The 123,633-nt window shown below is 43.4% G+C and overlaps 2 protein-coding genes across 2 annotated transcripts; both read left to right on the plus strand.

Moving 5' to 3' along the window:
- The first annotated feature begins 50,638 nt into the window (after window positions 1–50,638).
- On the plus strand, window positions 50,639–51,677 carry LOC111150401 (proline-rich protein 36-like). Its single transcript, XM_022507821.1, has 2 exons — window positions 50,639–51,451; window positions 51,519–51,677. The coding sequence occupies exons 1-2, from the start codon at window positions 50,678–50,680 to the stop codon at window positions 51,675–51,677; spliced, it is 933 nt and encodes a 310-aa protein (XP_022363529.1). The 5' UTR covers window positions 50,639–50,677.
- LOC111150422 (monoamine oxidase A) lies at window positions 51,627–119,269 on the plus strand. Its single transcript, XM_022507860.1, has 15 exons — window positions 51,627–51,818; window positions 70,193–70,287; window positions 81,440–81,577; window positions 97,500–97,604; window positions 98,311–98,402; window positions 103,086–103,227; window positions 103,875–104,024; window positions 104,321–104,480; window positions 105,407–105,503; window positions 108,594–108,647; window positions 112,519–112,576; window positions 113,964–114,061; window positions 115,874–115,985; window positions 116,191–116,253; window positions 116,450–119,269. The coding sequence occupies exons 1-15, from the start codon at window positions 51,746–51,748 to the stop codon at window positions 116,594–116,596; spliced, it is 1,584 nt and encodes a 527-aa protein (XP_022363568.1). The 5' UTR covers window positions 51,627–51,745; the 3' UTR covers window positions 116,597–119,269.
- The last annotated feature ends 4,364 nt before the right edge of the window (window positions 119,270–123,633 follow it).

The raw sequence follows: 123,633 nt of genomic DNA on the forward strand, positions 1-123,633 counted from the left end.
TGTTTTCCTCTTTCTCTTCTCTCCACCTCTCCCTCTCTCCAACCCCCCACCCACATTAGCCTTCCCTCACTGATGGTGTAGTTATATATCACAAACTGAAGATTCCTGACACCAATGGTATGCACTTGTTGGAAAGCTGCAGGGACAAAGAAGTGAGGACACAGAGCTTGTCAATAAGCCTACTCAACACCAATGAGATTCATCTGTTTTTCTTGGGAAGAACACATATGAGGCCATAACTGTACCCTACAGGATGTTTGTTACCAATGGGTGGCCAATTTGGGATGACATAACTGTCAACCAGAGGCAGCATGATCGTGACTGGGTCTTCATCTTGCCATCACCACCCTCTATGCATAAGAACAGTCTTACCTGTTTGATTATATATATTCCATTTATCTTATCTTTTAACACAACTTTTTTTAAAGATTTTATTCATCAGAGAGAGAGAGAGAGAGCACAAGCAGGGGGAGCAGCAGGCAGAAGGAAAAGCAGGCTCCCCACTGAGCAGGGAGCCTGATATAGGGCTAGATCCCAAGACACCGGGATCATGACCTGAGCCAAAGGCAGACGCTTAACCAACTGAGTCACCCAGGCTTCCCATAACCCATCTTTGAGATGAGTAACTTACTACCCAAATTTAAAACCTCTTATAATTCAGCATCTGTGTGGGCCAATAAAGAATTTTGCCTGTTATCTTATGAGCTGCTAGCTTACTATTTATGCTTACCATTTGTTATGACTTTCATCTATCCCATTTACTTTCTTTTCTACAGCAGAACTGAACCACTGAATTAGACTAAAAATATGAATGACAGCAGTTGTTTCATTCTCCAGTATTACCCCAAGCTCCTCATTTTCCACCGTTCCTAAAAGCAGACAGCCCGTTCTTAACTGGGGGACCCTGTTTTCTCCCAATATGGATTCAGATTGTATGATCTCTAAATTTATTTTTTTTAAGATTTTATTTATTTATTTGACAAACAGAGATTACAAGTTGACAGAGAAGCAGTCAGAGAGAGGAGGAAGCAGGCTCCCTGCTGAGCAGAGAGCCCGATGTGGGGCTCGATCCCAGCACCCTGGGATCATGATCGGAGCAGAAGGCAGAGGCTTTAACCCACTGAGCCACCCAGGCGCCCCACATTGTATGATCTCTAAAAGAAATGAATGGGAACACTTACGAGAGGTGCTTAGGTCACTGAGCAATGGAGCTGCTTGGCTGACAGCTCTCCTGGACAACAGTAGGTCTTGCTATTCATATTCACATCACCTACCCCCCCGCTACTGCCTGTTGACCAACCAGTGAAAAACACCAAGGTCTACCCAGAATAATGCAGGATACTTAGTGGATGAATTCAGGAACCAGACAGGATCCAGAGAGCCTCTTACGTGAGTTCTCTGGAAACAGAAGCCATGACAGAGTTTGCGGTGCAAGATGCTTACTAACAATTAATATGTTTGAAAGGAAGGGGGAGCAGAAGGAGAAGCTGAGGTACAGAACAGGCCTGATACAGCCTCATTCAATCCAAAGGGAATCTTTGAAGGCAGAACTGCCTGCCAAAGAGCAAGCAACTGTCTGGCTCCATCAGTAGAGCATGTGACTCCTGATCTCGGGTTTTAAGTTCAAGCCCCATGTTGGGTACAGTGATTACCTAAAAATAAAATCTTAAAAAATACTGTACACCAGAGTTGTCTCCCATCCAGTCAAAATCACAGGGCCTTTAGACCAACCACTGCCTCCCTCAACCATCAGATGTGGGCTGTCCTGGAAGGGCCTGACCTCCACAAGGCTGCTCTTCAAAGATGAGGTCAACCCTGGAAGTGCTCAGAGAGCTGGAAGCTGCCTGCTGACTGCCCTCCTCACCACCGGGTAGCAAATCTTTCCTTGGAGAAGGATCCAGGCGGCACATCTCTGTGTTGAACACAGAGGTAGAACTTTCCCTGTGAAATGGGATGTGGTTTTCTTGACAAGGAGGAGAGAGGATTCAGACAGAGATTTGAAGCAGAGGCCAAACCTAAGGGTAGAAAAGCCAACTGGCAGGGAGGGGAAGTTGGCGAAGTGTGGCCTTTTCCAGGGGAAGACCAAGGTCTCTGTACATCTCTCAGGAAATGACAAGTCAAATGAAGCGAGAACTTTAATTTCTATCTCTGCTCTCTGTTCCTCTTTTCTAAAAATGCTTTATCCCTTTAGGGACAGTGTAGCCAGAGAATATCCCTCATATCTCTAAGAGAGAAAAACAATGGGGATTTCAGGCCCTGGAAATCTTCCCACAATTAAGCCAGATGCCACAGGACGCACTAAGCCTCTTAAAAAAATGTTTTGGAAAGAACATATGCCAAAAATAATACCAAGCCTTCTTCTGGGTGTATTTATAAATAAGCAAATGATACCTCTTAAGGAAGGGAGGGATCCCAGTGAAATCCTGGTTTACTTAACAAACTTCCCATATTGTGGACTAAAGTAGCTTTTTCTGAAATGTTCGCCTACCAGAGTAAAAGTCTAACCTATGTTCTAAATTTTCAGTTCAGCCACAGGTTCCTATCCACAGTGGGTGGATTAGTCAGGACACAGAAGGGAGTAATCCCTAAACTCTCAGGAACTTAACAAAACAAAAGATTATTTCCCATTCAAATAAGACAGTAACACTCAAAGGGAGACTGTGCTACACGAGTAAGCCCCTCAAGTAATAAGACCTCTACCATCTTGTTCTACCATTCGGAAAACACGTCTTCCACTCAGTTCCACATGAGACTCATGATCTGGAATCCAGTCACATACACGAAACCTAAACACAATGGAATTTGGGGATTGGAATCTTCTTGTGTATCTGGATACTAGAAGGTGAAAGGGGATTTGGTGAGCACATAGTGTGGCCTCTGACACAATGAGAACAGCTCGCTGTCAGGTTCTGCACAAGAACCTGGTGAACCCCCAAACCCACTGGTCAGGTGCTCTTACTTTTGTCTGGGTTGACTATTCTCAGACATGGAACTGCATACTAACAACACTGAGTAACTGCTTCTGGAAAGAGAACATTAAATTGTATTTTGGAGACAAATTGGCACCTAGCTTATCTATAGACCTTGAAATTGTTGAGATATAAAATGGAGAGCACAGGGACATCTGGGTGGCTCAGTTGGTTAAGGGTCTGCCTTCGGCTCAGGTCATGATCCCAGGGTCCTGTGATCAAACCCCACATTGAACTCCTTGCTCCATGGGGAGCCTGCTTCTCCCTCTCCCTCTGCCTGCCACTCCCCCTGCTCGTGATCGATCTCTCTTTCTCTCTCTCTGACAAATAAAATATTTTTTAAGAAATGCTAAGCATAGGGGCACCTGGGTGGCTCAGTGGGTTAAAGCCTCTGCCTTCAGCTCAGGTCATGATCCCAAGGTCCTGGGATCGAGCCCCGCATCGGGCTCTCTGCTCAGCAGGGAGCCTGCTTCCTCCTCTCTCTCTGCCTGCCTCTCTGCCTACTTGTGATCTCTGTCTGTCAAATAAATAAATAAAATCTTTAAAAAAAAAAAAGAAAAGAAATGCTAAGCATAACTAAAAAACTCCATTAATATGTTCAGGCACTAATAATATTTTAGAAGGAGTCTTGACCATTTCAAGAAAACCAGACTCAAGGGGACTGGTGGTCTGGCAAAACACCAAGGAGCAAGATAACCAATTCCTCAGAAGATAAGGTAGCTCCCTGAGGTAGTTTCTGTGAACTATCTTTTAAAACTATGAGTAAACAGAATGTTTCCAGGACATTCATGCCATCTGAACACATGGATAAATACGGCATCTGAATATCTTTTATTCACTCTATCTCTTTCTCAGTTCAGTAAAACCATGATGAGAAGTTGAATCACTGTACTATACACCTGAAATGAATGTAACATTGTATGTCAATTTTGCTCAATGTAACATTTTACAGTGTAATACTGTGTCAATTTTACTCAAAATTTATTTTTGATAAAGTTTTTTTAAAGATTTTATTTATTTGTTTTGTCTGCACACGCGCAAGCGTGAGGGGGGAAGGGGCAGAGAGAGAGAGAGAATCTCATGCGATAAGCATGGAGCCCGACTCAGGGCTCGAGCCCACAACCTGTGAGATCATGACCTGAGCCGAAACCAAGAGTTGGATGTTCAGCCGACGAGCCACCCAGGGGCCCCCAAATAAAAAAAATTTTAATGTAAAATATGAATAAATAAAACCATGATAAACAGGTACCAGCACGTTTTCTCACTGAAACAAGTAGATGATTTACTTTCACTCTGCAAATATTCTAGGTACTCAAGCCTAAATATCTGCAAGTTGCTACAGTAAGAGACTGTACTTAGTGGAGGCCTCAGCAACCAGTTATATTCAGCCAAGATTAGTTTTCTGCTGCCAACGCAATTGAAAATTTTTTTTAACAATGTATAGAAGTTTTCCCTTTTTATTTTAAAAAAATCCTGACTTTTGCTCCCTTAGTGGGTGACTCTTTGGGTTGCTACCCAAATCTGTGTATCTCGAATTCTAATTCTTTAATCCCAAATGAAAGTTCTCGCTAAATTATCGCCTCCTGACAACTCAGATTGACAAGTTCATGCATCATGAACCTTACTTCGTATAGAAGGATACAGGTAATTAAATAAATGGCTTTAACAAAATATGTACATGCCATTATTGGAGGAGAATTAAAGGAATATGTGGCAGGAATACTTAAACTAGAGAAGGCAATCAAGAAAGGTTTCTTGTAGGAAGTGATTTTTCAGCCAGATAGAGGATGCTGCAGATCATTAAGATAACAGAAGGGGTGCCTGGGTGGCTCAGTCGGTTAAGCATCTGCCTTCAGCTTAGGTCATGATCCCAGGGTCCTCAGATTGAGCAAGGCATCGGCCTCCCCAATCAGTGGGAAGCCTGCTTCTCCCTCTCCCATTCCCCCTGCTTGTGTTCCATCTCTCGATGTCGCTCTCTCTGTCAAATGAATGAATAAATTCTTTAAAAAGAGAGATAGAGGAAATGGAGCAGTTATGGTCAGGAAAATGAACAAATTTACTCAAGACCTGCTGCGTGAACTTCTAGTGCCTACATTCAAGTGATGACATTTTGGTGGCAGTCGGAAGAATCTTGTCTGGAGCTCACATGACAGATCTGACTTGGGAGTCCTCACCCTGTGTTTGGTAAAGGAAGCCAGAGGACAAAGTGAGTTCACCCGCTCAGAGAACACATAATAAGAAGAGAAACTGCCGAGGGCAACGTCATGAAAGACTAAAAAAACACCCTGAAACAAGTAGAAGAAAAGGAGTCAGAGTGCTGCCAGAAAAGCAGGTAGAAACCCAAGAGCATGGTGCTCCTTCTAGAAGCAAAATGGAAGAGCGCTTCACGGAGACGGGGAACAATGAGCGCTGTTGAAAGCCAAAGAAAATGACAACTAAGAATGTGCACTCGATTAGCAATAAGCAGCTGATTGATAAACGGAAAAATCAAGATTGAGCCGAGTACAGAGCCAGAATACAGATCGGTAAGGAGTGGGAGCTGAACTTGGAAAAACATCAAGTACAAGCAACTTGCTCTAGAAGTCTGGCTGTGAAAGGGTGTCGAGAGAGCTAGAGAATGAGATAACAAGGAAATGAGAAGGAATTGAAGAAGCAAGAGGTGAAACAGGATGGGACAAAAAGAAACCTTTTCACATAAGCCTAGGTGAGGACAGCCGCCAGGAAAATGCGCTCTTCACAGGAAAGAAAGTGCTCCAGAAAATGAACAGTTATTACAAACTTATATACTTTTTTACATCTTGTAAAAACTTGGAAGTTTATAGACTGGCATACAGGCAGGAATCAGGAGTTTTAACATCTAGGAACGCAGGGAGTAGGAGCACTGATGGCTATCTCAAGGACAAGATGGGTTTTCCTTTAGGCCACTCATTCACAAAGCTGGTGCACAACCTATGCATCACGGGCCATAAAACGGGCTTTTGGTTTAGACAAAGTTTATGTACATTCATGCTGACTTAGAAGGTAATCTAAAATGGCTTCCCTTCGATCTCAGGCTTTTGGGAGTTTTTTTCTTGCATCACTCTTTAATGGGAGAAACTTAAGCACATTTACATTTTGATGGAAAGAGAGCATAAAAAAGAAAAGGTTAAAAATAATGGCGGGGGGCGGGGCGGGAAATGCAGAGATGGAGAGGAAGAGAATAAAAATAGCCAGAAATGATAGGAATTAAAAAAGAAACAAGCCCAAGGTGGAGTGATCAAAAAATGGTAATAAAGGAGTCATTTGACAGCAAACCAAATTTTATTTCAGCTTCAACCTCTCTCAGGAATGTCACCTCGTGACAGTGGATCTGAAATTCCCTGATCAGCACTAGGGAGGCATAATCTGCAGGTTAAAAACCCTGTTGTTTTCTTCCCCACGCCACCCCCACCCCCAAAAGCAGCCCCCCCCGGGGCCTGAACGGATCCTTTTTATTTTGCCAGTGACTTCCTTTCTCTGCCCTCCTGCCTATAAACACCTTCCATTTTGTACAACTCCTCAGAGCATCTCTCCGCTTGCTGGATGAGACGCTGCCCATTTCCTGAACCGCTTAATAAAGCCCATTAGATCTCAGATTTACTCGGTCGAGTTTTATTGTTTCACAATACTAAAAGAGAGCACAGGTTCTACTAGAACTGGAAGGAATGAGGGGCACCTGGCTGGCTCCAATGGTGAAGTATGCAACTCCCGATCTTGGGGTTGTGAGTTCTAGCCCCACCCTGGGTGCAGAGATTACTTACAAATAAACAAACTTTTTTTTAAAAAGTGCCACCTGATCGTAAAGGATATTCATTTCATAACAAACATTCAGCTAGTACTAGAGTAGATATTACGAGGAAACTTCAATGAAAAACATAATGCCTTAATTTTATGAACGGGGGCGGTGGGGAGAGCAACCCACCGCCCCAGTAAATGGCAGCTCCACCATTCCACCATTGATCTAGTTGCTCTGAAAAGAAACCCAGGAATCAGCCTGAACTCCTGCCTTCCCCTCAGCTGTTCTCTGCCACCTTCCTCCCCTCTGCATGCACGTGCAAAAGTACGCAGGTACGCAAGTATGCACTGTGCACATAAAGCGCATGCGCACGTACGCAAGTGTGCACATAAGCACATGTACAGGTAAGCACGCGCGCATGTAAACACATGCACACATATGCACACGCACACAACAACCAACTCACTGGGAAGCCCTGTCAATTCTAATTTCAAAACAGGTCTGGAATGTGACTATTTCCATCTCCATTACCTTAACCTTGGTCCACACCACCAGTACTTTTCATATGCACTACATATGCATTATTCTGTTAAAGAATTTTTCAAAAAATCAACTGAGTAAAGGTTAAAGGATTATTTGGCTTTATTCAGTTGTTCAATTGGGCGGCATCCGGTCTAGATAGTAGAAAGGCGTTCTAAAGAACTATACAGGCAAGAGATTTTATTAGCAGAAGGGAGTAGGAACAAGGAAGGCAAAAGTCGGATTGGTTTTTGCAAGACTATTTTCCTTACAGGGGATGGTAGGGATTTATCAAGCCGATCACCTAACTTGGGTTATTCAGGCAATTCCTGATTGGCTAGTTTAAGATTCCAACTCGGGGGGCAGCCAGAACTCTTAAGGTTCAGTTTGGTGACATGGGGCTTAGCAATGAGCAACTCCATTCCTGCTGTGTAGTCTTTTAACACCCCCTAACTTGTCTTCTCTTCATATCCGTTCCTATCTCTTTCCACCCACTTTCCACACAGGGGCTAAAACATAGATCACATCATTATATGTCCCTATGTATAATCTCCCAACTGGGTCCAACTGCTCAGAAAATAAAATCCAAAATCCTCCCCATGCCCTGTAAGACCATGAATATTCTCCTTCTCACCTTTCCAAATTCAACCTTACTACCTTTTCCTTGTTCAAAACATCTCCCCCACATGAGCCCCATCTAAGTTCCTAGAGTATGCTACATTCTATTATCAACTCCCAGCCTTTGAGCTTCCTGTTTCTCTGCACAGGGCATGTTTCCCCTAGCTTTTTGCATGGCTTTCTCTTACTCAACTTCAATCTCACTCTCGAAAAACACATGTCTGGGCAATTCCATGAAAAGTGTCTCACTTTCCTCCCTCGGTAAGCCTGGCTGGCTCAGTTGGTAGAGCATGAGACTCTTGATCTTGGGGCTGGGAGTTTGTGCCCCATGTGGAGTGTAGAGATTACTCAAATAAGTTAGTTTTTAAAAAATAAAAATGGGGCGCCTGGGAGGCTCAGTCATTGGGTGTCTGCCTTCCGCTCAGGTCATGGTCTCAGAGTCCTGGGATCGAGCCCCACGATGGGCTCCCTGATCTGCAGGAAGCCTGCTTCTCCCTCTCCCACTCCCCCTGCTTGTGTTCCCTCTCTCACTGTGTTTCTCTCTGTCAAATAAATAAATAAATATTTAAATAAATAAATAAAAATGATGAGGCGCCTGGGTGGCTCAGCTGCTTAAGCAACTGCCTTCAGCTCAGGTCTTATTTCTCAGGGTCCTGGGATCAAGCCCTGCACTGGGCTCCCCGCTCAGCATAGACTCTATTTGTCCCTCTCTCTCTGCTCCTCGCCAACTTGGGAACGTTTGCGCTCTTTCAGTCCGAAATAAATAAATATATAAATAAAATCTTCAAAAAAAGAAATATAAAAGTGAAAAATAAATTGTAAAAAACTGTCTCATTTTACTCCCTATCTCAGCACTTTAATGATTCCCATTATAACACTTATGACAATCTGTAGTACTTTTATGTGTTTCCTTTTGTTGTCTGTCGTCCCGACCTGAATTCTATGAGGGCAAGGACTATGTATGTCTTGCCCTCAGTTCTTAGAGTAGTGCCTGGCATACAGCAGGTATAAAAAATGTAGCTTGAATAAACAAACTGATGAAAAACAACGACCAATAAAGCAGAATCAAAGTGTACTGAACGACATGAAAGTTCTGAGAGCCTAAGAAGAGATGATACATTCTCCTCATTAAATAAACATAATTACAATGAGATAACACTTAAAGCAAACCTAATCTGTGCTCCTAGAAGTCAGGAGGATGGTTTCTCTTGGGAGGAGCACATGAAGTGACTACAAGGGAGCATGAGTCAGGCTTCTGGGGTGCTGGTAATGTTCTGTTTCTTTATTTGGCTGCTAACTACCTGGTTGTGTTCAGTTTGTGTGATTTTTATGGATATTCAGTATATTTCAGTAGAAAGTTAAAATTGTGAAAAAACACAGTGTAGGGGCGCCTGGGTGGCTCAGTGGGTTAAAGCCTCTGCCTTTGGCTCAGGTCATGATCTCGGGGTCCTGGGATCCAGCCGCACATCGGGCTCTCTGCTCAGCAGGGAGCCTGCTTCCCCCTCTCTCTCTGCCTGCTTGCGATCTCTGTCTGTCAAATAAATAAATAAATCTTTGAAAAAAACCACACAGTGTATATGGAGGACATGATATCAAAGTACAATGGCTGCTATTCATAATGGTGGCCCAAGTCATCAAAAAGATTATGTTTAGGGGCAGGTGGATGACTCAGTTGAGTAAATGCCTGCCTTCAGCTCAGGTCATGATCCCAGGGTCCTGGGATCGAGTCCCACGTCAGGCTCCCCGCTGAGCAGGGAGCTCCCTGCTGCCTACTTGTGCTTTCTATCTCTCTGTCAAATAAATAAATAAAATCTTTTAAAAAAGGATTATGTTTCTTGGGAACCACTTTCAAAAAACTTCAATGTATTATGTATAGTATAGTTTCTAAAAAATTTATAATGTATAGCGTATATAATGTATAATGTAGTTTTTTAATAAGATTTTATTTATTTGTCAGAGAGCGAGAGACAGAGAGACCAAGCGTGTGCACAAGCAGGGGGAGCAGGAGGCAGAGGGAGAAGCAGGCTCCCCGCTGAGCAGGGAGCCCAATGGGGGGACTCGATCCCAAAACATTGACAGCATGACCTGAGCCAAAAGCAGACGCTTAACTGACTGAGCAACCCAGGCATCCCTATAATGTAGTTTTCTGAAAGATTTCCACTCAAAATCGGTAACATTATGCCACCTATTAGATGGGTCTGTTACCTGAAAAACTGACTCAAGTGGAATGCCTTGTGCTTCAGTGATGCCATTAGAAAAACCACAAGAACCAAGATAGGATACTGCTCCCATTTTTACAGAAGAGAACACTGAGGTTCAGGGAAGTTACCAGATTTCCTTACAGCTGCACATGGAGAAAGTGCGATCAAGTTCCTCTGACTCCAGGAGCAGTGCGGTGTGCTTCTTACCACTCTTGGTTTGAGTACATGGAAATCTGGAAGAGAAAAGGCAGTGGGGTTGGGTTAGGCCCTCTGAGGGAGAAAGGTCTGTTAAGATGCTCTGTAGGTGGTCCCCATATTCAACACTTGCCTTAACATGTCCCATGACTCCCCCTTACTTCCTCTGAGTGGCACTTGGCATTCGTTGGAAGAATGAATACTATTCTTCAACAGGTTTCACTAAGCCTTACTACAGATACAGCTAGGCTCTCAGAAGAACTATCTTTTATTTCTAGGGGCCTCTGGTACATCTACCTGTTCCTTGGTCGTAGAGAGTAATAAATACAAACAGAAAGGACCCTGCAAAATGACTATCTTCTGTTGGGGCCTAGAAATCTCACCTCAAAGCTGATAGAAACATTTGAGCTAATGCTTGAGTAGCAACTCCTTCAACATCCAAGTTCTAGACTGATTGATTTAGGATCTGATCAAGGACTATTAGGTCCAGCATGAGTGAAGATGTGGGAGGTCAGAGGAAAAAGAAGGTGTGAGGCCCACTTTGGTATACAGCAGTCCTGGGACCAGGATCCTATCAGATCTGGGGGGCTTGGTGCAGACCTCTTCCTGGGGCAATAAGATGACATGTGTAATTCACACAAAGCCCATACAGCCACGGAACCCCCACGTAGGCCTCAGAAATGGCAATCGTGTCCCAGGAAGAACCTGAACTCCATCCGAAGTTCTAAGGTAAAGCACTAGATAGGACCAAGAATGTGAAGAAGACCTGAGACCAGGTTAGGTTTAACAAAGCCACACTCAACCTCTCAGGCCTGTGGAAGATCAGATATGGCAGAGAAATCGTTCCTCGCCCTCAAAGAATTCTAAGTCTTGCCAGGGTTTTCAATCCTGTTGTGATCCATTATCCCAGATTCCACTTTGAGGACTGAGACACTCATTGTCCCAACTGCTGGGAATGTTGGCGGCTGGTTTCTCTCTGCTGAGGCCTGTCCAGGTGTCACCAAAAGCCAGAAAGAATCAACTACCTCACGGTCATGCTCTTTTTCTTGGAGTAGACCTCATCCACTGATGGATCAAGGTTAGAGTGGAAAGACTGGTCCTCTTATCTCAGGGTCAATAGCAACTCCAAAGGGTCACCCCCAGCTTCAGAGCTCCCTGGGAGATGAGCTGAGCACTTTGCTCTGTCTCCAGCACAGTTCGCCGCCACCAGGCCTTGCTCCTTCACGTTCCCAGATGTGGATCCTGGGAATGGTCCCGAATACACTTCTATACACTAAGCTTTACACTAAGCTCTGGCTCAGGGTCAACTTTCTGGTACTAGGGACTCTGACCTCAAACAATTCCTTATAAAATATAGAAAACATTCTAAGTTGGGGAAACAGAAAGTCCATGGGTATAAATAGCTAAAATATGAATGCAACAGAAAGTATCTTCCTTAGAATGTTGTTTTAGGAGTGGTAATACATGAAACTTTCAAAAGAGGTCGGTAGGACACTGCAATTTACAAAATAATTTAGTTTCAACTTAGTTTCAGTTTTAGGGAGGTGTTAGCCTACAGCTATTTTAGAACTAGAGTCCCAGGCAGATGTGCTGAGTGTTCATTTGTGGTAAATTTTTCATGGCTAGACCAAGGGTTGATATTTTTAATGTCTAAGAAGCTCATATACATCAATAAATAAAAGCATGGCCACTTCAAAAGTTATAAATGTTTAATGCCATGAGTAGATAACTCAAAAGAAAGCAAATATTATGAACAAATCACCTCCAGTAATATAAAATGCAGTTAAAAGAGAACAATGTTTTCTCCATTAAATTAGCATACATGAAAAAAATTGTAAAACGCCTAACCCTGGTGAGTTTTCAATGCAACGCATTCTTACCATCGGTGTGGTACAAATTGGCACAGGTTTTTTGGGAAGTACTGTAACATTTCATATTAAAACTAAAAGATTAATATTTTTTATGTTAAGGTAATTCCATTTCTTGGAACCGCTCCTAAAGAAACAATTCCAAATACTAGAAAAGCTTTGGTCTACACGTTTTTTCATTACAGTATTAATTCAAGTTGCAAAGACATGAAAACAAATAAATGTGAAATGTGTAAAGTAAGTCAATATATGCATCCAGTGGGCTGCTGTGCCATCACAAAGTGATTACAAAGAATTCATAAAACATGAAAACGTTCCTCTAACTTCATGCTGAGCAAAAGAACAAAAATACATACATTCTGTATTTCCTCTCTGTTGTTAAGTACAAAAGATCTCTTCCACCTAATATCACTTTTAAACAATTATATCCTGCATTTAAAATATTTTTTCTCACAGGGGCACCTGGCTGACTCAGTTGGAAGAGCATATAACTCTTGATCTCAGGGTTGTGGGTATAGAGAGGATGGAAAAACAAACAAAAAAAAAATCTTTTTTTTTTCAAGATTTTATTTATTTGTCAGAGAGAGAGCACAAGCAGGGGGAGCAGCAGGCAGAGCAGGCTGAGGGAGAACCAGGCTCCCCACCAAGCAGGGAGCCCAATGCAGGACTCCATCCCAGGATGTGGGATCATGACCTGAGCTAAAGACAGATGCTTAACCGACTGAGCCATCCAGGAGTCCCAAAACAAAAAAATCTTTAAAAAATATTTTTTCTGGGGCACCTGGGTGGCTCAGTTGGTTAAGCAGCCAACTCTTGATTTTGGCTCAGGTCAAGATCTCCGGGTTGGGAGATTCAGCCCTGCATAAGGCTCCACACTCGGCAGGGAGTCTGCTTGTCCCTCTCCCTCTGCTCCTCTCCCAACTCACTCTCTCTCTCTCAAATAAATAAATAAAATCTTAAAAAACATTTTTTCGTGGGCGCCTGGGTGGTTCAGTTGGTTAAGCGACTGCCTTCGTATCAGGTCATGATCCCGGAGTCCCGGGATTGAGTCCTGCATCGGGCTCCCAGCTCCAAGGGGGGGGGGGGCTGTCTGCTTCTCCCTCTGACCTTCTCCCCTCTCATGCTCTCTCCCACTGTCTTTCTTTCAAATAAATAAATAAAAATCTTTAAAGAAATATTTTTTTTCTCACAACAATTTAAAATACTTGAAAGATCTTACCTGTATCAGTTTTCCATAATTTTAAGATGCTCCATATCATGTTGGGTAAGATCCATTCACATAAACGTTCTCCAGACTGAAGGGTTCATTGAAACTGACTGGAATACAATACAGGGTAAGACATCATCCCACTGTACAATGGCTTCCAAGACTTTTAGGTCTTTTAAACATCCCAAAGCGCTGGATCATTGCCCTAGCTCTATTTGCTCCAGCAAATGCAGTAAAACCACTTTATTTACTGACCTACCAAAAGGATTTTGCCTCAAGGTTACTCAACCCAGAAAGCCATCAACAGTGAAGCCCAAGGACCCAAGAATGTTCATCATGCACCAGTTAGACCCCATGTTATCTGTGCAGTCTATAACCTGATGTGAAGGTGCTACCTTTATGTTTTGTACAAACGTTCCAAAGTAAAATCCACAGTGAAGTACGAGACACAAAAATGACTCTACTTTATTTCTCTGCATTTTCTGAACAATAATCCTTGAGCAAAGAAATGCTCATGAAATGGCTTGTTTTATGACTTATTTCCTTAGCCCTGCTGCCCAAAATGAGTTTGACACAGAGAAAAGTCTATTTCTTTACTGGAGCAGGACTGGTGGTCACTTTTATGTCACTAAGAAATGTGTTCATTTAATACTTTGAATGTTTGTTTATTTTTACATTTCAAACCAAAAAAATGTGGTGATAAATTTATCATCTGTCTTCTTGTCATACAAGTTTTCAAAAATTATTCCTAATATGTGTTAAAATGCCTTAGCTCTTTAAATATAAAATCAATGGTTTCATTTTCCTCTTTTTTTAAAGTAATCTCTACCCCCAACATGGGGTTCGAACCCACATCCCCACAATTAAGAGTTGCATCTCTATTAATTGAGCCAACCAGGTGCCCTGATGGTTTCATTTTCCATAATTGAACTTTATTGTCCCATTTCTTTTCAATGGGATAGGATTTTCCTTAAGAGGGAAACAGGAATTTAGATTTTAAGAACAGGTAACATTTGTTACAACAATACTCTTAGTTGTCCCAACCACACATGGAAATAGACTCCTATACCAAAAAAAAAAAAAGAAAAAGAAGAAAAAAAAAAGAAAAAAGAAAGCTTTCTCTTTATTATAGCAATCACATCAAATCCATTTTGACACGGTAACCCTTTTTTTTTAATATTTATTTATTTATTTATTTATTTGTCAGAGCGAGAAAGACAGAGCACAAGCAGGTAGAGTGGCAGGCAGAGGCAGAGAGAGAGAGAAGCAGGCTCCCCGCTGAGCAAGGAGCCCAATTCGGGACTTGATCCCAGAACCCTGGGATCATGACCTGAGCTGAAGGCAGCGGTTTAACCGACTGAGCCACCCAGGCATCCCCAAGGTGACACTCTAAATATTCAACAGAATATTGCAAAAATTTGGAGGCATTGGAAATTCTGTACATTGCTGCTAGGATGTAAAATAGCACAACCCCTTGGAAAACAGTTTGGCAGTTTCTTAGAGGGAAACATAACAACTGTGTGACCAGGCATTGCATTTGCAGGCATTATCTAAGAGAAATGAAAGCAGAAGTCCATACAAGGACTTGTATGTGAATGTTCGCAGTAGCTCCATCTGTCATAACCAAAACTAGAATCAACCCAATGCTCAAGAGGCGAATGGATAAACAAAATGTGGTAGATCTACAATTGCCCAGTATCCACAAACACCCAACATCCGCAATAAAGCAGAATGAGGGGCGCCTGGGTGTCTCAGTCGGTTAAGCAACTGCCTTTGGCTCTGGTCGTGACCCCAGGGTCCTGGGATAGAGCCCCGCATGGGGCTCCCTGCTCATCGGGGAGTCTGCTTCTCCTTCTCCCTCTGCCCCTCCCCACTGCTTTTGCTCTCCCTCCCTTTCTCTCTCAAAATAAATAAACAAAATCTTTAAAAAAAATAATAAAACAGCATAAGCTGAGATACATAAAACAACATGTATGAATTTCAAAATAATATCCTGAGGAAAGAAGCCAGATTTTTTAAAAAAGAATATATTCTGTCTGAGTCAGCATATACAATGTTATAGAAAATGCCAACCAATCTAGAGTAAGAGAAAGCATTATCAGCGGCTGCCAGGGAGTTAGGTGTAGTGAGGGGATGATGAAGCCCCCCAAGGAAACTTTTGGAGGTGGTGGATATGTTCCTTTTCTTAATCATGGTGATGGTTTCAGTGTGCACACATATGCTAAAACATATCAAATTATACTCCTCATATGTGTGCAGTTTGTTGTGTGTCAATTATATTTCAAGAAAGCCCTTAAAATTAAAAAACATAAATAAGATAGAAGAAATCATATTCAATAGAACATGGTTATAAAAAATAAGAGGTTGGGGCACCCGGCTGGCTCAGTCAGTGGAGCATGGGACTCTTGATCTTGGGGTTTTAAGTTTGAGCCCCACATTGGGGGTAGAGATTACTGAAAAATAAAAATCTTAAGAAAAATAAAAAAATAAAAAAATAAAAAATAAGTAGGTGGGTGGGAGATGCCTGAAAAAGGTGATGGGAATTAAGGCGTGATGGGAATTAAGGAATTAAGGCTCATCACACTTGTGATGAGCACTGGGTGTTACATGAAAGTGTTGAATCACTATATTGTATACCTGAAACTAACATTACACTGTATGTTAACTAAGTGGAGTTCAAATAAAAACTTTAAAAAAAAATAGGGTCCCCAGGGCACCTGGGTGGCTCAGTTGAGTTAAAGCTTCCACCTTTGGCTCAGGTCATGATCCCAGGGTCCTGGGATCGAGCCCAGAATCGGGCTCCCTGCTCAGCCCACCTCTGCCGACTTGTTATCTGTCAAATAAATAAATAAAATCTTAAAAAAAAAATAGGGGCCCTGGTGGCTCAGTCAGTTGAACGTCTGCATTTGGCTCAGGTCATGATCCCAGAGTCCTGGGATCAAGGCCCCCCAATGGGCTCCTTGCTCAGCGGGGAGCCTGCTTTCCCCTCTCCCTCCGTTGCTCCCTCTGCCTGTGCTATCTCTGTGTCTGTCTCTCTCTCTGTATCAAATAAATAAAAAATAAAATCTTAAAAAAAGAAAAACCTTAAAAAAATAAGATGTGGTGATTGAGTTTCTCAAAAAGGGGGCTATAAAAAGGGATTTTTATACCCTGATTGTTCAAGAACTGCATGGGAGGCACACAATAACTTGCAGCAGAGCTAGAAGACTCCTCTGTAAGGGACAGTCACTAAGTGACTTGCTATTCACTAGGTCATCAGCTACATTAATACCCCAGGGAGAGACAGAGTCTACTGAAATGTCAACAAAAACACAGTATTCAAGGGACACAATAATCAAAGTTTTGGGAAGAGCCAAGTAGAACACTGGGCAAATATAATCCTGCTTCAAATATAATCTAAAGTTCATCCGTCTAAGAGAGAGGGATATAAAATAATTAAAAGGCTCCTAGAATATATAGTGGGCAGTCACCTACCAAATTATAGCCTATTACCTGGGCAAGGAAAGATGGCCAGGGAGTACATGTGAGGACCTGTAACATCCTGTGGAAACTCTTCTTTTAATAAAACTGTGCCCATGGACAATTTCCCCAAGATCCTTTAATATTTAAAACTTAAACCCAATTGAAAGATTTTAACATTTCACTTTGGTACAAGCCAAGGAGGGAGAGTGAGAAACAGAGAGGGAAAGAGAGACAGCAAAGAAATGTCAGGGCCCTGGGGGTGTGCTGTCCCTGATTTAATATGCCAGCCACAGAAGCAGATATCCTAAACTAGTTAGGAATATTGGATCTGCCTCCCTCCTCAAAGCAAAGGATTAATCGTATTCAATGTATTTTTCCACCGGGGCTGCTCTGAAACTGCTCGTTCACATCTTCTCTGGATCCTCTTGGCAAATGGCTTGGAGAAAACATGATAAAAATGAGCTTTGGGGGTGCCTGGGTGCTTCAGCTGGATCAGCATCTGCTTCGGCTCAGGTCATGATCCCGGGGTCCTGGGATCGATCCCGGGGTCCTGGGATCAAGCCCGGCATCGGGCTCCCTGCTCAGTAGGGAGTCTTCTTCTCTGTCTGTCCCTCCCTCTCCCTCCACTGGTGCTCTGTCTCTCACTTTCTCTCAAATAAATAAATAAAATCTTAAAAATAAAAGAAAATGAGCTTTGGGTCTTGTTTTAAATGACTCTCACATACACACGAAGAACAGGCTCACATCTAAAAGTTCTGACGTGGACAGTGGTAAGTGTGGGAAGTAACACAAGTGTGAAACAGGCAAGGCGAGGAGGATGAAGAGTACAAAAAAAGATGAGAGAAGACCTTCCTTTGGGGTAGGGGAAGTAAAGGAACCTGGATTGCTAGAACGGCAGACCATTAAATCAACTGGGACCCCATATTTACTGAATGATACAACTTCATAAGGAGATGATGTTTAATTTAGCCTAGATGAAGAGAGACCATCGAGGCAGAAATTCATATAGAGAATGAAGCCCAGTCTGCAGCACAAATAAGGGGGTGACATCATGGAACATTGTGTTGCTCTTGTGGATGCACAGACTGTGGGCAGACAGTGAGCAGTGGGGCAGGCAGAGAGGACCAAGCCAGGAAACTGACATTGGCTACACAATTAAACTAGACTACAGCTCTGTTACTCAGATTTTACCAAATAGCTATGCCTTAACACTGAAGTGTTAGCATGTTTCTTTTTTTTAAAGACTGATTGGTTGATTTTATAAAGAGGACAGTTGGGGGAGAAGGGGAGAGAGAGAAAGAAAGAGCAACAGAGTTCCCACTGAGCACAGAGCCCAACTGGAGGCTCAATCCCACAATTGCGAGATGACAACCTGTGCTGAAATCAAGAGTTGGACACTCAATTGACTGAGCCACCCCCACTCAGGCACCCCTGAAGTGTCAGCATTTCAAGAGTGATATGAATACAAGTCAAATACGATTGCTAATAGCTTCTGTAGAGCATGGCTGAGAAATAATACAGTGACACTGGTGAGTATGTACCAACATATAATGTAACTACATTTCCTGGTATAAGACACAACACCTGTCACATAGAAGTTGGCAATCCAGATGGGAAGCTGGACAATGCAAACAGGGATGAATACACAATCCAAGTTGTTAATGGAAGTTCCAGGCGGAAGCAGTACAGTTGGGTTGGAAGAACTGGAACTTGCCTACAAGGCTAACTCCGTGTAGTGCAAAAATAAGAGGGCAGGAAAATTTTAGCCTGAGTGTTAGGCCTAGTTATGCCATTTTTGCTGGGACAGCAGATATTTATAAGCAAACCATGACTATTAAACTTGGCAGTTTTGTTCTTTGCTCCTCAACTGCGGGCAAGGGAGGTTTCAAAATGACATAGGAGAAGGAAAGATTTTTTTTCCTCTACCCATCTTGGGTTCTCAACAAGTGAAACACAACCAGAAGTACATTAACATATGCAACATGCATACACCTGGGAGAACTCAGAGACACGTAACTCAAAAAAGTTGTTAGAACTTGGGCTTATACAGCAGCTTAACAAAAGAGCACTGCATTCATAGAAACGTGAAAAGAAGAGGGAAAAGGGTTGTAGGCTTCCAAGCACAGCAAACTGTGAAAGGGTCAGTAGATGGTGAAAATTTATGGAAGGTAAGGTTATCTGCGCAGGTCCATTGCGGTGCTGACTCTCCATCTTCGTGGCCATTAATCCTGCCTAAGGGAGGGAATTAATGGCAGTCCTCATCTCTCAGAAGTTTCTGCTTTTACTCAGATAAGAAAAGCTCCAGAGAGGCTTCATTTTGCATCTGTGGATTCTCATTTGCCTCCAGCTCAAAATAATCGTATAATCAATATGGCATATTTTGATATGGCATATTCTGCTACCCCTCAGTGCGAACAGGAAAAGTAAGGGAGAATGGACTCTCCTCTATCCCCAGGGGACAGTGCTCCTAGGAACACTTTCCAAGGAAGTTACTCTCTTCTGGACTCAACAGAAGCCAAATTATCTCTTCAGACCATTCAAAACCTAATGACTGCAGGGCGCCTGGGTGGCTTGGTCAGTTGAATGTCCAACTCTTGGTTTTGGCTCAGATTCGGATCCAGCCACACACACCTCCCATCCTTGGGCTCTGTGCTCAGCGGGGAGTCTGCTGGAGACTCTCCTTCTCCCTCTGCCCCTCCTCTCTAAAATAAATAAATCTTCAAAAAGTAATGACCGAGGTGGTTACTGAGACCTAAAAAATCAATAGACTAGAAAACTTGCAATGATTTACAAGTCAGAGCTGGTAACTAAGGGAGATCTTTGTGCCATGGATCCTTCTACAGTCTGGATAATAATGTTTCTAAATTAATAAGGGAAAAGATCTAAGATTACAGAGGAAACCAATTCCATTGAAACACAGTTACCAAAGTATTAAAATTTCGTAATACAATAATATGTGTGATTCTTTTTTTCTGAAATTCTTTATTAGTGTATGAAGTAGCAAGATCTAGCAGTGAGCTTTAGGACTAATTTTTAATTACTGTGATAAGTGTAAAGAACTTTCGGGATTCCTTCAAGAACTGTATGATGTTAACAATGCCTGCCTATGATGCTTATTGGTGACAAAGTCACAGGTAGTGCTACTACTGCTACTGTGGTTTGTTACCTACATGCATAATTGAAAGAAATGCCAATCTTAGCTAGAAGTTAGTAAAAATGCAAATGTAAGTTCTTTCCCGTTTCAAGATCACCGATCCTCCTGAATTCTATAAGTTGACCCCAAGTTAAGAACCCCTAGTCTAAAAACCTGTGGTCTTATTGTACACACACACACACACACACTGGGTCTGCTAGTGAGTCCTGAGAAAGTCCCCATCATATAGCAAACTCCATGCTCAGAGACAATAGCCAGTCTTTCTAGACCCCTCCCTTCCTCAAATCATGGAGAAGTGTCGAAAGACCATGCAATGCCTGGCACCCTTGTCACTTACACAGTGTCCATTTATGTCTTTTTATCTGTAACTCTTTCTGCTTGCTTGCCTCATTTCCGATGCTCTCAGCTTATTCTCATCTTTTAAAAAAAACTTTATTGCAGGGACACCTGACTGGCTTAGTTGGTACAGCATGCAACTCTTTCTCTCTCTCTCTCTCTCTCTTTTTTTTTAAGTAATCTCTGTGTGGAGGCCAAGAAAAACAAGGCTGTACCCACCTCGAGTCTAGCCCAATTTCCAGAGACAAATAACTCAGTTCCTTAAGCCCTAATGTCATCCTCCCCTCCATAAACAAAACTGAAGGAGGCTGAGGTAGAAGGAAAAGTATATAAAGTTAAATTTCTTCTAAACCCAAATCTCACTAACAAGGATGCTTGATAGCAGGAATGTTGACATTCCACCAGGAAACTCCCAATTGTCTTCACGCTAGTGCCTCATTAAAGGGAAAAACGGCCTTGGCTTGATAGTAGCCAGGCCTTCAATATCCTGACAGTCTTCTTTACCCTGATAGCCCTTCTGAACACCCCCTTTGTCCTCACCCACCGCCGGGTCCACCCCTACTCTGCTTTTAAAAACTCTGACTGTAATCTGGCTCGGGGTCCAAGTCCCTACTCAGCTGTGTTGGGTATACTTGGGCCCAGGCTTAAGCTTGTCAAATAAACCCTCGTGTGATTGCATCGGTGCTTGGCTCCTTGGTGGTCTCTCAGACGCAAAAACTCAGGCATAACACTGCCCCCAATTCAGGGCTTGAATTCCCCACCCAGAGATCAAGAGTTGGATGCTCTACTGACTGAGCCAGACAGGCACCCCAAGGATGGGACCCTTGATCTTGGGGTAGCGAGTCCAAGCCCCACATTGGGCATAAAGATTACTTAAAAAAAATTTTTTTTTTGCAGGGATACCTGGGTGGCTCAGTGGGTTAAGCCTCTGCCTTCGGCTCAGGTCATGATCTCGGAGTCCTGGGATCCAGACCCGCATCAGGTTCTCTGCTCAGCAGAGAGCCTGCTTCCCTCCCTCTCTGCCTGACTCTCTGCCTCTCTCCCTGTCAAATAAATAAATAAAATCTTTAAAAAAAATTTTTTTTGCAATAATCATGATTTTGGGGGCACCTGGGTGGCTCAATCTCTGGGCGTCTGCCTTTGGCCTGGGTTGTGATCCCAGGGGGTCCTGGGATTGAGCCCCAGGCTCTCTGCTCAGCAAGGAGTCTGCTTCTCCCTCTCCCACTCCCCCTGCTTGTGTTCCGTCTCTCACTGTGTGTCTCTCTGTCAAATAAATAAATAGAATCTTAAAAAACTCATTATTTCAGATTTTAGCCCCCTCCGGGGAAATATTTAATTAATCTTAATATATCACAGAGATAAACCGGAAGGATTTTGGCCAACACAGGTGCTCTACACTTGTAGCAAGAGCTGTTAACTGCAAGTTTTTTATGCGAACAGGAAGCAGTTGGAAATAATGAGGCTGAGTCATGCTCACACCTACCAATCGAAACTGTTCGAAAGAACTTTCACCCTCACACGTAGGATCATGGTGACTGATAACAGAGGTCAGGTCACCTCTTTTTACACGTTCTCTTTCCAGCTCAGCAGATTTGGAATGGTTTATTTACTGTGCATATACACTGCGATTGCCCACATTTTTGAAATATTTTTATTTAATGAAAATGTACCCCAATGCAGGTCTTGAACTCACAATCCTGAGATCAAGACCTGAGCTGAGATCAAGAGTTGGATGCTTAACTGACTGAGCCACCCAGGCACCACATCATTTTTTGAAATATTTTTAAGGGACTCATTTAAAAGTAGAACATAGAGGGAAGCCTGGCTGGCTCAGTCGACAGAGCCTGTGATTCTTGAACTCCAGGTTGTAAGTTTGAGCCCCACCTTGGGTGTACAGAGTCTTTAAAAATAAAATCTTTTTAAAAAAATTAAGATTCAGAAATAAAAACAGACCATAGAAAGTAAACAGAGCTACAAAGTCTTTCTTATCAGTTGGTCTTGCGCTAGGCAGTTGAGCATTAATCAGGGTCCTGATAAGAGCCACAGGACAAGCTCAGTTGGGATTTTCGAATGAACTTTTTCAAAGGAGAGTATTTACAAAGGTGTGGACTGGGTAAAGGGAACCTACAAGAGATGCCAAGGCACTCAGGGGACTACCAGGGTAGAAAGCCATTACTTGGCCTGACAGGGCATAGGGAAGAAATGGTGTTAAGGGATCCCGGCTGGAGAGGAGGGGAAGGGTGGGTGGCTCAGTTGGTCAAACATCTGCCTTTGGCTCAGGTCATGATCCCAGGGTCCAGGGATCAAGCCCCGCTTTGGGCTCCCTGCCCAGCCAGGAGTCTGCTTCTCCTCCCTCTGCTCCACCCCCTCGTTCTATTTCTCTCTGTCCCAAATAAATAAATTAAAAATCTTAAAAAAAAAAAAAAAGAGGCATCCAGGCTGAGAGCTGGAAAATGGCAGCACAGAAGAGGAGGCAATCATGACCATAACCTCATCTAAGTGGGGTATGGGGAGAGACGGTGATGGTGATGCAATAAACACCCTGACCTTGTCCTCCAGCCCTTCAGTCTCTTGCTAATACCCCTACCCCTCTGGCCCAACCCAACCAGAAGCTAAAAGGCCAGGGTGTTCAGACCGTGCACTCCACGGGGGTCAGAGCAGGGCAGAGAAAAATGGAAAAATCAGTGTGGAAGAGGGAGAAACACCGAGGAGCCAGCACACGCCCTCAGCCCTTTTCAAGTGTTTATACAAAAACAATTTGAGGAAATTGAAGGCAGTTATCTGGTTTATAATTCAAGTCCCTCTTAAGATCATGCTTTTAAGGAAGGTCTTGTTTGCATGGTGTTCCAGTTCCACATTGATCAAATTGTGTAGATAATTGCTTGTTTATCCTGCTATTTTACTTTGCCTCCCTGGTCCCAGTCAGTGGGAATGCCTGGAGCTGCATTTCTTAAGTGAGGCGGATTTGAGCTTAATTGTTTATCCGCTTAAAAGAGCCCTGCCTGGGTGGTTGGGTTTTGTTGTAGGGTTTTTTTTTTTTTTTTTAAAGATTTTATTTATTTATTAGAGAGAGAGAGGGCACAGGCAGACAGAGAGGCAGGCAGAGGCAGAGGGAGAAGCAGGCTCCCTGCTGAGCAAGGAGCCCGATGTGGGACTCGATCCCAGAACACTGGGATCATGACCTGAGCCGAAGGCAGCCACCCAACCAACCGAGCCACCCAGGCGTCCCTGTTGTAGGGGTTTTTGTGTGTTTTTTGTTTTGGTTTGGTTTGGTTTGGTTTGGTTTTTTGATCATTCTCATTCAAACTCTGTCTCGAAATATTGAAAGTTAAAAGGATGATTTAAAGAAGAGCCTGGACTTTAAATTGCCTACAGCCACATGATTCAGACGGTTCTTCCAATTCTTGTCTATTTAGGTGAAAGAAAGAGTAAACATGTTTATAAATGTCAGACGTGGCCCCTGTAGGGGCAATGATGCAGACAGCCAGAGCCAGCATTAAAAAAATTATCCAAAGGGCTTGATTCAATATCACTGCTGACCAGAAGTCTGGCAAAGAACTGATGTTGATGTGCTTGGAAAGCCTTACCTTTCCCCAATGTCCTACCATTGCACATAAGAACCTTTAAAGGAGCTAGGCACTCCTCCCTCTGAGTATGGAAACTTCAAGGACAACCACTGAGCCGCTAGGAAGATGGAGTTCCCAACACATCATTCTACCATCCCATGCCTCACTCAGAACTGGAGTCACCTGTCATCCACATACCTTTATTATTTCTTCTTGTATCTGGGAGACTCTTCGGGGACTTTAATTCAGTCCACAGATAGCATGTCCCAGGGATACCATCACCGGTGTCTGCACGGTCACAGTGTGGTTCTCTCCCACGACAGGGTTATATTTCAAAATATTATTCTGGCGGTATTCTGTCTTTTCCTGCCCCCTCTCTACTCTCATTGATGCCCTGAGGGCTGCTTCCATTCTTCCAGTCTACACTGAAGGTGAAGTTAAGTACATAAAGAATGACCAAAGAAAGTTTTGACTTGTGTGTCAAAAAAAGATTCTTGGGAAATGTGGATGTCAGCTTTTCCTCTCCCAGAGATTAGATAAGACAGAGACTAGGCAAAGTAGAAAGAGATGCACAAGAGACATTCAAATGGAAAAGGAAGGACAGAAGAGTGGGAGGAATGGATTTTCTGTCACAATAACCAGGGAGCTGAGGATAAGGGGATCAGCTTTCCTCTAGTTCCCCCGCCTTGTCATAATCTGTGGACAACCCAGCTTTCCCACAATACCAGAATCTGTTAAGTCCCCCTCTCCCTCCACTCTTGAACAAAAAGTGGAGATAGGAGGCACGAAAGGAGAACGTTAGCCCCTTGGGGTAAAGTAGAACAGAACAGAAACAACTGGCAGTATCTTCCTTGAGCAAGGCAACAATAAGCACGTATTTTCTGTACCACATTCACTTAAAGAACTATACAGAAGGATTAAGTTCAGCTGCTTATGGCTGAAAACCCCAAATAATAATGGTTTAAACAAAAAGAACGTACCTCTCATGCAGAAGAGGTCTAGAAATGTGTGTATACTCCTTCCCTCTTATTACTCTGCCAGCCTCCTTCTATCTTACCATCCCAGATGGCAACGTGATTTCTAGCCTTCATGTCTACATTCCAGGTAGCAGCAGGAAGGAAGAAGAGCGGACAATCCCTCCCTTTAAGGAAACTTCCCAGGAGTTTCACATGACATTGCCAATTGCATCTATGAGCCACAACTGTCATACTTAGTACAACAGAGCCTTGGAAATTACAGTCTTTATTCTGAGCAGCAAAAACTATGGGTTTTAGTTCTTTTTTTTTTTTCTGTGCTTAGTTATGGGTTCTATTTCTAAGGAGAAAAGGGAAAAACAGGTTTGGCGGGGGGGCGTGGTGTGACTGTCTCTTCCACACAGATAATCACAGTGATCTTCTTTCATCGTGTTAAAAACAAGACAACAGGGGGCGCCTGGGTGGCTCAGTGGATTAAAGCCTCTGCCTTCAGCTCAGGTCATGATCTCAGGGTCCTGGGATCAAGTCCCCACATCGGGCTCTGCTCAGCATGGAGTCTGCTTCCTTCTCTCTCTCTCTCTGCCTGCCTCTCTGCCTACTTGTGAACTCTGTCTGTCAAATAAATAAATAAAATATTAAAAAAAAAAAAAAAAACAAGACAACAGACCAAAATGGAGTGACAAACTAAGCCCCACCAGCATCAAATTTAAATATAGTTTCAGCTCTCCCAGAAATGGATTCATAAGCCAGTCAGGAACTACCCGATCAACACTAGGGAAGGGAGTCGGCCAGATATATCCCCTGCCATCCCCTAAAGGAAAGTAATCCCGCAACAACCAATCAGCTTTTCTGCCTAGTACAACTTCCTTCTTCCTGCTTCCTTCTGCCTGTACCAGTCTTTCATGTCGCAAAGCACCTCAGAGCACCTCTCTACTTTATAGAGAATCTTGAGTCATTTAATAAAGCCAATTAGTATTTTCAAATTTACTCAGTTGAATTTGGTGTTTTGAACACACATGAAAGTCAGCTGGGGCATTTCCCTGATACTCAGGTTTAGTCTTTTCAGTGTGAGCCTCAATTTTGATGACAACAACTTTAGAAGGTAAGAGAATAGTAGTAAGAAGATTGTTTGCTTGTTGCCCATTTTTGACCGGGATCCCAGAGGACGTACAACATTTTAGGATAATAACTCAAATTATAATGATGACAATCTACCAGGACATATCAGATTTTCAGGAGTTTCATATAATTTCTAGAACATTTATATACCTATACAAACACAACAGAAGGCTTAGTGTTACTTCTATTTTGACAACGCTTCCCATGTAATTTAACATATCAAATAAGCCTAATTACCAAATCCATTGAAATGTTGCCAGGACTATCTGGGAAAATGCCAAAGTTTCTTCCAGGTAAAAAAGACTTCATTCAGGGCTTAAATTAACAAGTCAGGAAATGACAAGATGCTGGCGAGGATGCGGAGAAAGGAGAACCCTCTCCTACACTGTTGGTGGGAATGCAAGCTGGTGCAACCACTCTGGAAAACAGCATGGAGGTTCCTCAAAAAGTTTAAAATAGAGCTACCCTATGGCCCAGCAATTGCACTACTGGGTATTTACGCTAAAGATACAAATGTAGTGATCCAAAGGGGCACGTGCACCCGAATGTTTATAGCAGCAATGTCCACAATAGCCAAACTATGGAAAGAACCTAGATGTCCATCAACAGATGAATGGATAAAGATGTAGTATATATATACAATGGGATATTATGCAGCCATCAAAAGAAATGAAATCTTGCCATTTGTGATGACATGGATGGAACTAGAGGGTATTATGCTTAGCAAAATAAGTCAACTATCATATATGTAGGAAAAGAATAAATGAAACAAGATGGGATTGGGAGGGAGACAAACCGTAAGAGACTCTTAATCTCACAAAACAAACTTAGGGTTGCCAGGGGGAGGGGGGCAGGGAGAGGGTGGTGGGGTTATGGACATTGGGGAGAGTATGTGCTATGGTGAGTGCTGTGAAGTGTGTAAACCTGGTGATTCACAGACCTGTACCCCTGGGGCAAATAATATATTATATGTTAATAAAAAAAAAAAAAGACTTCATTTAGAATTTGCCTTAGGAAGGTAGCACCAGGTTGGTTCAGTTAGCAAAGCATGTGACTTTCTCAGGGTCTTAAGTTCAAACCCCACCTTGGGCATGGAGCTTGGTTTTTTTGGGGGGGGAGCTTGCTTTAAAAAAAAAAGAAGGGATGGGGGGGATTTGCCTTGTGAACATTTTTCAAAAATATCAAAAAAAGCTTTTAAAGCAGTTGTCAGAATGGGATCACAGATTATTATAAAATTTATTAATTACCATTAACAAAACTTCACTCTCTTAATATTAAGACTCAGTTTTCCTACTTATTCAAAGACCTGATAAAGAGAGCAAACATAGGAAATTACAGTGATAAAATGCAGAATCTTTGTTTTCTGGGTAGAGTATTTTAAAAGTAAAAGAACTTTCACAATCTATTATCAAAAGGACATCAAAAGCCATATATATATATATATAAATCTCCATCCTTTTAAGAGAGAAAACCAAATTCTAAATTTGCAACAGCCCACTTCTGTACCGGGGCTCAGGGGGTGGGTACAAGAGCAGTAGGGGTCCCAAACTGACCAGGTTCAGCCATTTGCTGCTGACAAAACCTGAAGGTGGAAAAACCAGTGGAGGTGAAACAAAAGAATTTAGTTCAGTGAGGCTCCCACTGGGCAGACAATGGACTAGTGATTCAAAGACTGTCTTCAAAGTGCTGAAACTTCTCAGTTTATAGAAGGGAAAAGTGGAACAAAGGTCAGGGCTAGGTGCAGGTGGGCAGCAAAGGTCAACTCATCATTGCCATGGGTGGGGTCTTGCTAGCTCAAGACAGTCCTTACTGCTAATGGGCAGGGGCAGGGTGCGGGGTAATTTCGGTTCCCATCAGGGGGTATTTTGCACACGGGGTCTTTTGCCTGAGTTAAGAATTAAGCTGGAAAGAACTTAATTAGAAAGTTTGAGGTCAAAATAGAGGTAGCTGAGGTCTTCTTACACTTTTGATATTAAAATATATTTAAATAAATAAATAAATAAATAAAGGTATATTCATTTCAACTTTAGTCCTGAGCACACATAAAATACCTTTCCAATTATTCCTTTTTTCACAAACTTTCAACTTTCTTTTTCCTCAAAAAAATGCATCCCCATTCCCTGTATCTTCTTTTATGGAAAACACATCTTATTTTCTTTGCATATGAAGATCCTCCCCTTACTATTTCTAGTAGCTTCAATTACATATATGAATGAGAATTCTTAACCCTTAGAAACCTCATTTTTAGTGAAAATTAAGAAGTAAACAATTATGAATGTTATTAGCAGTCTGTTGCTTGACAGACTTATAAATACGTTTTATAATTTCTAGAAGCATATGCTTTCTTATAATAAATGTTTCAGCATGGCACAAAGTGTGTTTACTAACACAAAAATCTTCAGCTTCTCTGAAATAAGCTATAAGTGGATAAACCTATGTTCAATAATTAATATTTCCATATTTTATACTTTACTTGGAAATGATCTAAATATTCAGTATATTTCCATCATTTAATTTAACTTAGCAAAACTCTGAAATTTCAAGCTACCAAAGAGATTAGGAAGCTATTTTTAAGGACATATACCATGAAATATAATTATTCCTAAAGATTTTATCTATAAACTGTTATTCCTCTTACAACTATACACCTAAATCATTTGCTTCCAACATGCCACTTTTGATCTTGGGGTTGTGAGTTTGAGCCCCACATTAGGTGTAGAGATTACTTAAAATTTCAAAAAAATAAACACATACAAAATAAAATGATCTTATTTATTTGGAATGTTCCTCATAATGGCCATTGTAATTCCAAGTCATTTTTAGTAAAATTTTGTCAGCTTGTTACATCTCCGAAACTTATGGGACTATACTTTTTTTTTAAGTAGTCTCTACACCCAGCATGGAGTCCAACACAAGGGCTTGAACCCATGAGCCTGAAATCAAGGCCTAGCCCAGATCAAGAGCCGGAAACTCAACAACTCAACCAACTGAGCCACCCTAGCATCCCTTGGGACTATACTTTTTTTTTTTTTTTTTTAAGATTTTATTTATTTATTTGACCAAGAGAGACACAGTGAGAGAGGGAACACAAGCAGGGGGTAGTGAGAGAGAGAGAAGCAGGCTTCCCGCCGAACAGGGAACCTGATGAGGGACTCAATCCCAAGATGCTGGGATCAGGAGCCAAGCCCAAGGCAGATGCTTAACAACTGAGCCACCCAGGCAGGTAGGCTGGAAGTTTGCACAGTCACTCACCTCTCTGGATATAAAGGATCCCATTTCCCGCAGCTAGGTCTTTTGGTTTCTGAGAGCCACACTACTAATCTGAGGATTAAGGAAAGGGCTGAATGAGCCTGCAAGAAATCGAAGAATGAGGACGACAGCTACCACCAACAGTTCCTACCATGGAATCTGAGAATCTGGGAACTGATATGAGAAAACAACTCTTTAAAGGCCTGAGGTAGGGATGCCTGGGTGGGTCAGTCGGTTAAGCGTCTGCTTTTGGCTCAGGTCATGATCCTGGAGTCCTGGAAGGGACCCCCCCAACCGGGCTCCTTGCTCAGCAGGGAGCCTGCTTCTCCCTCTCCCCTTCCTTATGCTCTGTCAAATAAATAAAATCTTTAAAAAAAAGGCCTGAGACAGAAGGGAAATTTTAGATTTCCATCTAAGTCAGCATGACTGTACATAAACTTCGTCTAAACCAAAAGCGTGTCTTCTGACCCGTGACACATAGGTTGTGCCCCTGCCTGCTTTGTGAATGAGTAGCCTAAAGGAAAACCCATCTTGTCCTTGAGATAGCCATCAATGCTCCTACTCTCTGCATTCCTTAAACTCCTGATTCCTGCCTATACGCCAATCTATAATCTCCCGAGCTTCTACAAGATGTAAAAAAGCGTATCAGCCTGTGACTGTTGGCTCTCTGCAGAACCTCCTTCCCTGCGAAAAGTGTGTTTCCCAGGCAGCTGGACTCAACCAACACTCCAACCAAACTCCCTTGACTTTTAAGAAATTCCAAAAAGTTTGTGATTTTGTGCCAAGGGGACAAACCAAAGAGGCGGGGTTTCTTTCTAGCTTCCAAGATACCCAGGTAGCAATAACCTGCATCTACACAAAGCAAGACAAACACAGGCACCTCAATGTACCAGCAGTAACTAATCGGGGTCACGGCCTCCGGGTGACCAGAAGACGCTCTGCGCGCCACCAGCAACGCCATGCAGTATTGCACTGAGGAAGGGACTGGACCAGCAGACTCCAAGGAACGGGACTGCAGACCAATTCCAAACCAATGGGGAAGTGCAGACTGAACCATCAGCTGTTCCCAGCCTGTAATCCCGAGACGGAGCTAATGCATAGGGTTTTTCCAGCCCGGGGAATTGAAGTCTGAAAGGCCAAAGGCTTGGCTCCACGTAGACGCACCCGTATCAGCCAACTAGGGCGGAACCCTGCCAGATCAAGCTGACCTGCCCTGTCAAGGAAACCCAGTTATTTCGGGAGCTTGAATGAAAGGAAAAAAAAAAAAAAAGGAGCTAAGATCCACCGAGAGGAACTTACCACAGCCCTTAGGAACGGCCAGAAACATGGTGAACTCAAGAGTTCTCAGGCCCCCACGTCCGTTTCTCAGTTGTCGCCAAAGGCCAGTGGTGGTTGGCTTCTTCTAATCCCTTCGCTGACACTAAATTCATTAGAAAACAACATTCAACCAAGTAAATTTACAGATGTCATTGGCTTTCCGAAGTGTCTCGCGAAAAGGACAGCACTCCTAGCAAGCAGAGAAATGATACAAAATGGAAGCCTCTTATAGGAGAGAGGGAGGGTGGGGCAAAAAAGTTATTAACAAAAGAGAACAAACGGTTGTTTCAGGCCAGGACATCTTTGTTGGGGGAAGGGACCGCAAGTTTTTTTACAAATGCAGATTACCTTACGGGAGCCAATCAAAGAATTTCAGATGGACTGTTACAAGGTCACATTCTTAGGAGAGTCGAAATTGTAATTAAGTCTTGCTTTGCCTACCTGGGGAGCAAATGACCTCCATTTTCTGCTTTTTTTTTTTTTTTTTTTTTAGTAAATGAATCAAGAACATCCAAGCAAAAATTCATACAGAGGGAGAATTTAGGTCAAGAAGCAGCACAGTATAAAAAGTTATGAAACACTATGTGGCTCTTGCCCATGCATGGAGTGTGTGTGTGTGTGTGTGTGTGTGTGTGTGTGTGTGTGTGTGTTGGGGAGGTGGAGTGTAAATGGGTAGCTAAACCAGGAAATTGACAATGGCAACGCAATTATCTAGATTACAAATCCTACTTGGATTTGACCAAATGACAATATTTTATAAATCAAAGTGTTGGCATGTCAACAGTGATATGTATACACATGAAGTATAATTGCTAGTGGCTTATATGGACTATTATTCAGAAATAACCTCAGGGGTGCCTGGGTGGCTCAGTCATTGTTAGCATCTGCCTTGGGCTGGGGTCATGATCCCAGTTTCCTGGGATCCAGCCCCCCACGGGGCTCGCTGCTCAGTGGGAAGTCTGCTTCTCCCTCTTCCACTCCCCCTGCTTGTGTTCCCTCTCTCAGTCAAATAAATAAATAAATAAAATCTTTAAAAGAAAGAAAGAACGAACGAACGAACGAACTTCAGTGATGCTAGTGGTAAGTTACCACTGGGGAAAGCTAGGTGAAGGGTACACAGGACCTTTCTCTACCGTTTTTGCAACTTTCCATGAGCCCATAATTATTTCAAAATAAAAGCTTAAATTTTAGGATTAATGTTTCAGTGATTATATTTGCTTTACATAATTGAAACCACATGCCGCTTAAATTTTTATCATACTTTTTCTTTTTTTTTAAATTAATTTATTTATTTATTTGACAGAGAGATCACAAGCAGGCAGAGAGGCAGGCAGACAGAGAGGAGGAAGCAGGCTCCCGGCTGAGCAGAGAGCCCGATGCGGGGCTCGATCCCAGGACCCTGAGACCATGACCTGAGCCGAAGGCAGCGGCTTAACCCACTGAGCCACCCAGGCGCCCCTTTATCATACTTTTTCACTCAATCTTATATCATCATATTTTTCTCCTGCTAAAAGTCCTGCTAAAGATAAATTTTTAAGGATTTTATTTATTTATTTATTTGACAGAGTGAGACACAGTGAGAGAGGGAACACAAGTAGGGGGAGTGGAAGAGGGAGAAGCAGGCTTCCCCCCAAGCAGGGATCCCGATGCCGGATCTATCCCAGGACCCTGGGATCATGACCTGAGCCAAAGGCAGAGGCTTTAACCCACTGAGCCACCCAGGTGCCCCACCAAATTGATTTTCTACTAAGTTTGTACCAATCCACTTTCCCAAGAGTTAGGTGTGAAAGACACTTTTGTCACCAGCTAGACCCCAAGACTTGACCTTTACTGCTCACCTGCTTGTCCCCACAGACCTTCGTCCCACATTTTTCCTTAAGCCCTTCTTTCCAACTTATCTCTTAACTCAGGGAAAATCCCCGAGGGGCATAACATTCCTGATGGAAATTGATACTATCTGTCAAATGATAACAGCTACCTTTTTGAAGCTCTCCTGGCCAGGCAACCCTGACTAGTAGGAGCTAAACCCTCAGCTCACCCCTGCACAGAGAGACCCATGGAGTGACTGACAGTTACCTTTAACTCATCAGAGTACTAAGTCTCCCCTGGGGAGAAGCACAAGCCACATTTACATCACAGACAATGTACGGATAGGCAATTTTTTTTAAAGGTGCATGTGGGACCTTATACCAGCCTCTACAGACCATGACAAAGCTCCCCTTTCTAAATATTAATCCTAACCCTAAATAAAAGGAACCCATCCACCCTTGCTCGGGGAGTCTCCACTTCGGAAGTTATTCCCCATGATGTCCTTATTTGCCGCAAATTATGTTTCCTTTGTGCAACAACTCTCCCTGGTATAGTTTCTATCTGGGATTTACCAAGGAGAAAACTCATGTTAATTTGGTTACACTTTCTCCACACTTCCATTGCCACTTCTGAAAGAACACATCGAGAAACACTTCAGACAGGGGATTCCTGAGACTTTGCAAACCTTCAGTTCTAGAAGATACCACTGGGTCACGTCGCAAAATTTTGGTTTTGCCAACCAAGACTGTTTACGGCGGATGAATGGCAAACAAACAGAGACTGGGGAGGACTGCAAGTTAAAATGTATTTCTTAGGGGCGTCTGGGTGACTCAGTGGGTTGGGGCCTCTGCCTTTGGTTCGGGTCCTGGTCTTGGGGTGCTGGGATCCAGCCCTGCATCGGGCTCTCTGCTCAGCAGGAAGCCTGCTTCCTCCCCTCTCTCTCTGCCTGCCTTTCTGCCTACTTGTGATCTCTGTCTGTCAAATAAATAGAAAAAATCTTTTTAAAAAATGTATTTCTTAAAAGAGCCATAAGGGGCACCTGCTGGCTCGGTCAGTAGAGCATGTGACTTTTGATCTTGGGGTTGGAAATTTAAGCCCCACACTGGGTGTAGAGATTACTTAGAAATAAAATCTTAAAAGTCATTTGATCCTTAAAATGATTTTATTAAAGGAGTGCCTGGGTGGCTCAGTCATTAAGCATCTGCCTTGCTCATGTCATGATCCCAGGGTCCTGGGATCAAGCCCCACATCGGGCTCCTCGCTCAGTGGGAAGGCTGCTTCTCCCTCTCTCACTCCTCCTGCTTGTGTTCCCTTTCTCACTGTGTCTCTCCATGTCAAATAAATAAATAAATTCTTTATTAAAAAATGATTTTATTTTAAAAATAAAAATAAATAAAAGAGCCATAAATTCTGTATACCTGAAACTGATGTAACATTGTGCCTTCACTATACTTCAATTAAAAAAAAGGGGGGGGGGGCCTGGGTGGCTCAGTCGCTAAGCATCTGCCTTCGGCTCAGGACATGATCCCAGGGTCCTGGGATCAAGACCTGAGTCTGGTTCCCTGCTCATTGGGGAGCCTGCTTCTCCCTCACCCACTCCCCCTGCTTGTGTTCCCTCTCTCACTGTGTCTCTGATAAATAAATACTTTTTTTTAAAAAAAGAGCCACAAATTCTGACAAATGACAAATGACAAAGATGATTTTTTTGTTGTGATAAACAAGGTAACTGATGCATTGCTTTTATGGGAGGCTAGCTATGCTGAACACCTTCCAGTTCCAGTTACCCCTCTAGATCTACTTTCCTCTCTTCCACGCCTCTTCCTGCCGCAGAAGTCTGTTTTCTATGTTCTGTAACAGGCTCCATATGCTCGGGCTTCTTGTTGAGTTTGTCCAATGGGGAGATAAAAGGGGAAAGGGTAAGTGTGGGGTACTGATCCCATCACTCCTTCCCTGTGAGCTCTTCACGGGCTACTTGTGTCCCTCAACTAGTGCTCACTGCTCCTCTCGAGGGAGTCCTCTCTGTATGACTTTATTTTTCCAGATTTTCTAGCCCTTCCCAGTAGTGATAACAGCCCCACTATTATTTCCTCAGGGGTTACCTCACTGTTCTTTGTAGCCTCCCTGTACTCTGCCCACACTTTGGTAAATATTCTGGATCCTAACACTTCTACAAATTATCCTAATTTACCATGTGCCTTCTTTTCCCTGGTGGGGCCCTCCTTGAAAGAGTGACTAGCTGTGGTGGTCTGAGAGATTAGGCGTACCCTCTGACTTTCAGAGAGGTTGTGGGTCCTGTGACTGTAGGTGCTGTGCATCTGTAGGGAGGGACAAGGACTGGCTGAGCACCAGAAGGCAGGGGCAAGTCTCTGAGGCTGAACTGACATGTGTCATCTGTTCAGTGTTTGAGGCAGGAAACAACCTCTGCAGAAATGACACAAAGACGCTGAGAGTTGGCAGGCAATCGGCCCCCGAATGGTTCTTATGTCTCACGGAAGCACTCTAGATGACAGGGGGAGGGGCAGTGGGGAAATCAAAAAAGAATGTCCCGTGTACCCCAGTGACCTGAAAAGAGTGGCCAGTATGCATGTCCTTCCTGCTGAGATGAGCAAAACCAAGGAAGGGCCTATTGGGAACACCTAGAAACAATGCTGTGCCTAGCAAGAGGGAAACTCGGAATTACGAATCCTGTCTTTATTTATAATTTGGATATTTTGTTCAGGGTTAACTTCGGCATTCGTTTTGATTTTTTTAAAAAACTGCATGAAAATATTATTTCTCTTGATTACTCAGTATTTGGTGCCCCCTAAACTTTGCACCCGAGGAAAGTGCCTCATTCTCCTCACCTTAGTTTGCCAGGCCAGCTGCAAGGACTTTGCTTTGACTCCTCACAGCCTGTACTTGGCTCTACTTTCCAAATACTTCCAGAATTTGATTACATCTGGCCCCCTCTGCATCTACCACCCAGGCTCAAGTCACTGTCACCTCACACATGGTATTCTTACTATTCGTGTATCACACATTACCGCCCCAAAAGGAGGAGAATAAAACGACAATCCCTTAATTCTGCTCATGATTTTGTAGGACAGGACTTCAGGGAAAGACTCAGCCAAGCAATTCCTGCCTGGAGTTCCTTATGCTGTTGTAGCCCAGTGTCAGCTGGGGCTATAGTCATCTTAAGGCTCGACTGGGCTGGCTGTCCAAGATGGCTCACTCATGGGCCTAACATCTGATGATGGCTGCCGGCTGTGAGCTCACCTTGGGCTGTTGAGTGGGACCCCTAACACATGGCCTCTCTGGCATAGGGCTCTCTCAGGTGGGGGCCAACTCCCACTGTGGCAAGCATCCCAAGAGAACCAAGTGGAAACTTCATGATATTTTATGACCTAGCCTCAGAAGTCAAACATCATCACTTCCACCAAATTCTATTGCTAGAACTGGTCTTAAGATCACCCAGATGCAAGAACAAGGGCCCTACCTGTCTATCTGTCACAAAGTAGCTAGAATTATCTTTCTAAAATGGAAGTCAGATTATTTTACTCTTCTGCTCAAAATTTTGAATGGCTTCCCATCACGCAGAAAAAAATCATCCAAAGTCTTTAGCATAGGGGCACCTGACTGGCGCAGTCAGTGGTGTAATCTCAGGGTTGTAAATTCGAGCCCCATGATGGGTGTAGAGATTAGTTAAAAATAAAATGTTTTTTAAAAAACTCCTTACCATAGTCTACAAAGTCCAGTAAGATCTGACCACCCCTGCACCACACTCGTCTCCCCCTACTCCCTGCATTTCTCACTCCACTCCAACATTGCCGGTCTCCTTGCTGTTCCTCAAACAAGTCAAGCATATTTCTAGATTTAGGAATTTGTACTTGCCGTTTTTCTGCCTGGCATGCTCTTCCCCAGTGATCTTCTGGGCTCTGACCCTCAATTTGTTGTCATGGCTACTCAAATGTCACCAGATGGAAGAAGCCTTCCCTGCCCACCTTATACAAAATATTAAACCCTATCCTATTATTCTCTTTCCCCTTGTGTTTGATTTTTCTTCAGAGCCCTTTTATAACCTGACATCCGATATAGCTACTTATTTATTTAATTGTTGTTTCCTCTTCTTTTTCTTTTCTGTCTAACCCCATTAGAATCTAAGTTCTAGAGGCACCTGGGGAGCTTAATCGGAGTCAGTTAATCGGCTACCTTCAGCTCAGGTCATGATCCCAGGGTCCTGGGATTGAGTCCCTGCTCCACGGGGAGTCTGCTTTTCCCTCTCCTTCTCCCTCTGCCCCTTCCCCTGCTCATGCTTGCTCTGTCTCTCTCTCTCAGGTAAATAAGTAAAATCTTTAAAAAAAAAAAAAGAATCTAAGCTCTATGAGGGCAGAGAAATGATCTATTCTGTCCCCTGATCTATCCGTACCATCAAGACCAGTGCCTAGCACATAAGGAGTGCTTGATATATATTTTTTAAAGATTTTATTTATTTATTTGACACACAGAGATCACAAGTAGGCAGAGAGGCAGGCGGGGTGGGGGGAAGCAGACTCCCCACCAAAGCAGAGAGCCCAGCCCAATGCAGGACTCGATCCCAGGACCCCGGGATCATGACCTGAGCTGAAAGCAGAGGCTTTAACCCACTGAGTCACCCAGGCGCCCCCGATAAATATTTTTCTAATATTTATTTTGGAGAGAGATAAAGAGAGCATGAGCTGGGGGAGTGGCAGAGGGAGAGAGAGAATCCCAAGCAGACTCCTTGCTGCATGTGGAGCCCAACAAGGGGCTCGATTCCAGGACCCTGAGATCACGACCTAAGCCGAAATCAAGAGTCAGACACTTAACCAAGTGAGCCACCCAGGTGCCCCAATAAATATTTCTTAATGAATCAGTGAAGGAACATAGCCATGATTACTCCTGAATGAAATATACATTGTTATTTTTAATGGTTATAATCGTCCGTTTTTTGGGTAATCCAAAATATATTTACCAAATCCCCTTTATTTGGGTTCCTCTCAATGTATCACTTGTATGAACAATGAACCTGCTTATCAGTAAATCTCTTATAATTATTTCCTTAGGCTAATTCCCTCAAGTAGAATTACTAAATAATAGAGTATCCATATTTATAAGGCTTTTAATACATATTATCCTAAAATAGGCTACTGAGATTCACAATTCTATCAGCAATATACGGAGGTACTTTTTTCCCACAGTCCCAAGTCATGGCACTATTTCCTCACTTGCCTACTTTAGGCACTGTCTACTGACTTCCCTGTATTTTAGGTGAGGATCTAATTCAGTTACACCACTCCCACATTCTCTCTTCACTCCCATTTTTGCTTGTTGGCTCATTATTTTAGTTTCTCCTTTATATGTTTCAATAATATACTTAAACTCTTATTTCAGTTTCTACCAATTTTCTATGGTATCTTTTGACACTTGATAAGTATTGTGACACTTCTACATTTTTCCTCCCCATCATCTGTCAGCTATTCCTTTATTTTTTATTGTCAAGATTGATAACATTTACATTATTTTCTGCAACCATAACTAAGTATTCTAAAAGTAGAAGAATCAATAGAAGTTTTATCAAATAACATAGTTAATTGTAGAGCTGAGTTATATGGCATAATTATATAGTATTTTCTTCTCTCTGGTTCCATGGTCATGATCTTCATGCCAAGCAAAGGAGAATTTGCCTAGTGTCAAGATCAAATGGATTTGCTTCTCTTAAATGTAATAAATTGCTCAGCAATGCCTCCTTTTTTGTTTGTTTCTCTGTCTTTGTTTAATTGAGAGGATAATAATAGGCTTTCATGGATGATGGGCATTAAGGAGGAGGGCACGTACTGTGCTGAGCACTGGGTGTTATATGCAACTGATAAATTATAGAAAACTATACCTGAAACTAATGATGTACTATAAATAGGCTAACTGAAACTAAAAAAAATAAAAGCAATGATAATAAACTAACAAACAAAACAAAAACAAATAATGGGCTTTCATTACTCTACTCCTATGTATTCCAATTCATTCACTCTATATCTCCTTTGGAATCCACTATAGTCTTCTTTTTTTTTTTAATTTTTATTTATTTTCAGCGTAACAGTATTCATTGTTTTTGCACCACACCCAGTGCTCCATGTAATCCGTGCCCTCTCTAATACCCACCATCTGGTTCCCCCAATCTCCCAACCCCTGCCCCTTCAAAACCCTCAGATTGTTTTTCAGAATCCATAGTCTCTCATGCTTCACCTCCCCTTCCAATATAGTCTTCTTAGAACCCACTGGATTTTAATTTGGCCTATTTACTTTCTAACTGCCAACCTGTGGCCACTGACATTTTACTGGATTTCCAGTTAGTTCCTTGCCATGGGACAACCCTCTTTCTTACTTTTCAGGCTTTATTTTTCTGGAGTGAATACTAAAAAAGTTACTTTTAGAAAGAGAGGTAAAATTTGGGGCGCCCGAGTGGCTCAGTTGGTTAAGCGGCTGCCTTCGGCTCGGGTCATGATTCCAGGGTCCTGGGATCGAGCCCCGCATTGGGCTCCCTGCTCAGCGGAAAGCCTGCTTCTCTCTCTCCCCCTCTCCCTGCCGCTCTGCTTACTTGTGTTCTCTCTCTAGCTCTCTGTCAAATAAACAAATAAAAAAAAATTTAAAAAAAAAGAGAGAGGTAAAATCTCTTCTTTGCATATTTGATTAATTTCTTTTGCCTTCCTAATGATTGACTTCCCTTAGTAAAGAACTTGGGGTTCAAAATAATTTTTCTTCCAAACTGTTTTCTTCCTAACACTTTATATGGAAAATATTTCAAACCTGCAGAAAATTTAAAGGAATATTTTTATCAACAGAGTGTCTGGGTAGCTCAGTCGGTTAAGCATCAGACTCAATTTAGAGTCAGGTCATGATCTCCAAGTCCTAAGATCCAGCCCGGTGACTCAGCATGGAGCCTGCTTAAGAGTCTGACTCTCCCTCACCCTCTGCCCTCCTCTCTGCACATGCGTGTGCATGCCCCCGCATGCTTTCTCTCTCTCTCTCTCTCTCTCTCTCTCTAATTAAAAAAAAAAAAGAATACTTGGGGCGCCTGGGTGGCTCAGTGGGTTAAAGCCTCTGCCTTCGGCTCCGGTCATGATCCTCGAGTCCTGGGATCGAGCCCCGCGTCGGGCTCTCTGCTCAGCAGGGAGCCTGCTTCCTCCTCTATCTCTCTCTGCCTGCCTCTCTGCCTACTTGTGATCTCTGTCTGTCAAGTAAATAAATAAAATCTTAAAAAAAAAGAGTACTTTCATCAACACTGATACACCCTACACTAGATCCACCAATTGTGCATATTAATACATTTTCAGTGTTTGTTTTTTTCTAAATTATTTGAAAATAAGTTGGAACACTCAGGGCACCTGGGGGGCTCAATCGTTAAGCATCTGCCTTTGGCTCAGGTCATGATCCCAGGGTCCTGGGATGGAGCCCCGCATTGGGCTCCCAGCCCAGTGGGAAGCCTGTTTCTCCCTCTCCCACTCCCCTTGATTGTGTTCCCTCTCTCGCTGCGTTTCTCTCTGTCAAGTAAATAAAATCTTTAAAACAAAATAAGTTGAGGGGCGCCTGGGTGGCTCAGTGGGTTAAAGCCTCTGCCTTTGGCTCAGGTCATGGTCCCAGGGTCCTGGGATCGAGCCCCAAATGGGGCTCTGGGCTCAGCGGGGAGCCTGCTTCCCCCACCCCCTCTTCCTGCCTCTCTGCCTACCTGTGATCTGTTTGTCAAATAAACAAAATCTTAAAAAAAAATAAGTTGAAACACGCATGATATTCACCTTAAGAATTTCTGCCTGCATCTCTGAAGAGCAAGAAAGTTCTCCTACAAAACCGCAGTACTATGATCACATCCAGGATAATGAACACTAGTGAATAACATCACCAGATATATAGCCCATATTAGAATCTTCTCAATTGTCACCATGTCTATAGATTTTTTTTATTTTCCAATCCAGAATCCAGTCAGGTTTCTCAGTGTTTGGTCTTTATGTCTTTTTATTCTCTTCATCTTCAACAGTGCTCTTGTCTTTTGGTTTCTTTTCAACACTGACTGTTTCGTTTTGTTTTTTAAAGGATCCAGGCCAGTTGTTCTGTAAAATATCCTTTGTCTGGATTTGTGTGGTTATTTCCTTATGATTGGATTCAAGTTAGACATTTTTGGTAAGAACATAGCACACGTGAGACTGTGTACTTACTACATCATATCAAAGGACATTTTATATGTCCAATGTGGGGCTCAAACTCACAATCCTAAGATCAAGAGTCACATGGTCTACTGACTGAGCCAGCCAGGTGCCCCTATATTAAATTATTGATAATTGGTGATTTTTTTTATCTTTTTTTTTTCAAAGATTTTATTTATTTATTTGACAGAGAGAGATCACAAGTAGTCAGAGAGGCAGGCAGAGTTGGGGGGGGGAAGCAGGCTCCAGAGAGCCCGATGCGGGGGCTCGATCCCAGGACCCCGAGATCATGACCTGAGCTGAAGGCAGAGGCCTAACCCACTGAGCCACCCAGGCACCCCGATAATTGGTGATCTTAAGTTTGATCATTTGGTTAAGGGGATAACTACCGGATCTCTTAACAGCAAAAAAAAAAAAATTTTTTTTCCTTTATAATTATACAATAATGTATGGAGTCCTACTTGGAGACCGTGTAAATAAACTGTTTCCTAATGATCTTTCACTCAAGGTTTTTAGCATTTGCTGAGATCCTTGCTTAAACCAATTATTACAAGACTTGAAATGGTGTTATTAAAAAGAAATCCTCTGTTTACAACCTGATAGTTTCTATAAAGAATAATTTTCCTTTTAAAGACTCTTTTCCGGGACGCCTGGGTGGCTCAGTTGGTTAAGCAGCTGCCTTCGGCTCAGGTCATGATCCCAGAGTCCTGGGATCGAGTCCCGCATCGGGCTCCTTGCTCATTGGGGAGCCTGCTTCTCCCTCTGCCTCTGCCTGCCGTTCTGTCTGCGTGTGCTTGCTCTCTCTCCCTCTCTCTCTCTCTGACAAATAAATAAATAAAATCTTTAAAAAAAAATACTCTTTTCTCCTAATATTTTATTAATTTATATTTTCCTAACACAATGGACTGATGCATTTTTTTAATCTTTTATTAACAATCATCATAATCCTTTGGATGTTCTAACTGTTCCAGTTTGATGAGGCAACATGATTTATGGCCAACCTAAGTGCCTCCTGATCAGTCAAGAGCATGTGGACTGGTAGAAACTATAAATGAACTATAAATACTTGATGTGAATGCCATAAGCTGGGGATCCCTGGGTGTGGTGACTGTTGCAGTTGGGTGTGTCCCATATGAGGGACCCTGGATATTATGCCTGTGAATCAGTTATTGGCGCCTATGGGCATGAGGCTGCCATGCCAGGTGAGGTTCCATACCTGCCTGATGGGAAACTTTTCCCCTTGTCCCTGAGCAACCACTCGTGGGATAAGAGAAGAGCTGACTAATGCTATTTGGACGGCTCCATGATCTGTCTGCTACTGCAGGGTATCCCGTGATGGAACATTCTGCCCTGCCGGCAAGCTGTATCTCTCTGAGCAGACTGAAGCCAGAAGGGGCCCATCATAGTTTTGTGAGTATGAAGGTTTCATTGAGCCCATGAAAATCCATAAGAGGAATTGTGCTGTTTTAGAACAGAATACTCAAAAAACTTATTCCCATCCCTACCCCCACCATTACATGGTCACACATTTCTTCACTTACGATTTATCTTACTTATGTTTCTCTTTGCAAATAAAGGTACATATTTTTTTCTTACACACAGAAACACACGCACACACATACATACACACACATACATGTAGAGGTATATATCCTGAAAATCACTCATATCAGTTCATAAAGAACATCCTCATTCTTTTTTTTTTAAGATTTTATTTATTTACTTGAAAGAGAGAAAGATAGTGAGAGAGAGAGAGAGAGAGAGCACACAAGCAGGGGGGAGAGGGAGAAGCAGACTCCCCGCTGAGCAGGGAGCCCAATGCAGGGCTCGATCCCAGGGCCCTGGGACCATGACCCAAGCCAAAGGCAGATGCTTAACCGATTGAACCATTCAGGAGCCCTGTCATTTTTTTTTAACGGCTGCATAATGTTTCACTCTGGAGACGTAATCAAAGTTTATGCAAGCAGTTTCCCATCAATGGGCATGTAAATTGCTTCAATTATTTTGCTCTTAAAAATAAGTTTACAGTAAATAACTTCAGGCATATGTTAGTCCTGTTTGTTGAGGTATATGGTTAGGACAAATTCCTAGAAGTAGGAGTGCATGGTCCAAGGGTGAATGCATATGCGATTTCCTGAGATGTCACCAAATTCCTCTCCACAGGGGTCGTAGCATTTTGTGTTTGAGTTAGCAGTGAATGAGGCTGCGCTACATGTCTGCAAAGAAGAGCATTTCAAACTCGGTTGATGTCCTCAGAAATTGCACAAAACTAAGTCGCTGTGAAACAAAATTCGGAAGTCATAAGGAGAAGATACAACGAGATATATGTGGCATCAATGAAAAGGATGAAATAAAGATTTAAAGGTCAAGAAAAATCCTAAACTGAAACGGCATTGTCAATATCTGCAGTAGAGGCAGAGAAAAATAGAATTGGAACTGGGGAGGGGCCCCTGGCTGGCTCAATCAGTAGAGCACCCAACTCTTGATCCCGGGGTTGTGAGTTCGAACTCCACACGGGGAGGGGAGCCTAGTTAAAAAAAAAAATTAAATGCTTCAACTCAAAACCACATTGAGATACCACCTTACACTAGTTAGAATGGCAAATATTGACAAGGCAAGAAACAACAAATGTTGGAGAGGATGTGGAGAAAGGGGAACCCTCTTACACTGTTGGTGGGAATGCAACTTGGTGCAGCCGCTTTGGAAAACAATGTGGAGATTCCTCAAAAAATTAAAAATAGAACTACCCTTTGACCCTGCAAATGCACTACTGGGTATTTACCCCAAAGATACAGATGTAGTGAAAAGAAGTATTTCAGTGTCTGTTTTTTTCTAAATTATTTGACAATAAGTTGAAACACTAGGGGCACCTGGGTGGCTCAGTCGTTAAGCATCTGCCTTCAGCTTGGGTCATGATCCCAGGGTCCTGGAATTGAACCCCTCATTGGACTCTGGTGCACCCCAATGTTCAGCCCAATGTTCACAGCAGCAATGTCCACAATAGCCAAACTGGAAAGAGCAGAGATGCCCTTCAATGGATGAATAGATACAGAAGATGTGGTCCATATATACAATGGAATATTACGCAAACATCAGAAAGAATACCCAACTCTTGCATCAACATGGATGGGACTGGAGGAGATAATGCTGAGTGAAATAAGTCAAGCAGAAAGAGTCAATTATCATATGGTTTCACTTACTTGTGGAGTATAAGGAATAGCATGGAGGACATTGGGAGAAGGAAGGGGAAAAGGAAGTGGGGGGGAAATCGGAAGGGGGGATGAAGCATGAGAGACTGTGGACTCCAAGGAACAAAGGGTCTTAGAGGGGAGGGGAGTGAGGGGATGGGTTGGCCGGGTGATGAGTATTAAGGAGGGCACGTATTGCATGGCATACTGGGCATTTTACATAAACAATGAATATTGGAACACTATACCAAAAACTAATGATGTACTGTATGCTGACTAACATAATAAAAAAAATTTTAATCAGGAAATGCAAATTTAAAAAAAATAAAATGCATGTAGAAAAAATAAAAACAAAATAAAATGTAGGTAGAAACTAAAAAAATAAAATGACACACTTAGAAAAGAATTAGAACTGCAGAAAATTAAATCACTAATACGAAGGATAAATATGATTAGCTGTCTCAGAATTCAGAGGAAAAGAACAGAGACATGACAATGATAAAGGACATAGAAAGATGCTCCAATAACATAATTATAAGTGCTTCTCAGGAAAAAACCACTTAGAACAAATGCAGTAATCCAAATTAGAGTAGAAGAAAATGTCCTAGCATGGAGATTAATTAAAACTCCAAATTAAAAATCCACAGATTGAGAGGAGTTATGATACCACATGCATACACCCATACACACACAGATCCACATTATCCTCACAAAGTTATTTCACTTCAGGGATAAATAAAACCATGTCCTATAAATATTCTGGAAATAAAGACATCTTTTAAAAAAGATGTTAGGAGCCCCAGCTGGCTCAGTTGGTAGAGCATAGTACTCTTGATCTAGGGATTGTGAGTTCAAGCCCTACCTTGGACGTAGCACTTACATAAAATAATACTAAAAGTAATGGGGCACCTGGGTGGCTCAGTGGGTTAAGCCTCTGTCTTTGGCTTGGGTTGTGATCTCAGGGTCCTGGGTCCGAGCCCTGCATCGGGCTTTCTGCTCAGCAGGGAGCCTGCTTTCCCCCGACCCCCGCCTGCCTCTCTGCCTACTTGTGATCTCTTTCTCTGTCAAATAAATAAATAAAATCTTTAAAAAATAATAATAATAAAAATAAAAATAAGATGTTAAATCTAGGAAATCTAAATTTCCTAGATTAATGTTTAGGAATAATCACCATCTCAATTAAATTAGCCTCTTGGCTAATTTGAGTTTGAATTGATGAAATGATTCTAAAATTCATTTAAACATACAGGAATACATTAACGGAAAGAATATATAGGAATATCATAAATAATTTATAAAGAAGAGTATTGGGAAGGGACTAAACCCTCTATCTGGTAAAATCTACTATAAAGCAGCTAAAAGTAAATCACTGTGGCATTGGTAGCAATGTGGAGAGGATATGCATGTAAATATAACAGAAGAGATGGTCCAAAGCCAGATCTTAGTATTTATGTTATATTATGTAAGCAAATCCATGGAAAATGGAAGGATTTTTCTTCTCTTCTTCTTTTTTCTTAAAAAGATTTTATTTATTCTTTTTGAAAGAGCAAGAGAGACAAAGAACGAGAGAGTGAAAGAGCACGTGCCGGGGGAGGAGCAAAGGGTGGAGAAGCAGACTCCTTACGGGCGGACTCCCTACGGAGCAGGGAACCAGACTTGGGACTTGATCCCAGGACCCTGAGATCATGACGGGAACCAAAGGCAGACGCTCAACCAACTGAGCCACCCAGGTGCCCCTGGAAGGATTTTTTCAATAGACACTTTTGTTATGAGCGGTTAACTGTTTAGGCATGTGGAGGGTGTCTATTTATTTATTTGGTGCTGAAACCTGAGATGGAGTGTCTATTTAGATCCTCACTCTATAACATAACAAAATACATCCCAGTAGATTAGGATTTAATAAATTCTAAAATAACCAACCATCAAAACACAAAAGAAAACAGAATTCATCCTTCATATCTGTAAGTTTAAAAGGAATGGGAGAAATTATCAAAAGACAGATACAAGCACCTACACTTTAAATTTATGCTTATCTACAATGCCATAAACAATACTAAAATATAAATTGGAATAAACTATCTGCAGTGAAAATACCAAGGAGGGGGTAATATCTTACTGTACAAATCACTTACAGAAATCAACTACATAAAGGCATGAACTGATCATTCATAACAGAAGAAACTGAAATGGCTAATAAATATCTGAAAAAAGTAATTGATCAGTAATCAAAGAAACACTGCTGCAGATAGCAATGCCATGCTGATTTTTCACCTATCAAGTTAAGGAAGTTTAAAAAGGGGGCACCTGGGTGGCTCAGTGGGTTAAAGCCTCTGCCTTCGGCTCAGGTCCTGATCCCAGGGTTCTGGGATGGAGCCCTGCATCCGGCTCTCTACTCAGCGGTGAGTCTGCTTCCTCCTCTCTCTCTGCCTGCCTCTCTGCCTACTTGTGATCTCTGTCTGTCAAAGAAATAAATAAAATCTTAAAAAAAAAGAAAGTTTAAAAAGTTAGCTTCCTTAATGGCTTAATGTGAGAGTGGGGGCAGTAAGAACTTGGACAGTCTTTTTTTTTTTGAAGGAGGAATGAGAGCTTTGTTCAGATCCTAGGGCCCTAGATAGTCATTCTTAGACATTGTTGATGAAGTATACATTTGTATGATCTCTTGGGCAAGCAATTTGGTAACTTCAATCAAAGAGCTTTAGAAAATCTCCTACTCTCTTACCCCATAATTTTAGTTTTAGGACTCCATCTCAAGGAAATTCTAAAAAAATATGTTTGATACTTTCTGCACAAAAATATTCATCTCCAAGCTATGCATTATATTTAAAAATTAAAAAGTATTACATGCTTCATGTTAGAGGATAACATGACATGAATATAATGCAGTTTTTAAAAATTAAAATGTGCGTATGTATTGAGTAATTGTCTAAGTATTTTGTATTTGCTCATTGACCCCTCACTACAAGGATACTGGTTAGATTCCTTGGCCCTTCCAGGTGCACCCACCACTCTTCTCCAGTTTCTTCTGATTGGTAAGAGCTGCATCAACAGAATCTCTTGCCTTCTATTTTCTGGTTGGGGTAGGGCAATGGAAAGGACCAGGGGAAGGCCGGCAAGGAAGTTTTGGATATTATTTGTCCTGGTTCCCTCTCTGTGAGTTTCCTGTGGGCTGTAAACCTCCCTGAACTAAAGGCCACAGCTTGTGTAGGCAGCCCCTACCAAACACCACCGTCACCAGGTTCTGATAACTGTTCTCTCCCTTTACCCCTTCACAATGATGCCTTCTTGCTCTCACCAGCCTGGGGATACTGACTGATTCCCTGTGGTTTCTCTTCATCTTACTTATCTCTTTTAAAATATTTCCTTTATGGGGCACCGGGGTGGCTCAGTTGTTTAGCATTTGCCTTCAGCTCAGGTCATGACCCCAGGACTCCATCAAGCACCACATGGAGCCTTGCATGGAGCCCCATGTCGGGCTCCCTGCTTGGCAGGAAGCTTGCTTCTCCCTCTTCCCTGGCTTGTGTTTCCTCTCTCGTTATCTCTCTCTCTGTCAAATAAGTAAATAAAAACTTTAAAAATATATATATTTATGTCAGTTTCTTCAAATGATTTAATTAGAGTTTTCTGTTTCCTACCAGATCCCTGACAGATACCATGGCTTATGAGACTTTATATCTGAGGAGATAGACACAGAGAAGTTAAGTAATATGCCCAAGGTCACAAAAGGGAGGAAATAATAATTGTAGGATATGTCAAAATTGTTCCTTTATCTATTTTAAAATAACTTTTATTGTTTTTATTACAAAAGATATACAAAATATACAGTACAAATAAAACGAAGAGAAGAAAATACCCATATTTCCACTCACCCAACCCATCCATTATTTATTTAATAAGATTCCCACATTTTTGTCTCTAGGAAAACTCCTGCTTTTCATCCCAGGCTCTACTTTCAATTGTCTACTCTATAACCTTCATCTGGATGTCTCAAAGGCACTTGAAACTGAACATGTCCAAAATAGGCTCATGATCTTCCAAGTTCTAGCCACAACCAAGTCCTGTCAATTTTACATGTAAATGTCTCTAATATGTCCACAGCTCTCCAGCTGCGACCACCCACCTTAGTCCAAGACACTATCACCTCTTTCTTTGAAGAATTCCAAGCTTTGGTCTCCCTGTATCTATCTACTCTTGTCTCCTTCAGCCCATTATTCACACAGCAGGCAGATAGACCTTTTCAAAATGCAATCTAGTCATAACACCCCCTGCTTAAAACCTTGCAATGGCTTCCACTGCTTAAAATACAGACCAAGGGGCATCCTTTGGCCCAGCTAACCTCAGCAGTTTTGTCTCCTGTGCTCCTTTCCTCCCCTTGCTTAGCTCTACTGTCTGGCTTTTAGCTTCACCAAGGAACCATGCTTCTTTCTACCACAGGCCCTTTGCCCACATTGCTCCCTCATTTTGGCTTTTTTTTTTTTTTTAAGATTTTATCTGTTTATTTGACACAGAGAGAGGGAGACAGCAAGAGAGGAAATACAAGCAGGGGGAGTGGAAGAGGGAGAAAAGGGCTTCCTGCTGAGCAGGGAGCCTGACACAGGGCTCCATCCAAGGGCCCTGGGATCAAGACCTGAGCCCAAGGCAGGCACTTAACAACTGAGCTATCCAGGTGCCCCTGGGACTTTTTTTTTTTTTTTAAGATTTTATTTCTTTATTTGAGCATGAACACAAGCTGGGGGTAGGGGCAGGGGCAGAGGGAGAGAGGGAGAAAGGGAGAAGCAGACTCCCTGCTCAGCACGGGGCCCTATGGGGCTCGATCCCAGGACCCTGAGATAATGACCCCGAAGGCAGACCCTCAACCATCTGAGCCACCTAGGCCCTTTCTGGGACGTTTTTACATACCTCCCCAAAGTTAACCTCCAGAGTGATAAGACACCCTAACACTTTCTTATCACTAGCAGCCTTTCCAACATTACATTTATCAGAGCTTATGTGAACACATCAAGCATGTGGTTGCCTTCTCCTTTACCAGCTCCTCTAGCAGACGGTAGGCTGTCTTGTGTCGCCTGCACATCTCCATCCAGTACTTTGCCCTGTGCCTAGCACATAGTACGAAATCAGTATTTGAATGAAAAGAAATAAACGCAACAGGGATAAAGACAAAGCTGGACGAATCGTATTAGAAAGGTCTGAATTCTTTATATCCATTATTTCCTCTTTTTTTGCTTCAGAGTCTAACAAGATAAAAATGATACTTATTTAGTCATGCATCAACTACTTTTCTAGAAAGTAAAAGCTATTAAAACTGGGTAAATAGGGGCACCTGGGTGATTCAGTCAGTTAAGCGTCTACCTTCAGCTCCAGTCATGATCTCAGGGGCCTGGGATCCAGCCCAGCGTCAGGCTCCCTGCTCAGCGGGGAGTCTGCTTCTTCCTCTCCCTCTGCTCCCCTACATGCTCTCTCTCTCTCAAATAAATGCATTAAAAAAAACTTAAAAAAAACTGGATAAAAAGACTATATCTATATTCCCTTACAGTTTCTTCAACAAGATTGATACACAACTCGAGAAGCAGGAGAAATATTTATAGGTGGGCATGGATTCTAGTTAACTTCCTGGAGTTTTCATCACTTACTCTAGATGTTTTATTTGTTTTGAGGGTTCTAGGGATGACAAAATCAGCTCTAGGCGGATAAAGTGGAAATTTAAAGAAGGGATAAAACTAGCATGAGGCTGGTTGTACAGTAAAATACGTTCACTAAGTATCTTTTTGGTAGGATGGGGAAACACGTGTTTTGTTTGCTTGTGCTCCTTAACTAGCCCTTGATCTTCACTTTTAAAATGCAGGCCCCACTTAACCTGAGATAGCTGGGGGATTTTTTTTTTGTTGTTTATTTTCTTTTTTTCAAAGACTTCATTTACTTATTTAAGAGAGAGCGCGCGCATAAGGGTTGAGGAGGCAGGGATGAGGGAGAAGCTGGCTCCCCACTGAGCAGGGAGCCTGATCAGGGCTCCAGCCCAAGATTCTGGGATCATGACCTGAACCAAAGGCAAAAGCTTAACGGACTGAGCCACCCAGGCGCCCCTGATAGTTGAGTTCTTAATTTTCTTGCCCTTGCTTCGTTTGGGGTCAAGCACCTCAACTTGGACAACCCCACAGAGAATTAATAATCGCCCATTGGCCCCAACGGCTTCCCACTTCACCCCGCCCCCTCCCTAGGGAGGGGGCGCCCGCGGCTGCGCAGACCTCACCCAGCCCCTTGTGACGTCACAAAGGAGCCCACCCAAGTGCGGTGCAGCGGCAGGAGCCCATAGTCCTCGTCCCTGCTCTTTAATTACCCGCTTCCCTTACCCCACTTGGCTCAGTCTTCTTTTAGTCAGGGTATGAGAATAAAGGTGCTAGGCTCAAACCCCCACGGGGCCGCCACTGCGCCCTTGGGTGGCGTCGCCCGCCCTTCGGGGCCGGCGAGAGAGACGGAGCCCCGCTGCGCTAGCCCTAGGCTCCCCCGCCGCCCACTGGGCGGGTCTGCTGGGGCGGCCTCGGGAGCGCGCGGGTACCGGACCCAGGAGCTGGCGAGGCGCGCGCCCGTGGGGGAGGGGCGGGGAGCAGAACGTCGTCACCCGCCCCGCGCGCTCCAGAACCATGAGCTCACACAGCTCGGCCGCCTCCAGAGGCAGTGGCAGCGGGAGGGGCTGCGAGGCGGAGCCCGCGCCTGGAGCCGGGGGAACAGCTTCCCACATCTCGGACCCCGACTCCAACTTGGGCGCGGTCACATCCTCCGCCTCTGGGTCGAGCAGCGGTTCTGAGTGGCGGACCTTCTCCAGTCCGTTTTCCAGCTTCCTGTCGAACGTTTCCATACCGGACCCCGGATACGAGAAGAGCTCCGGCGCGCCCGCCCAACTCGGCTCCACTCCCGGCCCCAGGACCAGCACAGACTCTAGGATTGGTCTCTGGGGCTTCGGCGCCCACGGCCTGAACCACCAGATCCCCATGTCTGCCACCCGCCAGAGCACCGCCGATGGGGCCGCGCCAGCTTCCACCCCTGACGCAGGCCACCCCCGGGTACCGGTACAAAGACCTGCCTCGCTCTCAGGTCCCCCTCTAGCGTCGATATCTGAGTCCACCCCGCCCGCAGTGCTCGTCTGTTCCCGAGAATCAGTACCAGGACGTCCTACATCCACGACCTCTACCCAAGAATTAGGGCAAGGGTTTGTCCTGCCCTTCTCGCCCGGCTTCCTCAGGTTACCGATTCCAGAACCTCTTACACCCAATAACACTCCCGAGGTGTCAGCACTCGGGCTCGCCCCGCCCTCAGTGATCGGCTCTTCTTGGAGTTCGATGCCTGGGCCTCCCGTACCCAATAACTCCCCGCTACTGTCATTGCAAGGATCCTATCAGTTCTCAGGACCCGGCTCTCCCCGACTGTCAGTAGACGCATCTGTTGTGCTCTCGGAGTCCTCCCGAGTGTCGGTGCAAGGGTCGCCCCCGCCCTCAGTGCTCAGTACCCCCCGGAGTTCACTGCCGGGATCTGGCCCGCTCTTGGACTCCTCTCGAGTGTCGGTGCAAGGGTCCGCCCCGCCCTCCAAGCTCAGCTCCCTCCCGGCTCCGCAGCAAGGATCCGCCCAGCTCTCCGAGTCCACCCCGCCCTCAGTGCCCGGCTCCCCCCGGGATTCGGTACAAGGACCTCTTACGCCCAGGAACACCCCCGGAGGGTCGGCACAAGGGTCCACCCAGCCCTCCGTGCCCGGCTCCCCCCGGGATTCGGTACAAGGACTTCTTACGCCCAGGAACGCTTCCCGAGGGTCGGCACAAGGGTCCACCCTGCCCTCAGTGCCAGGTGCCCCCCGAACATCCGCGGAAGGATCGGCTCCGCCCCCGGGCTCCACTGACAGAGCAGTGCAAGGGGCTGCTCCGCCCTCAGTGCCGGGCTCTGCCCGAGTGTCGGTGGAAGAATCGGCTCCGCCCCCGGACTCCCCCCGAGAGTCGGTAGAAGGGCCCGCCCCGCCCTTGGCCCGCTCCACTCCTATACCTACGCCCCGGGAGAGTCTCAGCCAGAGCATGGAGAGTGAGGAGAAGTCGAGTATCGCGGGCCACATGTTCGACGTAGTCGTGATAGGAGGCGGCATCTCAGGTTAGTATGGACCGTAGCGGTAACCTGAGGGCCCCTGGCCGGCCCGGGGTGGGGGGCCTCCAGTAGCGCAGCAGCATATGGGGCGGGCGGGCGGGCGGGCGGGCGGGGGGTCTCTCTTGCATGCTGGAGTGCAACAGTGCCCGGGCCCGGATCCTGCGAGGCGAGAGTGGGGGTTGGGCCAGATTTGCCGGTGGTGTGAACTGGGGGAGGCAGAACAAAAATTTTACTGCTACTATTAAATACTAGCATTTAATTAGCACTCGCTGTGCAGTTATATTCGGTACTTGACTAGTATTTCCTCAATCCTCAGCAGTCCTGTGAGAGGGGTACTCGCCCCCATTTTACAAAACCAAGTAACTGAGGTCTGGAGACTTTCAATTACTTTTCCAGCGGTTGAACCACTTAGCCAGAAAAGGGCTGATGATTTTTTTTTTTCCATTTAAGGCCTTCACTTCTAATCCCTGAGGTGGCTGCTTTGCCTCACTGATTTCACGTCCTTTGCCCTAAACAGAACATCAGTGTTGGGATTTTTGTAGTATTGAAGTAGTAAGAGTGTTATTCTGGTTCTGCTCTTCTGCAAGCTCTTTTCCTTAGAAAATTTGGTAAGTGAAGAAGGAAGAATCGTTTAGTAAAACGTGTTCATTGGTTTTTTTTTGTTTTGTTTTAAAGGAGAGAGGGTGGGCTCTTAGTTTTAACCTGCTCCGGCTGTTTTTTTAGAACTTGCAGGAAGGTGTGGGGCATGTATTACCCAAAGGGAATCCCTTTGTGAAGCAGAGGCCCATAGCTGGTCAGGGAATGCCCTGTTGTGTCCTTTCATAACAGCTCCCAGTGACCGAATCCTGTCCTGTGTGGAGCTGGTGAGCCTGGGTTCCCCTGGTCCTGTCCTAGGTTTGCAGCTGACCAAGTGCATGAGGCTTGCCTGTATCTTCCTGGAAACCTCATCATGACTGATATATTCAATTGTCACTTAGGTTGTCATAATTGCTAAAATTTGAAATTCAGGCATTGTGTTTCAGTTCAGCCCTGGCTAGAGTCCCACATGAATCTGCCCCGATTCCTACTAATTTCTGAAATATACCTGCAGGATCTGATTTAGAAAGAGCCAGAAAGAAGGTGGAAGGGAGTTAAGTAGAATGGCCCACAGTAGCCATTTGTATGCATCATCTGAGGAGGGGGAGAGCATGCTCAAAAATCAATTTTGAGTGGAGATAGCTTGACTTGGTCTCTTGAGGATCAACAGTCTGAATCGCCAGAGGAGAGGTTGGCCTGAGCTGTTGCTTTGACACTCTAGCCAGTGCCCGCAAAAACATGCATGTATGTTGGAACATCAGAGGAAAGCAGAGCATGGTGAAGAGTAAGAAAAAGAAGTAAATTTGTCTTGTTTCCATTCATTCATTCAACAAACACTTGCCAAGTGCGTGCAGTGAAGAGAACTGGTGTTTCGCCAAAACCTAGTCCTCCCATGCATGCCTCCTAGAAGCAATGTGGTAGTTGATCACTGGGAAATAAATGTTCTGATTGTGTGGTCTATGAAGTGATTAGTTCTTTCTCTTCCCCCATCTCCATTATCCACACTTCACAATTTGGGGTTCTTTCTGGAATTTTATCTTTGTCCTTTTCTTGTTCTGTGCTCCCGTATTCCCTAAGAAGCGTTTTTGTCTTGTCTTTTCCCTCTGCCCAATTACCTGTTGTGTCTCCATTTCCACATCTTATTTCTAATAATTGGTCATGAGCCAAGGTGGATTTATCGTGGAGCCGGTGACCATCCTGCTTTATGGCATTTCAACTGCAGGTGCCTTCTGCTCCTCATTCTGAATAAATAGCTTCAGACTGTGTCTTGTATTGGTAACCTTGAATTCTTTTTTCTTAAAGAGGGCACCCAAATCATGTAAGCTTCAGGCCCCTCAAAACCTGGATCTGTCTCTGATCATTATTCATTATTAATTTGTTTCATGTGGGGAAAAGCAGAGGGACTTTATTGCACAGTAGTTCACACACCTATTCTAGCAACCAGCTTCCAGTCCCTTAGTGACAGTGGAAAACCAGGGAGCTTTCTCTAATATCATCTCTCGTCACTCAATTGGAGTGGCTTTAACACCAAAACTGACCAGAAACATTGCATTCTGGCTGTGGTGCTTTCCCAAGATGGTTCACAGCTAAAATTAAAAGTAGATGCAAGTCTGGCTCAGGCTGAACCCTGCACACGGACTGGGTATTTCATAAGCAGGTGAGAGGCGTTATTGCTCAAGGGGTTCTTGAGAACCCCATCTCAGAAACACGTCATCTTTGCCTGTGCTTGGCAGAGTCCTGTGAGCGACTTAATCCCTGTATCAGTTTTAAATGCTTTGGGATATTTCTTAAAACTTCTATCACAACTTGCACACTTTAATATGCTACCGCTACCCACACACTTATAATATATGGCCAATTCTCAGTATCTTCAGTGTCATTGCTTTTATATAACAATGTAGCTCCCAGAAGAGTACAAATTCCAAATGACATTCCTCAAAATCAATCCATAGTAACAGAATTATCTTTCATTTTTGATAACTACCTTGGCTGTATAAAGAATGACAGCATCTTTTTTTTCAATATCAGTTTTAAAGATTATTTATTTGACAAAGAGCACAAGTTGGGGGGAGCGGAAGAAGGAGAAGCAGGGGTTGCGGCGCTCGATCCCAAGACCCTGGGATCGTGACTTGAGCTGAAGACAGATGCTTAACTGACTGAGCCACCCAGGCACCCCAAGAGTGGAAGCATCTTAATATAGCTCTCTCATCATTAAAAAAAACAAAACAAAAACCTTAAAACAGGGATGCCTGGGTAGCCCAGTGGGTTAAGCATCCAACTCTTGGTGGCACAGGTCATGATCTCATGGGTCCTGAGATCAGGTTCTGTGTGGGACTCCATGCTCAGTGGGGAGTCTGCTTGAAGTGTCTCTCTGTCTTCCCCTCTTCCAATCATGTATGTGCATGCATGCTCTCTCCAAAATAAATAAATCTTTAAAAAAAATAAAACAGAGCACGTCTTATAGCCACAAGCCCCCTTTTATTGTCTGCTAATCAATTACATAATTGTATATACTGTGTCAGTAGTGGAGAAGGGAGACCCCCTGCTCATTTGTAAGTAATATAATGGTATCTTTAATATGCTCTGGCCCTTACTTGTCATCCATCATCTATCATCAAGTCCTTCTTGAAACTCCTTTCATTCTGTGACACTTGGATCCTGAATTTTTTATTCCACACTGATCACCCCTTTACTGTTCCTCTCATTGCGCCCATATTTTTGTGAACTTCCAGTTTTGAAACGGCTTGAGGTTCAGCTGTTGATCACTGTTGTGTTCTTATGCACTTTCCCCCTTTCTTACTCATTCTAGGACTTGAGATTTCCCTTATCTATAGAAAGCTCTTAAGTCTCTAGTTTGGATCCGTTTCTTTCTCTGAGATCCTGTTTATAACTTATCTGCTCCTGGGTATTTCACCCTTTAATGTCCTGTTCTTGCTTCATATTCACCATGTCCAAAAGCCTCCTTGACCTCCAACCCAGCTTTTCTTCCTCACTGCCTTGGCTCTGTTCTTGGCACCATAATCCTTTTCACCCAGCCAACAGATCCTTCTAAATCCTTGTTTGGGCTTTTCCTCTTCTCCATTCCCAGTGACTCCCCCATCCTCAGGATAGACTCTGGACTCCTTTGGCTCATCAGGTTATGACCATCTTTCCAGTGGCTACCCTTTACTTTGGGCTCTCCCTTCATGTCCATCCTGCAATGTTCTCCCAGAGTTGATTTTTTTTTTTTTCATTTTGGGCATAGTTGACACATAATGTTACATTCGTTTCAGATATACAACATAGTGATTGGCTAAGTCTATATGTTATTCTAGGCTCACCAGAAGTGTAGTTACCATGTGTACCATTACACTGTAGTACAGTACTATTGATTATATTCCCTTTCATATATGCCGTACCTTTCATCCCCGTGACTTAACTCATTCCATAACCAGACTTGAATTTTTTTTAAGATTTTATTTATTTATTTGACAGACAGAGATCACAAGTAGGCAGAGAGGCAGACAGATAGAGAGAGAGGTGGAAGCAGGCTCCCTGCAGAGCAGAGAGCCCGATACGGGGCTCGATCCCAGGACACCGGGACCATGACCTGAGCCGAAGGCTGAGGCTTTAACCCACTGAGCCACCCAGGTGCCCCCCAGACTTGAATTTTTAAACACTTCTTTCATCACCTTGCTCTTCTGCTCAAGACTTTCCTTCAGTGGTCTATTACCAACCCTTCAAGCTTCCCTCCATATGCTCAGTTGTCAACCCCACTTAGTTAGACAACTAACACCCCCCACTGTCCCCAACATGGAGGCACGCTGCTGTCTTGTCAACGGTGCTACACCATGTTTATTTTGTCCCTTCACCGCTTCCTTGTTTTTGTCTTTCTTAACATGGGAGTGCTTCTCTCTGACTGTTTACATTTTATTCATTCTTCAACACCTGATTAATGACCCTTTTTTTAAAAAAAAGATTTTATTTATTCATTTGAGAGAGAGAGTAAGCGTACACACAGAAGCTGGGATAGGGGGATGGGGAGAGAAGGAAAGTAGAGGGAGAAGTAGACTCCCTGCTGAGCAGGGAGCCCAACACAGGGCTCAATCCCAGGACCCCGAGACCATAACCTGAGCCAAAGGCAGACGCCTCACTATCTGAGCCACCTAGGTGCCCCTAATGACCCTTTCCTTAATCACTCTGGCTGCCCTTGATTTTTCCCTGTTAGTGTTTGTCATCTGTGTCTAACAACGCACACTTATTTTCTGTGTCTATTTCTTGATGTTATTTTAACTATAGCAATTCAGTCATTGACCGTTGATGCTAGTTCTTACTCAGGAGCTGACACAGATACAACAAATGACAGAAACCCAGCGGCATACGATTTTAAAATCTGCCCCAAACCGAGAATTTCTGAATTGGCTGTCTGTAGGGGGAGGAAAAAAGAAAGAGAAGAAAAGAAAAGGGGGAAAAAAACCCACCTTCAGGGGTCAGTGTATACTTCAGAGTCTTTGGGCCCAAGGGCTTTATGCCAGGCAGTCCGGTCCAGTCACCTAAGATTTCAGTCCTCTCCACGGCATGTCCTTGGTGATGATCTGGCTGTAGCTTTGAACACATCTAGGGAAGGGGAAAGCTCTGCTCCTCAGACCAACTTATTATGAGCAGAGATGGCTCTGCTGCCTGGACTCATTGAAGCCCTTTGGGAGCCTCTACCTTATGCCAGGCAGTGGCTAGATCTTGGGGGAAAAGGTCTGATGATGAGTAAGTAGTTTCCCTGCCCATAAGATGCCCCATCCTCGTGCAAGAAGGAATCAAGTAAGAGAATAATCGACATTAGAACAGTGGAAGAAACATTATTGTCATGAGTTTGAACAAGTGCTGGGACCTTGAAAGATAAGTTTCTAAGTGAAAGCACTTCAGTGCTAACGCCGGGCAGTCCTGGGTAGTGGAAGAGTTTTTCCATGGTTTTGGAAATTTTGAAGTGTCACATGGAAAGAGATTATTTCCAACTAGTGTTTAAGTAGAGGACCTCCCCCATATTTTTATCCATGAGCCGAATTCTGCTTAAAGAATTGAGCACACTAGCCACCCAGAAGTCGGGACTGTATAAAATCAGTGGGGATTGAATCCTTTTCATCCTCTGAGGCAGAAAAGCTGTTTTGCAAGAAGGTTGACTAATCCTCTGAATTCCGACAACTGAGTCCCCAACATACCGCAATTTCCCTTTTTGGTGAAATACATCACCCTGAAGAATCCTTCTTGCTGAGAGCATTTTTGGCATTTTAACTCAGAACTTGGCAACAGACAGTTGTGGTTTGGTAGTGATTACGAAAAACATTTACAAATGCTGCTTTTTTGGGGCACCATAGTTATTCAGATACTCTGAGGTTCAGTGCAGATGGGGCACTAATGTTCTGCCTTTTAGGACACGTCTTTGCCTCTATTTTGTGTTTTTTTCTTAAACTAGCATCCTTTCACTTTAGGAACTTTTTTGATGTTGAACAAAGAACGCTAGAATATTTGGGTTCTGATTTTTTTGAAATCTTCATGGTTGAATGAGATGTGGGGTTTAGCTAACATTTAATGGGCCGTTTTCACATGTAGCCAATACTAATTGGCTTGACCCGAAACATAATCCTCAGCTAATGTGAAAAATGCATTTAACAATAGATCTAAGTACAGTGTAATTATATAAGTATCGTACAACTGTAGCATAATTACGTCACAGAGACCCATGATTGAGAAGTTGAAAGGTGGGAGTTTGGGGACGCCTGGGTGGCTCAGTTGGTTGAGCGGCTGCCTTCGGCTCGGGTCGTGGTCCCGGCGTCCTGGGATCGAGTCCCACATCGGGCTCCTTGCTCATCGGGGAGCCTGCTTCTCCCTCTGCCTCTGCCTGCCATTCTGTCTGCCTGTGCTTGCTCTCTCTTCCTCTCTCTCTCTGACAAATAAATAAATAAAATCTTTAAAAAAAAAAAAAAAGAAAGGTGGGAGTTTGTTATTGGCAACTATGGGTCATACAATCTTTGTGCAGGTGTGACATACACATATTAATCTATATATAACCAGTCTTACCAGTTTTTGGATTCAAGTGTACCCAGAAAGACTGAGGTTCTGTTGTAGTTTTTTTTTTAAAGATTTTATTTATTTATTTGACGGACAGAGATCACAAGCAGGCAGAGGCAGGCAGAGAGAGAGGGGAAGCAGGCTCCCCGGCCCCCCGAACAGAGAGCCCTAGATCCCAGGACCCCAAGATCACAACCTGAGCCGAAGGCAGAGGCTTTAACGCACTGAGCCACCCAGACGCCCCCTGTTGTAGTTTAAAAAAAAATTTTTTTTAAACATTTTTATTTATTTACACAAGCAGGGGGAAGGGCAGAGGGAGAAGCAGACTTCCTGCTGAGCAAGGATCCCAATGCAGGGCTCCATCCAGGACCCTGGGACCCTGACCTGAGCCAAAGACAGACGCTTAACCGACTGAGGCACCCAGGCAGCCCCTGTTGTCATTTTATATCACATACAAGGGTTTGCAAGAGCACAGACATCCAGGCGGCACGTGTTTGAAGACTGTGCTTGCGTGTACGAGATGGGTAGGTTTCATAATGACAGCTCCTTCTCATGTTAGGTTTGAGTGATCAGAACTGCGCAAAATGAGCCAAAAGAAGTTTAGTTACATTTTTTACTACTGTAAGCTTTGAGACAAGTTGATGGTTAGGACTGTTCTTTGCCCTTATGGCGAAAAATATTTTATAGTTTTGCCAGGAATTTGTATTTTCTTCTGGATGATCTGTTCCTTATTATGTTGCCATTTGGCATTATGAATTAGGGCAGCTTAAAATCTTTTTTTCCCACATTTTAAAACAATTTTTTTAAAGATTTTATTTATTTATTTGTCAGAGAGAGAGGGAGAGAGAGAGAGCACAGGCAGACAGAATGGCAGGCAGAGGCAGAGGGAGAAGCAGGCTCCCTGATGAGCAAGGAGCCCGATGTGGGACTCGATCCCAGGATGCCGGGATCATGACCTGAGCCGAAGGCAGCTGCTTAACCAACTGAGCCACCCAGGAGTCCCTAAAACAATTTTTTAAGTCATCTCTATACCCAGTGTGGAGCTCGAACTCACGGTCCCGAGATCAAGAGTTGCACACTCTACCGACTATGCCAGCTAGGTGCCCCAGGGCAGTGTAAAATCTTTAAGCTGTGGGTTTTGTCATCTATACAATTAGAGGTTGGATTAAGTTGGACTATGTTATATGTGATGTATCTTCCAGCATCTCTTTTAGTAATTAGTAGTCGTCCTACTGTCTGTCTCTTCAGCTTTCTCTTTTGAACATCCTCCTCTACACATTTTTCCCTCCGTGTTGTATTCTGGAAACAGTTTGCATGATCTCTCACACTGACATCCTACACTAACTTAATTAAATCCGAGTCTGGGGCTCTCTTACACATGCTCATTCACACCTTCTCCATGACTTCTCTCAGCCTTAGTTTCAAAGCCCTTTGGTAGTTGTTGCTAAGCCAAAGTAAACAAAACCCCACTTTATAGCAATAATTAATCAATTGATTCGGTAAAAGTGTCAATAAGAACGTAAACATCAGATGATAAGCTTTGAGAGTTGAGTTTATTACATATTAACCATGTTCAAAGGTCACAGAATTACAGCCTGTAAGCCCTTACAGGGACCAACACAGAGGCTCCGAGGGATCAATTAAATTACCAAATGCCAAAAAAATTCTTGACTTTGGACCCTTAAACGTTGACCATCAGGGCAGTGCTGCTTCTTTACCCTGCCTCGCTGGGCTTGCCCCGTAGGCCCCTCCCTAGAACTGAAGTAAACTTTATTTTTGCTTTACTTTGACGCTTGATGCTCTAAAACACAGTGATAACTATTGTGGCACAGTAATTTATGTTTTAGAATATGTTACATAGCCTGTTACTGCTGCACAAACATTTTTACTTAAAAAGATGGGACTCCCTATTAAGGTCAAATGACTTTCATATGAAGAATTTATTTCCTTTTTGAAAGGTCCATACCTGGTGTGTTTAGGATCATGTGGAGCAGTTGTTTGACTAGTTTCCATCAGTGGTTCTTAACCTTTTGGATCCTGTCTCCCTTTGAATATCTGATGAAAGCTATTGAAACTTTCCACCATGGGGCGCCTCAGTGGCTTGGTACGTTGAGCCTCTGCCTTCAGCTCCGGTCATGGTCTCAGGGTCCTGGGATCGAGCCCCAAATCGGGCTCTCTGTTCAGTGAGGAGCTTGCTTCCCCCCGACCTCTCTCTGCCTGCCTCTGCCTGCTTGTGATCTCTGTCAAATAAATAAAATCTTAAAAAAAAGAAACTTTACACCAAAAAATATGAGTTTTTACTCATAGACTTTTTCCTCCTGCCCCAGGCCAACATCAGTTGTTACGGAAACGTCTTCAGCATCACTGTCCCTGTAGTGTAACTATTTGGGGCTGAGACTGAGAGTTCGCAGAAGTGGTGGAAAAATGAGAATTCAAAGGATTGACTAAGTCATTAGACAGTTACAAGTAATGACTGTGTACATAGACAATGATTAAAAACAGTCAAGACATCTAGGCTGAAAAATAAGGCATATGTGCCTCCTATATTAAGTCCATGATAAGTTAAGCAGTGAACCTGACATGTTTTGGAAAAAATGAATGTGGGGAGACAACACAGGTGAAGAAAATGGAAGGCTGTGGTGGTTGATGTGATTTTTTTTTTTAAATAGTTTTCCAAGATTGGTATTTACAGATTTTAGGTATTGAAATTAAGCCACTAATATTAAATATATATTTGTTATTTAACATGCAGTTGTTTTTTTTAAAGATTTTATTTATTTATTTGACAGAGATCACAAGTAGGTGGAGAGACAGGCAGAGAGAGAGAGGAGGAAGCAGCCTCCCCGCTGAGCAGAGAGCCTGATGTGGGGCTCGATCGCAGGACTTTGGGATCATGACCTGAGCGGAAGGCAGAGGCTTTAACCCACTAAGCCACCCAGACATCCCTTTAACATGCATTCGTGAAAGCCTATGCTCCTCGGTCATTGGAAGCATTTGACAAAATTCAGACCCAAGTAGAAGAGTGAATTCTCTAGTTTATCTGAGAGTCCACTTGTCTCTCCACTGACCAGGTGATGCCCAGGAACTTTCTGTGCCATTCCAACTAGAAATCTGAAATGCTGTTGGCATCTGAGGTTGGTTCAGGAGGTCAGTGGTGGGACAGACAAGGGAAGCAGGAAATGACAGACAAGGATAGGATTTCTTGGAGGAAGTAAGACTTGACAGAAGTGTTGTGGGTTTTCGGTGAATTCTGAAATGCAACAAAAACAACTTTTTCTTTTCTTTTTTTTTTTTTCTTGTCTTCTTTTTTCTTACCGGTAAGTCATTTATTTTGTTTTTAAAATTAGAAATATATTTTTTAATTGAGGTATAGTTGACACATCAAGATGACGTTTAAGGTGACCATTTCCAGGTTAAATGGGTTTTCTTTGAGCCGTGGCTTAAATTCCAGAATTTTTCTTGCATGCCTGTCCGTGTTTGCTCATTCATTCACTCATTCATCCATTCATTTGATGAATATTTGTTGATCGCGTGCTCACTGCACACCGGGAGCAAAATTTCTGTTTTCCTGCTTTGGGAACATTGCTTCTAAACCTTTGGTAAGAGGTGATGTTTGACTATACTTTTTATTGTCCTCAGAGTGTGGAGTCCAAGAGTCCAAACGTGCAGTTATATAAGAATTCTGTTGGCCAGAGATCACATTGCTGAATAATAGAAAGTTAACTTTAAAAGCTTAATATGTGATACACAATCTACATATTCCTAGGTGGTGATGAATGTGAACGTTGAAGAAAAATGTCACTTCTAAGAATTAAGAGGAAGAACTAGCAGAGCCAGCAGAGCATAAGCGGTAGCTGCCCTCAAGTTTGCTTCAGAACTCTTAGCTTGTGCTCCAGGCATCGTTCACCTGGGTCCCTGTCCAGGGGAGTTTATAACTATCAATATTTGGACACTCTTATAAGAGATGAAAACAGCTTTCCCAAAGTGTGTTTCGAGGAGTAATGTTTTTTAAAAAGGCAGAAGGTTGGAGCACCTGGGTGGCTCAGTGGGTTAAAGCCTCTGCCTTCGGCTCAGGTCATGATTTCAGGGTCCTGGGATCGAGCCCCGCATTGGGCTCTCTGCTCAGCGGGGAGCCTGCTTCCTCCTCTCTCTCTCTCTGCCTGCCTCTCTGCCTACTTGTGATCTCTGTCTGTCAAATAAATAAATAAAAATCTTCAAAAAAAAAAAGAAGATCAATTTTAAAAAAATAAATAAAAAGGCAGAAGGTGGAGAAATACTGAATTGAACGGGTCTCTTCACTGCAGGACTTATTAGGGCCCTTTATTATGCCAGCATGTGCCACACATTTCCCAGAAGGAGAAATGACGTATGTTGCAACATCCATGAACATTGATACTTCTCCCCTGAGCATCTTGAGGACTAGTGTTCCCATAAAATATTTTTGAAACTATCACTTTAAACCACAGTGCATCTTAGTGTGCAGAATCAGGGACGGCAGTGTGGAGGGCCCTTGGTATATATATTTTTAAAATTTATTTATTTAATGGAGAGAGAGAACATGAGTGGGGAGAGGGGGCAGATGGAGAGGGAAAAGCAGATTCCCCACTGAGCAGGGAGCCCGATGCGGGGCTCAATCTCAGGACCCCAAGATCGTGACCTGAGCCGAAGGCAGACGCTTCACCCACTGAGCCACCCAGGTGCACCCATCCCCCACCCCTTGGTATATTTTTAAAGTTTCAGTAAAAGAATGGGGTGGATCATGAATTAAGGGGTAATTGCATTCCCAAACTCGGATGAAATCCATTTATCTAGAGTGAAGATGAATGCTGAACAATAATCAAATAAATTAGGACTGTCTAGACAACCAGTCTGTCGAATTACAGGCAAATTGAAGTTAATTGTTAGTTTTCATCTATTTATCATTTGAGACAGCACTGTCTTTTTAGCTTATCAAAGAGATTAGAAGATTTGGCATTTTCAAAAGCAGAGAATTATTTCTCTGAAAGGAAGGACAAATTGCAGTTGGACGTAGGGATGGATACATAGATTGGAACGGTTATATGTGTCCAGGACAAGTTCGTGTATACACTGATACTCTCTGTTCCCTTTTGCTAAAAAGTACAATACTGGATCAGAGACCAGAAAATGTACTAGTAGTATAGACTCCGCTGGCTGGCTTCGACACAAAGGTTAAAATGATGTGGCGCCCTGTCCTTGTCAGTCTCCTTAGCTGCTCGAGATGAATACAATCTAAGCATTAGAAACTTCCCTGTTGCCCTCATCCAGGTGAGCATGGTTTCATTTTCTCAGTATGAGATTATTCTATTCATTGCAACAAGCATTTAAGCACCTGCAACATGGCAGGGTCTGTTCTAGGGATGCAAAGACGTATAACACATTTCTGTTCTCAAAAAAGTCGTAACACACTAGTTACGAGTCAGATCTCTGGGCAAGAGATCATGGTGCCTTGGGCGAGGGCAAAAGGCCACTGTGGCTTGGACCAGGGTGTCTGTAGTCGCAATGGGAAGCAGGCAGATTCAGAGCATAGTCTGAGGCCACAACCAAGAGGACCTGCCCCTCGAATGGATGAGGTAAGTGACAAAAGGAGAAGAATCAGGAATAGCTTCGAGAGTTTTGACCCGAGCGTCTTAAGTAAATGGTGGTGCCATTTACTGAGTTGCAGAGGGCCAGGGGGGAGGACTGAGTTCTGGGGAGATAGTAAGTGTCCTGCTTGAGACGTATTGAGCTGGAGATGCCCCTGTGACCCACCTTGCTTGGGGACTTCATTCTAGTGCAGGTGCCATAAACGCTCCGTGTCTGGTGCCAGGTGGCACTGGGCGGGAAGAAGAAAAATAAAACAGGCTGACGGGGACAGAGTGTGACAGAAGATGAAAACACCTGCCTGTATTGAAAGTGTGTTCCCCGGACACTTGTCACGAGGAATGGGCTCTGTTTCAAGGTTTGTTCTAGTGAAGGAGTGGAAAAGACACCAGATCATCTGTTGTGGAAGCAAAACCAGAAATTGAACTGGAAAGGGTAGCACGAGTCAAATGGACGAATTGCTTCTTTTCTGTCAAATAAAGTAATATGCAGGTCCTTGAGGAAGGACAGTGAAGGGAAGGGGCCCTCAGAGAGCTAGAGGAGGCGGGGCTAAGTGTGAGGCTGGGTTCCACAGTAACAGATTTCTATCCCAGGAAGCAGAGAACCATTTCTTCCAAGGCTTCATTGCAGGTATGATTAATTCCATCACCAGGTGCACCGCATGGGTGAGATCATTGCCTGTACGGTTTCTATGGGGAGGTTAGGCACGGCCGGACGTTGAGAGGCAGTGCAGAATCTGCTGGAACGTCATTTCCAAGGGCAGTGGCTTTAAGAAGCTGGAGCTTGGTCTGAGGTTGCCATAGCAGCACCGCTGCTGCCTGCCTCCTCCATCTCCTCCGGGCCCTCCTGGCCCAATAACCAGCAGTAATTAATTAATTAATTAATTAGATAAAAAAGAAAGAAACTAAAGAAAGTATTTTGCTTCTATTTGCTCTATAGTATCTCAGATCGAGCACGATTTTTCAGTATTGTTGTATAAAACAAAAAACAGTTGCCTGAACTCTCAGACGATGTGTTTTTATTTTTTTTAAAGATTTTATTTATTTATTTGACAGGCAGAGATCACAAGTAGGCAGAGAGACAGCCAGAGAGAGAAAGGAGGAAGCAGGCTCCCTGCTGAGCAGAGAGTCTGATGCGGGGTTCCATACCAGGACCCTGAGATCATGACCCAAGCCGAAGGCAGAGGCTTTAGCCCACTGAGCCACCCAAGCGCCCCGGCGTGTGTTTTTAAAAGCAGCCTGGCTTTTTTTTTTTAAACCTATCTAATATATCCTTTCACCTGTTTTATTCTGGTTTATGTGAAACCCAAATGATAGAAGAAATATCGGGAGAGGAACTGTATTGTTTTAAACTCCTCGTTCCTATTTAAGCTACTTAATTGCAGAGTGATTCAAGATTTGTGCCCTGCTCCTCTGATTTTCCTGTTTTTCAGATTTTTTTTTTTTTGCATTTTAAAAATGATCAGATCCTGATTTACACAGTAAGTCTTGATCAAACTCTTTGTGAACATGACTTCTCCGGGCTCTTAACCCTCATAGAAAACCACAGGACGTTTGAGAGTCCTGGGCTCTTTCCCTTCTAAGGAGTTTGCTTTGCCATGATTTGGGAGAGGAACAGCTCTAGGTGCACGTGCAATGAATGGTAGATTCTACCAGTGCCCACTTAGACCTCTTCCCTCCAAATGGAGGTTCTCCGTGGGAGAACCAGAGACTTTAGGCACAAGGACACTTGTATCTCATACACCTGCTGATTTAATACACACTCTCCCCTCCCTGACTTTATCCCTCTCCTCACAGATCTGAGGCCGAGAGTTTATACCTCTAACAGTGTGTGGGGGAGCCGGCTTCTACTGGCTGGGGAGGCCTTTTTCCAATTCCACATTTGGTGATACCACGTGGGTAGCTTGAAATAAGTAGTTTGAAATCAGACATCATGGGAATGTCTATACACCACAGAAACCCCAGTGGTACAAATCAGGTGCCCTCTCCCTCCCCACAGCCCAGAGATGGTTGTTAACCATTTAGCAGCATACCACTGTAACAAACCCTTTCCTTATTTTGGCAGGGGAGGGGGGGATGGTGCCTACCAGGAGGGTTGGGTGGGAGGCAGGTCTCTTCTATCACTCAGGATTCCATGTGGCAATGAAATGATGGAAAATGAATGAAATGAGGAGCTATGGCATTCAGTGGTCTTAGCTTTGGCTAATCTATTTTTCTTTGGAAAAAGATGAACATTAAATCTATATGAGATTTATTGTTCTGTTCATAACAAATATGAAAATTAAAGAATTTGAGTATAAAATCTTTTTTATGGAAGGAATCAGTCACGGAGAGGAAAGGTCCAGCATAAGGAATATAGTCTATGGTATTGTAATAGTGTTGTATGGTGACAAATGGTAGCTACCCTTGTGGGGAGCCCTATATTTCAATTAAAAAAATAATAAAATCCATTTTGCAATAGCTACATTGTATTTGGTGACTTGTCTTCAGACTTAAAAGCCTTTTCTTTTCTAAAAATTTTATCCCATTTACAAAAAAAAAAAAAAAAGCTAAGTAAATATTTTGAAAGTTAAAGGCAGAAGCCTTTAAGCTAATCTGTGGAGTTGACAATTGAGATATGACTTTTTTCTGTGAATGATTATTGAGTTTTGTGGTGATGGGGGAGGTGATACATAGTGATACACCGAGTAAGAACAAAATAGGAGTTAAGGAGTATCCAAGACTTTCACCTTGAAGCAGGCGTCAGTTTTATTCAAATCAACAGCCACAGTTATAATAGTAGAAAAACCTTCCTGGACTGTAAATATTTGCCTGTGCCTTATTTTCGACTTACTGAATTATCTATTCAAAATTAATTATTAATTATTATTCAGAAACAAGTTTTTGGGCCCCTGGGTGGCTCAGTCGGTTAAGCATCTAACTCTTGATTTTGGCTCAGGTCATGATCTCAGGCTTTTGAGAGATTTTTCTCTCTTTCTCCCTCTGCTCCAACTCCTCGTGTGTACGCACACTCTTTCTCTCTCAAATAAATAAATCTTTAAATAACTTTTTTTTTAAAAATGGCCCTAGCTTTTATTTCCATATTCGGTATTTTCTAATCTTTCAATTATTGTGGAAGTTCCTTATCTTGTTCACAATAAACACACAAACTGAAACATCGGAACCCCATTTATTCAGTGTTGTAGAAGAAATATTTTTTCTAGATAACTTACATCTTCCCTCTTCAAATTCCTAGACATTTTTAAAGATTTTATTTATTTGAGAGAGAGAGAGAGAGAGCGAGCGCGCATGAGACACTGAGCATGGAGTCCTATACGGGTGCCATCTCACAACCCCAAGATTGTGACCCAAGCTGAAATCAAGAGTCGGATGCCCAATGAACTGAGCCACCCAGCCACCCCCAAGACCTTTTTAAAAGCATTTTTTTTCTGAAATCCTTTTAAAATGTTTTAAATATTTTCTTTATTTCTTAACTAAGAGTTGAATCTTTCCTTGCTGAGATAGGCCCAATCATTTTCTTGGAATGCAGCAACAGCCCTTGTGGTCAGCTTTTTAATTTTGTTTATATCCAAAAATGACTTTTTCCCTGGTGTGGTCATTGTCCCAACTCAGCTCGTTCTGCTCCCCCCAATCCCCTCTAGATTCCCCAGTGGGGCTTATTCTTTATTGGCACTGAACGCCACTCGCCAAACTCGTTTAGTGTTACACATTAAATATGATTTTTCTCAGGCTCCGAGTGAGGGTGTGAGAAGTAAAACCATTGACTTTTGTGGAGACTTTGTTGTGGTCATTTTGGGTGCTTGGCTTTCTCATCTGGTATATGGGGACAATGAAATCAACTCCCAGGGATGATAACAGGCAAGGCACATGAACCTGATCTGTATATGTAGTCCCTAACCAGCTGCTAGGCTGCCTTAGGAGCCAGGAGCCGGACGCTGTGGGACCCACGGCTGCTGGAGGTCAAAGCCATCTCAGCTTCTTTGTAGGTGGCATGCAGAGGGCGACTTTGTCCTTTAGAGGAGGAGCTACCAACCGATGAACTCCAGTAAACCCTTGGCTTTATTTTTCTAATTTGTTTATAGTTTGATTAAGACGAACAAGGAAGAAAGGAACCTTTTTGTATCTGAGTTTCTCTGGATTTAAATATAGAGTGGTACTTTGACATCAGAAGATCTGTGCATCAGTAGGCTTTTAATATCAACTTCATCCTTTTTTTAAATGACCCTCAGCAGAAGAAGCCTTTGGCTCTGTCCCTGAGAACACATTGCACCAAGGTTTGCAGACATTGGTTTGAATTTATTTAAATGTCACAGGATGGATGCTTTCTTTATGAGCAGATTCCAAAGATTCGTTGCATACCTAAATCTTTCATGAATGTCGGCAGTGTAATGTTACATTGTACTTGAAGGGGTCAAAACTACATACAAGTATTAGCAGATAGCAGTGCTCGATATTATGGTTTAGCCTCCCTACATTCTAGATCTTCTAAACCCAGATTCATCCTTGATTCTGTATATGGACAAAATGCTGTGTCGGTCTGGGTCCTCTGAGAGCAGACGTCAAGACAGAACTAACCATGTATGAGATTGATTATGGGAAAAGCCTGCAACGGATAAAGAGGGGGAGAGAACAGGAGTGGGCAAGTCGTTAAAAAACAAGAAAACAAAAACAAAAACCAGGGCAGTCCTGTAGGATTTCCTACAATCTGGCTTTTCTTGATTGCATCCCAGTAGTACTATTTAAACATGTTCCTCTGGCCCTAAAGTAGATCTAGAAGCTTGATCACATTAGAATTTAGTATTTGCCCCTTGTCTCCCTCCCCTTCTTTCCTTCCTAATGACTTCATAGATGCTGGTGTGTTGTTCCATCAGGAGGCAGATAACATCTGGTTATCTCTCTTTTTTTATGTGATGTTAGCAGATGTTGATGCTTATTACACTAGGTCCATCGGTTGATTAGGCATTGCAGGGTGCTGATGTTCTAATTTTATTTGTCTTCACTGATTAGCTAGCATGCTTTTAGACGCAGAACCTCCCTTTGTTAGCTATTTGGTTGCTTTGCAGTTCACTGCAAGTAGGAGAGGTAGGATGAATGCCAGATGCTTTGCTTTTCCTTTAGGCATTTCTAAACTGGTAAGGTGGTTCCTTAACCTTCTCCAAAGAACCAGGGAGAGTTTTTTTTTTAAATTGGTTTAGTATTATTAGGAATTCATGGATTTCAACCACCGCAGTTATTTTGTATTTTTCCCCTGCCCTATCTCCCTCCTGCAGTTGTTAATTTGATTTGATACTTAGATTGTTCCATCTTTGGCCAGTTGGAGTCTCTATAGGTAGGTTCCTGACCCTTTTTGTCACAATAATAATGTTAATCTGCAACATTTCCCTTTTCTGGTATTACTGTATTAGCTTATTTAAACCCATCTTTTATGACAGTTTTTATTTAGATGTGAAAAACCCATTCTCAGCTTTGAGCCAACGAATAGTGTGATGCATGGTTCCTACCTTAGGTAACTTTGAATCTGGTGGGAAAAACACGCCCTAGCAAGCATATAATTCAGATAGAAATCATAAGATGTGATTATAAGGGTTTTGTTTTGTTAAGTAGGCGCCACACTCAATGTGGAGTCCAACGTGGGGCTCGAACCCACAACCTTGAAGTCAAGACCTGAGCTGAAGTCAAGGGTCAGACGCTTACCTGACTGAGCCACCCAGGCGCCCCTACAATGGGTTTTTAAGTTGAGAAAAGCACAGATATACTGAGGGCTGGTGTAGCCAGGGGAAGTTTCCAGGAAAACAAACTCTTCTGTTTATGCAATCAGGTTTTCTGGAAGAAGGGCACAATAAAGGTTGATTTAGGGGTTCAGCACCTTCTCTTAAATAGGATTTCATTATCACCAAAAATACATATATTTTAAAAATAATTACATTTTGTCAACCAACCTTATGAGAGATGATAAAATTATGATAATGTAATATAGGCTAGATTATCAAATTGGTGGCTCAATCGATCACAGTATGGTCAGACTTTATTAAAAAGATAGCAAAATGAAGGGTTACGTATGATGCCCTGCTTTCATTTTATGTGTAGTTCTGCCTAACTCCTGGCTATCTCACATTTGGGTCTTAATATGTTCCTTGATTTCGTTTTTGTTTTTCCTTTTAGGATTGTCTGCTGCCAAACTCTTAGCTGAACATGACATTAACGTTTTGGTTTTAGAAGCACGGGACAGAGTTGGAGGGAGAACATACACCGTGAGGGTAAGTGATGACACTTACATGTAATATCTCACTCACACTAGAGGGGGGGCACTGGAAGTCCCAGAGCTCGAGGTGATCTCAGGGGTTCATGTAGTGAAGCCATTTATCCTCCAGAGCCCTAAACTGCTCCAGCAAATACGGGTCCACGCTTTTCAACAAGCACTCGCTGAGAGTGACAACCTTTGACCTTCAGTAGCTTATAGTCTGGGGATGAAAACAGATGTGAACAAATAGCTTCAGTGCACTGTCATAATTTCCACACTGGACACCTAAATCGAGTATGTAGTGTCTCAGATGGGGTTACAGTTTGGCTGGACTTGAAGTGACTATATGCCCACAACACGTGTACATGAGTGCACACACACACACACACACACTTGTTTGTTTATCCAAGAATGCGCAACTTAAAAGACGTGTGCCGCAGGAAGCAACAGCAAATATAGCATGTTTTTGTGCAACTTTGTCCTTGGTCCTTGTTCCCTAAAAGGACTGCGGCTGCCAGAGACACTCTTCGCTCGGGTAAGGCCCACTAGACATGACGAGGAAGCTCAGTTCTTTCCATACTTGGGCTAATGTCACCATTCTAGAAAAATGCCTGCTAACTATGGTTTACTGTTATTCAAGGACACAGTGGCAGTGGGAGCCGATGAAAGTGTGCAGGGGGCCGACATGGGGTGGGGAAGAGAGGGCCAAACATGGAAGTTTGGGGAGCACACAGCTTTAACGGGGGCCACGGCCGAGGAGCCAGAGAGAAGCGGCAGGGTCCGAGCAGTGCCATGCAAATCTGTGGAGGAAAGAGGAAGGGAAGCTGCACTGAGCCAGACTCCAAGGGTATTTGACATAGGATGAGGGCTGCAAAGAGAGGCCCTTGTGTTTGGCATTTAGGTCATGAATGAGAACCTTTTCTAGAGCACACAAATAGACTGTTTTACAGGCGGGAGACCGACAGGACAAAACCAGACAGTTGCAATGACTGGCAAGAGACGAAGGATTTCTCTAATTAGAAGAGGTATCAGACTTACAGCAAAATGGCTTAGGCGGTGCTCATTACAACGGCTTGAGCAGTACAAACATTCGGTTACTTTGCGTGAGAAGAAGTCTGGAGGCAGGGAGTCCGGGCTGCCGCAGGCGCTGGGTTTCATTGTCAAGGCTTTCCACTCTTCATGTCTTTCCTGCTCAGCCGTTCTTTGTATGTTGGCTTATTGCCTGATGGTAACCAGATGGCTGCTGCGACTCTAGACATCGAGCCCTCGTTTAAGACAGGAAGAAGCATGAAGAGGCAGTCCCAGTTTTCTGTTTAAGTTTGTATTTAACCTCCAGTTAGTTAACAAGCCATGTACTCTTTGTTTCCGGTGCACAATGCAGTGATTCTGTCCTTCCATACGACACCCCCAGTGCTCATCTGGGCAAGCGCCCTCCTGCATTCCCAGCCCCTGCTCCACCCATCCCCCCACCCCCTCCCCTCTGGTGACCATCTGTTTGTTCTCTAGAGTTAAGAGTCTGGTTCTTGGTGAGGCAGCCCCAATTTTATCTGCAACCGAGCTTTTCCTTTACGAGAAGAACCTGGCGGGCATTCTCCAGTCCCCTTGGCCAGAGTGGGGGCACATAGCTACCCTTGGCCACTAGGGAGCCTGAGAAAGCAAGTGTTTAACATTTCCAGGCTGCATCGCAGAAGCAGGCGTGGTGGGCAAGGCCATATGAATGGATATGGAAGGGCCAACCAACATCTGAACTAGCATATTGTACCAGCTCTTCCAGTCATACCACACCATGTTCCCCCTGTCATTTGCTTCCTACCTTTTTAGATGTACAAGGATGTACCATGAGTCCGTTTTCACTCGGCTCAGCTCTGAGAGTGCTCCCCAGCATTGCTACTCAAAGTGTTGTCCATGGCCCAGCAGCCTCAGAGTCCCCCAAGAGCATGATAGAAATGCAGAGTCTCAGGCCCTGTCCCAGACCCACTGAATCCAAATCTACGTTTCAACAGGGTCCCCGGGGGCTGCTCCGGAAGTGTTTCCCTGTTTGCTTGCTGGCCTGAAATTAATGTAAATCCGGATTAATTGTATTGGGAGAATTTCTGAGTGCTTCCTCGGACGTAGTCCACTGGGAGCCTGGTGGTCTGGAAGCCAGGACCCTGGGATTCAGGCCCCTGCACTGCCTGACATACTCTCTTAGCTTGGGTAAGTGCTGTTAGCGATTTACATCTGTTTGCCCATCTGGGCAGTGAAGATACAATCGAAATGTACTCGAAGCTCCTTTGCAGCTTCAAGTTCTAGTTGAAGACGTGTGTTAGAGTGCAAAAGAAGGATTGCGTATCCTGCGTGTCTGACCTTGTTGGATATAATTCTCCTGTCATTTTCTGAAAATTATTCCTTCACTTTGGTGATAGTTATTAAGTTCCTTAGCCCCACGTTTCTTATCTCTAAAACCTTTTGGTTATTAAACAGGAGCATCAGTCATGTTGCAGGTTCTCAGTTAAGGATAGGTTTCTTGATATAAGGGAAATGAGAATTCCAACATGCCTCTCCCCAGCTGCTTTATTGCCCCAGGCTGATTTTTCACATGGCATCATTTATACATGTCAGCCCCATACAGGAACTCTTGTGTATTGACCATGATATTGTAACTCCTTAGGTATATGAGGAAGGTACTTTGAAATGCACTTTGCAGTGCTTACAGACTAGGACTTGACATATATAAGATTTCAGTTGAGTAAAAGGAGAAAAAAGAACTTTGCGAAAAAGGGACAGAAATGCTGTAAGAAACTGAATCGCATATTGTTAGAATTGCTTCTGAGAGCATAGTCAATTAGGATAATTTGGGGTGGAGATGCACTACGAGTTACTCTGGATCTTTAAGCACTAAAATGTTAAATTTGGTATTTCACTTGGTGGCTGTTCAGAGAGATCTCCTATGAGTTCAGAACTTCCCAATTTTTGGGGGCACCTGGCTGGCTCAGTTGGTAGAGGGTGCAACTCTTGATCTCGGGGTTGTGGGCTCAAGCCCCTTGGGTGTAGAAATTGCTTAAAAATAAAATCTTTAAGGGCACCTGGCTGGCTCAGTTGATAGAGCATGTGATGCTTGATCGCAGGGTCATGAGTTCAAGCCCCATGTTCGTTGTGGAGCTTACCTAAAGTAAATTAAAAAAAAAAAACTTGCCAATTTTTTCTTAGTATGGTTCATTTATCGTTCTTCAGGACCAACTTTACAAAGTCCAAATGCCTGTGGGGCTGTTGCAATGCTGGTGTATTTGTTTCCTAATATAGTTGCATGTTTGTGGCCTCTTCAGAGATCAAAATCAAGACCTTCAAGATGGAGGCACAATATAGCAGAATATGGTATTAGAGTTCCGATATGTTCATGCTGAACCTGACGCACCTGCTTTAGAATCTTTCACCTTTGAAAAGAAACATCCTGTAAAAGAAAACAAATGAAGACAAAGAAAACAAGCTAAACCAGAAGCAGACTAAGTACAGAGAATTAACTGGTGGTTGCCAAGAGGGAGATACTTGTGGAGGGGGGGCGGTGGACAAATTACATAAAGGGGATTAAGAGGTACAAATTTCCAGTTATAAAATAAAAAGTCACTTGAAAGGGTTGAAAAGTACACCCTTAGGGGTGCCTGGGTGGCTCGGTCGTTAGGCGTGTGCTTGCGGCTCAGGTCAGGGTCCCAGGGTCCTGGGATTGAGTCCTGCATCCGGCTCCCTACTCAGCAGGAAGCCTGCTTCTCCCTCTCCCACTCCCCCTGCTTGTGTTCCCTCTCTCACTGTGTCTCTGTCAAATAAATAAATAAATAAATCTTAAAAAAATAAAAAGGAAAGTACAGCCTAGGGAGTATAGTCGGTAATGTTATAATAATTCGTGTGGTAAAAATAAGAAATATTCTGTAAAATGCCTCACACTTTTTACTACTTAGGGTTATTTGCTTTAAAGATAGTGTCAGTATTCTAAAGACATCATGTGTGGAAATTCCCATGAGTCCTCTTGCTGTCTTTGTCAAAGCCTAGAAATTTATTGGAGTCCTGACGCCAGTTCTGTTTTATATTTTAAAAGGGTGCTGGAGAAGGTTTAGAGAACAGTACCAAGGCTTAGTAAAAGAGAAGGTGAGGATTATATAAGGGACAGGTGAAAGAAGTGAAAGGCACACCTCATTTCTGATATTAGGGCAGAATGGGAAGCCCTGATTAACGCTCCCCTTGGCAATAAGCCCAGTGCTGAATGAAATATACACTGCTGCCTTGACGTGGAAATCAGAAATTTGCAGATCTCCTGGAGGTTGAACAGACATCTCAGATTTCATGTACCCGACCTGAATTTCTGATGTTCTCCGTCAAGACTGCCATTCCAGCAGCCTTCCCGGTATCAAAGGATAGCAACTCCAAAGACCTCAAGCATCATGCTCGATACTCTCAGACCCCACATTCATTCTGTTGGCTCAGCCTTCAAAATACCACCAGAATTCAACACTCTGTACCACTTCCATGGCTACCGCCTGGGGGGAGCCACCAACATCTCTGGCCAGATTGCTGCGATGGCCTCCTAAAATTGACTTCCCTGCTTTACCCTCGCCTCCTAGAACCTACTATTAGTACAGCAGCCAGAGTGAGCCTTTCAGACCTAAGTCAGATCTTGGCACGTCTCTGCTCAAAAGCTTCCAGAGGCTTTCCTTCTCAGAGGCGAAGCCGGTGTCCTTATAATGCCCTGTGAAGCTTTCTGTGACCTGCCCCCAATAACCTGTGTAACCTCATCCCCAGTTCTCTTTTCCTTTTTTTTTTTTTAAGGGAGGGAGGGACAGAGGGAGAGAGAAAGAAAGATAATCCCAAGAAGGCTCCACATCAGTACAGAGCCCAGTGTGGGGTTTGCTCTCACAACCCGGAGATTATGACCTCAGCGGAAATCAAGAGTCAGACACTTAACCAAATGAGCCACCCAGGTGCCCCTTCAGTTCTCTTTTCCTTGCTCACTCTTGTTTTAGCCATACTGGTCTCCTATTTCTTGAACACAGTAGACTCCCTCTGCCTTAGAGTTTGCACTGGCTGTATTTTCTTTGTTTGTTTCAGAGTAGACATTTAATAAGCATTTGCATGTTATTTGATTGGTCTGTATGTTTTATTTAATTATTATGTTCAGTTAGCATATAGTACATCATAACTTTTTGTGGTAGTGTTCAGCAATTCATTAGTTGCATATAACACCCAGTGCTTATCCCAACATGTGCCTTCCTTAATACCTATCACCCGGTTATCCCATCCCTCCACCCCCTTCCCCTCTGAAACCCTCAGTTTGTTTCCCAGAGTCCATAGTTTCTCATGGTTCATCTCCCTCTCTGATTTCTCCCCCTTCAGTTTTCTCTCCCTTCCCTGTGGTCCTCCATGCTACTCCTTATGTTCCACATTTGAGTGAAACCATATGATAATTGTCTTTCTCTGCTTTACTTATTTCACTTAGCATAATCCCCTCCAGTTCCACTCATGTCAGTGCAAAAGTTGGGTATTCATCCTTTCTGATGGCTGAGTAATATTCCATTGTATATATGGACCACATCTTCTTTATCCATCCATTGGTTGAAGGACATCTTGGCTCCTTCCACAGTTTAGCTATTGTGGACTTTGCTGCTATGAGCAGTGGGGTGCGTGTGCCCCTTCTTTTCACTACATCTATATCTTTGGGGTAAATACCTGGTAGTGCAAGTGCGAGGTCATAGGGTAGCTCTATGGAACCTCTGTACTGTTTCCCAGAGTGGCTGCAACATCTTGCATTCCCACCAACAGTGTAAGAGTGTTCCCCTTTCTCCACATCCTCACCAACACTTGTTTTTCCCGTCTTGTTAATTTCTGCCGGGAATGCTTTTCTCCTGGCATGTGGACAATCCTTTCATTTCCTTCGAGTCTTTATGCAGATATTACCTCTTCAAGGAGGCCGACATATCCATCGTATGTTGAATTGCAATCTTTCCTTTTCTCCTCTGCTGTTTTAGACCTCTTGTCCTACTGTAATTTTTTTTGTTTTTCATTGTTCTTATCAACTTCTGAGATACTTAGTTATTATGTTTGGGGTTTATTCCCAATGGGTCTCTTCCCATTGAATATAAGTTCCTTTAGAGCAGGGATCTTTGTTTTGTTTACTGATGTAACAGAAGCTCCTTGAAGAGTACCTGGCATCTTGTAGGAAAGCACAGTCTGTTTGTTGAATAAACAAATGAATCCCCAAAGCAAAAATAGACTCAAATCCTTTCCACCCAGGCCTCAAATCATTTACACAGGAAATGTTCCAAAGAAAATAAGTAACTCATAGTTAAAAATGAAAAAGCGCACTAGGAAAAGAGGCACCAAAAAAGGACAAGCATAAAAAAAAAAGATCCAGAGAGATTTTGTAACAGTCATATAATGCAAAGAGTAAAAAATTATAGTTAAGCATGTTTTTGTTTTATTTTTAAATTTTTTAATTAATTTATTTTTTAATCTTTGGTTTTTCTGTTCAGCATGTTTGGAAGAAAATAAGTGGTTTTAAAACTAGGATCAGGGTAAAGAAACTAAAAAATGATCAAGTAAATTTTTTAAAAATTCTAGAAATGAAAATATACTAATTAAAATGAAAAAATTCAGCAGGCAGATTTAACAGTATATTAGACACAGCTAAAGACAGCGAATGAACTGCTAGATCTAGAAAAACTGCCTAGCTTGCAATTCTGAAGCGAAGATTAGAAAATATGTTTTCAGGGGTGGTGGGCAGCTAAGACATGAAAGACAGAGTTATGATGGTATAAAAAAATACTAGCTGATATTCCCAGCATTGTTGGAAGATAAGACGAAACCTATCAGGTTCAATGCATGATAAAGGAAAAGAAATTCTCACCCAGGGACAGAGAAGCTGCAGTATACCAAAGAAAAGAGATCTCACAAGCAATTATTTTTTAAAGAGCAAAAAAGGCAAATCATACATACTCTTAAAAAATCAACAATTAAATTTATGAGCGACCCTTGGACAACAAAAACAGATGCCAGAAGATATCTTTTTTTTTAAATTTATTTATTTATTTGACAGACAGAGATCACAAGTAGGCAGAGAAGGAGGCAGGGAAGCAGGCTCCCTGCTGAGCAGAGAGCCTGATGTGGGGCTTGATCCCAGGACCCTGAGATCATGCCCTGAGCGGAATACAGAGGCTTTAACCCACTGAGCCACCCAGGCACCCTTCCAGAAGATATCTTTAATGTTCTGAGACTGTGAGAAAGAGGAACTAAACTGAATTCATTACCTGCTTGAAAAAATCTTTTTCCCAGACTGACAAAAACAAAGACTTTAGGACCCAGACTGGAGGAGATGATAAAGAAAAATGTATTTCAAGCAGAAGGAAAAAGATTACAAATAAAAGGTCTGAGATTCAAGAGGGGACAGTGAGCAAAGATATTGGTAAATATTTAAATATAATACAGCAACATCAAAACAATAAAACAAAGTAGTGTCAGATTTGCTTTGATACAAATCTGAACCAAAGTACTTTTATAGCTTATAGATTGGAAAAAGGGTGATCACAGTTGGAGCATGAAGGTTTTCGTAGTTTTCAGTAGGAAGATAATCCACTCATAAACTTTAGACTATATTAAGTGTGCATGTTAATATTGCTAGGAAAAAGTCTGAAATAAGCCTGACTAACTTCCAAACAAGTACAAGAAAAAAATTTAAAAAGAAAAAAGAAGAAACCCCTCATTCCAAAAGAAGGAAAGAAATCTGGGGAAAAACTATTTGAATAGGCATAATAAAATAAGAAGTAAGCTAAAGCACTTAAAAAGGAATAATAATATATGTAAATGCTAAGTTTGTCAAAGGAAAACAATCGTCAGACTACAAACTCTAACTGAAAGATAGAAAAAGATAGACAAATACTAATCTAAGCTGTTATAGCTATATTAATATCAGACGAAGTAAACTTTGAACAAAAAAAAGTCATTGAAATAAGTATCGGTACATAATGATAAAAGACAGAAAATCAAACGGTTCTGAACTTTTATACAGTGAATAATGTGACCTCAAAATATAAAGCAAAAATTAACAGGAATCAAAGATAAATGCCCAATGGAGTAGGGGATTTTTTACATAATTTTCAAACAGAAAAAGTCTGAGCACAATTAAGCTCATTCTGATGGACATGTATAAGCCATGCATATCATTTTATGGACTATATTTTTATCAAGTAAATAGGAAAATCTTTGAAAATTGGTCATGTGCTAGGTCATAACATGAGCCTCAAAAATTGTCATAGAAACCACATTTTTTGACCACAGTGCACTTATGACAAAAAGATAACTTAAAAAAAAAAAAATCCCAGCTGTAGAAGTTAAAATCCAACAGTTTTTAGAAACACAAGTCTAAAGAGAAATTGTAATGGAAACATGAAAATACTTAAGACTGCACATGGAAATATTCAAAATAAAGTTGTGTTAAGGCAATATTTAGAGGACGATTTATAGCCTAAATTCTTCCATTGGGGGGAAAAAAAGGCTCAGTATGAATGAACAAAGCATGTGAGGAGTTAGAAAATTAAGAATATAATAAATCTAAAAGGGGGAGGGGCACCTGGGTGGCTCAGTGGGTTAAAGCCTCTGCCTTCAGCTCGGGTCATGATCTGAGGGTCCTGGGATGGAGCCCCTGCATCAGGCTCTCTGCTCAGTGGGAGGCCTGCTTCCTCCTCTCTCTGCCTGCCTCTCTGCCTACTTGTGATCTCTGTCTCTCAAATAAATAAAATCTTTAAAAAAAAAATCTAAAAGGGGGAAATAGCGTAAATCCATGGTATAGAAAATAAATATTCAATGAAGAGGATCAATGAGACAAAGGTTGATTCTTTGAAGAAACTAAAAATAGAGAAGTGTCTGGTAAGATTTTTCAAGAAAAAGAAAAAAGGGACATCTCAAATAAACAATAAAAGGGATGAAAATGTAGGTATAACCAGTGATTCAATAAAGAAATGCAAAAAGGATGTTATTAACTTTAAACCAATAGTTTTGAAACACACACAAAATGTATAAGGAAAAATATGTTTACCAAAATTAACTGATTTAAAAAGAAATAGAAAATATGGGTCGTGGTTTAGCCTCAAAGTAAATCGCATCTCATAGTTTAAGATTTTTCAACAATGGAAACAGCAAGCCAAGATAGCTCTAGAATTATATTCTACCCAATGTTTAAAGAATAAATAATTCTATGTATATACAAACACTTCCAAAGACTAAAAGAAAGTATGATCACTAATTTATGAGATTAGCAATACTCTAACACAAAGGGGAGACTAGGGTTGTAGAAGAATCTGAATTTCACTCATGAACTTGGCTACAAAAATCCTAAACAAAATGTTAGCAAAGCATATCCTGTGATAGAAAGATAATATCAGGTTGTGTTTTGCCAGGAAGGCAAGTTGAATGATACTAGACAATCACTTTTCTGAAATAACACTTAGGCGAATTGCCCCAACCCTCCTACTAAATGCAAAGAGATTGGACAAATTGCACTGTATACACACGAATTTTCAAAGCATCAGAGGGCTAAGAATGTAGTGAAGAATCACTGGGCCGTCATCAGGAAGGTTTGGCCTACTTTTGCCCTGGAAGGTGGGGAGGGGAAGGGGGAGTTTACTGATCACCGAAGAAGCGAGAGGCTGAGAAGGACTTGCAAAAATCATCCAAAGCTAGAGCAACTGAGCGTCAAGTCCAGAGCCCACCAGACTGTGTGCAAATGAAGGGAGGCATTGATACAGCTCTCATGCTTTGGGTTGGCCTGTGTCCTTGGGATGAGCTGTAAGAAGACCGGAGTGTGTGTGCATTTCAGCTTGGCTTCAAATCGTATCAGGCACAGGAAATGCAATAAAGTTATCTCATATTATAAGGGCCCCCAGATGCTGGGCAGAAGCAGACAGAAATCCTCTCTGAGAAAGATATCCTCCTAGGATTCGAGTTAGTTTGTATTTGTTTCGAATTCACTGAGTGGCACTCAGTAGAGAATAATCAGGCAAACAAGGAGGAAAGGCAACATGGATGAGAACGGATATAGACAACAAAACAGAAGCAGACCCAAAAGAAGTTATTACAAAAACACGGAGGAGATGTAAGTCACCAATATTCAGTCTATTTTTTTTTTTTTAAAGATTTTATTTATTTATTTATTTGACAGAGAGAGATCACAAGTAGATGGAGAGGCAGGCAGAGAGAGAGAGAGAGAGAGGGAAGCAGGTTTCCCGCTGAGCAGAGAACCCGATGCGGGACTCGATCCCAGGACCCTGAGATCATGACCTGAGCCGAAGGCAGCGGCTTAACCCACTGAGCCACCCAGGCGCCCCGCAATATTCAGTCTATTGATTAAATTACCGGGAAATGTGTTCATAAAAAAGCTGGAGAAAATGTAGAACTGCACAAAAGAGGGGAAAGTAAATTTCGGTTTATGAAGGAAGGTTTGTATATTTATAAAATAATTTGTTAGGTCTAATATGAATCTTTTTATAGCTTTGTGTACCTTTTCCTGTGATATATTCTTCCCAGCTAGTATTTTATTTTATTTTTTATTTTTTTAAAGATTTATTTATTTGACAGAGAGAGAGAGTGCATGAACGGGGTGCAGGGGAAAGGCAAAGGAAGGCTCCCTGATGCGGGGCTCGATCCTAGAACCCTGGGATCATGACCTGAGCTGAAGGCAGACACTTAACCGACTGAGCCACCCAGGTGCCCCCTGCTAATATTTTAAAATAAGATCAAGAGTCATCGGTGTGGGCTGATGTAAAACTTCTTCTGTTGGAAATCAGAGAATTAGGCCTACACCAGCAGCCCCAAAGAAAAACATACAGAAAAACCTAAATGCTTTGAAAAGGATCTAGATCGGCAGAATGTACTACAGCAATTTTTATTTGTGATACGTGTCATTGTCGAATCGGCCTCCCCAGTAACTATACAAATGGGATTGCTGTGTGATGAGTGTCATACCGGGTTGTTCCTGGTCCTTGGGCAGGGGAGAAAGGGTTGCCATTTTCAGTTGCACTCTCTAAGAGCAAAGCAAGGAACATGTGAGTTGTAAATAATAATTGTTTTTGTCTTTAAATAAGACATCGAAGCTTTTTTTTTTTTCCCCCGAGTTTTAACTGAAGTCTTCTGGCCACTTTTTCTTTCTACAGAATGAACATGTCGATTATGTAGATGTTGGCGGGGCTTACGTGGGACCAACCCAGAACAGAATCTTACGTTTATCCAAGGAGCTGGGTCTAGAGACTTACAAAGTGAACGTAAATGAACGTCTTGTACAATATGTCAAGGTAAGTCTGACATTTTACTCAACTGACCAGTGGGAGAGCACTGTATTTGGGAAAGTATTTGTTTTTGTTTTTAGTTGTTTTTTTCTCAAAGCCATTCTACCAGTAGGCTGTCAGCTCTACAGTAGTATTCCGTGTTTTCTTTTCTTTTTTCTTTTTAAAAAATCCTTGTGGACTCTGGGAATCACTGCCCGCGTCAGCTTGGCTCTCCTCCACATCACCCACTGTAGCCCTTGAATTCTCCACCCTCACCCCAGTCCAACTGGAGTAGGGGTAGGAGGCTCTCAGCATTTTTTTCCTCTTCACCCTTTATGGAGAGTGGGGGATGGGGAGATGAGGGGAGCGGGAGTCATCTGTGGTGGGAGCACACACACACACACACACACACACACACACACACACACACACGGTGCCCCGGGCAGCCCCCCAGGCACCTAAGAGGCAGTTCTAAGGCCCCAAGGAACACAGTAGTCTGAGGCCATTTCTTAAGACTGAACAGGTTATTATTCTCATTTTTACCTGACATGTCTTTGCACACTTTGATAATTTCCTCTGTGTCACGCCTTGACTCTTGGGAAGTCTAGCTGGGTTGTGCAGTTTCGTACTGTTGAAATGAGATTATTTAAACTCTGCTGACATCCACGCAGGAAACGACAGCTGTTGCCAGTGTTATTCTTTCTTACTGAAGCCCAGCATGGAGCAGCTGGAGTCTGGAGATGTGCCTTGAGAGGTCACAAGTTCTCTGACCCGCCATCGCAGTTTACTCATTCTTTATTTTTTTATATATACATTTATGTATTTATTGGAGAAAGAGTGACAGAGCACAGCGGGGAGGGGGGAGAGGGAGAGACTCCTTTTTTTTTGTATTCAGTTAGCCACTGTATAGTACATAATTAGTGGTAGAGTCTTAAGCAGACTTGGGGCTGAGCACAGAGCCTTACATGGGGCTCGATCCCATGACCCTGAGATCACCACCTGAGCCAAAACCAAGAGTCGGAGGCTTAACCGACTGCACCACCCAGGAGCCCCTCGTTTACTCATTCTAATGCCCAGATTCCCACACAAGTAACCACATCACTTCTCAACAACTTCCCCCAGCTCCCCAGGCAATCAGGCTCCACACCTGCGGGGACTTCTGAAGCTTGGGATCGAGAGAACTTGTGAGGGTATGCACACTGATGCACAATCAGGGAACTCTGGGGAAATTCCTATAGCTGGTTTGGGATGGTTCAGGATGCTTGGGGGAAGAGTCTGGCAAAATGGGGTTCAGAAATCCAGGGAGGAATGAAGAAAGTATGAAAGTATAAAAAATGACGCAAAGTGTTGATGAACGCAGGTTTCCAGAGGCTTCATGATCACAAAGGGAAAACACCCCTTTGCTTCCCCACTTTCTCTTTTCTGCGTGGGATGGTGTTTCCCTGGACTAGGCAATAACACTAAGAATGGTAGTAACTAACATTTGCTGAGCACATTTGCGTGTGTTAGCCTACATAACGTATTCGCACTCAACTGCTAATTACACAAACAGTCACGTCCATTCACTCACTCCCCAGTCCAACTGGGAGGCAAATGAGTCTGGTGATTGTCCTGGAACCTGAGCAGACTTGTGCTTCTAACTTCTTCCTGTTGAACATTCAGGAGCTGAGAGATTTTTATTTTCCCTGGAGGCTCACAGTAAATAACAAAGTGCTCTTTTTATGCACAAACTCCTTATATCCACTGTGTTAGGCAGGTACAATTGTCCCCATTTTACAGGGGAGAAAGCTGAGGTTCGGCAAAGGAAAGCAACTTGACAAGGCTATGGAACGATTAATGGTCTGCCTATCCCCTGAGCTCCTACTGTTCATCAATTTTAGGACTGACTTAACAAATATGCACCTATTTAAGGGATGAAACTAAACACCATTCTTTTCATCTAAGACCTAATCTCATCTAAAGTAAAGATGGATCCTAGAAGTTCGATTAAACAGACCATCCCCTCACATACCGTAACCTGCTAAAGAACATGTGTTTTCCCCCAAGTTAGACAGCAATGTTAAGGTAAAACTATAGTGGGTCAGTTAGAGGTTAAGTTACTTTACCTGAATGAATACCTTTCTGCTAGGGTTCTAGTAAATCGTATCATTTCTGCAATGAGAAATATTCACTGGGGTTGATGTTTTTATAATGACCAGGAAGTTGTAAAGCGAGGAGGCCAGATTAGGGGAGTCTTATATTCCATGTAAGATTATTAATAAACCATACGGCAAAAAATAATTCCACTTACTTAAAAATATATCAACCCTCACAGTTCTGTCCACTTCTGGGGGGAAGAAATTGATCTTTTCCCATCACCATAGTGCATAGGGTTAATAATGCAAATTATCTTCATGGCACTCTCTGCATTGGCTCTTGTGACAACCCGAGCTTCTATAATCTCCCACAGTGCTTTTTTTTCAGTAAATACCACCAAAATGGTAGTGGGTGAATCACCAGAAGATTGCCATTGTCTAGTTAAAACTAAGCCGTATTAGTAATGGTCCAGGTTGCCTTAGCTGTTAAATTTTCCCAGTGTGCAGCCGTAAAGAATGGCTCAGTTATTTCTTCTGGCAGCAGACTGTAGTGCATCAAGTTTCAGCGTGTTCTAGTATGATTTTTATTATTCATCAAATAATTTTTCGTAACCCTTGGTAGATCGCGTTGGCAGTGCAAATTTTGACACAACAGTGTGGAGTTCCAAGCCTGCGCCTCTGAGCTGAACACTCTTTCCCTTCCCAGGGAGACTCCATCTAATCACAGAGAGTTCATGTCATTATTGGCAAATGTATTCATTAGTTCAATAAATAGTTACTGTAGAGTCTTCTCTGTACAAGATACTGTTCTAGGCTGGAAATGGTAGACACATGATCAAAGTTCCTGCTTTCATGGAGCTTACCATTAGCTAACATTTCTGCCTGTATTCTTCATGGATCTTGTGAATAGAATACCTATCCTAATCCTGGTTTAGTAGATCCTGATTCTTTTCTCTTCAGTTTATTTATTTATTTATTTTTAAAATAACCTCTGCACCCGACCTGGGGCTTGAAATCACAACCGCCAGATCAAGCATCCCATGCTCTACCCACTGAGCCGGCCAGGCCGCCTAGTGGATCCTGATTCTTATAGAATAGGTTTTTGAACAGATTTTATGAATGTGGTGAATTTGATACAGGTCTGTTTAGGCGATTGTATCTCATTTGTGAAATTAAATTAACCATGTTGTCCTTACCCTAAAAGGTGGATTTGAAGTGGCATCAGCTAGGTGTGTCTAAAACACTCTATCACTTCTTTTCCTCTGGATGGTGTTAAGACAAGTAGATGGACTTGAGTGCTTCTTGGATTGATTGATCGGTTACTTGCATTAGTAAATTAGATGCACCATCATTATGATTATTTTATGAGTAAGTTTCATGGAGTTGTGGAGACTTTTTGTTAAATTTTGCAGTGCTGAGTCTTAGAGAAGGAGGAAGAAATGCTTGATTTCTCTTTTCTTTTTTCTTCTTTTAATTTATTTATTAGAGAGAGAGAGTGTGTGTGTGCACAAGTAGGCAGAGGGAGAGGGAGAAGCAGGCTCCCGGCTGAGCAGGGAGCCTGATGTGGGGCTTGATCCCAGGACCCAGATATCATGACCTCAGCCAAAGGCAGACACTTTGACTGAGCCACTCAGGCGCTCCTGTTTTGTTTTGTTTTTTTTCTTCTTTTCTTTTAATGGGTTCTTCCAGATATTCATAATGCAGGTACGCTGTAGAGAGGGAGAACACTGCCTCGAGAGATGAAGCAAGGCATTTGGCAGGCGCCGCTCTGAAGGAGAAATTGACACATTTATGCATTCCCACTTTCTCCCTAAATAAAAATGGAAACTCTAAATATATACCACACATTTCTTTTTAGAGAATGGTGTGATAAAAATTTATTTAAAACAACGTAGGCTTTCCTGATAGTAACAGCTCACCAAGCAAGTTTTCTAGTATGGGTTCTGTTCTTCCCACAGCTGTTTACTTGAGGTTTCTATGCCAACGACTGAAATCAAAGGCTTTTCAGAATGTGTGTGCTCTGGAATACTAAGTAAAAATTTTTTGTTGTTGCAAAGAGGTGAACTCTGTTTTAACCAGGAGGCCATGTTGAAAGCAGAGGATTTATTTTTTTCTTAGTTTGCCTAAATGCTTGCCAGAAATAACTGTATCTTTGACCCCTTGCTTTATAATAGAGTGTTTCTCTAGGATTAGGGACATATATTTTTAAACTGCTTTCAACACCTTTCCGTATCAACTCACAGAAGGTATATCTTTTGTGTTCAAAGAAAGTTATGCTTTCACTTTCAAGTCTGCTCAGTAGGAAAGGCAAGGAACCAAAGGCTCTTGTAGGGGTATTGCTTGTTGTGTCTTTGTCTCCTTTCTTTTAATCACTTATATCCATCCCTCCTCACTCCATGCACAGGTCTTGCCTTCCATCTGTAATGTGCCTATACTTGTGTTGCCTCATGTGAGTTGCCTAGTGATCCTATGAGGTAATAAGAATCCCCTCCATCTTACAGATGAGAAAACTGAGGCTCAGATAGCTTAGGCACCACAGTCGGGCTTTCCATGTCTTGAGCCCAGGGTTCTGTGGGTTATGTCACATCGTTCCTTATTCCACAGGCAGAATGTCAACTTGTAAATATCTGTAAAAGACAGCTGTGAGGTATGACAAAAATCACCTTACCCCAAAGGGTTCTGAACTCCTGACATGCTACTCAGGCAGTAAGGGCTCCTGTGGATTTGGCCTCCTGTGGACACAGGCACTGGGAGCCATGTGTGGTTCCATTTACCAGGGTGGCTGCTTCTCTTGCATCCTGAGCCATAAATCTGGAGCCTCTCGGGCCTTCAGTGAGCACCTGACTCCCAAGGAACCCCCAGAGAATCCCAGTTAGGCTCAGCAGGCTGAAGACTACAGATGGTTTCTATTACAGTGTTAGACTACTAAGTCTAGAGGTCTAGGACATGCTTTGGAATTGTTGGGTATATATTTGTTTCGTTAAGTGATTTATGTGAACTCATTAGTCAAAGTATGATCTAGATAAGAGTACCTTATTTTATGCCATTGTATCCTCCCTGGCTTAAAAAGAGAAAAAAAAAAGATTAAAAAGAATAAAAAAGACTGGGTGGCCCAGTTGGTTGAGCATCTGACTCTTGATTTCGGCTCAAGGCATGATCTCATAGGTCATGGGATCGAGCCCCACCTTGGGCTCTGCACTCAGTGGGGAGTCTGCTTGAAGATACTCTGTTTCCTTCCCCCTCTGTCCTTCTCCGCCCTCTAAAAATAAATGAGGCTTTAAAGAAAAAGAAAGAGAGATTTAAAATAATTTGTATATTATTTTATTATTTATTATGTATATTATTTCAGGGTAATTATTTAGGGTAGAGATAAAAAATTGGGTAAGAAGAGGCACATAGTAAATGGGCAGGTGCTCATGACAAGAAATTCTGTTTGATCATAGAAATGAAGTAATATAAGATTATTTGATTTCTTCTCTAAATTACAGTTATACCTGGGTCTTTAAAAGCAGAGAGACTAAATATGTTCATCTATCAAGTATTTAGTACAAAGATATATATAAGTATATATATAGTACAAAGATATATAGTTTTTAGTAACTTCCATTCTTTTCCACCGTCCATTTTAAAAAGACTTCATTTCTTTCTCTTTTTTTTTTTCATTTATTTCTTATGTTTACAGGAAAGCGTAATGACAGAAATTACTCTTAAAGCCTTGTACTGTTTAGAAAACTAGGTCAGCATTAACCATTTTCTCTCAAAGCCTCCTTTCTTTTCCCTATAAACTTTCAGGGAGAAATCTCCCATTTAGTTTGTAGAGCACAAAACTTCTACTTGGTTGAAGTGACAGCCCAATAAATAGAAAAGTCAAGTGAATTGTTAAAATTTTTTCCTTCCTTTTTTTTTCTTAAAAAAAAAAATTGTGGAAACGCCTTGGTGGCTCATTTTGTTTAATGTCTGACTCTTAATTTTTGCTCAGGTCATGATCTTGGGGTCGTGGGATTGAGCCCTGCCTCATGCACCACGCGGAGCATAGAGCCTGCTAAAGATTCTCTCTCTCCTTTTCCCTCTGCCCCTCCCCACTCCACGTGGATGTGCGCTCGCACGCTCTCTCTCTCTCAAAAAAAAAATTGTGGTAAAATACACATAACAGGGCTGCCTGGGTGGCTCAGTGGGTTAAGCCTCTGCCTTCAGCTCAGGTCATGATCTCAGGGTCCTAGGATCGGGTCCCGCATCGGGCTCTCTGCTGGGCAGGGAGCCTGCTCCTTTCTCTCTCTCTCTACTTGTGATCTCTCTCTGTCAAATAAAATCTTAAAAAAAAAAATACACATAACAAAAGTTTATCTTCTTAACCATTAGGTGTACAATTCAGTGACGTCAGGTTCATTCACATGATTGTGCACCCTTCAACTATTCACAAAACTCTTTTCATCTTCTTGTTACTCATTTTTAATAAGGCCAGTTCATTACGGCAATCCTTATCTCAGCATTCACTGAGAAGTGGTCTAGAGTTGGCCTCTGTGACTCAGTGAACTGGCTTTCGGTGGCAGCGCAGAAAGGGGATTCAGTCAGACACGAAGGATTTCTCTAAGGCTGTGGAACTTTGCAGTCACCTCCTTAAGTGGGGCCTTCGCATTGTGGTTAATGGCAAAAAGAACCTTGTCAGTGGAATGAAGCGTCACATAAGCAGCTTTCTCAACAGAAATTGCTCTCCTCTCCATGATAACCCAACTGCTAGAGGTTCTGAGCTTTCAGGTTAAATGTTGCTAGTTTGAGGTCAAAAACTCCTTTTTTCCTCCCCCTACTTTCTTCATCCCTATTTTTGCTTCCTTCCTGCTTTCCCCTCTGCAGGCCCTACTTTACCCAAGAGCACGCACCCACTATCGTAGCCCAAAGAGTTAATCATTGGTTCTGAAATTTCTAACTTTTGTAAAGTAGCCTTCTAACAGCTGAAACTGAAACACCATTGAATGTCCTTATAAATCCCATACCTGATGCATTCTGGGCACTTCCTGAAGAAGAGAAGTTCCCGTGTCCCTTGAGCACATGCTAACCCAACCAGAAGGTCTTTGCGTTCATTGCCCTGTCCTGCCATTTAATGGGATCAATGCTGCCATAGGTAGCCCTCTATTTCAGGCCTGGACTCTAAGCTTTTTCACTTCTGTGTCAAGCTCATTTGAACAAATACCTTTTGAAAACCGGGTGGACCACAGAGTTTTAATAAGTGAGTTTTAGTAAGCAGTTTTCCTTACTTTCGAGATGGGAGAAAGTTGTAAGAATGCAAGTGTTTGGTTCAAGGTCCTACAGAAGTGAGTGAGAAAGACAGACAGATGTGAAAGCATAGTTGATAACTAATCTTAGCGAACACAGACCTTGAAACTGAAGAGACAAATAACAATCCTAATGTGGAGACCTTCTATTTGAGCAGCCCAGTACTGTCTTCATAACACTTCATTTTGTTGTTTGCTTTGTGTTGGGGTCTCATGCAACCAGAAGAAGAAAATTCTAGGTGGAATGACAGAAAATGTGAATGTTAATTGTAGTTAAATGCAATGAACACTTTGATCCTGAAAACTGTGGAAATGAGTCCTTTCCATTTAAAGGACTTTTCTCCTGTCAGGTTTTTTAAACATAGGGATCAATTCCTGAACTACTAGTCCGTTTCCTTTCATTCTCACAGTGCTTCTGTAATTTGTCAGACTCAAGTGATACACTGGGAACCTCAGGCCGAGATTTAATTTTGTGTGTTTGCCAAAGTATCCAGTGGCCTAGTTTCCACAGCCATCTCCAGCAGATAAATGTCTTTGAAAAAAACCTCAGGCTTCAGAGACAATGGGAAGAAATCACCACTGGCCCACATTTGCTGCCCAGCAGGGGTCATAAAAGATGCCGCCAAGGCACAGATGTGGGCACCGTCACTAATCTACATAATTATATGGGCCAAAGAAGTCCTGAGTATCTGTGACTCTTCCCAGTTGGTAGACTAAAAAAAAAAAAAAAAAATCCTCTCTGATGGTCACATGTGGGGAAGATGGTACTAAGGATCTGATGGCTCCCAGTCCCCTCTCCCTCCCACGTCTGCACCATCATGATCACGGGAGCCATCGCCAAAGTAACTCCACGCAGATCCAACCCCGTCCACTGAGATACGCAAGGTGAATGCACTCGGTTAACAGCCAGTCTGGCAAGAAGCTCTGCTTTACCCTTGACCCTCTCTACCTGCTCTGACGTACTTTATCTTTGTCCTGCCCAGTTCCCAGGGGCAGAGAGTCCCAGGCTCAAGACTCAGCACAGAGCTCTTGCAATTTCAGCTAGACGCACAAGTGATTTCATTTTATTTTTCCTATTGACTCAGTGTTGTGGTATGACGTGCGTTCTTGTTCAGGAGATGTCTGCAGGAGACTGTATTCCCATGAGGAGCATTTGGAAAATAAATCCGCTGGTTATCAGGGCTCCTCTTTCTAGCCCCTCTTCTCCCGTGTCCCCTTGGACCCCTGAGAGCGCCAGCCAGAAGAGGAAGAAAGCATGTCTAAGGGAGTATTTTCTAATCAACATTAATCCCAGCAATGCTTTGCTAGAGAGGGAGTTTCTTGGTCATATACATGTGGGAATGCTCCATGTTCCGTCCCTATCATTGAATGCCAAGATGTTTGTTAGCAAATTAGGGGTCCTATGAGGATGAGCAGGAATTTTTTTTTAATTAAAAAGAAAAGCTGTTTAACTATAAGCCAGGATTTCCCAGATTCATCACCATGGAACCCATTTTTACATAGCATCCAGAAAGAGCAGAGTGAGAAAGGTTCACATAGGAAATGGTTTTAGAGATTTTCATCTTTTTCTCTTCCCTTCAATACCTTACACATAGGGAGTTCTAGTAAATCTGTTGGTAGTACTGACTACAGCTGTTTTAGAAAAGGTGTGTTTGTGGAGTTGATCATTGCAAACCAGTGCTAAATTGGCATTCATTAGAAGATCTTGTCTGAGGTGGGAAAAGAGGGAGTTGTTTGTGTAGAAAGAGGCTAGACTATTTCTGGAGCCTGGTAGAGCTAGATGTGAGATCAGATGGGCTATACATGCAAGAATTGTATTCTGCCCACTTTTTAACAGTTTTTAGTTATCCATTTGAGAGAGGGAAAGCAAGAGTGAGAGAGAGCACAAACAGGGGCAGGGGCAGGAGGAGAGGGAGAAGCTGACCCCTGCTGAGCAGGGAGCCCGACTCGGGGCTTGATCCCAGGACCCTGAGATTGTGACTGAGCCAAAGGCAGATGCTTAACCGACTGAGCCACCCAGGCGCCCCTGTATTTATTTATCCCTTCAATTCTTCCATTTAAGGAGCATTTCTTGGAACCTTGGTATATACAAGGCAGTGTAGGAGATATAAACAAGTGTGAGACATCGCCCTTCTTGGGTGTGTTGAAACTAGTCAGGAAAGTTCTTACATAAATCAGTTTAATGGCATAAAAAATAGTGAGGCGCCATGGGCAACAAAGTGCTTTAGTCTGCCAGAGGAAGCAGAAGTCATTTCCACCTTCCGCTACTAGGTAGGATCTTTGGGACCATGTTTGTCTCAGAGCTGTATTTACTCATGCCGACAACCTCCAGATATAGAAAGCACATCCTAATAGACTCCCAATGGAGGATCCAGCTCAGGGGCACTGCAGGTCCCATCTTCCTGACATGGAGACTGAGGCCCGGGGTGGGGGCACAGGAGGGACTAAGCCAAGAGCGTGGAGTCATGAACTCTCCTGCCTCTGCCAAGGCACCAGCTGGGATTAATTATACATGTACACACACATATACATACCCACGTATATGTTAAAAATCTAATACATACGAAATGTGAACCTCTGAATATCTTCAAAGATGTAGTGAGCTTGCTAAATTCATCAAATTTATTATCCTGTGATGCATCTCACTTTTGATGATCACAGGATTTTAATTAGAAGCAATGAAAACCAAGAGAAATCAGACATGAAATCCAGGCATAGTGATATGGAAGATGTAAGGAATAAGAAAAAAGCAAGTAAACAATTTTCCTAAAAAGATTGACTATTTATTTATGTACTTATTTATTTGAGAGAGAAAGAGATCGCGACAGAGCCTGATTTGACTTTGGCCATCACCCATGATTAGGGAAATGTGAGTCAGAACTACAGTGAGGTACTGCTTTGGCCCCGCCAGGCTAGCTAGAATCAGAAAGTCAGTAACAAGTGTTGGTGAAGAAGCGGAGCCATTGGAACCCTCAAACGTCACTGGTGGGAAAATAAAATGGTGCAGCTGCTTTGCAAGATAGTGCAGCTGCTTTGCAAGATAGCAAAATGGGGTGGGGGGAGGGTGGAGAGTGACTGTTAATGACTAAGGGTTCCTTATTCTGGTGACAAAAATGTTCTAAAGTTAGATGCCATAATGGATGCCCAGCTCTGCGAATATACCAAAACCCCATTGAATTATACACTTTAAATGGGTGGATTATTGAGGATGTGAATTTTTTTTTAAAGATTTTATTTATTTATTTGAGCAAGAGCGAGCATGAGCTGGGGGGGGGGCAGGCAGAGGGGGAGGGAGAAGCAGGCTCCCCACTGAGCAGAAAGCCTGATGCAGGGCTTAGTCCCAGGACCCTGGGATCATGACCCAAGCCACCCAGGCGCCCCTCAAGTATGTGAACTATGTCTTAATAAAGCTGTTCTGGAAAAGCAGCCACTCATCCTCATAGTGTAACATTTTCATCTTTTTTTCCTAACTGCCCATTTCTCCAGAGTTAATGGCATTTGTGAAAGAGGAAAGAACTCTGTCAATTATCTTCACTTACCCAAGAGCCTCCAGAAGAGGTCATATTGTTGCTATCTTAATTGTTTTGTTTTTGTTTTTTTTAGATTTTATTTATTTGTGAGAGAGTAAAAGTGAGAACAAGTGCTCACACAAACAGGGGAAGCGGCAGGCAGAGGGAAAAGCAGACTCCACCACTGAGCAGGGAGCAGGATGTGGGGCTCGATCCCAGGACTGTGGGATCATGACCTGAGCTGAAGGCAGACGCTTAGCCGGCTGAGCCACCCAGGCATCCCTTAATTGCTTTGTTTGTAATTTCTGTATAGAACTGGAGTTCCTTGGGAAAGGCAGCATAGCTTCATTTGAAACCTTTTGTTCTTAATTCTGTGGCATCATTTGTACCTGAGCTTTTCAGTTGTCTTGTTCCCCAAGACGGGACCGCACAACTCATGGGCTGCCACCCAGCCTCGTAGCCATTCCAAGTCCCGAGAGAGAGAGACTGAGAATAAGATGAAGTATCAGGTTATGAGCAAACACCCGGAAATGTGCTGCCAGCCCTTGGAAGTTGTGTGAGAAGTTATACGTTACGGTTTGGAAGTTCTCTTCAACATCGAGGGAGCAGAGGCTTGAAAGATGTACACTGTAACACTGTGCAAATCGAAGGACAAACCCAGATGTTGGCTGAGTTCTGCGGGGAAATGGGGGGCGGAAAAGGCTGAAGATCAGACTGTCGGGAGGCAGTGGATGGAGGATGGGAGGGTTTTGCAAAGAAGGATGGACACTAGTTGGAGACTTGGAACAAGCAGCGCAGTACCATGGGATAGATCATCCTATTTAGATAGATAGATCTAGTTGGAGACTTGGAACAAGCAGCACAGTACCATGGGATAGATCATCCTATTTAAATAGATAGATCTATTAGGATGGCTTGTTTTTGGTCAAGTAGAATGATGTAGGTTTGAAGACAGCTTGGCTAACCTGCATTTGGAAAGAGGAAGAAAACGATTTTTTTAAACTATGAGTACAACACAGTACTGCCATCCTATTTAATGCCTTTTTAGATGATTTCTTTAGTTAAAGCATTATTAAATACTGTAGAAAAGAAACCATCCAAAGATGTCTTTTATAGGCTTGTCAAAACAGCGGGACAAGGAGAATGCCAAGGAATTCATTTGAGTTGGGCAGACTTGTTCCTAAACCAGTCTAGCACATAGCTGTTTATTTTCAAGATAATTAAAAAAACTTCTTGGAAGCCTTCCTCGGGGGCTGTGATGTTCTTTAATAACACCCACTTCCTTTTGTTTAACTAAAAGTACAAAGAGCCGAAACTCTCCAACATGCCAATCACTAAATGTTACTCGCTTACTCTAAACTTGGTTTATTTTGTAAGACCAACAATAAAGAATTATGTGGGAGTCGTAAATCGCCATCTCCTAGCAATAGTCTCTTCTTATTAGGAACATCGGTACATTGAGGATGTGGGTTCTCAAAGGGGTTTAAGTATTTGGGGCACAGTTCCAGGGACATTGTGTTCTGCTTGACCTCAACTCGGAGACACTGTGCTTTAGAGATTAAAGGCCACTTTGGAAGGGTTGGAAGGCTCCAGAGTATAGGTACAAAATGAACTTGACCTTTACTCAAGATTTTTTTTTCCTTTTATTTTCCAAGAGCAGTAACCACTTAGAAATATTTGGAAGTATTTGGAAATACTGAGAAAGTACGAGCGCCTTTGGGAGAAAACGGTATGGTCACATTTACGAGCTTGAGAAGGTCCAGTTGGCAGGCTGTTCTTACTCCATCAAGAGACAGCTCCAGGTCCTACCACTGTACCACTTTAGAGATTCCAAAGAGAAGAAGTTGTCTTGAGTTGTCTAGTTTAGAAGCAGGCCGTGTAGGAAATAAGCCTTTTAGGGGTTTCAGAGAAAGGAAGAGGTAACGTGTAGGAGTCTATTCCCACATATATGCATTTCTTTAGCAAACAGGTTTTCTTTTCTTTTTTTTTAAAGATTTATTTATTCATTTTAGAGAGAGAGAGAGCATGAGCAGAAGGTGCAGAGGGAGAGAGAATCTCAAGCAGACCCCATGCCAAGTGCAGAGCTCGATTTGATTCGATCTCACAATCCTGAGATCACAACCTGAGCCGAAACCAAGCTCAGACACTTAACCGACTGCACCACCCAGATGTCCCACTGTTAGGTTTTCTATGGAATAAGAGCAGAGAAGCCAGGCATGAAGAGTGAAACTAATTAGTCAAATCCCTTTTTCAACTTGGTGCCTCTGTCAACAGGTAGAAATTAATGTTGTAGTTGGCCGGCCTTTATGATCTTCTTTTAGTGTTTCCATGGCTCCCATTTCTAAAAAGATTGCCAGACTGGACTCTCCTCTCTTCTTGGATTCTTTACTTCTCCTGCCCCCTTTTTTTTTTTTTTTAAATCAAGGCTCAGATCATGGGGCCTTTAGGCCGTGTGTGAAATGAGACTCTGGTTGGCATCATCCTGAGAAGAACTTTATTAGGAATGTGGGACACATTTTGTTGAATTATATTTATACTTTTCTTAATGTCCCCAGATGATTGAGCATGTTTGTTTTTATAAAAAAAAAAGTATTTCTTTTCAAAGCAAAGATCAGTTTTTTATGAGACTATTCCTTGAGTATAAATACATTTTACAGAGGAAAATGTAGATTTTCTCCGATTTCAACTAAGGAAAGAGCTGTAATGACAACCCGCTGTTCTGAAGGCTGCCCATGAGCTGTTAACCGTCAGCTTCCTCTCTATAGCTAGCATAGCATTCTGGGTAAAATGTCTGCCTGTTTTTCTCCAGACGTGCCTCCTCATTTCCCAGGGTTGACGCTGTCTCCTCAACAGCCAGCTTATACCCCAGAGCTTCTTTGTCTCCATTTTTATTCCTTAGAAACATAAAAGATGGTGTGGGAAATTTCTAAGTTTTCACATTTCCAAACACTCCTTCATCCACTTGGGAGGGTTAATACGTCTCTAGAACAGACCTATCCCCACATTCTGTCAACCCTATAGGAAGGCCAGAAAGCTTAATGTTTACGAGCAAAGGCTTTGGGAACAGGAAATTTCCATTCTACTGTTTTCCAGCTAATATCCCTGGGCTTTAGTTTCCTCATTTATAAGATGGAAATATTAATCGTGCTTGCCTCCACAGGGTTGGGGTGAGATAATGCATATGAAGAGCTTAGCCAGGGCCAGGCGTGGAGAAAGATCTCAATAAATGTTAGTAATAATGGTGGCGATAGTGGTGGTGATGATAAAGGTTTGGAGTCTCTGAGAGTTGTGTTGCAGCATTACAAACATGGCATTTTTTCAGATAAGAAATCAGATCACATAATCTGCCAGGGTTATTTGAAGTTGCTACCATGGCAGGCAAAATTACTTGTCACTTAATGGCTGCCATGTACCGTTACTCAGTTGAAGAGTGCGTGTGTGCACGCATGCGTGTGTAAGTGTGTGCACATGAATGCAAATGCTCTTGGGTCTTGTGTCCCTATCTTGATGGTTAGGAGTTTTGCTTTAGTTCCCCTCCCCCCACCTTCTTAATTCAAAACAGTTCTTAATACTGTGCAATACGCACAGTAGGCTTTCTGCCAGTATTATGTTTTTCTTTGATTAAAAAATACAAATCTCAAGAAAAATTGAATTAGTAGAAAATATTTAAATCTTATGAATGTTTTATTTTTAGAGGAAATGAATTAGGAGTGAAACCTTAGAAAATACCCAGACCTGGTATCTCTTCCCCAGGGTTCACTCTCACCTCACCCCGATGTTTGCATAGCACAGGACTTGTCACACAATGGAAATGAAGTCAATGGTGGCAAATAATTAGCTGTCTTTATGTTCTGGTACCAGCCAATAGAAAGCCATTTCCTTGTTTAAGGAAGCCATTTCCGGCTAACAAGAGGGGGATCTAGTGAAAGGATATCAGAGAGCCCACAGAACCAACAAGAGGCTGGAGGGCCACATTTAGGAATAGGCAGAGTACAGGGGAGCTCTGGCAAGTTAAGGGCAGGAACCACAGCCATGGTCTTTAGAGCAGGAAGCATGTGTGCAGCATGCTGCCATGGGGAAGGAGAACCCAGAGTTAGCTTTCATCTGTTGTTGGGTGACTCATTCCAGGGTCAGAGAGTGTGTGTGATTGGCCAAGCTTAGCTGACAGGCTCACACCCCAGCTGCACCAGTAGCCAGAGGGGGTGGAGAAAGATCTAGCCCATCACCTGCTGTAATGGGAGATGATATCCAGGATCATCCTCCCTACACATCTACCCACAGAGGAGAGACAGTTTCCCAAAAAGGAACCAGGATAATACTGGGGGAGGAACGTGGGTGCTGGGCAGCGAAAAAAATGTCAAATGCCCATTATTCTGTTTCCCGTATTTTGATTCTTTTTTTAAAAAAAGACTTTATTTATTCATGTGACAGAGAGAGAAAGATCACAAGTAGGCAGAGCAGCAGGCTCCTCGCTGAGCAGAGAGCCCAAAGCGGGGCTCGATCCCAGAACCCTGAGATCATGACCCGAGTCGAAGGCAGAGGCCCAACCCACTGAGCTAGCCAGGCTCCCCCCATATTTTGATTCTTGACTTCAGGCATAGCCAGTAGTTTAGCCAGTCTTTATTTAGCCCATGTGAACCCTAAAACTCAGTCCAAGATATTCTGCTTTGTTGTTCCAGTCTTCTGTGTGGTCCAAGAACAGTCTTCCATGTCATCATCCTGCTCTCATCTGAGTGGGAGCATCCCTGCAAAGAGATTAGCTAGCTAGGAGCTCAAGGGTTGAGAATATTGTGGCATCAGCGTTAGATATTAGGATGAGCTACCTATATTTATGTTCTCTATATAAGTACAAGTAAGTTCACAGCTATTATTTCCTGTAAATTAAAAGCAGGTAGCACAACACCTGGGGCATTTTGCTAATCTAATTGAAATTTGGGGCATATATAGATAAAATGTATTTACTTCCCATCAAAGGTGATGCTTTTGCAATAGGAGAGCATACTGTTAGTTTGAAAATGCCTCTTATGTTGGCTGGGTTTTGTTATTTAGAATGCCATCCTAATTTAACGTATCATCCTTTGCTTTTATGTTGTAGGGGAGAACTTATCCATTTCGGGGGGCCTTTCCACCGGTATGGAATCCCATTGCCTATTTGGATTACAACAATTTGTGGAGGACAATGGATAACATGGGAAAGGAGGTAAAATGTGTGTTCGGCTTACACATGACCTTAATATCCTTCCAATAGTGCAGGGGACGTTGCTCTGGACATTCATACATGTCATTTCCAACGCGCCCAACTGCTCTGCCAAGTTGGTAGTATTTCCACTTGCAAGGAAAATGAGTGCTGAGGGACTATGGTAATTTCCCCAACACCACACTGCAAGGGAACCAGGATTCAAACCCACATCTCTCTGACTGTTATGCCTGTGTGTTTTCAAATCTATGGCACTGAGAATTTGTGTCACTTGTGTTTGCCAGTTACCCTATTCATAGTTTCCTTATCCATGTGTGATTCCACTTTAGATAGTAAAGGAAAAAGGGATTTATCCCCCCCGAGTTTTTTTTTTTACTTAGGCCTAGGCTCCATAAGATCACTCTCTCACACTTAAAATGGGTATTGGCATTCAATAATAAGGATCATCATCATAATTACATATTCATTTTTATATATACATTTATATGTAATCCCCCCCCTTTTTGCATCACCATCATCATTATTATGGCAACAGCATTAAGGCATAGAATGCAGAGACCTATCCATCCCAACCCCACCACTATCTGTGCCAATCATATATCCCAACACACACCCAGAGACTGGTTTTCAGAGGTTCTCCTGAAGGCCTGTTGGCAGGGCAGTGGGCAGTAACCATCACCGCTGAATGTGGGCCCTCCTTCCTCTGCAGATTCCAGCGGATGCACCGTGGGAGGCCCCACATGCTGAGGAGTGGGACAAGATGACCATGAAAGATCTCATCGATAAAATCTGCTGGACAAAGTAATCTTTTTTAAAAAATTATTTTTATTAACATATAATGTATTATTTGCCCCAGGGGTACAGTTCTATGAATCATCAGGCTTACACATTTCATAGCACTCACCATAGCACATACCCTCCCCAATGTCCATAACCCAGCCACGCTATCATTACCCCTCTACCCCCCAGCAACCCTCATTTTGTTTTGTGAGATTAAGAGTCTCTTATGGTTTGGATAAAAAAACCTTGACTATTTAAAGTTTACCTTTCATCTTTCCTTTGGATCCTTTCTGTCCTATCTTGAACTGTACTGTTTTCCTTTTCTTTTTTTTTTTAAGATTTTATTTTTAAAGTAATCTCTACACCCTTGAACCCACAGTCTTGAACCCACAGGCTTGAACCCACAGTCCCAGGATCAAGAGTCGCATGCTTCACCGACTGAGCCAGCCAGGGCCCCTGCAGTGTTTTTCTTAATAGGTTGTAGGAAAAAAGTTAGGAGGAAACCTAATGATCTTTCAGTCAGTAGCATCTTTGAAGGAACTTTAGACACTGCTGAATGGGTTTGAACATAAAATGAATCTAAAACAAAGAAAAGAGGAGGCAAATGAAGTAGAATTTTTTAAATGAAAGGGCTGTGTGATTTGCAATAAAACAAGTAATTGTGTATTCAAATTATACAGTAGTCAGCTGCAGAAGCAATTTGGAAAGATATTAAAGCCGTTCCCTACAGATATAGAAAAACATGGAACGGAAGGCAAGCTAGTCTTTATTAATAAAAAATCTACGTTTTATAATGTTTTCAATGAAAAAATGTGTAATGAGTTGAGTTACTTACAGATTGTTTAGTCAGCGTTCAGGGGCTGCTATGTGAAGGCACTGTAGCTATCAGTGAGGAATTGTGGTGAATGTGTTAGGCATGGCCCCTAAACTCATGGAGTTAGTATTTTTCTAGCAGGAAAGATTGACATTATGCACATAATTCCATAATGCTGCTAGAGTGACAAACAAGGATCTTGATCTGAGGGTAAGGAAGAGATTTCTGGATGCAGCCATCTTTAAACATAAACCAAGGACTAAGTGCATCCACTAAAAATCAGTGATAGAGGATGGGAGGAGATAGGAAAGGGTGGATGGTGTGCGGGACAAGGCATCTTCCAGGAATGCCACAAAGTGGTTGAGGGAGAGAGAGAGGCAAGATGGATGGTGTGGAAGGGAGTGTCTTCCAGAAATGAGGCACAGTATTTGGGGATAGACAGGAAGGGAAGATGATGTGGGAATATGAAATCTACAAGGAATGTGTCACAGTGGATGGGGGGAGACCAGATGGGTAGATAGTATGGAGATGACATGTTTCAGGAGTGAGCCATAGCAGATGAGGAGAGACAAAGGGTGGATGGTGTGGGGAAATGGTATCTTCAAAGAATAAGCCCCAGTGGAAGGGGAAGAAATGAAAGTTGGTTGGTGTATGCAGATGGTATCATCCATGAATGAGTTATAGTGTATGCCAGTAGATAAAAAGGCTGGATGGTGTTTGTGTTGGCAGCGGAGGGGGGGGTGTGTGGTGGTGGTGGCAGTGGCTGTGGTGGGTATCTTCCAAGAATGACCCAATTGATGGGGGAAAGAATAAGAATGAAATATGTGAGGGGATGGTATCTTCTAGGTATGAAACACGATGGACTTGGGGAGACAAGAATGGATGTTTGGTGGGATGGTATCTTCCATGAGTGAGTTTAATCCATGGAGGGAGACAGGAAAGGTTGATGGTGTGGGGGAATAGTATCTTCCAGGAATGAGCCATTTGGTGGGGGAGACAAAAAGAGTGGAATGTGTGAGAGGATGGTATCTTCCAGGAATGAGCCACTTGGATTGGGGGGTGGGAGATAGGAAAGCTGAATCGTGTGGGGTGATGGTATCTTCCAGGTAGGAGCCAAATGGATAGGGACAAAGGAAGAAAGGATGGTGTCGGAGGATGGGCTCTTCTAAGGATGAACCATAGTGGATGGGGAAATAGGAAGGCTGGATGGTGTGAGACAATGGTAACTTCCAGGAAAGAGCCACATGGATGGGTAAGAAAGGAAGGATAGATGGTCGGTGGGGGAAGAAGACAGGATGGATGGATGGATGGATGGATGGATGGTGGGACAGCATCTTCCAGGAATAGCCATTGTTTATGGAGGTAAACAGGAAGAGTGGATGGTGTTAAGGGGGTGGTATCTTCCAGGAATGAACCATAGTGGATTGGGAGAGGTAGGGAAGAGAGGATGGTATGAAAAGATGGTATCATCAAGGAATGAGCTACAGTGACTATGGGTGGGGGGAGTCAGAAAGGGTAAATGAAGTGGAAGCAAGTTATCTTCCAGGAATGAGCCTCAGTGGATAGGAGAGACAGGAAGGATATATAGTGTGGGAGGAATGATATCTTCCAGAAATGAGCCAGTTGACTGGTGAGACTGATAGGATGGTTGATGAGGTGGACAGTATCTTCCAGGGATGCAACAGTTGGTGGGGGGGGATGTAGGAAGGATAGAAATAGTTGAGGGTTGAGGGGATGGTATCTTCTAGGAATGAACCACTGTAGGAGGACAGAGGAAGGGTGGATGGCTGGAAGGGAAATTTATCTTCCAGGAAGGAACAGTAGTGATGGAGGAGGTGGGAGAGGGACACTGGGAGACTGGATGATGTGGTGACAACCTGGAAACAACACAGTGGATGTGGGAGACCTGAGGGAAGATGGAGGTTGGGCGATGGTATCTTCCAGGAATGAGCCACAGTGTATGGGGGGGGGGCAGGATGGTTGATGGTGGCTGAGGGGATGATATTTTCCAGGGATGAGCCACAAGTTATAGGGGGAGACATGGAGGTTGGATTGGTATCTTCTAAGAATGAACCATATAGATGGGTGGAGACTGGAAAACTGGGTAGTGAGGGTGGATGTTATCCATCAGGAATGAACCACATGAACAGGGGAAGTCAGCAAAGATGGATGTAGTGAGGCATGTTACCTTCCAGGAATGAGCCATAATCCACGGAGGTAGATAGGAACGGGGTATGTATGTGTGCGGGCAGGCGGTGGGGGGCAGTGATATCTTCCAGGAATGAGCCACAGTAAATGGGGAAGATGGGAAAGCTGGATGGTATGGGAGAATGGTATCTACCAGGAATGAGCCTTGGTGGATGGAGAGGAGAGAGGAAGAGGAAGAGGAAATGGAATCACCCAGGAATGAGCTACAGTGACCGTGGTGGGGGGGTTGACAAGAAAGGTAGATCATGTGGGAGCATGGTATCTTCCAGAAATGAGCATCAGTGGGTAGGAGAGACAGGAAGGGTGGATGGTGTTGAGGGATGATATGTTTCAGAAATAAACAATAATGGATGGCAGGGAAGAGGATGAGTGGATAGTGTGGTGAGATGGTTTCTTCTAAGAATGAGCCACTATGGATGGGGGAGGCAGGAAATTTGGTTGGTATGAGAAGATGGTATGTTCCAGGAATGAGCCATAGTAGAATGGGAGGAGACTAGAGGTGTGGTTGGTATGTGGGGAAGGTTGCTTCCACAAATGAGCTACATAGGTGAGGATAGATGGGGGAGGGCAGACAGTGTAGGAGAATAGTATCTTCCAGGAATGAACCACAGTGTCTGGGGGGAGACAGTAAGGATATGTGGTTTGGTGGGATGGTATCTTCCAGGAAGGAACCACAGTGCCTCAGGTATGTGGTGGTAGGGGGAGCTATAGGAAGGATACATAGTGTAGCGGTGGTTTTTTCTGGCAATGAGCTACAGCGACAGTAGATAGGAGACAGGAATAAGGATGGTGTTACAGCACGGTATGTTCCAGAAATGAGCCACCGTGAATGCTGCGAAATATGAAGGGTGGATGGTGTGGGGGATGCCATTTTCCATGTAGAGAAAACAGGAAACAGCTTTTAAAGGCCCCAGGGTGGGGAGATTGACATGTTTTTGTCATGCTGTGACAGTATGCCTAGACACTAAGGATGCCACGAAAAAGCAGTGTAATTAGAGGTCAGAGAGGGGGCTTGTGGTGGAAGATAGAGTGGCCACATTCAGGATTTTTGCCTTTTGCCATGAATGCCATTGAAGGGTTTTCTGCGAGTGGGGTTTTTTCGTTTTGTTTTGCACTGTCAAAAGACTTCATTGGCTGCAATGTGGCAAAGGGCCAAAAGGGGCTGTAGTCATAAACCAGGTAGAGATGGCCAGGAGGAAGCCACCACCGCTGTGACCCAGGTGAGGGATGTGGGTGGACTGGAGTAGGGTGGGAGCCGCTCAGGTGAAGAGAGGACTGTATCCTTAACGATCCCTCACCAGCATCTTGACCCTTTTAGACGTCACCAGAATTGATATATTTGGAGCAAACCCATAACTCCCTCAAAACAAATGAAAAGGTTATTTTTCACCAGGAGTTAAAATATGCATTCCTTCAGAAGTTGAGCCCCTGAGGTGTTTTGTTTTGTTTTCCCAAAAACAGTGCAAATGCTTTTGAACCATACTGAATTGTGTTTTGAAAAGCTGCTGTTCTCTTGGGGCACCCAGGTGGCTCAGGAGGTTAAGCATCTGCCTTCGTCTTGGGTCATGATCCCAGGGTCCCCCCCCCCTCAAATAAATAAAGTCGTTAAAAAAAAAAAAAGCTCCTATCCCATGAAGCATGTATGTATTTACACCTGACTGCCACCTTTGTCATGCGACCAGGACTGCTAGGCAGTTTGCATCGCTCTTTGTGAACATCAATGTGACCTCTGAGCCCTACGAGGTGTCTGCGCTGTGGTTCTTGTGGTACGTGAAGCAGTGCGGAGGCACCACTCGGATATTCTCAGTCACCAACGGGGGCCAGGTACGGAGTGTCTGTTCTCAGCCTGTAAATTCATTTGTGGTTCTGCCCTCACCCAGTGTGCCATCTTAATAGCCGCTCCCGTGTCTGGAAATGTGAGTGGATCTGAGACACGAATTTTTGAAAACATTTCAATGAATGTGCCCAAAACCAAAAGTTCTCCTTTCCTTTTCTCGTTCCTGGAGATGCATTCACAGCTTAAGAATGTTTTGTTTTGAACTAATTTGTTTTTGGGAATTTGGGTCCATCCTTTTGGGGGCGGGGGAGGTGGATAGAATTAGTCTAGCTTTGTGGGAGAAGCTGAGTTACTACGATCAACTGATTTTCAGAAACTTCTAGAACTGGTACTTAAAGTCATCTATGTTCCAGACAGGCTCTGTTCCATAGTGCAAGGTGTATTATCTTTCTCCACCAAGTGAATATTTTCTCTCCTCAGAAGATCTTTGGAACACCCTAAGTTGTTCTTGTGACCCTAAGAGATATTAGCCATTTGACCCTTATCTTTAGCAAATGTAGGACAGTTGCATCTTTGAATTAGCTTTATACTTAGAAATTCCACATTTCTTCTTTTGACCTGTATTTTACTTTCTAAGCTATTGTGATCAATATTTTGATGTTTATAGTCCTCATTGCCTGCCTGCCTTCTATAGGAACGGAAATTTGTGGGTGGATCGGGTCAAGTGAGTGAACGGATAATGGAACGCCTCGGGGACAGAGTGAAACTGAGGTGCCCTGTCACCTATGTGGACCAGTCAGGTGACAACATCATCATCGAGACACTGAATCATGAAACTTACGAGGTAATTCGTCCTAGTCCCAAGGAACATATATTAAATAGGCCTTGTGTCTTCCGCAGCTTCTAACTAAATACCATCCAAGCAGTGGTGTAATTAATGCTGGTATGACCCCAACTCTGTCTTCTAAATTACCATTTTTAGTTGACCTGCCTTGTTCTGTTGTGCTGCCTCACAGGGGCCTCATTTTATATGTGGTTACCGCTCGGTGTCATTCTAAATGATAAATATGGTGTTTCTTCCCCTCTGTGAAGACTGAGACTCACACGTTTGAGATGGTATTCTGTGTCTGTGTCTTTTAGTGTGGATACGTAATTAGTGCCATCCCACCAACTTTGACTGCCAAGATCCACTTTAGACCTGAACTTCCATCGGAGAGAAACCAATTAATCCAACGTCTTCCGATGGGAGCCATCATTAAGTGCATGATGTATTACAAGGAGGCCTTTTGGAAGAAGAAGGGTAGGCTGCACCTGCTCATGTTTAAATTGTGTTAAGTGAAGGGACCACACTCTCTTTAGGGATGTTCTGGTAGACCCTGGCCAGGAAAAAAGATGACAGAGATAAGTATTTTTAAATTGGTAGAGAAAGGATCAGAAATCTCAGTCTGTCCATCACTTCACAACCCCTGGTGCGACACAGAAGGACCCCAAGAGCCCTTGCTGTCAGTGAAAGGGAAAGAAGAGATCCCACCAAGTGGCAGGGGCACCATGGCCCTGGTTCCTGGCATACGTCCTGCCCCTTTCTGTAAATGAGAGAGTGACGCAAAGGAGTGCTGGGGGAAGAGCCCTGCTTTGAAGTCCCACCATCCTGGGCTTCGCTTGCTTACTAGCTGAGTGGCCTTGGCTGTGACACTTCACCACTCAGCATCAGTCTCCTTACCTCAAGTGGTGATAGTGAGACCTACTGTCAGGATGTGTGCACCTACTAGCTGAGGCAGGGCCTGAATGGATATGGCGGCTCTTGTTGGTAAACCTGGTCCTCAAAGGATTCCTTCCCCCACTTCTTCCGAGGGCTCCTCGTGGTGATTCCCTCTGACACAAGCTTCTTCCCCTAGGTGCTGCAAGGCTCCGGGCCCTCAGTACGGTGTGAGCCATGCATTGGTCCTACATGACATTTATGTAGAGGCCATCAAGATAGGTCATTTTCCACATGTCTGCGTTAGCAGACATCTTTGTGTAGTTAATGTATTTAATAAGGAAATATCTTCTAGGGTTGGGGCAAAGACTATTTGAGATTTGCCTTCCTCTTAGCAAAAGAGTTTTATACAGTGTATGTGTGTGTGTCTATCTGTGTGTGTATATATCTCTCTCTATATCTATATATGTAATTTTTTCCCTAAATCTTCGATGAGGTCCATGTCAATCTCTTGATTTTTTCCTTTTAAGATTACTGTGGTTGTATGATCATTGAGGATGAGGAAGCTCCAATTTCAATAACCCTGGACGACACCAAACCAGATGGATCGCTGCCCGCTATCATGGGGTAGGTTAGAGCTGGGTGCTTCGCATTTCCTAAATTGTGTGGGCGTCTTGGTGTGGATGCTGGCAGAGCTTATGGACTCGAGCTCCAGCAACTGTAAATAACCCTATAGGAATATATCTTTTTCCCTACTTTAAAATATCAATGTTTGGTATGTGGCACAGAACTCTGGAAAACTTTACAAAAACTGACACTATTTGAACTTGTGCCTCTTTCTTTCTTTCCCCCGTGCAACTCTTGAGGACAGAGTGAAGGAAGCAGCGAGACAGGCAGTAGGGTAGACAACCCTGCCCAAGGCCAGAATGTCCACACTCATCTAGAATGAGAATTGACTGTTTTATTCTGTAAAGCCTTTCAGAGTTAGGGTTTCTGGACCGTCGGCTCTTCTCCATTCCAGACATCACTACACCCCTAGTGTGAATACGTTATTTGTTACCCAGGGATATGAGACCGATGACCAGTGAGGAGGTGCAGTTGGAGGTATAGCCAGGCCTCGAGTGGATGTCCCTCGTTGTGATAGGTCATGCCCAGCTGTCCTTCGCTAGAGATGGTCCAGGGTTTGGTTCCGTGTCCGGAAGAGGAGAGCTCTCCCCTTGTCCTCCCAGCCCCCACCGCCTGCAGCTCCTCTGCTGTTGGGGGCCTAGAGGCCCAGACAACAAGCAGTGCTTTCACAAAGGAGTGGCTAAGGAGCACCTCTGCCTTCCCAAGTGCCCTGCCTTGGACCCTTTCTCAAAGCTCCACAAGAAAAGAGCTGTTTATTCTCCCACATGACAGCAGAACAGCAGGGTTCTGTAAGAGCCAAGTGGCTTCCAGAGAACTGCGGTTTTCCCCTTCCCCCTGGGGAGAGTCGAGCTCATGCACATTGCATCATCGAGGGGAAATTACAAAACCAGAGGCCAACCCATGACCCGGGACTTAGCAGGCAGCTCTACCGGACTGCCCACGAGTCGTTCTGTAAGCATGTCTGTGTCTGCAGATCATCAGAACGAGCCCCAGCCTCCCTAGGAAGGGCGGTGCTCACAGCGCAATGAACCGAGGATCAGCACGTCCTCTCTATCTCTAACCCCACTGGGCAAAAAAGGATAGAGATTGTGGGGGCCGTTTGCTATCACCTTCTGTGTGCTAGAGGAAAACAGAAAGTGGACATAGGGGTCTCAGGAGACCATCAAGACCAACCCAGCTGTGGCTGGAAGGGCACTGATGGTCTTCTTGCCCCGGGAGTTAGATGTTGTGGCATCCGCCTTTCTGGGCTTTCTTCGACTTTATTAGCCAGGATACGCTTGGCGCAAGTTTTCCAGATGGGAATGGGGTTATCTAGGCAGTTTCTAAAAAGTGATATTCTAATCTGTTTTATCTGGACCGTTGCCTACGCCCTGCTCTTGCCTGCACACTGCCTGGTCTCCACCCTGCTCTTTGCTCTGGGCGAGGAAACCCTTGAGGACAGGGGTGGTAATCGTCCAGGCTGTGATTGTGATGACTGGCAACTACAGAGGACCGTGTACTTTAGAGTCACGAAATGTCCCCAACCCAAAGCAGCATGTTTCATTTCCTCAATAAAACCCCAGAGCAAGTTGAAGAATAGTTGTGTGTAGTTAGAGGTGGGTCAAAGGGGTGGTTGTTATCTCAAAACGTTTTGAGATTTGGCAGGAATGGCCACCACGAACCGCCCTTTAGAGAAGGAGCTGTAAGAAGTACCCAAGATCGAAATCATTTAATACTTCATCCAATATTGGTGATTTTCACTGAAGTCCTGTGTAAGACTCAAAATGACAGATTCTTGCATAAACTTAAAATTTAACCAGAATCATTACTAGTAAGCCGTAACGTAACAGTCTTAAACAAAATTATGACTCTATCCCATAGAGTTGATTAGTTCAAATTCCTTAGGTAGTCCACAGATTCCTCCGAAATACTGTTCTCTGGGTTAACGCAAATTCGTTGTGTAATCCTTGCGCTCCAGAATGATCTCAAGTAACAGACGGCTCTAAAGGAATTGCCAGTCAAACTGAGGAATGGTTTAATTTGGGTGTGAGGGAGAGGACGAAATATCTGTGTTTGGCTCTTGCATTCTCAGTCCTGATCTACTTGTCTTTTTGGCCTAGAACAAAGAAATATAAGTGTAAAACTTTCTCTAAATGGAGAAATAATTTCAGTGTCCTTTAGCTCATTGGGATTTGTGAATGCTTTCTAATAATCGTGTATGTAAGGACTTCTTGTCATGACTCAGTTCTTTAAAACATACATCCAATTAGTAATAATCAGTATTTACAGATTAATTATAACCAAGTTTTACTGAGTTGCTAAATTTGAGAGAGGTGCTAGGCCAGTTTCCCAGAAGCCAAGTTGGACATGGAGATTTGGGAGCAAGGGGTTCATTGGGGTGTGTGCCCTGGTCACTGCCTGTGAGGAAGAGAAGGAATCAGGATTGGGCAGAGCAAGAGGTTGGGCTCCAAGTGTTGACCCAGCGGAGGTCTCCACCCCACAGGGAACTCTAGAACTGGGATGGCCCTTGATAGGTATCATGACCTGAGGTGAGGGAGTGGACTTTGGTACCCACCGCACCCCAGAGCCGGTCATTCTGGGGAGAGGCGGGACCTGGAGCCAGGCAGCCCTCTTCTACAGAAGGCAGTGGCTGGGGAAGGGTCCAGCGCTGAGCTCAGAGTAATGAGTGCTTCGTCCCATAGAGGACTCTAGGGGGCCCATGATGGCATCCACTACAACTACATACTTCAATTTGGTTTTCCAGCTTTTATCAAATTTTTGGCCGAGGGCAAAGTTCACTTACCAAGCTATCATTTAACGCAACATGAATTCAACTAACATTTGATTTCCAACTATATGCCAAGAGCCATGCTGAACTCTGGGGGTAAAACACTGAGTAGGAGGTGACCAGTTACTTAGGAGCCCGCAGCCTAGAGGGATTTTGGACACAGGCAGGTGGAAGGCAGCCTGACATTTGCTCTCATAGAGGGAAATAATGGGAGTGCGCGGGAGAGTTCATCAATGCTGAGTGGGCGGAGGCAGGAACATTTCAAAAAAGAGGAGGCAGCTCTTTCTGTCACCTAATTGTTCAAATGTAACCTCTCTCTGCAGTTTCATACTTGCCCGAAAAGCTGACCGACTCGCCAAGCTCCATAAGGAAATCAGGTAAGAAGTGACATCTGAAACGCATGTGAAAGCTTAGCTTCACCTTGTACTGGTCGCACTAACAACAGTATAATGACATCTTGAAAAACTCCATGACTCACAAGTAGTCTTAAAATCCCAAAAAATCAACCTTTGGTCACCATGGCAACCTTTGTGTTACAAGTCCCCTTGACTCAGGGCTTGCCTGTATGCATAAATTAATTTAGGTTTATATGCTTGTGTTTATTGTACAGTGGTTGAGAGGTAGGGTTTCCCTGTAGGGTAGATGGAGAAAACCGATAGGAAACATTAGTGGTGCAGAAAGCTTTAGAGGCTGAGTCTTGATCGCTTTGCGAGACCATTATCCCTTTTCCAAGGTTCTTTGACCTGTACTTTTTCCGAAGAGCAAAGCCATACGCGTGGGTTTCAACCTGTTGCTGCTTGTGTACATAGAAGTATCCCCTTTTGATTATCTAGGACACAGCTCTGACGTTCCCTTCTCCTGATAGCTTCCTAGTATAAAACAATCATTGTAGGACAGTGGCTTTTTTTCTTCCTTTCTGCCTTTCTCTTTCTGCCTTGTTGCATTTGTTTTGTTTTGCCTTGGAATCCTTTCCTTTGTTCAGATAAAATCTTACCAGGAACTCTTAACCTGGAAACAGTCATTTGGCTGTTTCTGGAGTGGGGAGGTGTGCCCTGGAGGGTAGCCCTAAATTCTTTGTTAGCTTTTGAAGAGGACCAGGACACACACAGATGTACACTTCTCTCTGCATTTAATTAAACAATTAAGCAGCAGAGAGTTACTTTGATGACTTTGGAATTCAGGCTGCCGAAGTTTCCACATTTGCGCATGAATTTGTTTGTTTGAGCTACCATGCGGTCTGATTTGGGGAAGGGAACTGTTTGTCCATCTACTCACTCAAAAGAGGAAGAATTTGGGGTCCAGTGGCAGGGAATGGTTTGTCCAGGTCTCCACAGCTAGCTTGTGACAAGTCAGGAATAGTATCCAACGCAAACTTTTTTTTTTCAATATGCCACACTAAGCTTGACATTTTCTTTTGGATTTCCTGCTTTCCCTCTTTATTAATAGTAAAATAAATACCAGCCTGGATGTAGACATTTGGTTATGATTCCACATGGTGGCTGAACTTTTCAAAAGTTTTTATAAGGCAAAACCATTAGAACTCTTTGGAGCAAGATTCCCAGAACGGGCTGTGTTGACATCTGCCAGAGAATGTTTGGGAAATATGTTTTTTTCTGAGGCCAGTAGATTATGATTTGGTAGGTTAAGGGTGGGGCTTCAGTATTTTGTATTTTTTTAAAGATTTGTATTTATTTATTTGACAGAGAGAGATCACAAGTAGGCAGAGAGGCAGGCAGAGAGAAAGAGGAGGAAGCTCAAGGAGGAAGCTCTCTTGAGCAGAGAGCCCGATGTGGGGCCCAATCCCAGGACCCTGAGATCACGACCTGAGCCGAAGGCAGAGGCTTTAACCCGCTGAGCCACCCAGGCGCCCCAGTATTTTGTATTTTTTAACAAGCTTTTTAAATGATTATGATGATCAGCCAGATTTAGAAACCAGTGAGTAAACACAACTACGAGAGATTTCCACAGTGACCTCTTTTGGCCATCATTTAAAATATGTTTTATTATTTTTAGAGCCCAACTAACCAATCACTTCATCACTCTAACATTTTTGATTTACCTAACTTTTCCAAATATTTTTACATTTTAATGGGACGAAGGGGTGGGGGGAAGATGACTTCCTAATGGATTTGTATGAACTCATCCTTGACTTACCTGACTTACTATAAAATACTATAAAATACAGTAAATAATGACTTCCATTTCTATTGTAAGTGGCTTATTGTCCATGTGTGAAAAATTAACTGCAAGGTAAGTTGACTGGATTTTAGATTTCATTCTGTTTTAATAAAGATTTTATCACATGTCCCGAAAATAAGCTCTAAGCATCATTAAACCTTTAGAATAATGATCGTCAATATATTTGTTTTCTGATGGACTCTCAAATATTGGAATTCCCTTGTAACACCCACTTGAAGTAGGTAAGAATCTGTCCTCTCATCATAGAGTAGAAAAGAGGCTACCATGCTATCCTGAGGATGGATTTTGATTTTTATTGAGCCTCAACCTCCTTATTTTTGACATAAGGGGCTTGGATTGGACAGAGAGAGACAGAGGCAGACAGTAGTCTGGAAACTTCTTCCAGTTCTGCCTTTCCTTTATGGTTATTCATCTGCAGTAGGAACAGCTCCTTTAAGGAAACCCAACTTTTCTTGTTTGTACTGAAACTTATAGAGCTACCTAAATGTTCTAGGACATCACCTCACCAGTAGCCTTTTGTCTCTGAAAACCTTCCGTGGGAACACAGTGGTGATTAGCTAATTGCCACCATGTTTATGATTTCACTTCTTGTTCCTGATTTAACACTGCATCTCCATGAAATGAAAGTTGTGGGAATTATATAAATGGCCTAAATGTGAGCATCTGGACAAATTTATAAGGTTAGATTTTGTCTCACATCATTCAGAGAAATGGAGGACGCGTTTTAAAAATGTTTTCTAATGTAATCAGCAATGTAAAATCGTCATTTTTAAAAACCTCTGTTTCTTTTATTACTAGTAAATATAACCTTCGCACCCCTCCTTTACCCCCTCTTCTCATTTTTGGCCATTTGTCTCCTCACCTTTTAGATCTTGCCTTTCAGATTCGAGGTAAACCCTGCACCACATTTTTTAGCACATTTTCTCCCCAGTTGCTCATTAGCTCATAACAAATACTTTGGAACAGTTTCTTTTTTTTTTTAATTAATTAATTTGACAGAGAGAGAGAGAGAGAGAGAGATCAGAAGTAGGCAGAGAGGCAGGCAGAGGGAGAGGGGGAAGCAGGCTCCCCGCCGAGCAGAGAGCCCAACGTGGGGCTCGATCCCAGAACCCCGAGATCACGACCTGAGCCAAAAGCAGAGGCTTTAACCCACTGAGCCACCCAGGCGCCCCTTTGGAACAGTTTCAATGCTGAAACTATATAAGGATTAAAGTAGGTAAATACCAAAGCATATAACTGGCCCAGTGTGAACCTGTTCAAACAAATCCTGAAACTGAACCATTTATTTTGAAAAGGGGGTGATTTTAGTAAATTAGCACTTTTTAATTCCCCAAGAGTGGTTGTGAGTTTAAAAATACCTGTTTCGAGGAGCGTTTAGATCAGTGAGCTACTGGTTTTTTTTTTTTAAGCTCTACCTCATGTCATGAGCTGTGATAGTCATTTACATAATGAATTATGAGGGTAGCCAAAGACTGACTGAGGTAACATCGTGTAGCACATTCCTTGGAAGTACTGTAGACCATTCTGACACGTGCCTGATGACTAGAGTAGAATGGCTGTAGGCCTCTCATGGTGTGGCGTATTTTATGTTATACTTAAAAGATTAAATGAGCTTCAGGTAAAACATAAGTAGAGGATAGTTAAAAGACACTGTCATGTGGACTGTGGACTCCTAAAAGGGATTATTCTAGAATTCTATGTGTTCCAGAAAAGTGACTTAGCATCATTTCCTATACCGAGTGTACTTCACTGAATCTTATTTTCCCCATTTGAATCTTGGATAGGATATTGGGTAGTAAAAGAGGCAAAACTGTAGAAGGAAAATTCTGTTGCATCTTCAAATCGGATGACCGTATTGAGGCATAGAGGGTTGACCCGAGTGCAGAGATTCATGGAACTGTTCATGTTGTGTAGTTACCATTGATTTTAGATTTTCCTTAATACACCTGGTTCATGGGCGAGAGCCAATGATAATGAGTAAACTCACTGTGTTTATTCTCTACTCCTCAGTTATTACTTCCTTAACATTTTTTTAATTCTTCTTTACAGGAAGAAGAAGATCTGTGAGCTCTATGCCAAAGTATTAGGATCCCAAGAAGCTTTACAAGTAAGAAACCCTTAGCTTTAATCCTTGGAAGGTTCTGCTCTGTTTGCTCTACGTGGTGAAGCAAAGCAGAGTCTGGTTTCCTGACAGTCTTACAAAGAGAATCTTATGAAAGGATATGCTTACTGGAGGATTAACTTTAGTCACAGGTGCATGCAATTTCTGATGCAGCAGTTCGTTGGGCTGTTTTTGCGTTCCCTGGATAACTGGCAGCCGATTGCCATCAGGGCCTGGAGTTACAGGTATCTCCGGGGTGGGTGAGATCAGTTCCCAGAACAGACGTCCTGCCCTCCCATCAAAACCAACTGACTGCTCTGAAGCAAAATCCCATATATATCCTTGTTTGTTGGTGAGCGCACTCTAGCGTGTGCTCGACAGGATGGGCGGAATCTAGGCTCTCTCACGTCAAAGCCACACTAATGGATTTCTCCATTTGTACAGTTCATTCACAGTTCACGTAAGGGATTCCAGTGCTTTCAGTCCACCACCGAAAGGGATGATGGGAATGAAATTCTATCTGAAGTTGCTATTAGCTAGCTGGGGGCTCTTTCAGGGGATTACCTCTGAACTGTTCAAACAATAAACTCGCAGACTCCATTAAGGAAGAACTCAGAGCAGGTTTTCTCGTGTCTCTTAGAAACCATTATTCATCTCTAATTGTCCCCATTTTACCAGGATTCCCATCATTCACTTTCCCAGCTCAGAGAAATGGCTCCTAAAAAAGCCTTTCTTAGACACTATACTTATCTTTTTTTTTTTAAGATTTTGTTTATGTATTCTAGAGATAGAGAGGGGTTTGTGCAGATGGGTGGAAGAGTAGGGGGAAAAGGACAAGCAGACTCTGCACTGTGTGCAGCACCTGATGCGGGGCTCCATCCCAGGATCCCAAGATCATGACCTGAGCCGAAATCAAGAGTCAGACCCCCAAACTGACTGAGCCTCCCAGGCACTCCTGCGTTGTGCTTATCTTATGCCTCCTCCCCTCCACCCTTTTTTTTTTTTCAGCTGTAGTAGATGGGGAAGTAAAGTCTGTTAGTTTAGAGAATCCAGAGATTTGAGCAGGCCTTTCCAGAATCGGATTGTTGCTGGGGCTTCCCATAGACTTAGACTAAAGATTTCAGAGTCTGTGTGGCAGCGCCCTCTCTCCTAGATGCTGGAATATTCCATGCCTTCCCTCAAAAAAGTCAAAATATATATGTTTTGTCACTTGATACCTCCTTGAAGGCCATTTACTTGGTATGGTCCTGTTTCCCCTTAAAAAGAAAAACAGGGCCATCTTTTTTTTTTAACGCAAACTTTTGTTAAAGTAAAACACACAAGAGCCTTCATGGTTGACCAGTGGTGTTTCGGTTTTGTCTTTCCTTTGGAATTCTCTCCCTACTAAATGCAGCCGGTGCATTACGAAGAGAAGAACTGGTGCGAGGAACAGTACTCCGGGGGCTGCTACACTGCCTACTTCCCCCCCGGAATCATGACGCATTATGGCAGGTATGACCCAGACACCATCCTGATTATTCCAAGACATGCACCAACCTTTTTTTCTTTTAAAAACTTATTTGTCACCGAGAGAGAGTGCACGCATGTGCACAAGTAGGGGGAGCGCCAGGCAGAGGGAGAAGGAGGCTCCCTCCTGAGCAGGGAGCCCAATGTGGGACTCGATCCCAGGACCTCGGGATCATGACCCAAGCCAAAGGCAGATGCTTAACCATCTGAGCCACCCAGGCGCCCCGTCATGCACCACACTAAATTCATAAGCAAAGTTTGGGGGGAATTATAGAAATAGTAGTCAGCATTCCAATTTCAAATGCTCTGTAGTTAGTGTGTAGATTTCTGGGTGTCCATAGGAGAATCAAGATGCTGGTACGTAGGAGCTTAGCCATCAGCACACAGAACAATAGCAGAGCGCTGGTGAGGATTTCAGATGTGAGTGCTCCCACTGTCAGTGCTCCATATGAGCACTCTGCAAGCTGCCATGTCCTCCCACTGGCTTTCTTGAGCCTGATGAGACATCGAGTTTCATGCGACTGTCCTAGGCTTCTGGGTGCCCATCTCCGCCTACGGACGTTGGCTGTGGACATCTCACTGCAGCCTCTCGTCATTGGCAGAGCTGTCCCTTCCGTGGACAGCTAACCTGTGAGGAGGGGATCTCTGCACGGATTCGGGGAAGCCCAGAGAGAGAGCTTCCTGCTGGATATCTGCAACTCCTGATGGCCTTCCCAGCCCCCATGCCATTATCCAAGTGAGGGGCAGGGGGAGAGTCGTTTGGGCATAAGCGTGTCACTGGGTAATGTCCGTGGCAGGCTACCTTCCATCAGGTTCCCAGGGGAGCTGAGCTAGAACGTTACCTCCAGCTCACGTGTATCCACAGAGAAAGAGGGACTTGTTCACTAAGATTTTTCTTTGTTTTTAATATATTGAATCAAATAGTCTTTTTGTTAGTGTTAACGGGATTGATGAACTGGAATAGTTTGGAAGGCAGAGTAGAAGCCCAGAAGTGGAAACTAGAATCAAGGACAGATGAAACCAGAGATTTCTGAATTGGAAAAAGGCAAGAAGGCCTTGCTGGGTACAGGGCGTGCCACTAGGGAGAGTGGATGAGAATAGCTGCGGACGTGGTCGGTTTCAAAGCTGATGAGCTAGGAGTAGACACTTGCCCATTCAGCCCAATCCTTCTGTGGCTTTCTTTGCCAAGACCACTTTGGAAGGGAAGGCCCATTTCCCTGTCCTCAGCCAATCTCCACATAAATTCACAAAAGCTAACTGTACAGACGTGGTTATTTTGAGACAGACAGACATCTAATCCCTCGGGTCTGTCCTTTGCTGGAAATCAGTTCCTCTCCCTGTCTTCCCATTCACCACTGTGGTTCCTCCTGATACCCTGGGAGTGCCCACTTGGCTCGGGTCTGCTGCCGGATCCCCTCTCGTGAAGACTGCACTCCTTTGGAAAGATGGTGTTGGGAGTAGAATGGACCGCAAATAGGAAACCTACAGCCAAGAAATCTGATTATAGATTTCATGTGTGTTCTTGTCTTCTGATCCTAGCTGGCTAGGAAAAGGCCAGTGTCACCATTAGTGACAAATGATCTGACAGCCCGATTCTCTCTGGCTTGAAAGTTCACATCCCTGGGCACAGGCCCAGGGAACAGGGAGGGGCCTTTCACCTTTGGCTGAGCCACACAGGAGTTTTGGAAATGATCTGAGTTGCGCGGTCTTATCTGGGGTAAATGAGGGCAGCAGTGGGCTCAGTGACCTTCTGCGCCTTCCCAGGTAACTGTACATGACCTCTCTGTTCTCTCAAAGGGTCATTCGCCAACCGGTTGGCAGGATTTACTTTGCTGGCACAGAGACAGCCACACACTGGAGCGGTTACATGGAAGGGGCAGTAGAGGCCGGTGAACGGGCAGCTAGAGAGGTAAGGCAGCGGGGACGTCACTGTCTTGCCTGAGGCCGGTGGTGGTTTTGGCATCGGGCCTTTCCAGCTCTTGACACAGATAAATGTGCACATCCGCTTCTCTGCCACTCCCTCCGCTCCTGGGGGGCTCCTTGATGGCGCGTGGGGCCAAGTCCATGGGGACTTTAGAAGCTCACTTCCTAACACCATGGTCACTTTCTTGTAGGTCTTGAATGCTTTGGGGAAAGTGGCCAAAAAAGACATAAGAGTCCAGGAACCTGAATCAAAGGTGAGTTTCGCGGCTTCCTCTCCATGGGCCAGTGATCGAATGTAAAGCTCTTGACTCTCATCTTCTAGCTCTTAAGGTCATTGTAGATGCCGCTGTCGGGCGTATGTCCACGTGCTGGCCTGGCGGATATGTTCTGCCTGCCCTTGTCCAGGCGAAGGAGAATCACTCTGCTAACGCTGTCTACTCATCCATCCAGGATGTTCCAGCTATGGAGATCACCCACACCTTCTGGGAGAGGAACCTCCCTTCCGTGGCAGGCCTGCTGAAGATCATTGGCTTCTCCACATCAGTCACCGCCCTATGGATTGTGGCGTACAAATTCAGGCTGCTGACACGATCTTGAGGTTTCGGCCTCATGCTTTCTGCTTACTCTTTTCCCAGCATCATCAAAAGCAAAATGTTGGCAAAGGCCGTATCATTGGACCATCTTTAAATGCACTGGTTTTCACCCATAAGTTTAGTCTCAGTTGGTGTCAATGTAAAAACCACCCAAAGAATCACCTCGTTAATTTCAGTAAGATCAAAGCTCCATCACATTCTTTGCCTTGTGTCAACTAACTTGTGTTGGCTGGTAGAATAAAACCTTGTGACCAGCTCCCTAATTTCAAGATATGTGATTGAAATGCTGATGAGAAACAATTTCTGTGTCCTGTTTTGTTCTTTTATAACATGAAACACTGAATAATTGCAGAAATGAAGCGGTTCGCTTTCTCTTTGTAGAGGTTGAATAGGAGGCGACCCAGCCTGTGACCGTCCTTTTCACTCCTTGGGAAATGGGGAAGCGTGGGTCCAGAGCCAAGAGGTGGGGCTGAGCCTGGGGATGAGCAGCTCCCCCTTTGGAGGAGGCAGTGAAAGAGAAATGAAAACAATGGAGGTGTAGACCCCTGAGGGGCATCTTATGGGTCATCCTGGCCACTTCTTCCTGTGAAGTCTCTAGACATCTAGTCTGATGTTTCAGGTGACTTGCTGTGACTTGTGTGTAGCTCCCCAGGAGAGCAGAGCAGACTAGTGGTGGGACTGTCCCCCAGGAGGCCTCCTGGTGAGCGCCGCAGGAGACTGACTGCAGTAGGCATTTTCTCTTCCTCTTGGAAGATGGCTAGGCAGCACGATAACCTCCTCTGCCGATTTCAAAAAAGTATTTTCGTTTGTTCAGGTAGACCCTGGCTGTCTGAAGGCCCCTAGTGATGTATTTTTTTTCTTTTTTCCTAGGACCACAGTAGAATTAAGCAGATCCGTTAACTTGAATGACGGAGTTACCTTTGAGTAAATATTAACATGCTGATCTCTCTCAAACAGGAACTGAAATACACATGATAAATTCTGATTGCTATTTGTTGAGACTATCAAATAGAGAAAGGAAACTGGGGCTTTATATTATAATCTCACCGACTTTAGTTATTAAGTTTATAACAGACATGAAATTGAGTGGTTTTAATATGAAGACTGAGTTCTCTATTTTAGGAGTAATGTGCACCCAGAACAGTGCCCACCTCTTTCTGGCCTTCACCATTTAAAAAACTCAGATTTCTTAAAGCCCCCTCCAGAGGTTTCAGCCATAAAAGACTACTGTTCTACATATAAGCATCTAGGGGAAAAAGTCAACACCAATGTGATCAAAGAAAGCAGTTGACAAGGCTCAGTGGACTTGGGTCCACAGGTGGATACAGAGTTCACCTTATCCCATATCATTGATGAATGAGGCATTTCATTTTAGAAGAAGATTCTAGATAGCCGAAGTTTACTCTTTTGTGGACCAAAAATTTTACATAAAAATGTTGCTGGGTATACTTCCACACACTATTCAATAAGCTTCATTCCAGTTTACCTTTTTAAATTAATCAGGCCAATCCTTATGTTTCTTGATCATTTTATACTTTTATAAGAGAGTGATACCATTGTGTTTGCTCCTCTACTGAATGTCACATGATTGTTTTATAGCTGGTGAATCTACTGCTTCTTCTCTCATACTGCTCTTCCCATTTTCAGGATTTTCCTACCCTTATTATCTCCTAATACCTCTTAACCTAATCTCCTATCTTCTACTGAATGAGAATTAAAGATTGCCAGGGAAAATCAACCCAAGTTTATTACATAATTAACCTTATTAATTCACAAGTCTCTGGAACCTGATAATGAGGGCTTAAGGTTTCCAGTTTTGCCTATCCTAAGAGCAAAGAGCAGGATTTTTCCGCCACTCTTTACTTTGTAATTGAAAAGAGTTTTGGCTAACTAGGAGTTTGGGTAATATCTTGGATATGCTCCAGTCCATAAGGAGTTGGTGCATATTATATCAAACTGCTCGGAGAAATCACAGCCCTGATCCTTTTCAGTTGTTTCTGTTCACTTACTGATTAACTTTGTTCCCACACACCTTTTGGGAAATGCTGACTTCAACTTCTTAACTGGTAGCAGTTTTAACAGTAAGGAGGTTGTTAACATTATCTGTGTTTAATGCTGAAGGACTCCTGAGTACGTAATTTACCCTCCTTTCAAACTTTTTAGAAAACCAATCATTTACCCAAATGAGATCAGCCCCATTTAACTGTTGATTAAACTGTAGATCGAGCTTAAAAATGAATGCTATTCCAGGTGTGCTGAGACGCGAAATCAGAGCTGAGAACTCCCACCATTTTATTTGTCCACCACCAAGATCCTATAGGTCTTTCTTCCCACCCCAAGAAACTAGAGGCAGTTTAAGCAGCTGATAGAGCCTGGCATCTGCTTCAAAGTCCTGAAGGCTGCGTGGGCCTCACTCCACAGTAAGGCCGAGAATTAAACTTAAAAAGGTAACCTTTTTGTGACAACTGTTAAAGAAGGTCTTGAACCGCACTGAAGAGAAAATACCGAAGGATTGTGAACTCTGTTTCGTTTGATTGTGAACTTGGTGCCTAATGTTCTGTCTGAAATGTGCCCCAGTGCTACATGTGGGAGTATGCATATGTGTGTGTTTTGCCGTTGAAGTAATGGTTTTGCCCGTATGGTACTGTTTTGTTTGTTAATAAAGTGCAGTACCATCCCTGACGCAGACCTGGCTCCTCTTTTTAGTCAGTGAGGGATGGGCTTACGAGGCTACCTCGTACTGACTCCCAAATTCTCACAGTTCCCTTTGACTTTCACGTTCTGTCAGGGTTTCCTGGGAGCTGATCAAATGCTAGAATACTGTGTTCCTGCCAGGGTCACAATCAGTGAGGAGTCTAATAGTAGCTTTCTCACCTAAGGAGCTTCTGATGCCTTGAGCCGATCACTGTGGCTCTCTGTTTCAATCTCCCCATCTGGAAGAGGGTGGGTCGCACCCGATGACTTCTAAGATTTGTTTCAGGGCATCATTATGGGATTTATACATTTGTCGCCAGCGCTCTGGTAACATTTCGGCCTCTACTGGTATGGCAGAGGCAAAGTCACCCTCTGTCTTGGTTCATTCCTTTTCTTAGATTGGATTCCCTGGAAACAAACAAGATTGGAGAATAGGGGCAGAAGCTATTGGGGACGGCTCTCAGGAAATACAGCTCAGGAGGGTGAGCAAGGCAAGAGTGGGCAGGAGTTGACCTACTAAGCAATTGCAGCTGAGGCCTCAGCAGATCCTAAGGGGGGAGCTGGGATGGCCCTTCAGAATTGATCCCCACTGAAACAAGGGATCGGGCCTCTATCCCTTCCTTAGCTGCCCTCTGAGAGCCGGTGCCTTGGGTTGGGTGAGGCAGGTCCAAGGACCATTCTTAGTGAGGAACTGCAGTGAACTGAGATCAGCCTGTATTCCCAGTAGCAGCGGGATCCAGGGAGAGGCACCCACAGTATCCACTTACTCCCCAGGAGAATACAGTTGCCCTTTGTCATATATGAAACTTGAACTTGAGCTTTGGTTTTACAGATAGAATGGAGTTATCTCCATGAGCCTATCCCTGTTAGATAAGGGAACTGCTTTTAGAAGGTTGTACTTCTGTACGAGTTAGGTGGAAGAAAAAACTAAAATTGGAAGAAACTCTAGAAATGCTTCAATCTCTATCTCAATGAAGGAGCCCCTTCAACAGGTTGCTAACAGATCAAGGTGGGGGGATGTGAACTTATGAGCAGGAGTCCCAAATCGGATGTTCTCAGGAGTGAAGCAGCTGAAAATGAACAGCAGTAGGTATGATGCCTTAGGGAACAGTGGGGATTGTGGCTGACCTGGGCAATACCTGCCTCTCTCAGAAGTATCTATATTCAAAGTGCCTTAAAAGATTGTTAACTGATGAAAACGTGTTGAGGCTTTGCTCACAATTGTCAAAATTTTTCTGAAGTCTCTGATAAGTAAGACAAGGCTCGGTTTTACTTCACTGAAATGACAGATTGTTTTAGGATGCCTTTGATTTTCTGCGAAATGGTACCAAGACCAGCAACCATTCTCTAAAACTATTTAGAACAGGGAAGAGAGGCTGGGTTTGGAAGATCAAAAAGACAAGGGGGAAAAGAACTCCTCCCGAGTCCCTCTTAGACCAAAAATCTCCCTCAAGAGCTAACCCTTCCCTCAGCCCACCCAGGGCAATGCTTATCTCCAGCCCTGTCAATGCTGTGATTGACAAGAACAGTGCCAAACTTTACTGGAAAAATCACATCCTCGCAGTGAGATAGAACTCAGCTCTTCCGTCAGCATTCCATCTGCGCTGACTACAGTGTAATTTTAGTAAACAGGACAGCAACATTGGATGGATTTTTAAAACTATGAAGCTGCTGTCTGCTTTATACCAAGGTGGTGGGGAAAGTGTCAAGTATGTCTGTTAACCTGAAGGGGCCGGCTGAGACATCAGAGGAACAGGCAGTCGCTCAACCCACGCTTACTGGGCACCTACTATGTGTTGGTAGGCACCGAGCTGGGATTCAGCAGTGAACGACAGAACCCACCTTGTAGAGCACAAAGTCTAGTGTAGAAGCCCAGGAACATGTTCACTGTGAATCTGGTCTGTGCTGTGACAGAAAAACATAGGATATATGACTGCAGGGGAAGTGTTCTGGGGGGACATGAGATTTAAGGGGAAGTTTCTAGGATCTGCCTGAAGCCTCCATAAGCGTCACTGTGTGGCAACTGAGTGAGAACACTGCATCGGGCCGAGAAAGGAAGTACAAAATAACAAGATGGAGTCCTAGTCCATTTGGGCTGTCAACAAAACACCGTAAACTAGGTGGCTAGTCTACAGCAGAAATTTATTTCTCACAGTTCTGGAGGCTGGAAGTCCAAGATCAAGTCTCCAGCAGATTTGGTGTCCGATAAGAGCCCACTTTCTGGTACACAGATGACGCCTTTTCACTGTGTCCCTTTATGGTAGGAGGGAGTCTCTGCGGCTTCCTTTGTTAAGAACACTAATCCCATTCCTGAGGGTTCCACCCTCCTGACCCACGCACCTCCCAAAGGCCCCGCCTCCTAATGCCATCAACATAAGGGTTAGAATTTCAACAAGAATTTTATGGGGACAAGCATCCAGTCCCTGGCAGACAGCATGGCGAAAGGGTAAAGAAAATTACAACCAGCAACCTCGATAAATGCTGAATGTTAAGTCCCATTTGCCCCATGGACCACTGTTCACTACCCAGCCCTTCTCTGCCACCCCCCCCCCCCCCCGAGATCTTTTTTAACTAGGGCCCCCTCTCCCCCCCCCCCCCCCCCCCCGTGCGCAGGGGCCGCCTACATTTGTTTTAAAAGAGTGCCATCTTCTGGCCAAATACTGCTGTTTCAACAGAAAGCCTAAAGCATTCAAGAGTTTCGTTCTTGGGGACTAAGTGTCACCTCCAGACACACTTACTTGTCTGTGCTCTCTTACTTCCCAGTTGCTACCTGGATCAGAAATATTTAGTATTTAATATCCACAGCCTTTCTTCTGCCCAAATGCCCCAGAAAGATTGTTTTGTTATGTTGGTTGCTTGGCTTCTACTGTGTCTGTCTGGGTACTGGGTGAGGAAAATGTGTGGGAGCCAAGAAAGAGGGGGAAGGAATTACTTTTACCTTAGTTAGAGCAGGGACCTAATCCAGGAAAAGCAGGAGAGAGCTGCTTGGGGGAGGGGTGGAAGAGAAAAAGTTCTAGAAAGTCAACTTGGGGCTCTGGAGTGTAGCTGGAGAAAAAAGGGTTTGCAAAAGCTGCCTTGACCACCTAGGAACGCAGAAGGTGAGGAGGAGGGTCTTTAGGAAGTCTGGCTAAGAGTCGTGTGGTGCAGTGAGTACTTGGGGGGGCTAAATTGTGTTTCTTTCAGATACTTTATTGTACTGGGACCATCTTAGAAGTCCTCCAAACAGCCTATATTATTCGGGGCTATATAAATTCAGAGAACATATGGCTAATAGTGCCTGGCATCCTGAACTGTGCCTGAATACTGTGGTTTCAGTTCATGGGATCTCAGACAAACTGAAGACAAGGACCTCAGCAACCGTGCCCTGGGAAAACCACATCGAAGCTGGTAAACTGTGTACCCCAGGCTGGATATACGCTAAATAGGCCTCACGGGGAATTCAATTTATATTAAGAAAGAGAGGTCTGCTTATGCATCCTGTACCCTCACCTGATGACCACGGACCATCGTATCAGTATCAACCAGGGAACATGGGAGGTGTGGATGTGGGGCCCTAAGGTGGGTCCAAAGAGGCTATGTTAGATGGCCTTTATATTTTTCAGAGCAGGCTGGAGTGTGCCTCCTTAAGCCAAGTTCCCTGGGGGGTGGCAGGGGTGGGGTCCATGGAGACAGGCTAAAGGCAGGATCAGCTTCTCTGACAAACCAACCACCTTGGTTATGCCTGCCCTTTTAATCCTGCCAGCTGTATTAGTTTCCTATCCTTCCTATCCCAAATGAACACAAATTCAATGGCTTAAAACAACACGAACTCAAAATCTTACAGCTCCAGAGGTCAAAAGTCTGAAATGAGTCTTACAGGGTTAAAATGGAAATGTCAATAGAGCTGATTCCTTCTGGAAGCTCCAGGGGAGAATCTATTCCTTGCCTCTTGCAGCATCTAGAGGTTGCTGGCGTGTTTGGCTGGTGCCAGACCACTCCGGTCTCTTGCTACCACGGACCCATCACCTCCTCCTCACCTTTCGTCCTCCCGACTCCCTCTTTCTTTTTTTTTATGATTTCACTTATTCATTTGACAGAGAGACAGAGAGAGAGCATGAGAGGGGAGAAGGTCAGAGGGACAAGCAGACGCCCTACTGAGCAGGAAGTCAGATGCGGGACTCGATCCCGAGACTCTGGGATCATGACCGGAGCCGAAGGCAGTCGCTCAAACAACTGAGCCATCCAGGTGCCCCCGACTCCCTCTTAAGGAGGATACCTGTGTTAATAATTGAGCACACTTCACCTGTACCCCAATGTTCATAGCAGCTGTGGCCACAATCGCCAAACTGTGGAAAGAGCCAAGATGCC

Source organism: Enhydra lutris, unplaced genomic scaffold (assembly GCF_002288905.1).
Source record: "Enhydra lutris kenyoni isolate GAN:26980312 unplaced genomic scaffold, ASM228890v2 scaffoldscaffold23, whole genome shotgun sequence".
Taxonomy (NCBI): Eukaryota; Metazoa; Chordata; class Mammalia; order Carnivora; family Mustelidae; genus Enhydra; species Enhydra lutris.

Bases quoted from the DNA above. Each gene is read 5' to 3' on its own strand.
- LOC111150401 (XM_022507821.1), top strand. From the start codon at position 50,678: ATGTCTGCCACCCGCCAGAGCACCGCCGATGGGGCCGCGCCAGCTTCC. The intron at 51,452-51,518 runs GTACAAGGACTT...CCCTGCCCTCAG, and splicing joins CCGGCTCCCCCCGGGATTCG to TGCCAGGTGCCCCCCGAACA.
- LOC111150422 (XM_022507860.1), top strand. From the start codon at position 51,746: ATGGAGAGTGAGGAGAAGTCGAGTATCGCGGGCCACATGTTCGACGTA. The intron at 51,819-70,192 runs GTTAGTATGGAC...TTTTCCTTTTAG, and splicing joins GATAGGAGGCGGCATCTCAG to GATTGTCTGCTGCCAAACTC. The intron at 112,577-113,963 runs GTAAGAAACCCT...TACTAAATGCAG, and splicing joins GATCCCAAGAAGCTTTACAA to CCGGTGCATTACGAAGAGAA.